This window comes from Amblyomma maculatum, chromosome 2 (assembly GCF_055883805.1).
Source record: "Amblyomma maculatum isolate TAMU_Amacu chromosome 2, ASM5588380v1, whole genome shotgun sequence".
Lineage (NCBI taxonomy): Eukaryota > Metazoa > Arthropoda > Arachnida > Ixodida > Ixodidae > Amblyomma > Amblyomma maculatum.
The window spans coordinates 32,133,270-32,277,448 of record NC_139345.1 but is presented as its reverse complement, the minus strand read 5'-3'; the positions used below and the strand labels follow the sequence as shown (position 1 = coordinate 32,277,448).

General features: G+C 43.5%; 6 protein-coding genes across 11 annotated transcripts; 1 reads left to right on the top strand and 5 right to left on the bottom strand.

Annotated features, from left to right (window-relative positions):
* Positions 1 to 37,797: 37,797 nt before the first annotated feature.
* LOC146198296 (serine/threonine-protein kinase ULK3-like) lies at positions 37,798 to 70,391 on the bottom strand. Its single transcript, XM_084593708.1, has 15 exons — positions 70,247 to 70,391; positions 70,034 to 70,174; positions 69,837 to 69,957; positions 69,656 to 69,760; positions 68,961 to 69,104; positions 65,404 to 65,486; positions 64,601 to 64,756; positions 56,669 to 56,774; positions 53,234 to 53,274; positions 48,883 to 48,985; positions 44,121 to 44,188; positions 43,534 to 43,609; positions 43,372 to 43,409; positions 40,890 to 40,980; positions 37,798 to 39,371 (listed from the first exon to the last, which is right to left on the bottom strand). The coding sequence occupies exons 1-15, from the start codon at positions 70,340 to 70,342 to the stop codon at positions 39,349 to 39,351; spliced, it is 1,392 nt and encodes a 463-aa protein (XP_084449834.1). The 5' UTR covers positions 70,343 to 70,391; the 3' UTR covers positions 37,798 to 39,348.
* A 7,025-nt stretch (positions 70,392 to 77,416) lies between these two features.
* Positions 77,417 to 86,992, bottom strand: LOC146198295 (uncharacterized). Of its 2 annotated transcripts, XM_084593715.1 has the most exons (10): positions 86,929 to 86,991; positions 86,631 to 86,846; positions 86,444 to 86,559; positions 85,671 to 85,701; positions 85,511 to 85,582; positions 85,260 to 85,307; positions 85,066 to 85,129; positions 84,258 to 84,309; positions 82,540 to 82,609; positions 77,417 to 77,705 (listed from the first exon to the last, which is right to left on the bottom strand). In XM_084593715.1, exons 2-10 carry the CDS (start codon positions 86,636 to 86,638, stop codon positions 77,564 to 77,566), a joined length of 603 nt encoding a protein of 200 aa, XP_084449841.1. In that variant the 5' UTR covers positions 86,639 to 86,846; positions 86,929 to 86,991; the 3' UTR covers positions 77,417 to 77,563. The 2 variants fall into 2 exon arrangements, with proteins under 2 accessions (XP_084449841.1, XP_084449842.1); XM_084593716.1 differs by lacking the exon at positions 84,258 to 84,309 and having other exon boundaries at positions 86,929 to 86,992.
* Positions 86,993 to 92,774: 5,782 nt separating this feature from the next.
* Positions 92,775 to 93,378, bottom strand: LOC146198294 (ubiquitin). Its single transcript, XM_084593718.1, has one exon. The coding sequence runs from the start codon at positions 93,235 to 93,237 to the stop codon at positions 93,004 to 93,006; it is 234 nt and encodes a 77-aa protein (XP_084449844.1). The 5' UTR covers positions 93,238 to 93,378; the 3' UTR covers positions 92,775 to 93,003.
* A 9-nt stretch (positions 93,379 to 93,387) lies between these two features.
* On the bottom strand, positions 93,388 to 94,262 carry LOC146198293 (polyubiquitin-like; the record flags this gene model as incomplete). Its single annotated transcript, XM_084591880.1, has 2 exons — positions 94,211 to 94,262; positions 93,388 to 93,703 (listed from the first exon to the last, which is right to left on the bottom strand). A coding segment is annotated over exon 2 (306 nt), but the record flags the coding sequence as incomplete, so codon positions are not given.
* Positions 94,263 to 96,568: 2,306 nt separating this feature from the next.
* On the top strand, positions 96,569 to 122,479 carry LOC146198292 (mortality factor 4-like protein 1). Of its 5 annotated transcripts, XM_084593710.1 has the most exons (14): positions 96,570 to 96,714; positions 96,989 to 97,035; positions 97,123 to 97,190; positions 97,279 to 97,365; positions 100,320 to 100,349; positions 103,732 to 103,826; positions 106,291 to 106,406; positions 106,530 to 106,631; positions 108,387 to 108,478; positions 111,655 to 111,757; positions 111,997 to 112,066; positions 113,270 to 113,305; positions 117,968 to 118,052; positions 119,722 to 122,479. In XM_084593710.1, the coding sequence occupies exons 1-14, from the start codon at positions 96,687 to 96,689 to the stop codon at positions 119,801 to 119,803; spliced, it is 1,041 nt and encodes a 346-aa protein (XP_084449836.1). In that variant the 5' UTR covers positions 96,570 to 96,686; the 3' UTR covers positions 119,804 to 122,479. The 5 variants fall into 5 exon arrangements, with proteins under 5 accessions (XP_084449840.1, XP_084449836.1, XP_084449838.1 ...); XM_084593712.1 differs by lacking the exon at positions 113,270 to 113,305 and having other exon boundaries at positions 96,571 to 96,714; XM_084593711.1 differs by lacking the exon at positions 100,320 to 100,349 and having other exon boundaries at positions 96,572 to 96,714.
* Phm (Peptidylglycine-alpha-hydroxylating monooxygenase) lies at positions 121,190 to 143,673 on the bottom strand. The gene is made up of 10 exons (XM_084593709.1): positions 143,451 to 143,673; positions 141,613 to 141,670; positions 139,819 to 140,040; positions 138,313 to 138,396; positions 132,843 to 132,903; positions 131,225 to 131,289; positions 131,063 to 131,143; positions 129,011 to 129,138; positions 127,827 to 127,876; positions 121,190 to 126,517 (listed from the first exon to the last, which is right to left on the bottom strand). Exons 1-10 carry the CDS (start codon positions 143,586 to 143,588, stop codon positions 126,337 to 126,339), a joined length of 1,068 nt encoding a protein of 355 aa, XP_084449835.1. The 5' UTR covers positions 143,589 to 143,673; the 3' UTR covers positions 121,190 to 126,336.
* Between the last annotated feature and the right edge of the window lie 506 nt (positions 143,674 to 144,179).

Genomic DNA, 144,179 nt, shown 5'->3' with positions numbered 1-144,179 from the left:
TCCCTGGCGCTGAAAGGGAAGATAGAAGTGGGACCGACGGATGTAAGTTTCAAGACAGTTTTGACCTATATTTCGTTTTGAACATCGTTTTTCTATTCGCGTAGTGTCATAACTAGAGTCGAGTGAAGATGCTTTTTGTTAGCGATTTCTTGCGGATCTCAAGTCAAGGCTCCTAGCTTAATTTTTTAGATAAGTATATATTTCACTGTTGTAATTGCAAGCGAGCCAGCCAAATTTTGTTTGCGTATATATATTTGCAACACGATAAATGCGATGTTCATTCATTGCCATGCTTCCTATTATGTTGCGGAATGGTTGCGGAGCAAAATGCCTAAGCATGATGTGACATATGTAAATATGCCGTCAACACGCATTATATTACTCAAATTTTTCCTGGGTTTTCTGGATCGAGATCTGTCGTAGACTGCGCATAGTTTATAAATATGCGAGGCTCGGTAATGTTCTTCAAAATTTTTGTGAAAACGTTCTCTTCATCACTTTGGATAGTATTCTTCAAAGTATTTATTTATATCACTTTAAATTAGCCTTAGTATTCACGTTTGGTGTTTTATCTTTCCTTAGTAGCACTTTGATGAGGACGAGTTTGGAGAGAAATCGATAGGATGGACGCCGTCTGTTAAATTTCAGAGCATTGACCGTGCTCTTTTACTTTAGATGTAACTGAAGTGTATTATTTCCTCAATTTCCAGCGATTCAAAACAACAGCACTTGTTTTTAATTATTTATTTAGCTCAAAAGAAGCCGAGTAAACTCTCTGCGAGACTGCCTGCCAAATGTACACCTCTCAGAGGAAGACAGCGGCTTCTCCTCAACTGTTGGTGCAGAGGCCGGCTAAGCGAATTTGAGGATTGTGACGACAATTATGGCAGCTATACTGTGCTGATGCCAACTTGGCGTAGAGTGCTTTGATTTAACTGTTATACAACATTGTACACATCAAATTTACAAGTCTTTCTTGCTCGCTAGTTCGTGGTTGATGTCTTTCGCCCTTTTTTTTTTTTTCATTTTCATTATTATTGCGAATGCTTCCACACTGCGCACATTAAAATTTTTGCTCTTAGTTTGTTACATAATTCGTGATTTACATCTCTTTTCAGCCCCGCCGGGGTGGTACAATGGTAAGACGCCCGACTACTGTCCTGAATTCCGGGCTCGAACCCAACCTCGGCGGCTGCGTTTCGATGGAGGCGAAACGAAGAGGCGTCCGTGTGCTGCGCACACGTTAAAGATCCCCAGGTGGTCGAAATTATTCCGTAGTCCTCCACTACAGCTCCTCTTTTTTTCTTTCCACTTTAACTCCCTCCTTCTTCCCTTCCCTTACGGCGCAGTTCAGGTGTCCACAGACACAAGTGTGACAGATACTGCGCCTTTCCCTATTATTATTATTATTATTATTATTATTATTATTATTATTATTATTATTATTATTATTATTATTATTATTATTATTATTATTATTATTATTATTATTATTATTATTATTATTATCTCTTTTCACGCGTTTGTTTCATATCTTTTCTATAAGAGTTGCAATCGACTATACGTTACATAATATATATGTAATTCTGGCTCGGTAATTTATATTACAGTTTGCATTTTTTCCATGTTCGACTGCACTCAACATTAGAAAAATGATTTGCATTCTTCGTGAAAAAAAAAAAATAAAGCAGCGGAAACGACGCGTTCATAAGAGTACAGGGGCGGTGCTAGAAACACAAAATAAATTTCATGAAAAAGAAAATTTCAGTGGTGTTTCCAGCGTCGACCGGTGTACTTTTTTTCATTATGAACACGTCGTTTTGGCAGTTTCTTTTTTCTTCACGTACCATTCATCAACTGGTGCAAATTCGCATCGTATTCGGTTTTGTTGTCTTTACTGTCTGCTACGGGTAAGGCTGATAAGCTTCGTTACATACTTGTCTGCAGCAGCAATAAACATCAACCTTTAGGCGTCTAGCATTTATTTTTGCAACAGCCTGACTGTTCAGTACCCAATCCTGTCGGCAGAAAATGTACTTCAGGCATAGCCAAAATAATGCAGCTTTTTCAATCAAACCCTGTATGGTCGCTTTATTTCTGCAATGAATGATTTTTTAAAGTCGATTACTCTTATTTCGGATTTAAAATTTTCAGAAAGCAACATCTATAGTTTATGATGACCTCAAATTAACCATTTGTGTAGGTTCACATGCATAGCTTAATAATCAGTAGAGATCGCCTTGAATAAAAGAGGAATCGCAGTCGAGCAACCGCTGCATATGTCCATGGTGCAAGCGAACTCGACATGCGAGCAAGTTCACGGACTTGCTTAATCATGTATGCTATCAACAACTAGAGAAGTCGGTTTTCGCGGAGTTCACGCATCATTAGTATATGCCAGCGTCTGCCTGTAAACAGATCTAATTGCTCCTTGTAAGCAATATACGGCCGAACAACTCGAATTTTCACTTCGAAAGATTAGGAAGAGACCAACATCAGTTTCTGCGAGCTCAAAAAAGAGAAACAGCCCGCGCAACGAAAGCGAATCCAACCGCAGGGCGCGAGCAGCTACGCTGACATCGCGCAGCACACGGACCAAGTGGCGTCCAAGTGCTTTGCGATGTCAGCGCACGTTGAAGATCCCCAGGTGGTCGAAATTACTCCCTAGCCCTCCACTACGGCTCCCCTTCCCACCTTCCTTCCTTCCCTTACGGCGCGGTTCAGGTGTCCACATAGCAAGTGTGACAGATACTGCGCCTTTCCCTTCCTGTGCACCAATTATTATTATTATTATTATTATTATTATTATTATTATTATTATTATTATTATTATTATTATTATTATTATTATTATTAGCGGCTGTCAACAAAACCACGGATAAAAAAAGGCCACGTGAAAAACAATGTCACACTTGCTCTGTGGACACCTGAACCGCGCCGTAAGGGAAGGAGGAAGGTGGGAAAGGTGAGCCGTAGTGGAGGTCTACGGGGTAATTTCGACCACCTGGGAATCTTTTCGCTCCTCTTTCTCTCTTTCTACTTTCCCTCCCATCTTCCTCCCTTCCCTTACGGCGCGGTTGCGGTGTCCACAGAAAACAAATGTGACAGTTACCGCGCCTTTCCTTTCCTATAAATAGTTTTTTTTTTTTTTTAATCAGCGGAGGTGGCTCAGCTACAGAGCCAGTAGCAGGCACGTGCATTTTCTTTTCCTTCTTCCTACAGCCACAACAACAACAACAACATCGCACAGCACACGGACGTCTCTTCGTTTCGCCTCCATCGTAGCCGCCAAGCTCGGGTTCGAACCCGGGAACTCCGGCAAAGTAGTCGTGCGTCTTACCACTGCACCACCCCCACGGGGTTTTCTTTTTGTGCTTTCTGTAAAAAAAGAAATGTCTACATATATACGCGACTATACTGCAGAAGGTAACGCGTGCGCTTCACCATGTTAGAGCACAGTTTGATCTGCGCTTTGTAGGTATAAAGTATTTAATGCTTTTCATGCTTAACGCGCTTTACGCATGTATATGTCTAACTGCGGCATGCGCTCAAATTTAAGGAACCACTGCACAGCGTAGCTCGAAAAGTGAAATACTCAGCGGCTATTGAGCCCCGCCCGACTACTGTCCGGAGTTCCCGGGCTCGAACCCGACCACGGCGGCTGCATTTCGATGGAGGCGAAACAAAGTGGCGTCCTTGTGCTGTGCGATGTCAGCCCACGTTAAAGATCCCCAGGTGGTCGAAATTACTCCGTAGCCCTCCACTACGGTTCCCCTTTCTCTCTTTCCACTTTCCTCCCGCCTTCATCCCTTCCCTTACGGCGCGGTTCAGATGTCCACAGAGCAAGTGTGACAGATACTGCGCCTTTCCCTTCCTGTGAACCAATTAATAATAAGCAGCGGCTATTCAAAGCACTTATCTCGCAAAGTCTGGTCAACGACGTTGAATTAAAATTAGCCCAGCCAATTCTGTGCAACCAAACCTTCCTCCGGCCCGCGTCGTTTTTCGATAACGGGATCTTGAAGGACCGCTTTCCACCGTCGTGACGGTTATTACACCCGAAGGCGCAGCAGTCCGTCATGGCGCACAGATAGACGGCTTGAAGTTAGGTGACTGACACTCCCCCTGATGGGGCTGAGCCAGGTAGGTCACCGCCGCTTGCGGCGGGGGCTAGCCTGCCACCGAATTTTTATCTGTTGTAGGCCGTCATTGCACCCGCCACCGCTTCGGTGGTGGACGACGACTGTTGTTGCGGCGCGCGTCTTTCTTTCCCCTCTTCTTTTTCTTTCTTCTCTATTTTGTCTTCTGTCTGCACGAGGCAGCGGAGGTGGCTCAGCTACAGAGCCAGTAGCAGGCCCGTGCATTTTCTTTTGCTTCTTCCTACAGCCACAACAACACACATCCCGAGCAAAACAAAAGCCGCTGTTCTTCGCATCAAGTAAAAGCGAAGTGCGCAACGTTGGGTGCTTAGCTAGGTGCGCGGTTGGAGCGGGCAATAAGGCGTCTACGGCCGCGAAAAGCGCGGGTTTAAAGAACGTTTGCGCGCGAAACCATCGACCAACGGGAAGAGGCGACGGGCGCAGGAGAGTGGGAGGCGGCGCTCTGCAAAGGTTGTCGTTACATCAAAATTTCCAGGGGTTTTAACCTCTAACCTCTAAGTAAGAGTAAGAAACTCTATGGTAGGAAGAGTTTATCTGAGTTTTCTTGTGCAAGCATCCCACATCAAATGCGCGTAAAATGACCGGGGTAAACATAATAAATAGTATAATAACAATCTTATTTAACGGCAATCAATGCTAAAGTGAACCTTTTGTGCAGTAGGCTCTGCATAGCTAACTGCATGGATCTCACATATGTCATGGCCATCCCCGTTTGAGAAGTCGACTCCTAAACCTTTAAATGATTGGATTATTTCTACCCTTTCTGCGTTGAAAAGCTATTTCAGGTACAGTGTCAGTTCTGTTATTCGGTCGAACAAATAGCAATTTCGTTTAACTTGTACTTACTGCGTTTGCATTCGTCCAGGCCAACAACAGGAATAAAATTTCTAGGCACGTTTGATTTATACGAAATTATCGGCTGTAAATACCCATATAGTATCATCAACGTAATAGATGAGTGCCGCCAAATAAAATAGTCGCATTCTTAAAGCGCGAAAATCATTTATATACAAAAAACTTAGCGCAGAGGCTTAATGCAATGCCAGCTGCGCATCCATGCACACTCGAATGTTCAGCAGCCACGAGAAAATTAGCTGTAGTGTTTTGTGTAGCTTTTGAGGCACAGCTGCCCGTCAGTACATCTCGCAGTGCCATCCCACAACAAAGCCTATACTCCTAAAAGCTCTTGCACAGCACGAGAATAAGCGACCTTCTGTCGAGTTACGTCATAAGCCACTTTCAGATACGCCGCAAATGCAGTTCCTGCGCCCGCCGACCGCTGTTCCCGCGATGCGCACGATGAAACGAGCTTTTTAATTGCGAACGCAATACTATACGCCAGTTCTAACCACTCGTCGCGTGGTCCGTGGCCCGTGGACCCCCCCGCCCCCCCCCCCCTTTCTTCCCCCCTGTCAGAAGAAGAAGAGGATGAAGAAGACGAAGAAGAGGAAGAAGAAGACGACGAAGAAGACGAAGATGACGAAGAACGCTTGGTCACCTGCATCTAATGCTTTCGCTCCATGTTCGGTTCAGCAGCGTTGAACCCTTCTCATGTTTTTTTCTTGAACGCTGCAAACCAAATTATAAAAGTACTTAACGTAAATTCAACTGGATTCCGAATACATGCGCGAGTGCTGACTTTTAAATAGAGCGCTCGTTTCGAAAACCCCAGACAGACATCAGGATAGAGAATAACTCGGGTATAAGCACAGCCAGGGTCTGCGTCCGCAGCAATAGAACCTCTCTCCTGTGTCCCCCACGCATGGAGACGCAAGGAAAAACAAGGCTGGCGAAATCGCGAATCAGCAATACTCCCGTTGACGTTTTGTTCGTAGAAAAGATCACCGCACTCAACTCAAACCATGCGATCGTATAACTGGCGCCTGTAAGTGGATTAAATAAATGTCCTCGGAGAGCGCATGGAGTGCGCAGCCGGATGAGATAAATGTCGCCGACGTATAAGATATCGATAAAGTAGAAAACAAAGAGGAGCAAAGAGTATACAAACGGCTTGAATAATGCATTGAGACATCGGCGGAGACGAACAGGCACATACGTAGCGTATCATTTTCCCGTACGAAAATTCCTGGAATCAGATGCTTGTTCGCCTATGATTTGGCGTTTCCCAATCCAATGCTTTATGCAAAGCGCGCGTCGCCGAAAAGAGCGGAGAAAAAAAAAGAAAAAAAAAAAAACACAGCTTGACTGGGCTCGATGCATCTCTGCGACCATGTCTGGGATCAAAAGGTCTCTTGTGGTGCTTTTTTGCCTCTGCGCCCAAGTTTTGCATACTTGCCGGGGGAAGAGAAAAAGCAAAGCGAAGTGCATGCAACGACCTGTAAGCAATTACTGTGGTTAAGGGCTGCCACGGAGCGCCTCACCGTGCCTGCGCTCGTTGCACGGGATCCGCAGCTGAGGCGGAATAAGAAGCCCAAGGATGCCGATGCGAGGTGCATTCGAATTCAACGGAAGCTCAATTTATTCAGCCTCGGTTAATTCGAATTTTCGGTTTACACGAACGTTTTCGCTCCGGAGTATAATCACGTGTCGAGAAAAGCCTGGCTCGGGATTCTTATAATTCGAGCAAATTCTAGGTTCCCATTGCAGGTTGAATAATCATTCGACCTGCATAACAGCGTTAACGAACCAAGTTGGGCGAGTTTGTAATGAGTTTCTAAGTTTATATTTTCTAGTGAATCTGCGGACGTGTGAGCGCCTCACTAGCCCTCTAGCGGGTTTCTTGTCTTGGAATAACTCTTGAGCAACGAAGCACCGACTCAGCGCATTAAGATTAAGTCACGATCTCTCAAGACATGGCAGACTGCAGAGGCTGAGTGAACACCGGAGCCTTGGCTCGAGAAATACGACTTCGCTATGCCGGCACGGCCAAGTTGCTCAACAGCCTGGAGAAAAACGGCAACTGCGTAGTTGCCTCTCGTGTCGCCACATTTACGAATCATGCAGCCAGAGTTAATGGACATTATACTTGTTTCTCGCTAAGCTCAAACCCAAGTACCTATATGGACGTTCGTGCCCTAAAAACGAGCCTTCACTGTAGAGGCGTTCAGCATCCATTTCCAATAAACTTACCAATCCGGTTTTGATCTCAAACACCTGTAGCTCTTAGAGGTCCAATTGCAGCACTACATGGTCTTCATGAAATATCGCAATGTTGTCCCTTTGCGCGTCACAATACTCAAGCTGAATGGATATTCATAAAAAATAGTGCCGTCTTTAATTTCACAAGCTTCAGCACCGACCAATGCCTGGTAACGATGTGTACCCTTCGGGCCGATACTTTCATAAGTATTTTGTAGTCTACGTTAGTGAGACACATTGATCGGTACGACCAAGTAAAGCAGAGCTTATCTGGTCCCTTGATTTCGACGATAAAGACCGTATGCAAGGTTAGAAAGCATGGCGGAGAAAAGTCACAGTAATACCCTGATTCGTACAACCCTGTGAGTACTGGAGTTGCAGAAGCTGTCGGTCGCGGGGCCAGGTTACTTGCTTTGGCTTAATTCTGCAATTTGCTTTTGCTGCTCCTGATGAAATAGACCTCTCGTACCACTATTTCGTTTTATCGTCTAATTGTGGTACTAGTGGGGAAAAAATTTTTTTAACTTGTTCATTTGGATTGAACATAGAGCATATAAGACGCTGCAAAATTAACAAAAAAAAAAAAAGCGCGCTTTCTACGTCGTCATTTTTACTCCCCAGGAACCCCTTCCATACAATGTCGATTACTTTATTGAAATGAACACGCCTTTTAACAACCCCAAGGAGGCTTTTGTTAGGCCGTTCGCCAGCCACCAAGTGTCCAGCCCATGCTGGCACCACTTCTCCTCGGAGCGTTCATGATCTAATATTTCCAGCTGGAGAACGAACCTCACTGATGAAAACACCTGGTTGGGTAAGTTCTTCAAGTTACAATGCGCCGAAATTTGCAAGCAGAATTTTTATCCGTGAGATCTTGCTATCGCTGTAATTACTATTATTTTTTTTATTGCGAAAGCAATACTACGCCACGTCTAACCGCTCGCCGCGTGGTCCGTGGACCCCCCTACTCCTCGAAGATGAGAAGACGACGAAGACGAAGACGGTCGACGAAAACGAAGATAACGAAAAAGACGACGACGACGAAGAGAAGAAGAAAAAAGAGAAGAAGAAGAACGCTCGGTCACCCGCATCTAATGCTTTCGCTCTTGTGTCTGCGAAGCTCAGACCCAAGAGCCCAAAGAGAAATTGTTCGACTGGCCGAAGATGCCGCCGGAGTCCAAGAACTACCGGCCTGCAACTAAGGCGACTGTCCCACTTTCCGGGTCTAACCCCCGAAGAGCGGGATAGTCACTCTAGTGGACGAGTAAAAGTTCTCTCTCTCTCTCTCTCTCTCTCTCTCTCTCTCTCTCTCTCTCTCTCTCTCTCTCTCTCTCTCTCTCTCTCTCTCTCTCTCTCTCTCTCTCTCTCTCTCTCTCTCTCTCTCTCTTTCTTTCTTTCTTTCTTCGCTCCATATCGTGTTTCTTCGGGCCAGCGGACCCTTCACCTGTACGGCCGCTGCTATCCGAGCAACCCAGCCTTCGACACCTCAACAAACAAGAAAGCCGTGAGAACTGCATTCGCCACAGACTGTTGTTCAAACCGAACATTATTTTTCCCTTTTTGTTAACCTTTACCTGACTTAATAACGCTTTACGCTGTGTTACCTATGTAACTTTTGCCCAAACTGATTATACCTGGAACACTTGTTTTGTTATCTTTACAGTCTTCTTTTTATCACAGTGTTTTGTTCATTGTCGCTTCTTTTTTTTTCTCGTCATTTAATCCTTCGTCTTTTATCAATATCTTGTCGTGGCGTTTTATTTTTTTTTATTGTACTCTATTATTATGCAGTGTAATTCGGACTAGTATTTATAAACATTCAATTGTTTGTAAAAGAAAGTGGCCTATTTGAACTTATTCCTCAATCACACACCGACACTTGACCGGCCTAACTTTTAAATGTGTTCTCAAATCTCATAGAGTGATGACGAGTAACCATAAAGGGGATTCCGCGCCTTTTTTTGACCGTAAACGCGGAGGTTTGTGACATGCGGTCAAGGAAACTTGTCATCACGTCCGGGCCATGGGAGGAGTTAGAGAGAGAGGCTTTTATTCAGAGCACGGTATTATTCATAGCATGTTTCAAATAAGGATATCGCCGGACAATCCGTCCTGCGTAGCGCGACAGCCTAAGGGCCTCGTGTCGCGAAAAAAGCCGGTGTCGGCGTTGTGGTTGTAACGCGAAAATCAGAAGACAGCAAAAAACAATAAGCGATATCCGGAAAACCGCGAGCCGAACACGATTTCTTCGCAGTGCGAGGCGAGGGCGCAACCACTTCTCCACAAAAACGCATTGCTTCTCTCCGAATAAAGGTGGATCTAATGTATGCATTGCCTTATGACTGTCAGCTAATGTTTAGGAGCGTCACTAGAAAGAAATTAATTACGGAAGTATTAAGCGAGTGGAAAAGAACAAGCACTGGGATTCAGGGACAGCGAACGGAGCCCGATAATGCTATCCATAGACTGTCCTTTCTACGGTCGCCATTTTCGCTCAACTGTGGCGCCGCCTAGTTCATTAAAAGTGCAAATACGGTGTCGTGACTGAAGCTCACGAACAATAAATTTTACTTAGTAAAATCATCTAGATTCTAACCCCCCCCCCCCTTTTTTTTTTATTTTTACGAGAAATGTCTAAGAAATACATGATTCAAATGCGACTATCCCCATTTATTTCCCCTGCAGAAGTGACCTGACGACCATAACACCAGGAACAGCTGGCTCGCACCGTAGAATTAGATCCCTGGTGCGCATTGAACATCAGCTAAAGAATCATTTTCTGGGGATATATCGGTTTAGCCAGCATCGTCAAAGAACTCACATTGCTGCCAGACGCAAACCTAACCTTAAGTTGCCCTTGTACAAGGACATAAGTGTACCATTCCTCTGCATAAGCCACAAACCATGACCCACCTGAAACATTTGAACTAATCCCCGAGACAACAGTTGCGTCGTCCCAGAAACGAACCGTACCACCCGAGATAAGAAAAGCTAGACCTTCAGGGTGCTAACCTGATGAAACAGGGACCGCATTGTACACAAAAGCGGGCGGTGTACATACCCGAGCACAATAGGCAGGTGTACAAACCCGCGGGAAACCGTGCCACCGAGAAACTTCGTTCGAAACGCAAGTTCTCTAAAGGCAACTGCTGCTCGAAACAGGGTGAGGGAACGCACGCACAGCCTCCATTTGCGAGAATGTCATCATCAGGAGTGTGGAGCGCAAGCCACGAGGGATATTTGAGCACTTGCCCTGGGGAACCCAACAAAGCCCGGAGCGCAAGTTCACGCGCATGCACACATGCAGACACCAAGCGTGTACAGCGAACGAACTCTCGCTACTGTTGCCGGCTCCCCAGGCGAGACGACGAGGCATCATTCCCAACCCACCCTAGCTTGAGCAAGAGCAGAAGGAAAGGCGCCGCGGCACTTCAGCGCGGTGCAATTAGGCGAAGATCAGAGCGAGCCGCCGTTTTTAGAGACGCCGCCGCCCCCAGGACTCGGAAGAAGCTCGCCGCCATCTCGGAGAAGGCGGACCAGCGGGACCGACAATAGGGGCTTATGGCCGCGGCACAATTAACCGAGCGCGCGAAGCCCTTTTCATTTTTGTCCCTTTTCGACGTTTACATTCCTCGTGGCCGCCTCGTGGCCGCCTCGTGGACCGGACACCGAGAGAGCGAGTGGGGCGTGAGCACGCGTCCACGCCGCGCGCTTCTTTCAAGCGGGCGGGATATGCCGAAAAGCCGCCGTGAGAAGCGACGCGGCTCACTGGAGAGGACAGGTTTCAGGCGTGGGCGGGGTCTTAGCAGCACCGAAGGTGTCAGGTGTTTGTGCACTCAGACTCTGAAGAGCGAGAACTACAATATGCGTTGGATATGAACCTAAAAAAAAGCGAAACACTTTTATTTACTCGAACGGCAAAAAAGTAAGCAACTAGCTGACGTCCTGGTACTTCCTCAGAGCGGAGTCCCAAAGCTCTGGAATGCACTATGAAATGTTCTTACTCGCCGGATTAGGGGAGATAGTGTGCTAGTTATTTTCGTGACACAGACTATGCCACCGCCGCCTTTTCTGCTCATGGACCTATATAATGTTTTCGAATTTATAAAGCGTGGACATCTACCACTCGGTTAATGATTTAGACGAATAGGTCGGCCTGTTACTTCATTTTGGGGCTAAGGTGGATGCTCTTTCAACTCATATTCAAGCTAACCGGGATTGACACAATATTTCATCCACGCACCTCCGACAAATGACACAGTAGTGACGCTGCTGCCTTGACTCGGGAAGCAAGTCGATGATATCGAATCAGGATCATTCCCCAAATCTAAGCAGATAACACATTCAACACATCCAACTAACTGACTCGCAAGTTCCACATACGGTGTCGCCGCCACACGGCTACCTCTGGAAACGCCCGAATGGTGGTAACGGCGGAGGACGCGCGCTGCTTACAGAGGTGCCTTCCGCCCAACATCTATGCTTCTTGTCGCATCGCGTACTGCTTTTAGGGTGCCGTTCTGTTTCCACTGCTGTTTTTTATATAACCTCGTGTTACTATAACGTTATTATGACGTCCACGCATGAGTGTAAAGCATACAATATAAGTTTTTTTTTTTTTTTTTTTTTTTTTTTGTACGCAAACTTGCCATAAGACATATATATAAACTCATGTAAATGGTTTTCCGTGAGGAACCGGAGCAGGCTCCCGCTCTTAGCGTTGTCGGTGAGCCATTTAGAAAAGTCATCTTCCCTTGTTGTGGTTAGACCCACTTCGCGCAGAATCTTTGTCCTTGATTCCCTTGTCCCTGCACAAGTCCATAGCAGGTGACGAACATCCACTTCTGCAGCTGGTGTGGAACACTTTGGGCATGTTGTTGGTCCGATTTCAGCTTGCGATTCCCATCGGCATTTTACCGACGGGGTAAGGGCCGCCCCAGCTCTTATCCTTCTAAGGGAAACCTCCTCCAATCTCGTTAAGTTACGAGGGAGTGGGAATGTACACGGGGGAATGAGGGCACGTGTACTTTTCCTTAAAGAGGATGCTAAAATGGAAACAGCGGAGCGGGCATCGAAAGGGAGCCTGGTGGGGGGCGCATTAGTGTGTGGAACTTCGTGTGTGAGGTGGTCAACTTTTCTCTGCTCAGCGTTCTCAGCATTGTCTTGTGTCCAATGTATCTGGATGCTTATCTTTGTTTTTTTATTGAGTGCGTGGATTTCCTGGGTAACAAATAGCGTCTTCGTCACTTTCTTTAGTTGTTTTATGGCGGCTAAGGAGTCTGTATAGATGTGGGCTTCTGTTATCGAATCTATTTTATTTATGGCCTCCATAGCATCGCGGATTGCATAGAGTTCCATCACAAGCGGGTCCGGGTATTCTAAAAGATATTCTTTATGTACCTTTAGTTCGCTGTGTGTTGGACTAGTAGCTGCTGTTCTACCGCCATTTTCTATAATTGATGCGTCCGTATATGCAATTAAGGTACCTGGAAGTGCATCAACCAGAGGTCGAGATGCCAGCTTTTCTTTGCGACGAAGCCGAGTGGTCTTGTTTGTCGTGATAGTAGTGAATTCCCAAGGAGGGGGGTCAGCCATTGGTGGTGTTCGAACTGCCACTTCGTTGTACAAGGATGCTATGGGCGTAACGTACTTTCGCTTCATATCCCTTGTTGCCTCTCGTTGCTCAATTAATTCTGTCAACGTATTTATCTGTGCAAACTCTTGGAGAATAGGGATAGGGGTAAGTTTTGGTAAGGCCGTGATAGTGCGCATTGCGTTTCTATTTATTGTTTCCAATTTTGCCCATTGCCGCCTCGTGAGTCTTTGGAATTGGGCCTGGTATAGTATCCTCGGCTGTAACACTGATTGTACAAGACGTCTTGCCATGTCCGCTCGAGCTCCTCCTCCCCTAGACGAAATGCGTTTTATCAAGTTTAAGGAAGTCGCAGCTACTTTTTTCACTTTATGAAGCCATTGTGTTCCTTTGCCGGATTTGTGAATTTCTAGGCCAAGAACTCTCAACTCGTCCACCTCTTCCAGTGCCTGATTTCCAATCTTTAGGGATACTCTTTGCGTTGCCAATTGTTTTCTTCCATTCTTGTTGGCAACATGAATGTAACTGGACTTTTGAGGTGATAATTCCAGGCCTGCACTTTGCACGTACTCATCTATGGTATTTAAAGCCTCTTGCAGATGCCGAATCTGTCTGTCAATTTGTTTATGAACAGACCAAATCGTGACATCATCTGCGTATATCATGAACCCCACTTCTGGTATTTTAGCTAATTTCCACGCCAATGGGATCAGTGCGATATTAAATAATAAAGGTGCTAACACTGACCCTTGTGGCACGCCTCTGTTCGAGGTGTAATTGCCAATTTGTTTTCCGTTTATCCGGATAGAAAACGTCCTGTCCTTAAGCAGATTATGTACTGCTTTTATGACCTGCAAGGGAATGCCCATACATTCCATGTTGCTAAGAATCTTTGCATGTAACACGTTGTCGTATGCCTTCGCCATGTCGGTAGCCACTACAGTGCGCACTAGGTGGCTATAAGGCGACACGTGTATGACCTCTTCAGCGAGCACAGCCAGTCCATTTTCTGTCCCAAGGTTTGTTCGGAACCCAATTTGTCGAGCATGGTATTTTTTATTACTTTCCAACCACCATGACAGGCGGGTGGCTATCATCTTTTCATAGATTTTGCAAATTGTGGGTGTTAGCGAGATAGGCCGCAAAGATTCTAGACTTGTGGGAGGTTTCCCAGCCTTTGGTATTGTTACCACCACCGAGTGTTTCCAGCCGAGTGGAATGTCTCCTCCTTGCCATACCTCATTTACCACATCCAACAAGCCGTCAACTGCGGCTCCTTCTAAATTCTTGAATACTTCATAAGGAATATCGTCATGTCCAGGCGCAGTTTTACCATTCGCTTCTTCTATAGCAGCCAATAACTCCAATTTTGTAAATGGTAATGTTATTCCTGTTTTATCAACCGCATCCACTGTCGGTGAAGGCGCCGGATAATGTGCGTGGTTCGGGAAGAAAAGGGCAGCAGCCTGATCTGCAAACTCTTCTGGTGTAAGCTGTAATGCGAGTCTAATACTTTCTGCATGATCTTTAACCTGCCGCCTCTTTTCCATGCCATGGAAAGTCCTCCAGAGGGCCTTGTTATTCGTTCCTGAGCCCAAACGACTGCACCACTCATCCCATCTCCTATGAGCCAGCTGTTTTTCATATCGGCGTGCCTGTGCCGTCACTCTGTTTACCTCAATTCTTCTTTGCACGTCTTCAGGATGGCGACCAGCCTGTATCTCGGCCCGCTTTCGGCGTGCGCAAAGTTTTAGTAGGTGCAGGTCGGGAGTTGGCTGATCTTCGTTCACTGTAGTTGTAATGGTGTGATCCTTGAGTACCTTTTGAAGGGTAGTAACGAGAGTATTCGGGCTAACTGAATGCGTTCGAGTATCCTGCCGTACACCATCCCAATGTGTAACAGACGCTTTCTTTCGAATTTTCTTCATATGTCCCAAATTAAGACCAATACCAATGGGGACATGATCACTACCCCACGCATCTAATTCCGCCTGCCATAGTGGTGCACCAGGGCCCTTCCACCACGTCAAGTCTGGTGAGTGTGTTTGTGTTGCAGGTAGTGTTGCGACTCCTGGATGATTTAGCAGTGTAAATTCCATTTCTGTGAAGGCAGTATGAACTTGATCACCCCTTTTAGAATCATAATCATATCCCCATACGGTGTGCGGAGCGTTAAAATCTCCACCGATTAGTATCGCAATTCCAGGGTATGAATGGCGAATATGCTTAACCCATCCAAGATTAAGCACTGTGTTTCTTGGCCTAGCGTACATGGACACTAATATAAGGGGCGTTTTGTTCGGACGCGTGAGTACAGCAACTACTTCCTGCTGAGTGTTGCACCACTTGCTCAAGTCAAGTGGCGTTTGGGGAATGTTGGCCCTAATGTAAACGGCAGCTTTTCCTGGTGTTTCGGCCTCTGCTCTTGCTCGTTTATCAGGGATAGAAGGACAATGGTACCCTATATATCCTGTTATTGAATATAACCTATTGTGCTCCTGTATCAAGAACGCCCATGATTGTAGCTTACCGTACAATAATTTTGTATTTATTTCCCCAACTTTATTACAGAGCCCTCTGCAGTTCCATTGTGTAATCTGTTGCCACTTGTTTCGGCTACTTCTATCCATGATGTAAGCTGCTCTGAATGAGGTGTGTCAGTTGCGTAAGCGTGTCCAGTACCGCCTTCCAAATAGGTATGTTATCGGCAGGTTTACAATTCGGAGCATCCACTAACCTTGCTGTCGTACTGCCTGCAAGCGTTTCTTTCTGTTTTTCTGAGCTCTCCTTTCGTCGTTGCGCTATATGTGCTTTCTTTTGTCGCAGCTGTGCAATTTGTGCTGAAAGCATCGCAATTTCTTTTTCTATTGCATCCTGCTGGCTTGTGCAGTCTTTAAGGTCCGGAAAATCATCAGTAGTGAATGCCACTGTGCTCCGTTTTGTGCGTCGTCCATGTTTTAGCGTAGAAGCAAAAGATGCACTGTTCTGTGCAACCACCTCAACAGGCTCTTCTTCTTCTAGCGGGTCATCAAACAGCTCTTCGGCCAGAGTTGCAAATCTGTTTTTAACCATTAACGGTGCATATTGTTTATGTCGTCCAGCCCTTGCTAACTCGAGCTTTCGCTTTTTTGTCGGACACTGAGATGAAGTGATATCGTGATCATCAGATTTGCATAGGCCGCATTTGAATTTCGCTTCTCCAGATTCAGTTATGTATTCGGGGTTAACTCCATATGGACAAAATTTCTGCATATGACCTTCTCTGTAGCACCTGTAACAGTGAACCGGTCTAGGTTTGTACGTTTTGGGTCGCACTATGCGGCCATTGTAGTAGAATCTGTCCGGAAGAGTATCTGGTCCCTGTAATGTGATGAGAAAAGTGCCTCTGTTCCCCATACGACGTGCGGCTAACACAGTATGTGTTCCTGATATTAGGTCTCTGGCCACCGTCTCCGGGGAATCTTGTAGGTCTAGGTCATAGAGGACACATCGCTGAGTATTTGGACCTGACGCAAAATACGTCTGGACAGGAAGATACTCCTCTGTCGTGATTGGAATCTGTGTTACTGTGGTCATTTTGCGTGCATCCTCAATGGTGGCTAAATGTACTGTGACAGTATTAGATGCCCTGTGGCTTACAAACCCCTGGTAACCTGTGGTACCAAGCGCTGCGTCTATTACTCTCTGCATTGTTCTGGTGGGTATCTTAGTGATATCAAACTGCACTGTAGGTCTGATATGCACTCTGAAGGATTTCTGCAAGGCTGGTGTTGGATAAGCGGATGCTAGCTTATCAGGGGCGGCCCTTACCTTCTTCGCCGGTGGTGTGTTGACTGGTGGCCCAGGTAGTTTGACCAGCCGGGGTGTCCGTTGAGAAGCGTTAGTGACGACTTCCTGTTGCACATCCATAGCCTGATGTGTATCGTTTAGCTCGGGTAGCGGCCCGAGCGTTGTCCTCGTATTCGAAGTAATGTCTACGTTGCTCTGTGGCCAAGTGCTAGCTCCAGGTAAAGGCTCGTTACCGCAGCCTGCCGTTGTGCTTGCAGAAGTCACAGCGACTACCGGAGGGTCCATTGGCGTCCCCATTCTTGCCATATTATCAGAGCTGCGGCTCCGCCGAGTCCCAGTAGGCCTAGCAGCATGGCCGCGTCGGCATTCTGCAACGTCTACCCGGAGGGCTGTGTCCTTGATGCTCTTCTTGCCACGCACGGGTTGTTTGGCCTTTATGCTCTTCTTCAAGAGTTTGATTGCCGCTGTGTGGGCGCGGACTGCAGACGTAGTTCGAAATCTTACTGGACACGATGTAGCCACGGTGCTCAGCGACACGTCTTCTTCTTTCTTCCATACAATATAAGTTACGCAGAAAATTCAGTTGCCGAGTTTCACATTTCTGTCTTTCGCACAGCACGCGAACTGTGCGGCCAAAGACGACATGAAAGTATATGCATACATGAACCTGTGTAATGATGAACGTTTAAAGCAGTGTGAGAAGAACGGGCGCAAATAATAAAAACACTAAGCACATGACTAGTGCTGCTTGTTGTTTTTTGTATTCCTTTAATCGTTACTGTTAGCCTGCGCTATTTTAGATTTCTTGTGTAATCAAGGTTAGCATCAAAAAACTTCGGATCAAAGCTGTGACAGCTTTTAGTACGCATTTCGCCTCCGAATTTTTTTTTTATATATATAGTGCGTCACCATGTAGCAGTGAACTTGACTAAGTAAACTGTGAACTAGCCTTGAGCGCAACATCTTTTTTTTTTTTTTTTTGTCAGCAACCGTAGCAGCAAAGACCATGCAAGTGCTTTGTAAGAAATCAAATGTATGTTTCCTGCGCGATTCCTTGTGTGCGATGCTTGCATTCAGAAAATACCACATGCGCACTAAATTTGGAATAATGTTCTGAATTTTAAGACGACGTGGGGCGACTTCCAATGCCAGTGCAGCCTTCGTGGTACCCAAGAAGTTGTAGCTATTCTCGCTTTAAAGCCAAAATTACGCTGATTATCTAGCGACCACTGCTGAAAAACACTTTCAAAATCGCAAAATCGATGCTTATCACTTCCAGTAGCGCTCTAAAGGGAATCAGTCCTGCAGACCATCATTGCCATTTTCCAGCGCCATGATTATATGCATTTTGCTTGTCTAGGCAAGCAAGGTGAAATCCGCTGAAAAGCGCGTCCACTGAATACGAGGTCCGCGTGCACCTCCAATGGTGTGAACGTGCACTTCATGTTCAAATGAGTACCATGAATAGGATAAGAGCCCTAGAACTTCTGGGTATCCCTCTTGCTCTGGGCGCACGCTTGTCTGTCACTTATCTTGTCGCGATTAGAGCCGCCCCAGTACAAGTCGCAGCTGCCGCTCGAAGCCCTCCGTAGTCAAATGCTTTGCATACCGAACCAGCCACCCCTACATCGCGTGGTCTCTACTGCACTTGAAAAGCACACGCACAAAATGCTTGGACGGTGACAGCACTACAGAGCCTACACATGAATATCCTTCTCGACAAAGCAGCGCACCCCTACAATAATTATAATAGAGCCTCTGTCAGCGCAGCGCTGCAGTAGGGTGGCTAGCCACCCTAGCTGCAGCCAACTAGCCAGACCACCCTTCGGGCAGCCATATTGGATTTCCAGTGGCTCCGGAACATAACGAAAATCTATTTGATAAACCGGATGCGTTGGCTTGAAACTCCTTTCTGAACTGACAGAATCTGGCAACTCTCTTAATTCATTGTTTGCCCTTGCGCCGTAGTAAAAACCCAGTGGTAGATTGGTTTTCGTTAATCCTTCTCAAGCAGAATTGGTGCGATTCCGCTTCCGTCTAGAAAAAGAACCAGAGCTGAAATTCTTCGACATGTTGGCTCCAGTGAAGAAGTGGTTGCTCTGGCTGATGGATGGAAGAAGTAAATAAAAAATAATCGTTTCGTGTACCGATATAACGGGAACATTTTTATGAGGAAAAGCTAAGGTATAAGCGCCATTCACATCCGTGACGAGAACGGCCTCGAAGAATTAACGTGACTAAGAGGAGTTTATAAGTGACATCATATTGCTGGCACAGTGCGCCAAACATATTACATCCTTGTCGTTATCAAGGCACTGACAGCTTCTGCGGCGTCACATATATAGAAAGAAAACACACTATTACTTTTTTTTTTTTCATTACCTTGACGCATGCAGTTTCCACCACACAGAAGATCATATTCACTTTTATCTCTTTTTTTTTTTTTTATCTCATGGTTTTGGTGTTGGGGCAGGGGAGGGGGGTAAAACTTTAGTGATGAACTGAACAGATTTTATGTGGGCTGGGTCGGCTCTGAATTGCGGTTGGTGGCCGCTCCAGCCCATTCGACCAGCCTTCTCTGGAAGGCCGTGTCGAAGCTGGAGACCGCGCGACCTCGTTGTGCACTTCACATACTGCATTGGCAACCATGGTTTAGCTACAGTAGCAAGTTATAAATATCTTGGATTGATAATTACAAGCGGTCTGAGATGGAATGAGCACATAGAATATGTCGAAAAAAAAAAGGCAATTAAAAAGCTCGGTTACCTGAGACGAACACTGGCAGAATCAACAAGCGACTTAAAACTTTTGGCATATAAAACTTGCATCAGGTCGATACTGGAATACGCTGCCGTTGCTTGGGACCCCTACACACACACTAACATCGCCAAACTAGAAAAAGTACAGCGTAAATCGGTAAGGTTCATTTATAATGCATATAACTGGCGCACATCCCCAACCCCGCTTCTGTCAGATGCAAGTTTGCAAAGACTGGATTTAAGACGTTATCAAGATAGGATGGAAACCTGCTATTTGCTTTACCATGACCAAATAGAAACTGACAAAACGCTTTTCATTGAAACCGTTAATCCACGCGCAACATGTTCCTATCACCCTAAAAAGTTTAAAGAATACTCCAGCAAAACTAACATTTGCAAAGAAGCATTCTTTCCTAAAACCGCTCGCCAGTAGAATGCCTCATCTGCTTAAGTTGTCCAGTTTACAAGTGTATCATCATTCTGTACCGCGCTGTTCTGAACACTGAATGCGCTTACTACATTGCTTTTTACTGGCATGTATTCGAATTTTGGCGTCAAGCTGTACTATCTTTGAGTTCTGTTGCAACCTGCTTCTTTGTACATTCTTTCTTTTTCTGCAAACAAATTTACCGCTGGCCTAACGCTGGTTTGGTTTTATGATTAACTATGATTCCATCTACATATTCATCTTTTTTGCTACGATCCTCTGTATGCATTGTATGTCTACTGCTGCCTAAAGCCTGAGACCCAGGCTGGCAGTATGTTTCTGAATAAAATAGATAAATGAAAAATATTGCTTGCTCTTTTGAAGTGGGACAACAAAAACCAACATTGAAAGCCTTTATGCAGTGAAGAAGAGGGTGTTATATTTATTGGAATAATGTAATAATCTGATTTATACTTCATTCTACTTCAAAAAGAACTGACAGGAACACTATGTAATACTTACCATATATAGACCCTTTTTACGAGTCGTCAGAACTGAACTTCACTGTACTTCGATTCGACCATTCTTTATGCACACACAAATAAGAATCCAATTATTTCTTGAAACACGTCTAAATTAAGAGAAGTAATATCAGGACAAACTATGACCATCCATTATTAAATTACCATCCTTTATTAACTGAAATAATGGAACGGTTTACTAGCTAGCCTGTTGGTTGTTGTTTTTTTCGTTATTTTTTTTTTTTTCATAAACTATCAGTTATATCTGTCCTCCCAACAAGGGCAAATTTGTTCACGTTCACATTCAGTGAAAAACATTTGTTTGTCTAGTGTACAAACTGTTCTCTTTTGCATTATCGGCGCTTAAGAGCATGTCTTTTTTTTTTTTTTTCATAAATGTATTAGTGCCATATTCACTAAATTTATCACTGCTTATTTTGTGGTAGATGCACGGTGCCAGAGGCCTAGTCAGGGAGTTTACTTCCTCTCTTTTATGAGCTTGAAAATATTACACTGCATTATCAAAAAAAAAGAAAATAAAAAAATAGAGGCTGGGATAAGGTGGCAATCTTGGCAACTGAAAGAAATACTTCGGCAAGACCACAATTGAAGTTCCTGATCATCTAGACAACGACCAACACGCTTAATAAGAATCAGGGTGCACCTACGCCAAAAGATTACAGGGGGTCCTGAAGCGTATATAAGCATTACCTTTTTTCGAGGCGGTGTTACTCTGAACAAGGATCTAGCTGTATTGGATCCAAAAAGTCATTTTCGCTTTTATGACATGGTCAGTGACACAATTAATCTTCGTATGCTAACAACGGCTATCCGGAAACGGATGTTTAAGACGAGCGTTTCAGCGTACGCTTTCACCCTTACGCATACTTACAAGCTTTTCAAACATATTCCTTCGCCCAATCCTCGAATACACCTCCGTTAGATGGTATCGCAAACATGAATAACCTTGAAGGTGCCAAGGAAAACCAGCTAGACTTGTGCATAATGCTTACAGCTGGCGTACGTATTCAAGTACTCTGCTTTAATATGCAGGCCTGGGGCCGTATAGCTTCCATTTTCCACTTCGCCACTTTCACTCCCACCTTCCTCCCTTCCCTTACGGCGCGGTTCAGGTGTCCACAGAAACAAGTGTGACAGATACGGCACCTTTCCCTTCCTGTGAACCAATCATTATTATTATCAATTTGGCTAATTAGCGACCGCACGTAAGAATTGACTGCATGACTCAGACCGCTGTCTTGTGATTACTCGCGGCTCGCCGTTATGCTGTGCTGGCTGGAACCGTACTCCGAGTTTGCGTCGTTATCCAAGTGTCGCTATCTCACATGACCTCGAGTCATCTGATTGGTCGAAACGCCGAAACATGATGTTGCCACCTTTTCTGGTTCCGTAGTGGCAACAACCGCTTTCGGCGTTTCGACCAATTAGATGACTCGAGGTCACGCGAGATAGCGACACTTGGATAACGACGCAAACTCGGAATACGGGCCCTATAAAAAAGCGTAAAGATGAACCGACGGAAACCAAGTATAATAACCGTATCACTCGTAATCTCCTTCCGAGGCCGCGAGATTCACTCTCGCAAAGTCGAACAAAAGAGCCGTTCGAAATCATTCCCAGTTTGCACAATTGACAGCCCTCTTCGAAACCGAGTTTTCATTTTTCTATCTGAATTCTCTCACATTCAGTCTCGTGGGTTTGGCTCACGCCTCTCATCACAGCCACTGATTGTTATCGTGCGTGCGCACGGACGCAATTCATTTATAAAACGAGTCGGATCGGCACAAAGGCACTTGCGAAGCATAGACCCACGACAGCATGCAAAGGGATGCGCGATATGATCGACTGCACGTTCGCAGTGTCGTCTTCCATCTCCCTGGGGGGTAACGGCCCAATCCGCAGCTTTTGTTTTGGAGCTTGTTTGGGAGACAAAATCAATTCCTCCCTTTCCCCCACTCTCTTATTAGGCGCCCATTCAATTATTTGCTCCATTCCCAGCTAGGAAAAATGGTTCCGCGTCGAGAACGCTCCTGTCCCTTTCCGCCGGAGAGACGAGGATAATGGAAGACAATTTGACGGGTACATTCAGACTTAACGGTGACGCAAAAAGAAATGAAAAATAAACTGTTGCGCACACCTCGAAGGAACCTCGAATCTCAAAAATAAACAATAAGAAGAGCGCTATCAAAAGCATCCAGCTTTCCCCATTGTTCACGAGTGCCTTAATAATCCTATATCTGAGAGTAAAATGCACACTGAGTGTACTTCGTTATTTTTTTCCGTAATAAAAAGTCTCAACAGGCGCAGAACAGGCGCGGCAAGTGTACAACTGTGGCGGACACCTTAACTACATTTTGAGAGTAGAGATGGTGCCGCAAAAAGAAAGGGGGACGCATCAGCCTACTTCGAAGGCCTGCCAAAGGGAGCGATTTAGGATTGAAAACTAGAAATAAACGGATAAGAGAGAGAGGGGAGGGGGGGGGGGGGGCAATAAGAATAACGGCCGGTTACAGAATCATGGACACCTCGCATCGGTCGCCAGCGCTCGGTTCTTCGCGCAGGCGAAGAACAGTCCGTTAGTTACGTTCACCTCACTCGAGTGCCAAGTCGAACAAAGAGAGCAGCGCAGCACGGCCGAAACTGGACCGCCTCCCATATGACGACACACAAGGTCGGGCGAACGACCGCGTCGAGGAATACAGGCCCCATCTTGCTTTCATCGCTAATGGCCCCCGCTGCCGCTTCTTCCTCGGCCAGCGGCCCTATCGTTACGGGACTCGCAGGCTGCTGCCTTGCACGCTCGGTGGTGGCGCTTATTTCTCGTTGCAGCGCGCGTGCGGAGGAGGGAGCTTCTTCCTGGATGCACCATGGCGCGCGACCACCGCGGCGGCGGCTAGATCCCACACACGAAGCCAGGACCGCGGCCCCCCTCCCGGCCGGACGCCCAGAAAATCGGTGCGGCCACGAAGCCGCCCCCTCACTTCCTGCAAGTCCCGCGTGGAACAACGCTCGACGCCGGAGACGTCGGACGATGATGTCGCCGAGCGCCTGCACGCAGCGGTGAATGGGAGAGCGGTTTTAGGGAGATCCATGGAGCGAATTCGCTCTCCTCTGCACGGTACTGCTCAGTGGCGCAGGTTACTTCACTGCGCATCCTCCAGAGTAAATCACTGTCGGAAACGAAACTATACTGCTAATGAGGTGATTACTGAAACCGACCTCCTCCTAAACGCAACTATACGCCTGCTACGGATAACTGTCAGCTTTCTTCAAGCTTTCGTTAAAAACAAAAAAAAAAAAAAGAAAAAAAGAAAAGAGAGCAGTATATTAGTACGAAGAATGCACCCAGGAGCGCAGCTAGATTGAAGCTTCCAAGTTTGGACCATGAGGTACAAAGTTGATTAGTTTCCGTTTTCTTTTTCCGACTTTTTTTTTTTTAAATTTCACCTTTAATTAAGCGGGATCAGTTTGTCTTGAACATATTATTATTATTTTCTTTTTTTTATTTCTCGTAGTGAGTTTCCTCCCTCTTCTCCCTGAGTGTTTATGCTCTCCTCCGTTTACACATGACGTCACGGCAGCGAGTTGGTCATGTTCTTCTGAGGAGGCCTGCGGCATGGGGAAATGCATCATATTGCCCAGTGGGCTGTTCTGAGCGCCGTCCACTTTCTGTGGCTCTGTCTCCTCCCAACTTTCTGCTTTCATATGGTCTCGTTAAGTCGCACAAACTTTCGAAGAATCAGTGCTCGGCCATGTCAGTCAGCTGCAAGCTACCACATGCCAAATCCATGCTCGTGATTTTTCGCTCACAACGCCAAAGCCGGAATTTCGACGTAACGTCGAGCCCCTTCAACGCTATCGCGTTAGAATTATCGGTACGCTAGTTAAGAGTTCAATTAGCAGAGCTCATCACTTTCTTATTGGAGCGAGAACACACACACACACACACACACACACACACACACACACACACACACACACACACACACACATATATATATATATATATATATATATATATATATATATATATACATATATATATATATATATATATATATATATATATATATATATATATATATATATATATATATATATATATGCTCCATTAGCATGAAATCTCGCGGTGTCATCGTCCATGGCACGAAGATCACGAGCATGCCTTATGGCGATTTCCACTGGTCGATCGGAGCAGGGCGCCCGAGCCGACCTAGAGCGCTACAGAGCGAATCAGCCTTGGTCGACCAGCGGAACGTGTAGAGCGCGCGGCGGAAGTAAAGCTGAGCCGGTTTCGAAAGTTGTAGCCGCATCCCAGCGCCAAAATGTTTGCGGTAGATAAATAGGCAGGAGTGCGGCCCTCAACAACTTGCTTTCTCATTTTTTTAACGCTGCAGACGTTTTTCGATAGACGCACTTCGACATATTCGCGCAAAAAACTGTGACATCCAGCGTCCACTGCCGATGTCGCTGAAACGGTCAAAAACAGCCAAAAGAATCCAGCAGCATCCGGAAGTGACCGCGTCAGCGACTAGGACTTCCGGCGAGATCCGACTTCGGTCGGCGGATCGAGCTGGAGCGTCCCGAGCTGCCCCAAACGACCAGCGGAATACGCGCAACCTATCTTGATCGACCAGTGGAAATCGAAATCGTCGTCCCGGAGCAAGAAAACGTGCTCCGTAGCGACCAGTGGAAATCGCCATTAGGCAGGTTCAACAAGCATAGTTCTAGCGCATATCACAGGGACGAAGGAAGGACACCACAAACGCTAGACATCAACTGAGTTTATTGGCCCCGCCGGGGTGGTGCAGTGGTAAGACGCCCGACCACTGTGCCGGAGTACCCGGGTTCGATCCCGACCTCGGCGGCTGCGTTTCGATGGAGGCGAAACGAAGAGGCGTCCGTGTGCTGTGCGATGTCAGCGCACGTTAAAGATCCCCAGGTGGTCCAAATTACTCCGTAGCCCTCCACTACGGCTCCTCTTTCTCTCTATCCACTTTCACTCCCACCTTCCTCCCTTCCCTTACGGCGCGGTTCAGGTGTCCACAGCTACAAGTGTGACAGATACTGCGCCTTTCCCTTCCTGTGAAGCATTATTATTATTAACTGAGTTTATTGACAGGTAATCACGTATTGATGTAGTCAAACACGTCCTTGCTTCAAAAGCGTCAACAGCTAAGCTGCATGCGCGGCGGCAACCTCCTTTTTAAAAACTTCACTTTTCGTCGAAACAACGTTTGGTTTGCTCACACACGACTGCATCTCCACGTGTATAAGGAAGGCTTGAAGTATCTCACGCTCTTTTTGATCCTCGTGTACAGAGATAACATGCGTCAGCTCACACAGGGGGCACAATTTTTTCCCTCGTGTTTGCGCCGTTTGCAATGCGCCGCCATGTGCTCCGATCCTGATACTACGTCTAAAAGCACCTTGTGCACCATGAGCCTGATGGTAATACAGCAGCCGGTTTGGCCGATGTAAGGTTTCCCGCATGATAACGGGATCCTGTACACCACGTTGGTCTCGCACGCCATTTACGGTTTCTGATATGTTTATTGGGGCAAGGCACCATTTTGTTGGTGGCATCATTCACAACCTTGCAGAGTTTGCCGAGCTTGTTTGCTGACGTCGCATTTCCCTGTCATCTTTTATAAGCGGTACGTGAGCTGATGAACGCAGGACAGTGCATCAAAAAGAGCGTGAAATACTTGAAGCCTTCCTTATACACTTGGAGAGGCAATGCGTGAGCAAGTCAAACGTTGTTTCGACGAAAAACGAAGTGAAGTTTTTTGAAGAGGAGGGTGCCGTCGCGCATGCGGTTTGAGGACAAATTTGACGCACGAGCGTGTTTGCCTACATAAATACGTGATTACTTGTCAGTAAACTCAGTTGATGCCTAGCGTGTGTGGTGTGTGTTCTCCCTTCGTCCCTGCAATATGCGCTAGAACTACGTCTGTTGAGTCTTAATACCAACTCCCCCAGCTTTCCGCGTTAAATGTCTCAGGCAGGTGATGTTTGGCCGGCAACATGGATTGCAAGTATGGAGGCGCTCATATCGCCTGAAAACCACCACCTGCCAAAGGCATGCTCGTGAGCCACCAGCCGAGACAGCTCAGAGAATTTGATGTTATAGTTCTGAGGCGAATGCACTGTATGTCTCAATATCACAAAATCTGGCGGCGGCGGCATCCATGGCACGAAAATCACGAGCATATATGCCTCTGGCAGATGGCTGTAGGCAGATGGCTGTAGGCAGGTGGCATGGCCGGACACTGATTTTTCGAAGGTTTGTGTGACGTCATGGAACCACATGCCATAGCCAATTTTGGAGCAGCCGCCAATTTGGGCCGTTCATTTGAGATAGGAATCTAACCCATCTGGACACTCAGATCCCAATTCAAACACGCTACTTATTCTTGGGCCATGCAGGCTTCATATCTACGTCGCTTCGGCTAATTTTGAGCAGCATACGGTCCTCCTCATAATCATATGCCTCTAGCATGCAGTAACATGGTCGGCCGTGACTCAGCACTTTCCAACAAACATCACGCATAGTCATGGCTCATAGATATTAATCGTGACTCACTCACAGTGCTTTCGCATTCTCACTCCGAAGCAGACATACCTGCCGAATCTTCGGATTCGCATTTTTAGCAATATGAAGTTGTGTATTCAAACTAGTACCACCGCTCTCGGCCCATGCAAACTTGGTCACGTCATCTCGGGGCATTACACAACCCGCAGACCAATCACCGCTTGGCCACGTCGCCTGACAACCAGGGATTTCTTTTTCTACATTTTGCAACCCTCCATGCGTGGCAGGCAGGCTGGTAGATCGTTCATATTTCATGGCCTATAAATTATAAGGTTGATTTGATTTGGTTTGCAAGATTTAACGTTCAAAAGCGGCTCAGGTTATGAGGGATGCCTTAGCGGAGGACTCCGGAAATTTCTACCATCTGGGATTCTTTAACGTCCAATGGCATCCTATATATATATACAGTAAACGGGCGCCTTGCTTTTCGCCTCCATCGCAAAGTGGCCGCCGCGGCCAAGATTCGATACCACGTCCAATTGCGGCCTAATCACTGAGCTACCGCTGCGGGAAGTGCTTTTAAATAAGAAGGAAGCACGTTTGCTTGTATCACATACACTTTCTGCTTTCAATCTACAGAATAAATTTGAATTTTACAAGATAGCGCATGCAGCTCGTTCTAGCAAGATGCCGCCGCAGCCACTGTACACATGACGGTCGGCAAAAATAGTGTGGACACTAAAAATAATGTAGACGCTAAACTCTGCCTTCAAGTGTGTTACATGACAGCGTTAATGGCTCTTTTTTAGCAGCTCCCCGTGCGAGCTCCTTGTTCGCGTGCACTTTCCTTTGCACCGTTCTTTTCACCTTGTGCACAAGGGGTGACCCGTCATGTTTTGCAGCGGAGGTTCCTTGCGCCTGAGGCGCCCCGTCGGAGACGGTATGAGCGAAGACTTGAAGACAGGAGTTCACGAGAATAATAACTGAATATTTATATACACACTAAATATTTACAACAACAACAACATTTACAACAGAGTTGCAAGGTGGAACTGGCTAACTGCGAAATATTCCCACCTCGGCATAGCCGACGATGCAGAGCCTCTAAACCTAGCCCAGAACGCCGGACTGGGCCCTCGGGCTCGGTTTTACCCCCTGATGTCCAGCCCTAATTTCCACAACGTCCAATCACCACAAACACCAACCTGATTGGTTGGTTACGACGTCCAGCTCCCCCTTCAACTTTAAGAGGACTAAACCCTCTCTCATTGAAAAAAAAAAAAGAAAAACAAAAACTCTTAGGGTCACGTTCTTCCTACATTACACTGTACCCCTGGCCGTTACAGCGTTGGAGTCAAGAGCAACGTTGTCTCCCAGCCGACAGCCGCTGTCTCTCACCCCTCGCCTGCAGTGATTTGCCACATTCACGACTCCGGCTTAGTGATGATTGGTTGATGATTGGTTCACAGGAAGGGAAAGGCGCAGTAACTGTCACACTTGCTCTGTGGACACCCGAACCGCGCCGTAAGGGAAGGGAGGAAGGTGGGAATGAAAGTGGAAAGAGAGAAAGAGGAGCCGTAGTGGAGGGCTACGGAGTAATTTCGACCACCTGGGGATCTTTAACGTGCGCTGACATCGCACAGCACACGACGCCTCTTCGTTTCGCCTCCATCGAAACGCAGCCGCCGCGGTCGGGTTCGAACCCGGGAACTCCGGCACAGTAGTCGGGCGTCTTACCACTGCACCACCCCGGCGGGGCAAAAAAAGAAAAAAGAAAAGAGCGGTCAGTGGCCCTGCCATCGCTCACCTGTCGCTAGGCCGTACCGCAGCCGTGTTTACATGAAGGCGACAGATAGCGCATCGTATCGCATCGCATTTAGTAGCGCCTCACGGTAATGTGATGCGACAACGTTTACATGTAGCGCATCATCTCTAGCGTGGTGGTGGCGGAACGCGGTGTCGCCTATTGAGATTGAGAGGGGTAAGTCGACTTACCCCTCTAAACCCAGCCCTAGCGCATTACTCCTGTTAACATGAATGCGATGCGCTAGGAACCGGTTGCGATGCGATGCGCTAGGTGTCGCATTCATGTAAACACGGCTTGTATCAGGTGCTGGCGTGAATGGACGTCTTACCTGCGACTGAGGATCGAGACGGCGCGCTCAAGTTGGTGTGCACAGTACCGTCTATAGCCGTGTTTACATGAAGGCGACAGTAGCGCATCGCATCGCATCGCATTTCGTAGCGCCTAAGGTTATGCGATGCGACAGCGTTTACATGTAGCGCACACCTCTAGCGCGGTGGTGGCGACATGCGGTGTCGCATATCGAAAGTAATGGTGGCACCAGGTTGTAAATTTTTCAAAGTCATTTATTATTTAATTTATACATACCAGAATGAAAGGAACGCTATAATAATACCAGAACAGCATATGAAGCGAAATTAAATACTTCTGCTTTGTTTATCCAAAACCCGAAGGTATTTGAATATCCCGCGCTTTCTGTCCATGGCGGCCAACAACGCTTACTAGGACTATCACCTGCCTGATTCCAGAAGCTATCTTAAAATTTGAGGCGTTTTGTCGCCAGAATTGCGTGGTGCAGGCATCTTCAGTCAAATAAAAAGCTTCGTTGACCACTCGTTTGCAGCGAACGCGAGACACAGTGGAGCGGCAATGACGAATTGGTGGTGAGGCGAGCGGCCGCCGCTTCGCCGGACGCCGCCATCTTGTCCGTAATGCGATGCGACCGGGTTTACATGCAAGGAGAAAGTCGACTTACCCCTCTCAATCCAGCCCCTCCCCTGTTTACATGAATGCGATACGCTAGAAAGTTGATGCGATGCGATGAGCTAGCTGTCGCATTCATGTAAACACGGCTTATGTCTCCCCCCTCGGAGACTCATTGCCATGTCATTCAGTAACGCGTTTGGCCGCACCTCGCGGCGCCCCTCTGTCTGCGCACCATGCACCTGCGTCCGCTCATGCTGCAGGACGCCGAAGAGGAGCCGGGCTCATGCCTTCCCCGACTTTCCGCGCTAATCCATTGTGCCCGTCGGTCCCTTACAAGAGGTTCAACGCTTAAAGGGACACTAAAGACATTCAAATATGCCATCACAATTTAATAAACGGCATTTGGTGACACTTTCGCTGCATATCCGGCAGCAAAAAAATCGAATTATTGCTGAGATCTTGTGATAAGAAGTTGAGGTTTTGTTTTATTCTCGCCGGTAGAATTCAAACTGTTTTCTCCTACTACGCAGTAGGGTAGGATGACGCACACTATGACGTAAGAGGAGACTCCGTGATTGCTGGCGCGCGGGGAGCGGAGAATACTTCGCAGGTGCGTGCCGAGTCATGATCTTCATTCGATACGCACTTAGGGTAGGTGCATCTGCTGCTCTGAGCTCGTATTTCAGGCTCCGCAGGTCCAAACCAAATTATCCGAGCACGCACGAAGTGCCTGAGCAGGAACATAACCGAAACTGAAGTGGACGCCTGTAGCGCCGTGTTACGTTAGCTTAAAGCCCCTGGAAATTTTTTCGATGGGCTTTATGTTAGCTCAGAGACAAGCGGCATCTACCGACAAGCGGACGATATGCACTTATTGCTACGCATCGAGCCAATCACGAAACTCGCCTGCGACCCACACTCGACGGACACCGCCTCCTTACTCGAATCTTTTACGAAACAAGCCTTCACTTGCCAGTATTGGACCACCTTACAGCACCATGGACAGAAACATTGGTAACGGATCCAAACCCCCTTCCAACCAACACCAAAGGGCCAGGAAGTGATAACCGACAACGCCACATAATTGATACACAAGACCAGCACATCGGTCTCCGCATTTATACCGACGCCGCCCTATATCATGACGATGACACCGGCATCACGTTTGGAACCACTGCCTGCTACCAGGAGGGATCACAACTGCACGCTACTAGCCACAGTGGTCGCAGGTACTGGTCCGCAACTGAACTCGAGTTAACGGCCATCTACGAGGTCCTTCAACACTGCACCAAAGGAACAGATCGTTTCATCCCCATCTACACCGACAGTCAAGAGGCTATAAAAACTCTGCAAGCCCGTTCTTACAAGACCTCAGTGCGACACCGCATCAAACAGCGCTGCCGCTACCTGCGAGAGACCTCACAAGTCTCGGTACGGATTCATTGAACACCTGAACATCACGCACAAGGCACCGGGAACAGGACGGCCCACGAGGCCGCTGGCGCGCAGCTAGAGGAAGACCGCCAGCATAGTCTTGATGTGGGCCCGTCCAACTAGGAACACCCTTACTGTTCTCCCGTCTCCTTCATCATACCGGACTCTGTCATCACGCGGCTTAAACATGAGCTGAGGGGTTTGTTGCGGGACCTCGTCCCTGATATTACTCCTCCGATCCCTTCCGGCCTCTCCCGTCCTGCCCAAGTTCTAACTCGCAAGGCGCGAGCTGGTGCAGCGTACACACCGGACACCCTGAGTCAATGGCGCCGAACTAAGATCAGCTGCCGCAACTGCCCTGCGGACTCCGTTGACCTGCAGCATCTGGACCTGTCCTGGCACGGCTAGCCTCCGCGCCCGCTACATATCTGCTCACCACATTCAGACTTACGAAGACTGGACAGCCCCCAATACCAACGCCAAGTACAAGCTCAGTGCCCTGCTAGACTTCATGTCGGAGTCTGGCAACCTGAACTTCACCTAACCCACCCCCTTCCCCTCTAGGCCTCAGGTCATCCTCGTGAATAAAGGTTTACTGAATGAATGCCTTGCAACATTTACGTTGTCTTTTCTTTTCGCCGTCGTTTACGTGTGATAAAAGCATGTTATCAAATTCGAGACAAAACCGACTACCGCATTCAAACGGTCAACGTAATTCGCATTTGTCAGCCTCCGGGATCCCTTGTGCGTCACGTGATTTGTAGTTGCGAGCTTTGGCGGTTTCGGCTGTGGCGGCGATACCTGTATTCCTGTTCTTCCTCTTTACTACTTTATAGCAGCTCAGTTTTCAGTAAGAATGGCTTTTTTGTAATCAGGAACTGTCATTCTTGTTGTGCCCTCAAATAATGGCATATATATACCTTCGAGGGGAACTGGCATTCTATCGATGCAAGCCCACTTTATTTTTCTCTTTTTAATGTCCCTTTAATCTGTATTACCGCGTCTGCAGGCGTAGTTTAAGCGACCTCCTAGTTTTTTTTTATAGAAAGGTTACATGTTTACACAATGAAGAAAATATAAGTTTAGACGTTTGACAGGAATTTAAAATTTAAATGAGGTGTGTTTTCGTGCAACATGTCTGCATTTTTAATTTCAAGTTTAAGCAAGTGAATAAAGGTATTCACGTTTTTATAAGCGTTTTCGAGAATTTAGCTGGGAGAGTTTCTTGATGAGATCTTCACCGTTGAGCCGCTTGAGTGTGTCGTGTCTCCCCTCATAGCAACAACAAATTACTGAGGCAACTGTCAGCTGTGAGGAGTCATACTCTCTAACAATTTATTGCTTTGGTCACAGCTTTCACTGCCCATATTAATAAAACACACAACTGACCTCAAGCGCAGCAATTACAGAGGTCGTTTGGTTTACCAGCTAAAACCCGTTAATTACAGTTGAGCACAAACAGGGACCCGCCGACTTCCAATTGGCAGATAAATGGAACCGGTTAATGACAGTGAGTACCAGCTGGGTGCCGCTGGAACCAGAGCTCCTCAATACTTCAATCCAATGATTTAAAAGCTCTGGCTGGAACCAGCTGAAACCAGTTAGAGCCAGCTAAAATAATTTTGTATTTATTTTTTTCGCCAATTTGGGCGAGTACAAAGTTTTGTTCTTTGACTTGAGGAACATGAGGCTGGCTTTAGGATTAAGCGTACGATGCGACGAACAGCTTTTTATACATTCGACATTGCAATACATTAGCTCTAATTTTAAACATGGGAAACAAGGAAGTTATTTGACTATATTTTTCATACCAGACCTTGACACCCACTATCTATTTCAAGCTCTCTGGGGGAACCCTTGGAGAGGAGGGCCCGGTTCATTTGAATTCTTTGAACCCTGGACAATCCGACCCTGCCGACAGTTCATATCTCACTTGTGTGAGAGCCTTGCGTGAAATGTACATCGAGATCAGCGCCGGAGCACAATCACGGAAACGGACAGATAGCTTCGACGCGTAGTTGTACTTGCGTGTCTCGTTTTCTCGCGCAAGGGACACACACACGCTTCAGCTTTTATCTTGCCGGCCACACACTGATGATTGTTCGCAAAAGGACAGGCGATTCGAGCGACACGCGCCTGACATGCTCGTGGAACCCCTGCTAGAGTCAGGTAGCCCTGTTAGGGTCAGGTAGCCCTGTTAGGGTCAGGTAGCCCTGCTAGGGTCAGGTAGCCCTGCTAGGGTCAGCAGCGTTACCATTAGCTCAGGCGTGTGCCGTTCACCTCAGTATGAACGCGGCCAAATCTGGAGCGCACTGAGCGAGGTTTTGTTCGACGCGTTGAAGCAAGCGACCAATCACTGAGGCTGTTATTAATGCGAAAGCATTACTTCGCTATGTTCACAGATTTCTGTCCGCAGAACGAGTCCGCAAGCCGCGTCCGCAGACCGCGTCAGCAAAATCGTGCCCGTAGCAGTTGTAATTGAGAAGTGGTAGAGGTTAATGAGTGGTATCAATCGATAGATGGTGACGTATGCTTTGTCCGAAAAATAATTAGGCCAATAAGGTAATTAATTAGAGGCAAAAATGATGAGCCAATGACTTTGCGCCACTTTTGAATGTATCAAATACTAACATAGTTAATTAAGTCGGTCCATTAGGGCGACGCCAAGATGTATCAAATACTAAATAATTAAATCAGTCAATTAATGTGACGTCACGCAACCTGACGTCGAGCCAAAAGGGCATAGGAAGGGATTGGCGAACAATTTGAAAGTACCAAATAATAAAGTCAGTAAATTAGGGTGACATCACGCGCAAACGGAAGTAGAGCCGAAAAAGGGCATAGGAAGGGATTGGCGCGCAATTTGAAAGTACCAAAGACTAAAATGGGTAAACAAGAAGTGAATTAAGCAACTAGAAGCAACCAACAGCAGCATCCGTGCTTTCGCATTACTCCAATGCAGATTCTGCAGAGCTCTAATTTTTTTGCACCCGTTGTTGCCTTGTCACGAATAGTAGTTACAGGACTTGCATGAAAACAGATCACATAGTTTTTTTTCTGGTTGGGGGATGCAAATTATATGAGAAATGAACGCCAACAGGGCTCTTGAGAAAAAATGGGAAAAAAGGACGCCGCTTCGAAACATACTCAAGGTATGAGCGCGAGTTGTAGCTTTGCTTTTAACACACATCGATCGTCGGGTCACTAACTTATACAGCGAGGGCTTAAGAAGAGGGAAGGGCTCCATACACTCCCTAGCAGTATTCTAAGCGGGTTTGACTTTGGTAACCAACACAATAGTTCCCTCAATGCCTCCTATACATCGCACAGCCCACAACCACGATTCGCTCACCGTTTGTCTGATATCAGCGCTTTGCTGCTTTATCCTTTCCATGAAATAAATGAGGAGTATGGTAGTGGACATTGGTGGTAGTGCCGGCTTGTGTATTGTTTGCTGTCCTTCCTTCTCAAAATGTGCGCGCCCAGGTTTTGCTTAAGGCCACCTCGTTTCTGCTAATAACTTGCATGCCATTTAGCCTATAGGCCACTGATTTTCAATGTGCCTTACTACGTACCAGAGCAATATTTCAAAGCCTGTAGACGCTGACAGTTGACCACTGCTCTCGACACCGTAAATTCTGCGTCATTTGTGGGCGCAACTGATACGGATAGTGAAATTGCCAATGGGGATTTGAGTGGAAAATATCGTGTCATAATCAATTTTACAACGCCGCAGACAGCTGCAATTAGCATTCAGCGCAGCGCCGGAGCCATAGCGTCCGTGGCATTTGGTACATCGTCAAGCGACATATCAGCAAATCACAGCTATAGGTGGCGGGGCGACCCGCGCTGTGCCCTGTGGCCTGGCTGCATATTTATGCTGGAAAAAAAAAAAAAAAAAAGGCCATTACGACTCATTTTTTCTGCCTAATTTTATTCAATTCGATATTTCAGTTCGCAGCATGAAAAAATGTAGGTTGCTGCTGAAAACCCAATTTTTGCTAAAATATGCCCCTTTCAGGGCTCCTGGCTGTGGCGATTCTTGCGGACCTTCGATCGCGTACATGCACTTTGGCACTCGCTCATTTATTAATCCCTTAATTTGCGCCTCCATTATCTCTTCAGCAAACAGTCCTGGGCTAAAAGACCACTAAGATGTATGAGCGTGCCTGCGTGGTAGCATATGCCTGACTCGGAATTCACGGGTCCTAGAGGGTTAAATTTCCCGCACCCTCCCATCTCAAATAAGTCAAAACTCCTGCCAAATCGGTCATGTCACGTGGTCGCGCATCGCCGCACAACCCTACGGCCAATCAGTGTCCGGCCATGCCAGCTGCCATCTCACTGAGCCATGCCCGAGTTTTCGCTCTTAAACGCCAATTTCGTGGAGAACGGGATCCAGCTGAGGATGCAGTCCAGGACCTCATCTTCGAAGGCTGGGGAATTGGAGGGCCCTTTATTATAACATGCGCAATACATTTAACCACGGGTAACGAAACTTTGAACGACACGAAGCTAGGTGCACTGAATTAACGAAAAAAATGCGATCAACGGTATTCACGTGGCAATAATGCAGTAGCATTAGTTCTACAACGCAAGCACAACCATCAACGACCAGACAAGAAGATAACAGGTAACTACCGAGATGCACTGGCACCTCCTGTCTATTTTCCCTCCGGAAGCGGTAGAAAGGAGGGCGACAGTAGTGAAGGTGGTATAGCGGGTATAGGGCTCTAGAATATTAACGGCGGGGAAAGGGGAAGACATTTCTTTCCTTCGCATATTGCACTCAGCAGGAAATCCGGAGTTTCGGATTTGTGAACGAAAAATCAAGGGCGTATATACGTGACTATGGCATGTTGCAGTTGGCAGGTGACATGCTCGCATACTAATTGGTCAGTGGGTTGCACACTGTCGCGAGTCCATATGACATGGCAAGAGCTACCAACCTTGACCACTCTTGAGATTAGTGGGTGCGATGTTAATCTGTCCTTCCAGAGCCCTTGGACGATAGCAAGACACGCTACTAGTCTTACGCCACACAGGCGCGTCCCTCTGTGCCAGGTGGTCTTTCGCATAATTACGGTGCTTACGACTGACTGTGGGCTAATGAACACGTGTGTTATAATAGCGACATCAATTAAGGAAGTAACGCGAATACGCAAGAGGAGCCAAAGACGGGAGCCATTAACGCTATCGCGTCATGTACTCTTTAGGCGGAGCTTGATTGACGGTAAACATCACGCTACTGCGTTAATATTAATTGAGCCCCGTGCTTTTGATCTGCGTCTTAAGGCATACGAGATCTCAGTACCAAAGTTTCGGTTTTTACAAAGCTATCGCTTTGAAGAGGTTTGAATGGCAGAGATGTCCTTTCGCTGTGGAAGAACCGTCAGAAAGTCCCCACATCCCTTCCCTACTGCTTGCTACCTTTACCTGTCTGACAAGGGTGGTTTCTTTCTTCAAGACATACTCACGCTTCCACAATTCCCATTTCCTATTTCCACTTCAGGTGCTTGTAAGCTCCCAATATAGCTAGCGACCTGCAACATTCGGTGCGCGCAGCTCATTGCAGTTTCACTTTATTGAAGATTTCAATGCACGAGGCTCAAAGGCGTTGCAGTTCGAGCTGTGTATAACTGGGCATCACTGGCAGCTGACTGGGAAAGGGAGCCGTCAAGTTCCCTTTTCTTTCCATAGCAGCGGCACACATCCATGAAAAAAATTTCTTGCACAGCCAGAATAACGCGAGGCATGTATCGCACTGCAGTGCCTTGAGCACTGCTGACATACGCAGGCGATGGTAGCTTCATCTGCGGCCTGCGAAAACCGTGCAAAATCCGGGTAGCCGCATGAAACGAGGTCGAAGCCCCGCCGTTGACTCGAGCTCGAATTCGTGTAGAATCAGGACCGCTCTTCTCCATGACGAACCGTTGCCGCACGAGCACTAAGCCGTGCGCGGCGAGTGCTCGAGCACGTCGGCTCACGTAAGGAGGGGAGCGCGAGTAAGCGGAGCAGGAAACGAAGACACCTGCTGCATAACACGCGTATCGCCCGTTCGTACCGAACACAATACCATACGCCGGAACCGCAGATTCAGATAACCGTGCGGCTCGCACAAACATATGTGTACTATAAGAAGGAGAGGAGGGAGGGGGGGGGGGGGTGCGGCTGCAGAATGGTCAGGCAGCGACGCAACGCGCGCGACGCCGCAGCCGTAATAAGCAGTGTGCGGCAGGTCCTCCGAAGGCTGCGTGTGCACCGTCGGATCGCGCTCCTCTCATCGTGAGGAAACATCTCCACGCTCGGCGCGTCCCGTCGGGGTCTTGCACGACCGATTTCCCCGCCCATGACGCTGCTGCCACTGCTCTCAGCGGCGGCGAGGAGACGACCGTCCACGGAGCAGCAGCGATGCCGAGACTCCTTCGCCGGCCACCAACGTCGACGCCGCTCAAGTGCTGGGGTCAACGGCGATGTGACCGGCGGCCGCGCGTACAAGCTGTTTACGGCCGAGTGCGCACTGTCGTGCTTGACGGGTCGCACGCGCGCCTTCAAGGAGCGCGCCGTTGTAACGTGTGCGCTTTTGCTTCGTCTCGCACAGCGAGAAAGGCAAGAAGAGGGAAAAACGTACGCCAACTGGACTGTTATGCGATTCTGCTCAGTTCACATCTCCTTACCTAAAAAGAAGGACTCTATAGGGAGACATGGCTGAATAAACAGATATATGCTTTCTATTCAATCCAACATTTATTTATTTTTTTCTGCGCCAAAGGCGCTGCAATAAAATATAGATTTTGACAACAGTGTACATAAGTTAGGGAACACTGAGAAGTAACATAGTTGATCTGTATATTGAGTGAGTAGTGTTCTAATGAAATGAGGGCTACTATCACAGAAACCGAGCTTTTAAAACTAGATGAGCTGCAAGCAGCAGTTTTCACGTGCAAACTGGAATGGAACTGGAACGTACCTTTTTTAATGCACCTTTGTTAACACGGTGACCTTTTTTTGCACCTTAATGTACCTTTTAATGTACCTTTTTTTAACATCCCATTCACTACCACGATGATCAAGGAGTTCTTTTCCTCATTGTAAAACTTTGAATTGAGTGGCAGAAAAAATGTACAATTCTTATTTTATACCCACCTTTCTCAGAAATAAATCTGCCCTTTGCTAACAAATGGTCAGACTAGGCATGTTGTCAAAACTTTTCTATAGGAGGGTCTAAGGTAGTTTTTGAACTGGCCAATAGGAATACATAGCTGAACCAGACTTTGAATTTTACTGAAAGCTCTCTGAAGTGGCATCATTGTATTTGTACACATAAGCAAACGCAGCAAATAGCTTGCTTAATGCGAGTGAAATATATAAAAAGCTAGCAGCCATTCTTTCTTAGTGGTGAAATGTATGAGAGTTTGTTCCAAACAGCAGACTATTAATGCAAGGAAGCTTCCCAGTGTCCAAGGTAGCCTTCCATCTGACTTTGGTAACAGCGCTTAACACAAGGGTAGGCCCTTACTGTATTTGATTAATGTCCACTAAACATGGACCATTCTTAACATGTTGGTTTGCACACCGCACAACTATGAAAGGATGTGCTGCATTTCAAAAGCTTTCAAGGCTGCAGAGCATGCTAAATCATTACCAGTCCTGGTAAATTGTTTCTTACTGGTATAATGTTTTGTTATAAACAATAAATTCTACTGAGCAAAAGTGTTCCTACGGTATGCTCATGAATGAAACCTGCACTTATATACTGCTGACAATAGTGACAGTTGCATTTTTGTTAAATAATCAAATTTAGGTGTAACCAATAGGCTACTTGATAATTTGCACTGAAGTATGTAATTAAAAGATTCAACAGCTGCTTGCTGCATTTGTACCAGCTGGACCACCAAACTTTCAAGGCCAGACAGCTCTAGCACTACTTCTGAGCAATAACATTCATGCTGTAGCATACACAAAATCATTGGCTACTGTGACAGCTTCCATACATTGCAGTGCAACTTAAGTTAAAACTCCTCAGGAAAGGCAAGACACGTGCCACCAAGCTAGCATCTAGTTAACAACTGTACACAACAATGTTAGACAAATCTCCATATGAGTGGACAACACGAAACACTGTGAATACCATACGCTGCTTGTTTGAACATGTTCAGTCAACCTAGACATGTACTGGGGACAGACACTGTCAACACTTTTTGTGCACAGTTATGGAACACCACAAGCAATCTACAGATGTACAAGCCCTGTGGGTGACCACTCTGTGATGTGGAGTTCTACTGGATGGTGCATGATTGCTCTGAAAAAGAAGAAAGGCATTTATGCAGGTCCCCGCACTTGGTATACCTGCTAATTAAATGCAGGAGAACTCAGATTAACATTAGGACCTTTAATATCCAAACGCAACACCTTACTCGAATATATTTTTGGCAAGTTACTGTACTGATGTGTATAGTTCCATGATGTAAGAAAGGCAACCAAATACATAGACGATATTCATGCTTCAATGTGGCAAAGGTGCCTTTAGTATGATCAGTAACAATTTACATGTACTTATCGATGATCATTCTTAGTTTGGCTATCCAATACTGTTCACTTCAAGTTTGAAACAATTAGCCAGCTTTGTCTAACAATAATACGTTAATAAGGATATTTTTGTGAATTTCCTGTAAATTAGAACGAATGGTAACAAAACTAACTAAAATAACAAGCTGAGTGAACACTTCATGTGCACATAGCAGCCTTCTCTCAAGAAAGAAAATGAAAGGCGAAGGTAGTCACAGTAAGCATTAGGTGACATGACAACATTTTTTTTTTTTTTTACTTTAAGAAATAAGGCGCCCAATGTGCTGGCAAAAAAAAAATTCATCAGCACGTCATCAATAAAAAGAACTAGGAAGTACCGCATATACATGACTGCATGTTTTACATTTCTTTCTTATTGTTATATGAAAATCTAAAGAAAGAAAAAGAGGATTGGAGGACGGGGAGGTGTTGACTTAAAATGTATGGCACTGCCACTAAAAGTGAGACAAGTTAGATATCAAGGGCACTCCGGCATGTTTAGTTTCATGTGCTTTCTATGGCTTTCCTTGTAGCGTAAAACTGTAGGCTTGCAATCATGCAAGTATCAACTGTTCCATCACTTGGAACAGATCGAAAAGAAAAATGCCCTCTGCCAAACCCTTCGCCTGTTTGGGCTCAGATTTTGCATGGTGATAACATTTAGTGGCAAGTTTTGCTTTGTGCTATGTTTAGGTTGGGTACTTACACGATTCAATCAGAATTAATCATTAAATCCTCGTCGGCTGCAGTGGTAGCAAACCATTATTGCGAACTTTTGAAGCAGTGGTACCAAGAGAGCTACTTGCGGATATTGGAGGAAAGAACACTCTACCGTGGAGAATGCTAAGGTGACCACTCATTCCTACGATGGGCGCAAGATGGCCCTGCCAACAGCACTGCTGCAAAAGTTGGAAATTTTGATCCACCAGCGTGGAAGATGATGAGGATTTAATGCTTAATTCAGATTGAACCACGAAAGTAACCCACCCAGACCGAGCATTTAAAAAAAAAGTGCCACTAAACACATCCCATAAGTGAAATTTGAGCCTGAACAAGCAATCAGTTTGGCTGAGGGGAGTTTTTTCAGCCAGCACTGAGTGACCAATACCAATACCAAATACCAACAATACCAAAGAAAATAAAACAAATGAAAGACCAGCATCAGATAACACATAACACAAAATGAGCATTACTAACTCGTGAACCTTAGAGCACAGCACATATAACCAATGCCACAAGCTCTGCAACATACCAGACTTTACAGGAACCGCCCTCTCAACATCCATACTTTGCATGGCCATGTAAGATTTGACTAGCTCTGCAGCCTCCAGCCACTTCTTGGCCTGTGACAAGAACAGCAATTTCCGTAGTTACAAAATGAATAATGGTATCAGTTTCAAATAGCGAAGGACAAGAGCTTATATATAATGCATCACTGTAGACTTGTGATTTACTAAATAAGGGAAAATCATAGCTGATGTTCATATGTGTAGGTAACATTGTCATAATAAAAAAAACTGCAATTACAATATCAGCAACATACGTATGATGTGCAATTAGACTGCAGTTCATCTTAGTCATATTTCTGGGTTATAAAATTTAAGTGCATGAAGAATTGTGTGCTTATATTTTACAACTCAGAAATATGACTACGAGGAAAAACAGTGTTGCGCCCTTTGCAGATGCAATTTCAGGACAACGAATTGCAATCCACAAATTTCTCCAGGGTCGACAAGCTTGAAGCTAAATGCTTCATAATTTATTAAACCTACAAACTTTCATATAGCAGCTCTAAAATTTTGCACTCTGAGAATGACAACGGTGTAGTAGACCATACCAGACACAGGTCTTGACATATTTTAGAACTTAGACTTAGCTGCAGTCAGCTGTGGTGCTTGGCCTCGCTGTGAAACCTGCCTATAAAATTGAATTTCAGCAAATTAAAGAAAGCCGTAAACTGTGGTGATATATATATTTGCTGAACATGGCTTTCATAAGCTTAAAAGTTCAGCTTTTAACGTGCCTGCGAAGACCAAAGTCTGTGCTGCAACAACAAGACAGCTGTGAGCTCGGGAGATATGCCCTTCCTTCATGCCCACAAAGAATGAATAGGATCTTTCAAGGGGACGAAAAAAAAAAAAAAAAAACTCTAAAAACCAATTTACCGACAGCTATCCAGGCCAGAACCAATGCGGTGCACACCCCACAGGCCCTTGTCAGTAAAAGCTGAGGTGGAGCCAAGTAAAGGTATTATCAATGTGACAGCAGTGGGCTCTAGCCCTCTCCATGCCATGATAATGTATGATGTGACGGTGCATTGGTTGACAATACAAAGAAGGTGCACTCCGCACATATAGTATGTAATTTAGTATGTGCTAGGTCACACAGCATGCAACGCACGTTCAATGCTAATATCCAGTGACGTGAGACCTCCATCAACACAGGTGCTATGGTGGCGTCCTCTTTCTACCCAAGCAAGAACACTTCTCCCATAACATCATGCTCCCACAAGACAGTTTCCCTGCATTTCTCTGCAGAAGTATATGAAAGCCATCTCATGGGGGTGCACTTTCTTATGAAGAAGCATGTTGCATATTTTTTTTTCTTTCCTTGACAGTACCGTACACTCCCCATGAGTGTAATAGTCAAGAGTTGGCATGGTTCGTGGTCACTGAGAAATTTCATCGTAACTGAAGGACGTGCGAAATAGTTCGTCTTCAGCAGGACTTTTTTACTTTGCGTGCAAAGGGGAGCCAACCAATGGTTTCACACTGTTCATTTTATTCGAGATCCGTCTTCACCGAGTTTGTTTTAAACGAAGTCTAGTGTAAAAGACAATATATATATAGCGACATCTGTACTGTAAACTGGCAATGGATATCGCTGAAGGTGGTGCTAAAAGGACCTCAAACCATTTTACTACACCACGTTTTTACTGGTTCTGCGTGTATCCTAGGCAAGAATCATTAGACAGGCCTGGTGTCATTATCAACATTACCTTATGTGCTGCCCAGATCATAATGCAGAGAGGTGTGTCCTACTTACTGCCCTCAAGAGGACAGGAGCAATGCACAGGTCAATAAGGTCAAGAAGTTAACTCATGAAGTAACTGGTTCCGTAGGAAGGAGGCTTCCTGCATTCGTTAAAATGCCTTCAAGGCTCCAATCTGGGCTCCATACAGTGAAAGAAGCAGTTGATCAATAGTATTGCGGGAAATTGTGTGTGTGGTGACACAGATTTGCCATGCCGCAGATCTGTGGCTAACCTAAATCTTCGGCTTAATCAACACTTAAGTGTTGCTACAGTGAAGTAAACCACAGAATAATCACAAGGCTAGTAGCACCAGTAGCCTACAACAACTTTGCAAAATTTAAATTTCAGCGCTTCCTTCCACACATCTTGGAATAGTCATATGCAGCACAACTGCAACTACAATATTCAGACAGTGCATTATTAAATCTCAAGCGATATGCCTAGGATGCTAAAAAATTAAGTTTTTTGACACAATCACATTTCATTAACTTTTTATGGTGGATGTAAAACAGAATTCGTAAATTTCAAGCTTGCACTTAATGAAGAGCAAGATGTGTAAATACCAAGTTACATTTACTCCCTAGTAAGAAATACGAACTACATTAGCATGACCTCATGCTAGGGTCATCACAGAATGACAATATTCAAATAAAGAGATGACATCACGCTGGTGTAATGCACTTTCAAATATGCACTCTTACCTCAGCTCGCAGCACTTCTTTTTCATCCGGCCTACATTCTGCAAAAAAAAGTACACAATGCAGCTCAAACACTGTTGACGGCTTTGACCAAGCATTGTGCAAGACAGAGAAAACAAAAGTAAAAAAATGTGGAGTACATGTTAGCCAATCAAAAGCACTCACGGGTCATAAATGGAATCACTATGTCTAAAGCATCTTGGTAAGTCTTCAGTGCATCCTTAAGTCTGTTTGAGACTGCCTGAAAGAGTTGCAATAAAAAATAAAGATGCAGTGGCCGAGAGCAGCATGATGACAAATATAACTCGGAAGTAGCATTAAAATTAATACAGTACAATACATAGAGCAAGTGCACCTCTGATACAGTGTACAAATGTGAAATATGTCTAGGCCATTTTGCTTAAAGCAACATAGCAGTCTTGTCAAAGGCTCTGAATGTGCTGTTACTGCGATGCAAATTGTGTTCACAAGGTACTGAACTTTTAAAACAGATGCATTAAAGGATTAAATCATCTAGCAGTAATATCTTGTTGAATTCATGCCATAAATTTAAAATTCAAGCCATACAAAAAAAGAATGAATCCATGAAATACAATATGTTCTTTTTTTTTTCTTCAAATTTAGCATTGCCATGTTGGAGAGAGTGGCTCACACGCACGCTTGATGCTTTGTTGAGCACGTAAGATATCACAAAATAATGTCATGAGGTCTGCAGTACCTGACAAATAAATAGATAACAAATTTTTGCATACCAGTTTCTTTGCCGAGTTCACTAAAAGAAGGGCACTCTGGAGAGGTGGATACCGATCGCAAATGTCCTCTGAAATGAAAGCATGAAAGGATTAAGCAGGCTGCAACTTATAAGATGCAGGATTAACAAAAGGGCCACTAAAAAAAGCTATGCAGTAAAACATTTGCTAATGTCATGGTCAGCACAGTTCTACACAGCCAGGAATGTGGCAGTGTTAAGCCACATGTAACTTTTGTGCTTTGCGTAGCTGTAACAAACGTCACGTAGCCATTAAGTAAACAAAAACACAGACCACGGCTTTTTAATACCAAGCGTTATCTTCAGCACTTTCTTCAAATGTCGTAGTATTCAGTAGACATCACAAAAAGTCCAAAAACAAAGTTACAGGATACCTTTGAATAACAAACATTTTGGCCTCAACTGAAAAATAGGCATCAGCACCAGAAGACAAGCAGCCCCTGAAACAACATCGAATGTGATATTTCAGCAAGCTTTCACTTTTTCACTTTTCTTTTTTTTTTTCTTTTTTCTTTTTCACTTTTATTGGGGAAGGCTTGACGACCCTGCTGAGGGCCACAGGTCTTGAATCAGCACTTCACAATGCAAGCTTTTAAAAAAATTTATTTACTGACTCGTATAGACTCATAATCTGAGTGTATATTCATAAAAGACAGCTGTTGAGATTTAGCACTGTGTAGTACTTGGTGTACTTTTCAGCAGCTGAAGAATAGAGTTCGCTCAACACAATGACCGCCTCCTCCCCCATCTCCCAACACCTGAATCATTGCTGCGGTGGCAGTGACCACAAGCAAGACGCAGTCCCTCAAGAAACTGGCACCTCACTTTCCTTCTTGGCACTGAGAAGTGCCACGTGTCAGTCGCAGCCTAAAAAGTTTGCGAGCGCACAGAAAAATATCTCGAGAGATTTGACCAGACTTCATAGAATAGTTTCTAATAGCACAGCCCACATTTGACCCCTCCCTGGTAATGTGAAATTCTCACAACAATCTTTTTGTGCATTTTATTTTTGTTACCATCAATGTCACTTATACTCCATTTCATACATCAGGTGCAACGCAGCGAAACCTACGCAAGTAGTCTGCAAGAAAAAAAAACAGGAGGCGTATCACTACGCGCTCGTTCTGTAGGCGAGTGGTTCCTGCCGAAACGTGCTCTATTCCGAGCATACACGTTTGCAATAACAGGCTTCGCATGCTTAGACATTTTCACAGAGCGGATCTTATAGAAATATGCGCATTAAAGAACCATTTTCTCAAAAAAGAGATGCGCAGCGCGGAGGGCACAGCCAGCGCCATCTGGTGGCACAGCTGGCAAGGTTGCGGGGCAGCAAAACGCGGCACGAACAAAAACGATATAAAAAAACATACAAATTAGCCGAATCCGACCTTTTCTCCCTAAAAAAGGTGCTTTTTATGAAGTTGATGGCGAATGTAAAATGTATTAAGCTTGCAGACAAAGCAACTATTATTTTCTCTCGTCGAGAGCAGGCACTATTTTTTATCACGGATGCGGAGAGCGCAAACAAGAGCTGTAGCTTTGGTAGTGATGCACTTGATGTATGAAACGGAGTATAGGCATCATATTACCAATGAGCTAGCAGAATTCTGCTTGTTACCAGATTCTCACTGTCAAAAGATTTGAAATTAAATAACAGAATTTGCATTATTCAGGTGTTCACAGTAATGTCTGCAAAAACAAAATAGAAAGGGCAAAAGGTGGCAGCTAACATATAACTGTGAAAAATGCTTTAATTGGCAATTTTTTGTGGAACTGCTAGAAACCGAGGGTCTTAAAATGATAGCCGAGGCACATTAACAACTTCTTGGAAATATTGCTTGCTGGATGGCATTTGCGTACAGTGAATCGAAGTGCTAACACAATACTATTGTTTTCATGCTATCAGAATTGACTCCTTGGACCAGATATGACAGCCTGAAAGGCATAAATTTAGCGACATGCAACAGAATAAGCGCACTACCACACCACCAGTTAAATTTCTACACTTAAGGTGAAGAAATTTTATGCACAGCTTCTTTATGCTAAATAAATATATATAGTGCAACTTCAAAATGGCCTTGTCGAAAATGCAGACAAAGTGTGAATTTTCATACAAAACATTGCAGCTTTTGCAAATCACTAGTTTTTTTCGGTCAAACAAAATGTGCTGATACGGCTACGAAACTTCTCATAATAACTTGCAGAGGGAAGGTTTTCATTGAGCTTGAGTGACAATGGCACGTGCTTCACGCCTCATGCCCATATAAAAGGAGTGAGACAGAATACATTTAGCAAGAGCATTCAGATTCTAATATTCAAAATTAAGGATACAAAGAAATGTCAGGTTTGTTTTTCTTTATACGTCTTTCATTTAACGTCCTGAAGCTGTATGTACATGGGGCCTATGAGGGACACCGTAACAGAAAGCTCTGTTCGACCAGCTGTTCGACTGACATCATACATCTCATGGGCCAGCTTTTCAGTTCACCTCTTTTCACCTTATTTGAAACATTCCGCTCCAACCAGGATCTGACCCCATAATCTTGGGCTCGAATTCGCGCCCATTGCAAATGCCAGACGCAGTTGCTGAACCCAGTGCCAGGGACGTCTCGAAAGTTTCGTCTCTCATCCCCTGCCATTTGGCTCCCGACTCCGGGAAAGCAGTGATTCCTGGAATGCGAACGCCTGCAAGGCCAGCCGGCGGCTCAGGACGAGACGTTTCGGTTGGAGAGTTTACATTTCACCAGAGCCACTGATTCATCCATGCGGGGCCCCAGGCTGTCTGGAGACGGCAGTGGGAAGAGGGACACTATGGGCATATGGTGCAATGTGTTGGAGAGGCAGGCAGTTGGGATGTAGAATTTGGGAGTGGCGGTAGGTGTGTTCGCTAAGCGTGTGTACAGTAGTGAGTCAGCCAGGGGGAATCGGCTCATTGCAAGTTGTCTGGCCCAGGGAGGAATTTCCCAGGTGAGCCGACATCGACAGCCCAACGGCCGCTTCAGATCGGACCCTACCACCTCAACAGCTAAACATTCGCCACACTCTAGTCTTCTGGACTCCTTCCTTAATTCCTCCATTCCTAAGGTGTTCTCGTTAACCGCACGTGCGTGTAGTGTATCAGCTATTAGGAATCGGCTCATTACAAGTTGTCTGGCCCAGGGAGGAATCGCTCAGGTGAGTCGGCATCGACAGCCCGACGGCCACTTTGGATCAGACCCTACCACCTCGAACAGATAAGCACTCACCACACTCTAGTCTTCTGGACCCCCTCCTTAATTCTTCCATTCCTAAAGTGTTCTCGGTAACTGCGCGTGTATGTAGTGTGTCAGCTATGGGGGATCGGCTAGTTGCTAGTTGTCCGGCACTAGAAGTAATCACTCAGGCGAGCCAACATCGACAGCCCGACGCCCGCCTCGGATCAGACTCTACCAACCCCAACAGTTAAGCACTCGCCGCACTGTTGCCTTGTGAGCTCTTTCCTTAATTCCTCTTTTACAAAGTATCTTTTATTGTATTTTTATTTTCCTTAATCTGTTGTATTGAATGCTGTGCACATTTGCCAAAATTTATTGTTTGTGCAACCTGCTTTGTTCTTAATTAGGATGTAACTGTTTTAAATGTATTGATTTTCTTTAGTAATTAAATCATTGCACTTTAATTACTGACTCTTGTGTCATGCCTCCGGTTTGTGGCTGATCAGGCGTGGCCCTATCGCCAGTTACCCACCCGGCTCTGCATTAGATTTAGCACTTGGGTAGAGGTGCTTGTCCCTCTTCCCACCAAAACTGGTAACAGAGAGAGTGCTGGGGGACATTGGCAGTGGCCTCACGACTGCACATCCCCCTCTACCACATCGCCACACGGAGCCACTGCAGGAAGTTCTATAAATAACCATGGTCAAAAAATGAGTGGCTTCATTAGACAAGGATCACGCCAAGCTGCTTCAGGCTACAGTGTCATTCAAGCTCATCTACAAGGCACATAGTCCACAGCAAAAGTGTGAATCAAATGATCAAAACAGGTAACCACCCCAATGGCTGACTTATTTCACGAGAAACAAACACTACCACTCTCAGGTCTCTTATTGCTTTGCATTCTAAATAAGGAATTTCTGCCTGCTTGGCCATCACTTGCAAAAAAAGTACGTAAAATAAAAAGCTGTTTTTAGGAGTACAAGAACATTGAAGAGAAGAAATCTTAATGCATGTGAGATGAACTAATCATGCAACTCATGCATGTTCCACATGACAGCCACACAAACCAGAACTAAATCTAGCATGTATTCCTGAAATCTACGAGCGACTTTAACAAAGCATTACAAGGCAGGTATTAAAAGAAATAACAATGTTCTTGGCACTATTGCAAATTTATCTCTTAAACAACCCACATGCAACACTCGCCAAATTCAACAATGGGAAATTTCGCACCTGCTCACTAATTATGGCCAACAAATGCTGAAGTATGCTCTCCATTTTTGTTGAATTAACTTTATTTTGTAATTTATCATATGTATGGAACTGTAAGATCATGCATTACTATCATGTACCTGTGCTTGTTGTATGTTGCCATGTGCACAAGGCCACGGACCCCGTCAAGCCCATCTTGAGGCTTTTTGTCCACGGCCCCTCAACAGTGTTGATGTTGAAAATAAACTGATTGACTGATCGATGATTGATTGATTAATTGATATTTGTTTTAAGAATCAGTCAGCCAAAAATAAAACATATAGTATTCACAAAACCCACCAAACTCCGTGCCACCAACATGGCTGTCACCATCTATGACAATGGCCTCTCTAGACTTCAGTGCTGACTTCAGTGTCTCGGCACGCTTGAGATACTCGCTAACCTGTAAGGCACGAATAAAAAAATTCAGCATGAAAGTAGTATATGAACAAGCATTTGCCGAAAGAAGGGAAAACACTTAAAACTACAGGCACCAATCTTGGAGAAGTCAGGTATTATGAGAGCTTGTAATTAAAATTCAAAAACCTAACAGGCATGACCGAAATCTTGATCAAAAACGAGCACTTCCTATGGCAAATGATGCATTGCATTTCTCTGCAGGCCATATCAATCTAAAGTAGTGATGCAGCCAGGCCTTCATCCTGTGCATGATATGCATGATATATAAAAGTACTCTGCACTCAGATGTGTCGCCCCAAATCCATAATGAAATGACCTCTTCTTTTCCTTCACCACCCCCTCCTTCTGCCCGCAGCACAGTTGAGGTGGCCCCTGAGAACAAAATAATCAATAAATTTTTCCCATCGTCACTAAAATTGTCAATTTTTTTCCACACAAGCAGCTGTGTACTACTGCCATACAACACTAGCTACAGCCTTCCTCATTTTTAATAATATTGCACGACTGTCGACCGCTCAGCATTGATGCGCCAAAGATAAAGAAGAGGAGAAAGCACTGAGGGAATAAGGGCACGTCCAGAATTCCTGTGGCTGAAGGTAGCGCCATCTGATAGGCATTAATGCAAAGCTACTCCTGCCAGACATCAGCTGTTATGCATTGGAGCCCGATGAAGCCGTGACTAATTCTTTTACCTGCTGCATACAGTGCAGATGGTACCAGAAAGGACACTAATATGCAATATACAGCCTATCATTCCCAAGAAATTAATGGTGAAAATTATGAAAAGTAACTGAGAGGATCCCGAGTATAGGCACACTAATCTGGTTATAAAGGATTGATACACATTAGCGTCCACCCAAGCCCTTCTATATGGCTACAAAGAAAAACTAAACAAAAACTTCGAAATGAAAAAAAATATTCGTTCTGATGCGGGATTTCAATCCAGGACCTCCATCTATCCAAGACAGTTGCTCTACCAACTGAGCTAACAAAGAAGGCTAACAGATCAGATGGTAACGTGAGAGCGAAATGACCAAGAACCTATATTGGCAGCACTGTAAATTCTAAAGTTTAGAGGAATCCTGCAAGGTGGAGTAGATTCGTAACAAGGCATTAATTACTTGGCAGTAATTAAAACAAACACTCTGGATATGCTACTCATGACTGCAAGCAAAGCTTACCATCATGCTTGCAATGTTATGTATTTGCACTAATCCAGAGCCATAAGCACGAAGCAGATGGAATACAAATGCAATTCTATAAGAACTTGACGACAATACTTGCTTCACAGGCATTACTTGGTAAGAAGCATAACAACCAAGCACTCAACACTCTCTCCAGCAGCATCACTGATGCGCACACTTGTTCCCTCTCCTGATTTCCGCTACTACTACTGCACCAAGGAATCGACACTCATGCAATATTATTGAAAATCTAGAAGGCGATATATTGAGTCCACATACAGGTACTAAATTTTCAGTCTGTCAGTGTCTACTATCATATTACTAGTATCAATCGTTGTGAACATTATCTCCCTGATCAATTCTTTTTCAGCATGGCTCATGTGTTTTGTCTTTCAAGGTTTCAAGCAGCATTATTAGAAGCACGCACAAATGGTTCAAAAGTGGAAATACTAGTTTTCAAGTGCACTGCAGTGTAGACTGCTATGTGACAGACAAGCAGGCAGATGAGCATGAAAGCAAATTATTCATCGGGAGAGCTTGCATCCACAAAGTAAGAACCAACTCGGTAGAGGGATAGTGACAACCAAAGCCGGCACTCTTCCTCAATAATTCTGGTGGCCTCGCTGGCCCAGTTTAAATGCACCAATGCTCATTCCATTTTTGTTGGCTGTTATCAAATAGTTAGAAGAAAGCAACCAGTGACACGAAAAAAAAAATAGTTTCTGAAGTGTATCTTGCATTGACACAAAGGTAGGACACAAATGGAGTTCAACAAAGGCAGTAAGACCTGTATAAGGAAAACATCTCCCTTACGTATATGTCTTCCATGCTGTTGTGCAGCAAGGTAAAAGGTGCATGCTAGTATTGCATTGTCATAAGTCTTGCAAAATGAATAAGTATACTTCAGTGCGAAAACATTGAAAGCCCGCTCTCCAGAAAATCCTGCGCTGGCGTTGCGAGTGAGAAATCGTGGGTGTGCAAAAGTTCAACCTTTGGTTTGGTGTAAAGGACTTAATGTCCCAAAACGACTCAGGGTATAAGGAAAGCCACAGTGGGGGCTTCACAAGTTTCAAATGCCTGGGCTCTTTAGTGTGCTCCGACATCAAGCAGTACGGGCACCTCGCTCTTTGTCTCTATCAAAAAGTAGCTGTCAAGGCCTGGGCAACACTCGTGTCCTTCGGTTCAGCAACGTTTATTATAAAGGGTTTGCAACAGAAGCAAGATCACATGCACTGCCTTACTGGTGTTGGTTACGCGTTCTTCCATTCAGGTGTTCTTGCTGAGGTGAGTGATTGGAATCGCAATTACAAGATGAGCTAAACAGATTTCTTCATCAATACTTAACACGAGGAAAGCTTTTGTGGTAAATGAAACGAATGTGACAAGCCAGCTACCGGATTCAATAGCCGCCATGGTTTCTTTTTTATTTGCCAGTGAAAGAATGTATTTAGGACGATCTTGGCAGCGCTACTTATAGTATTTATTGTTGATCACATCATTTAAAGTATTTCATCCAACTTTCTGTTGCATTCCTCAGCACCGTTAACTTTGCCAGCTTGCGTTTTTGTGGTTTATTTGAGTTACCTTTTTCTTCAAGCAAAATGCAGTCTTGCTACCAGGTAAAACATTACTTTGCAATGCATACTGCACACTTATGCGCAGTGTGATCTGCTGCACACACTCGTGTATAAGCTGCATTCATCCAACGATTCCCAAGATTGGTTTCTGAGAATTTAGGAAAAAATGATTGCCATGCATCCAAGTGCACACAATTTATCTTCCGCAGCATGTTCCACAGAAAGCTACCAACAATTACATGATAACTAAATGTTACGATAAAATTAAGGCAAAACTGAATTACATAAACCTATCAACAGTAAAGCTAGTGGAGAAGTGTACAAAGTGACAACCATCTTACACTGATGGCTGCGAGTATTGTTCACAAAGTGCATTTCCAAACTGTTAGCTAAAACGCTATTGCAGACTACTGCGAAATCAGGTCTCTGCGTGAATGTGTCTGGCTTGACTTTCAATCCTTACGTCTGCCAGTGCAAGGTTCTGCAGCCCATTTTATTAAGGGCGGTAAAGACAAATTGCCGTATTATTCAGGCTTTCAAATGTGTGACTGGCAATTACCCATGCAGATTAGTTACAGAACATGGCTTCTCATGCAAAAGGGGTATGCATAATCGGCGTTCCATTGTAATCAAAAATGTGAGTGCATAAAACGCAGCTTTTATGTAAAATCTTGAAAAAAATAAAATGTGCGGTTTATACGTGACACGGAATGTGCAATGCATATCACAGGGTGCTTTTTTTTCATGCAGATAACCGGCGAATAATGGTGATTTTGGCAACTCGATGATATCTTACCAATCAAGCCCATTACAACAAGTGATTAAAATGTACAGTCATATGATAAATATGCTCTGCAGTAACAAAAACCGTACAGAAAATGCAGCAAGGCAAAGATAGCAGCAATAGCAAGATAATGCTTTATCGTCTTAACTCTACAGTTATGCACACATGCACGTGTACTGCAGAACCACTTTTGGGGAAAAATTCAAACAAGGAAAGCTGTCAGCCTGTCACTACACCTGGAGAAAAACAAGAAGTTACACTTAAGGAACAAACGCACTAATGTAAAAAAGACGCTGACATCCCATAGCATATGCAGCACGACAAAACCTACAGTGCAGTCTAATGCAGCGACACCTTGTGTTGCCACCACAAAGCTACAATTTGTCGATACTCGCGGCATCACTGCTGCCCATGGGGCTGCCGCACCCAGTTTTAGTTCACTATACTCTTACTCATAGTATTACAAGTACACAAGAACCTATTTAAACAAACAAGCAAAAAGAAAAAGTACTTTTTGAACATTTAATTTTACTGGATGATCTCTAGGTAATGTGGTGGTCCACTTGCATGTCAGCTAAGCACACTAAGTGATAGGCCCTTGATTAAAGCTCTCTGACGAGGGTATACTACATTTAACTGTATCAAGAAGGAAAACTTAGCCTTCTCAAACAAAATAGAAAGCCCACCTTTGCCTGCAATGATTTCCACTTCTCCAGGTCAGTTTCATCTGAAATAAATGAATAAATAGCTATTTAACGAAAACTAATATAACTAACAAAAATTTAGACCAGCTACCAGCAATTAGAATCATACAGTATCATGGGACATGAGACAACCTCAATTATGCCCCCTTCTCCTCCGTTTAATATGGCATTCATTGTCTTGTAATGTCTTGTAGTGCATTAGTGTGAGTTCATTGGATTGCCCACATAATGCATTAAATGTCTTCACATGAGGCAAGATTAGGCCCACCTTATATCTAGAGCTTGGACTTTGCAGTTTGTATTTTTTGAAAATTAGGAACACTTTTTTCAATGTTTATTTCAAAACAATTCTTTTTTTTTTTTGCAAATTTTGCACTTTGTTGAAGATTTAAGGGAGGTGGGTATTTGTGCTCCAGATTTCGAGACATTTGTAGTTATTGAAAGCCACCCTGTGCAGGTCCCGAGGGCGATATCTGGAGCCACTAGAAATATACAGAACAGGTAGTGGCGGCTGTGTAAACACACTATCAATTGCTCTTTCACAAAAAGAGATGTAATATCTGCACCTTAAAGGCGCGACTTGACTTCGGTTTTGCGCTGTCAGCCATTTGGCACTATTTTTTTTCCCCCCTTTTATGTGTTGATACATTTCAACTTCTTTTGTATAAAATTTATTTGGAAGTTTGCACTTTTCTGTGTCTATTCTTTTCTTTTCAGTGTTTTCCTGTGCACTCTGTGTTACCACGCATGCATTCGCCTCACTAGAAAAGTGGCACCTGGCCTTTCTGTGTAGGAAGAACTTTTTTGTGCCTGCGATATACACAGGTGAATTTGTTATTTGCAACACATTGCTCACTCTTCCAGTCAAGGAATGAGCTGTGAAAGTACCAATTGCTTCACAAGAACAAAGTTTTACTACACTGCGAAGGAAGAAAAAAGTAACTGAAATCCATGCATCCAAAGGGCTTCTGATCATCATGATGGTAATAATAGAAGTTTAGCTGAACAGAAGTGAAAGCCAAAACCATGACATTTTTTTGTAGTGCTTACGCAAAGCATTGAGTTGATGGCCGCTTCTTATGGTTACAAACATTGTCAGTAAGTATAATGAATTCAGCTTTTGGAATTTGCTTTTAACTGAATAAGATCATTATCCTTGAAAAGTATACTGCGGATTGCTGGCTATAAGGTATAAATGGCACTCAATAAAATTTCAAAATTAATCATGTAGGAAAATGAGGGTCGTGATGTGATGATGGTAGTGTTGGATAAGCAGCACAACTGTGTGATTTGAAGTATTTCTGTACTAACTGACATGCCTCTGCAGATCAGGCTAGTTCCATGCAGCCTGCTAGCTAAGCATTGTTTGTCCATATCATTACTTGTTTGAAGGAATTGGTTAAGTATGTTTACCAAATGCATATACAACACTGACATGAAACTGTGCATAGGATTCACAAAAAAGCCCTATGTTTTTCCTAATGTAATGTTTGAGTGATGGTTTGATTGCTATCATCATCACGCAAACCATGGGATGCCCCACTGTCTGGCTCAACCGGGTGTAACAACACAACAATAACATGTCAACCTAGATTTTAGAAGCAAGTTTCCACTTGCATTTTTGTTTGCCAGCTACCTTATTTACTTGCATTACCACTTAAAGAGGACAGCAATTTCTTCTACAAGCATGGCTTCAAGTAGAACCATCTACTCAATATTTACTGATTAATCAACCGTTTATGCTGACAACCATGCTGAGATGGACTCACTGTCCCAACAAATCAGTAATTCATTTTTTCGAAAATAATATTATCAGAAAAACCCTCAAGACATGCGTTCTAAAATAGACACAAAAGTCTACTAATTTTCACAAAGTAAAAACTGACAAGTCAATCACCTACTTATATGCCATGAAATACTGCAGAAGCTATTGTTCAGAAGTATCTGTGGATGGTTCTACGAAATTGCACAGGGAATAAGGCTGACACCTGAAACATAATGTGTTTGAGATTTCCAAATCAACATGACACCAAGATCCATGTTGGTCCAAGGTTTATGACCTCGAGGTCCAGCACCATAAGATAAAAGTGATAAGAAACTAAAGGATGCAGTAGGCCCCCCACTCCATGAATATTTACAGGGCATGAGAAACTGTGCTGCTAATGCACAGCAAGCATTGAGTGGCAAGTATTTCCTAGTAGCAAATTGAAAAGCACAACAATAAGAGTAGTGGTAACTGAAGTAAATCAAGGCTTATAACTTGGTTGCTATTGTTGCAAAATTGGTAGGGCTCTTCTTGGTCTTGGCTATCGCAAAGAACAGCGTCGGTATGCTTACATCTGACCACCGCACATTCGACTAAGTGCTAACTGCCGACAAACTAGTTGATGAACTGAGTAATGTAATCTAAAATGTTGTAATTCAATCAAAGATTATCTTGTTTCTTTGAAGTTCCAATGCCATGTTTTTAACTTTATTGGTGAGCACGGGGCAGCTCTCAATGGCCCTTGTGATTCCAATGTTCATTTGTGAACTTAACTGAGCCGATGCCCATTGAGTTCAATGGTCGTTGAAAAATACCGTGTGGCAATGGCCGATCCCCATAGAGTTTGATCTCCATCGACTCAAAGGGCATTGAAACTGCCTGCTTGACAAGGGTATTATCCAATGGGTATATTTAAGAGATCCGATGCCAATGTCATCCATACTAACCATAGTTTGCAAAAGCGCTTTCCCGACAGTAGAATAATTGTTACTTTCTGAGCGTTTCAAGGACAAGCTTCAAAACACGACTGAAGAGCAAAGGAGAAATATATGCTAATATGGTTTTGTGAGAAATATGAAGACCTATTATTTTGTATAAAGTGGCGGAAGCATCAAACCTCCACAGACATGGCAAGCGGCATGAAAATAAGACATAAAGCTCAATTTGTGACAGGCACATTTTAACTCATATTAGTACCATAAAACCGCAAGCAATTCCCAGGAACCACACACTTCAGCAATTCTTGTCCAAGAAGCACTGTACATGCAAATTTAGGATAATGAGTTCACTACAGGAACTGTCTTTGGTGAATCAACACAGTAAAGTAATAGGCACATGTCTACAATTACTGCTAACCTACATCAAGCATGGCTACAAACTGTTACAAGCCGGAGGGCTATAACACAAATCAGTTTTTACCGCATGATTACTGTGAGTGTGGTTTGAGTACTCAGCTCACGGACTCCAAATTTAATTAAAGCACTCAGCTATTGAACTAACTTTTGGAGTGCAAGTTAAATGTAAATAGAGTGGAAGTCTTGGCTTAGTGTACGAGCATTCGAGCTGCCAGCAACAGGAGTGGCAGTGGTCCTTGTGACAGCTTTAGAAATTAGCTGACAGAATTACGCATGATGTGAATAAAAGCAGCTCACTTTGCAGCACAGGAAGGAGATACTGCAATCCTTGGCAATAGAGATTTAGTGCTTCTCGCTGGCACCCCTGGCTGTCCTTGGACACAGCCTGCTGAATCAATGCCACCTGTGTGGGAGACCATGCAAAAAGGAACATGAGCCAGGTCATCAAACAGAAGTGAGCTTGCATAACTGCTTTGAACATCTCACATTCACCCAAGTCTAAAAAATGCAAAAAGTCTAAGTGAATCACACTGTGCTGAAACAAGTGCAGCAATTCATTTACAACTTATCATTTTTAATTCTAAAGATAGTAGCAGTAGTAGTGGTAGTAGTAGTAGTAGTTGTAGTAGTAGTAGTAGTAGTAGTAGTAGTAGTAGTAGTAGTAGTAGTAGTAGTAGTAGTAGTAGTAGTAGTAGTAGCAGTAGTAGTAGTAATTTATTTCTCAAAGCAGCGCATACATGAATATTTCTGGGCATGTTGTTGGGCAAAGCCCAGCAGCAGGCGGCGATAATCTGTTTTCTGACAAAAGTGCTTCAGATTTGTGTTAAAAAAATAATAATAAAAAACACTTGAAAAAGAAAACAAGTCAGCTAGACGATAGGGCACTTTTTAACTAACTACACAGCTGTTAAAAAGGCCTCACACCAAACAGAAAATGAGGAATATCCAAAATAGCACTGCAGGAAAGAAAAGATGAGGCAAAGCAAAAGAAAGTGAAGTTGTCTACATCATTTCTGACAAATCAAAATCCAGGGAAAGAATAGCTTAAAAGGGCTTTCTTTAGCGCCTTCCTACTCTTCAATTTCCGTATCTCATCGGGCAGTCTGTTAAATATCGTGGGGACATAAAAACAGCGCTGGCTTACACCGTACTTAGTTCGCGGGGTAGGCAGTGCATAAAGGTCAGCGGCACGCAAGTGGTGTCAGGAAACTCGTTGAAATTTGAACTGGTGAGTCCACATATTCCTGACAACAGCATACTGCAGAAACACCGTGTCAAATTTAGGAAAATAGAATTTCTGGAACCAGTCGTCTCCTTTTACCAAGGAAGTATTGTACGCCACACTTTTTAAAGCACTTGCTAACAGATTATTTACCCGCGTTTTTCATAATTCAGCACAATTGAAGAAACAGCATATGGCACACCGCAACACAGAGTAGCCTAAAGAATGAAGTATCATCCTTCTTGCAGATACAGGCATATATAATTTCATAGTGTATAAAAGGCAAGATACCGTTTTCAGCTGTTTACATATATAAAAAAGATGAGATCGCCAACTGAGGTCACAGTCCAGAAAGATGCCCATATATTTCACAATTTCAACATAGGGAACCGGCGAACAATGACAAGAGGTGCAATTTGATGAAAGCAACTTTAAAGAAGCGTTAAAGTTTAGGCTCATAGGAGGGTTTCTAAAACATACAAGTTGTGTCTTTTTGTTGTTTATAGTGATTAAATTTGAATCATACCAGTCTATAATAATAATAATAATAATAATAATAATAATAATAATAATAATAATAATAATAATAATAATAATAATAATAATAATAATGATAATAATAATAATAATAATAATGATGATGATGATGATGATGATAATTCATTCATTGGCAATTAACATTATTGATCACACATTAATATATTTATTGTAATTGTAACTACCATTATTATAATTTATTAATTATAATTTCCTAACTTCCTTCCTAAAATTGAATTTAATTTCACTCGCTCAAGTTGAGCTCATTTTCAATTATTGCTCTCTAGCCAGGTTAGTTCTTTTTTTTTTGCTCTCTCTCTGTCGTTGAGAATAGTACTACTTTAAAATTGGCTTGTTCCTGACAGGATACAACATTCATGAATACAGAAAAAAATAAAATAGTCAGACTCCCGCCTTCATCTAGGTAAAGAAAATGACATTATTAGCTGTAACATCTTTCTCCCCCTTCCTTTCCAAACTCATGCATGTGCTTTTTCAATTCATGTGACCCGGACGAACAAAGAAGAATGGATGAAGGAATATGGGTTAATTGACAAACACAGTAAATGCCAAGCATGGAACCTTGCAGTCTCTTTGTAGTCTCAATGGGTGTATCTTTTCTGGATAATATACAGTAAAACCTCAATAATTCAATACCCCGGATAATTTTAAGAATTCCTGCAGTCTTAAAATTTATAATTTAAATATGCGTGGATAATATGATGAGCCAGCCTGCACAATCCTTGTTTAGTATGAAGATTTGAGGTGCTACATGGTAATGTGCAATTCCAATTTTGCCATAATCCAATTAAGTGATGGCCAATCTTGCAGAGCGGCAGCACAAAGCGATGCTGATGTTTGATATGCTGTACCACCCCAGCCACAGAACTCCCAGCACACAAAACATTTCCACAAATTCTAAGAGAATTGTCAGTGTGTGCATAAGAGTTTTTGCTATGGCTCATCTTTTTCTCATAATTTTCACAATTGTTTTCTGTAAGAGATGCAAGTCAGATTTGCTTCGAATTAAACTGTTTTATTGTTACCTTTATGCAATGAACTGTTAACTAATTAACTCTGAACTAATGAGCACAGTTGTACCTCATTATGACGACATCTGTTAATACGGGCAACACTGATTACAAGCAGTTATAAGGCATGGTGGACATCCCGAGATGGCCTGGCGACTATCAGAGGAGTTTCAGAAATCCTTGTGTGCTGCTGTAGTAACTGATGCTTCAAAATAACATCAGGTGAAGAAGTACTAACTATGAACAGTGGTCTTAATTTACTGCCTTCAATAACGACATTGCGAAGGCAGAAGATTGTTAGTTTGGGAGAGCTTCTTGTGTGTGTGCCCCAGCGCCAAGAATTGCCGCTACTGCACGCTGCATTTTTGCTTTAATCGCGGTAATGGCACCAGATGCCTCCACTTGTCCAAAATGTGGCCGTCTACTTAGGTAATTCAGTGCTCGTGCTTAAATGGTCATTTTTTTTTCATTTTGGATATCCCATTCATCAACTGCCACCTGTGTTGCTAAGAAGCTATGGCCTCACATAATGGCACTGTCATGGATGAAACCTTCCACAAGTGCTGCTGCTGATGACAGAGAAAGCTATTGCCCAGAACGCCACCATGACCTTTGATAGGGACTGGCAAGAACACTAACCATGGAAGACAACAGAGAGCTCGATCACATAAGAAAGCTTCAGGTGCAGAGGACAGAAGAGGAGCAAGGGCAGCAGCATGAAATGTGTGTTACTTGAGTTACCACATGCCACTACTCGCTGTCCTACGCGTGGCAGCACAGGAACACACACGTGATTAATACCATGTTTCCTCACAATCTGCCAACAGAATGCATGACAGCATACATGCATTTTGGCAGTGAAATAATTTAGGCGTAGCACAAATCATACTGCCAATTCTTTTTCTATGGACCAATCTTTTTCAATGCATTTACGCTTTGGTATTATGGAAACTTGCTGTCTAGACAATGGAAAAGAACAGAACAAGGAGAGCCTATTAGAGCCCATGAGTTGTTGTAATGTTACTAAAGACAGCAACGAGCAGAAAATTTCTGTTGCTTGAAGAACCAGATGCTTCATATTCTACATTTCGAGCGCAGAACATCAAAGGAATGCAGTTAAAAATTGCAAATGACTGAGTGATGGCCCTTTTCTTCCTTGATTCCATGCTTTACAGTGCAGTTGCCCAGTCAATACACGTTATCACATTATTAGGAGGATCTGGATCTGAGCCAGTTGGCTCATATTCACGGTGGAACTAGTCTAACAAAAGAACACGCACAAGGAAGACAATAGGTCACAATGCATACCTCATGTATGACAAGTATGACAACTTTTCGTGCCAACTATGCCACGCAGAAAGCCACAGTCGGCAGCTGTTAGCCGACTGACTGCTGATATGATGGTAACGGTTCATGGTATATGAGCGGTCCAAATAGAGTTAGGCCATTTAACCATGAGATGACATTAAGACATGGCAAAATGATTTCCATAGGTGCATTAAACTGCGCCACACTATTTCAAGCACAATGGCAACCACAACCAAAATAATGTGCTTGTAGCTTCCAAAATTATGTTTTAGTTCAACTTCACTGGTCAATACAGTGCACAGAAGCCAACCTTAATTATCATATTTTTTTCTTGTTCCTCTGAATATTTTCCTTTGCAATCAGTCATTATGGGCAACTAGCTTTATGGAAAGTTTTGCTCGGGAACCAAAGTTTCCGTACTGACGAGGCACCACTGTATTAAATAATGAAGAACTAATTTAATCATCAAATTATCAACCAATTACATATTATCTCCAAACATTTAACTAATTAAGTATTAGCTGGTTATTGATGAACTAATTTAGCATTTATAATACATTTATACATTTATACATTTATAGTACATTAACTAATAAGGCAATATAAATGGAAGTATTCTGAAAGCTGTTTGCAGCAAGCCTTCCAACTCATGCACTGCCACCTGTGCAGTATGTGACTAAGCATGAATAACTAGGAAACTGATATGAAAATGATTAATTAGGAAATGAGCTATGAAAAACACCGCAGTGAAACACTCCATTAATTTTGACCGCTAGAAGTCCTTTAATTTTCAACGATATCGTACAGCATAAATGTATTGAGGTGGTGTGTTTTGTGTTATGTTATGGACAGACGGATTTACTGTGGGAGTATTTTGAGATTAGTGACATTTTGAGCTTTGTGATAGGCAGATGCTAGTACTACATGTATCACTAAACAGCGGCATGATTACTGTTTTGGCAAAGCCTGTTTGCATTGGTGTATACTATGCCATAAGCAAAAACACCCTTGTTCACCTGCTGCTGAGAAGGAATGGTGCTCAGCTGCAACCTCACTCAAAAGACATCATATGTGTGCCCATCCATCAGTGCATAGCATTTGGGATCATGTGAACTATATGAATCTGGGACAAGGGGATCTGTGCAGTGTTTAGGGGGAACCTCCAAGGTGCCGAAGAATTTGTAACAAGGGAGCAATTGCTCATCAACATCCACCCAAGCGCAGCCATACGGCTACAAAAGAAAGCTAGACAGCTTTCACAGAAACTTTTTAGCTGAAGAAAAATTGTCCTTGTCCAGAGTAGGATACAGTAGAATGTAGTAACACTATCCCTGCTGTCATTAAAAAGGACCAAAGTCAACTTAAGTTTTATGCGTTACCGTATATAAGCATGAAATGCTCACATACAATTTTCTTGCATTTCAAGGAGCTCTTCTGATGATGATGTGTTTTTATGGTGCAAGAGCAGTATTGTCCAAAGAGTGCCATGGCACATAGTGGGGTCAAACACATATTTCCTAAGTATTTCAACTCAGATAAGAAGAGCACTAAGCCAGGAGAAAGCTTGAGCCTAATGTATCCCCGGTGGGTACCCAACGGTCCTGGGGATCAAACCGCGCACTTCATGCATACGAGGCAGATGCCTGAACCACTTGGCCACAACTGCTGTCCATGGAGCTGCTCTAAGGAACTTAAGCGCAGAAGTTCGCAGCAAAGCTCAGTACGTGTCTGTTGCCATGAGTGTGAAAACCAATTAAAATGAGTTTCATGAGCTAATGGCCAGTAGAGTATAGGAACCCAATGGATCAGACAGCTGATGCATGATGAAAAGCAGCTCAGGAAAATACGGTATGAGCCCTGCAACTATATCAGTTATAAAAAGCTAGTATTCCTCCTACAACTGCGGTACGCAGTGCTCATGACTAACGTGGTAGGAAAAAAAAACGCCAAGACGGCAGCCCGACACAGAACACTCATTCATCAAAGGGTTGGAAAAGAGCGAAAAACAAGGTGATGAAGCGCACCATATGCAGAGAGTAAAAACAATGCAAAAGCATGAGTACACAAAATTTCACACACTTGATTGAAAAATGAGTGTGTCCCCCTCAGTAACCAGGGCACCCTGCAGGAATCGGTCCTCTCACCCTTTCTCTTCAACATCGCAATGCTGAAACTTTCATGCCAATAACAGCAACAGCAGACCTCGCAACTTCACCACAGCTTCTATGCGAATGACATTTCTTGTGGGCCGTCGAGGGCAACGATGCCCAAATCGAAGAAAGACTCCAGCGTACAATTGATATTGCGGTGGATTACATAGATCCCGGGGGGCTGCGGTGCTCTCCGGCTAAGTCTGGATTTATCACATTTCTCAAAACCAGATTCTTCGCGCAACCACTACCGGCCACCACCTCCCTGTTCGTGAGTCCATTCCTCAAATGCTCAAAATTAAAATCCTGGGCCTAATCCTAAAAGAGCACAACTTGAATGGTGATGCAATCCAAAAGCTTCTGGGAACTTTGCAGAAAATTATGCGATTCACTCGTCGCATTAGTAACCGCCACTCGGACTTGAGGGAAGAGAATATGCTCCATTTAGTACAAGCCTTTGTGATCAGTCACATAGCCTACATATGCCCTTACCTACATCTGAAGTCAGCTTAGAAAGAGAAAGTGGAGGCCGTAACCAGAAAATGCATCAAACAAGCAGTTGGGCTACCTATCCACATATGACTGAGAGAGCGTTAGGCCTTGGTCATCATAACACCCTAAGTGAGATTATTGAAGCAGTCACCATTTTGCAATACAAACAGTTATCAGCTACATCAATGGGCGGACACATTCTGTCTACACGAGGTATAACTTAAGAATGCCAAGGCGGACAAACAACTGACCTTCCCAAACATATATGAGAGCTTTTGGTGATCCCACCGATACTTTGGAACATGCACCCAGATTTTTATGCTGAACTTCGTGCCGAGAAAGAAATTGTTGAAAACGTTTTTTAATGAGAGCTCTGTAGATATGTAGATGCAGAAGATTCCTCGGCTGACAAGATGGTACACAGAACATGGTACACTCATAACAGGGGGCACACTACGTACTGAGCACACACATGTTGGAGAAGAAACAGCCATTGCTCTAGGCATTGTGGGATCCTCAGCAGAAACCATAGTCAGTGACTCAAAATTAGAGATACGTAACTACACTCTGGGGAGAATCTTCCCAAAAGCAGCATGTATTCTGCGAAATTCCCAGCCCCCATGGCGCTTTCGCCTAATTTAGGTGCCTGCTCATGACTCCCTTGCTGGCAATGAGGCGGCTCATAACCTAGCTCAAGAACTGTCCCACAGAGCTACGACGTGCAGGCCACCCACCCTATACTCTGGCAAGAACAAGTTGTTTGCTTATAGAGAAATCCTGCAGCACTACCGTCTTGCCAGACTCGGATTCCTCCTGCAGACAAAATGCTCTCCAAATGCCAGGCCAAAGCCTGGTATAAACTTCAAGCTACCACCTATCCGAATCCCCAATTACGCAACTTATATTCGGAAGGACTCTATTCAGACAACTGCCAAAATTGTGATACCAAAGCCGATCTAAATCACATGAGCTAGAACTGCCCACAGTATCTACCCACAAGTCTCTTTGTACACGACTCTGATCACTGGGAGGCTATACTGCTTAGTCCCAACTCGGGAACACAGGTCAAGCTCCTCCAGTGCCGCCACTGCCCAAGGGATAGAGGCCAGGCGGTGGCCCTTCGGGTCACTCCTCTGTATCCGCTGATAATAGTTTCACCACCGCCACATTTAGGGAGTGAAGTATGTAGCACAATGGACATACTCATGTTGTCACTGGGGCTTACCAGGTGGCTGTAGTCCTCTAGCACTTCAATGTAGTGTTTACATGCCGTTGCTCCTGTGAGCATTCATTGCCTTTCTCACTTCAATGGTTCGAGCACCGCAATGCAGCCCTGCTAATCATTTATATCGCTTAGCTCTGGTTTGTACTGGTTAACGCCAAATCTGTGCCAGGTAGCCACAACACAGAATTCATGCTTACACTTACTCTCAGTGAAAAAGACAGGCTGAAAAGTTTCAGTGTTTGATATTTCAACACATTTGCTTACCCCTTTCTTGAGTGTCTCTGCACAGGGCACATGCTCCAGATCAACAAACGGATGGGCAAAAAATTCTTCAAAACCTATACGCTTTTCAGGATTTCGTTGCAGGAGTTTCAGCAGAAGGTCTGCACAACAGTCGGACACAGCTGCACCTTGTGGCAGCTGCAAATAATGAAAAATTAAAAATTTAAACAAAATCCCCGTCTAAAATAAGTGCCCAAATCGACCACACATATATGGCTGTTTCTAAAATTTCATAGTGTGGCAGGTCGGGGTTGGCAGAGCATTGCCAAGAGTTGAATATGATAACAGAAATGCTGCAAGCCGACGTGTGAGTAGAGTAGTTATTTGATAACCGAGACCAAAAGAAGGGAATAAAGATCAGAGTGAATAATTACACAGCAAGAGAAAGAGTCTCAGTGCACAAGCTACTTGCCCTGGTCCAGCTATGGTAAATTAATATCTAACATCAGCAACTGCAGGGGAAATATCTTTGGCGTGGCTTTCCATGCTGACTTGCTTAAGCAACGGCAAGCATAGCCAAAACAGCCACACCAGTGCTGATGAAACCTCTAGCACTTCCTTTTAAAAGCCTCATTGCTTGAGTATTGAGTCAAGTGGCCGCAGAAAGCCCTACCACACCACGTCTGCACAAGTGAAATGTCTCAGTACCATCATAGTGCCAAAGACTGCACCATGTAGCCAGTTTCAACCACTGCCTCTGAATGAGTTTAAGAGTTGTCAATGACTGCGCATAAGAGCATCTGCTCATATGTGCAGGATACAGATGTCAAATGGGTAGAACTTGCCTGGATAGGCTTGTCAGTGCGAATTTTGGCTGCTACTTCTTCAAATGTTGGCGATGCATACGGGGCACTTCCAAAGAGGCATTCTGCAAGTTAAAATACACTTACTGTAGATTTTATTACATTGCCGGATAAAGAATAGCACAATAGGGTTGAGCTTGGAATATAAATTTACACAATTAATTAACATCGCACTTTCTTATCCAATTTCCTGATGTCTTTCGGGTTCAGCTGCTGAGTCCATAGATGTGGGACCACGTCCAGGCCCCAGTGGTCACACTTTATTCCAGGCAAAATGCTAAATATGCTTGCGCACTGTGCAAGGTTACTGCATATTAAAAACCAAAGGTATTCAGAATTAATTCAAAGCCTTCCACCATGGAGTTTCCCATTGCCAATGTGCAACCATACCAGTGCCTACTTTTCCTGGCAGCCGCAAGGACAACTCCACTAGCAGCTGATGTCATAACCCTAACTGCACTTCTTAGCATCAATAAAAATTATTGTTTGGTATGATATAGAAGGCATAACTCTATCAGACCACCCCGTAGGTCATCATTTTGGATGAGCTACCGAATGCAAATTTCTGTGTGTTGGAGCAAATAGCCCCATCTATATAGAGAGTACAACTGTAGTTTTGGTTGTCATTCGATTCACTTTTTTTTTGGCAGGCAGTGAGAAGCAATATTTATTTGCTGCAAGATGCTCTCGAGTGCCAACAAAAATGGCATCCAGCTAGCATCAGAACATGCTGCAATGCATGTAATTCCGCTGCTACTACTACTGTGGATTTGTTATTATGACAGTGGTAGCAAAGAGTCTGAAGACAACATCACGAGCTCTGACTTCTGCTCAAATGATGAGCCAGGCAAAAAAAACACCTTAAAACTGCAACCTTCAAGGAAAACATACTTTCAATTTCAGCTCACTCTTGAGCAGTTAACATGCTCACTCTGTGTGTCCACTGTTTTATTTCCATTCACTCATGTTTCAGCAACCTACGCCAGGGTTTCAGCAACAAGGAAAGCTCTGGTACATGAGATGGTTCCTCTGAAACTTCAACAAGTGCTGAACTCTTTCAGAAATATCTAGTGGAGGTTAGAGCACCTCGCTTTCAGAAGACAACTGCTAGAGCATATTGTTAATTTTGTTGTTAATTTTGATTTACCTGTGGTGTTAAAAAACGGCACCCCTTCAATATGGGCCAATAACATATTACTTCCTTGGTAATTTGGCTTTGCTGCATTTTGTTAGTCCAGTTGGCAGAATGGGCACTTCAGACTCGCAACAACCGCTGCAAGGACTGAATGGTGACCACTGAACTGAACAGCACTAAAGAAAGAAACCTGTAGATAGGCATGCCAAATTTTTTGCACTTAAGAAAAGAGGCAGTGCAGCATATTTTCTGCGGTTTTAATTATTTTTATTAAAGTTTTATTTTGACTTTATGCTTTTTTTCAATTTTGAGAGTGTTTTTTTTTTGTTCAGCAAGTTTTCACAGCAATTTTTTGTGTTATCTATAAATATAAAAAAATTCTTATTTGACCCATCGTCTAAATAAGCTGCATTTCAGTACATGTTGCAGAGAATGGAGTAAATATTTCATTAATTTTTTTTTTTTTTTTCATGACCTTTCAGGGTTGACTGTTTTATTCTACGGTCTTGAAAGAGTATGTACCAAATAGAGAAATTTGAGTATGTGCAAGTTTTATTTTCAAAGTTATGAAAAAGGGGCTGTACTACATTTTTATATCCTAAAATTTTTTTATTACCGTTTCTTATTTTTATATGCATGTTCTTCAAATTGAATCAATTTTTCCTCCCCAAAGTTTGCAATAAAATATTTTTTGAAGCTCTGCATGAAGCTTAAGGTATTACTCACACATATGAAAGAACATTTAAATGCCTACAATTTGGTACATGGTACACCAGACTTCTTGAAGTACTGCATTTATAAAAAGTTTTTCCCATGGCCTCTTAGAATCCTACTTTTTTGACAGCTCCAAAAAAGTTAATACCCAAAAGTGAGCTGAGCTATGAGGGATGCCATGGTGGAAGGCTCAGGACAGAATTCAAACATCTGGGGTTCTTTAACACGCACTGACACTGCTCATTATATGAGTGCCTTGCCTTTCGTTTCCTCTGAAGCACGGCAACCAAAGCCTGGATCAAACATGCATCTGCGGGCTCAGTAGCTGACCAGCTTAACTACTAAGCCAACATAGTGAGGACAGTGAAAAATGTCAATGGTGCAGCAAGCTGAGCCGTCCATGAGTGGGATTAACTTCCCAGCTTTCATCAATCACAGCAGAACCAGTAATATTCAAAATCCACTTACATGAACATTTCCAACTAGGAATTAAAAAATAAGCCTTAAGCAGGCTCCAATGCAACAGTTGATGCAGTTAATGTCAGAACTTATATTTTAATGTCTGCTTGCACTAGCACTGTACAAAGAACAGAAGGCCCAAGCCATTAATCTAACTTTTCTTCGCACTGACCACTACAGCAGCACTTTGCAAGTACAGCACTGTTGTATTCAGTTTCGTTTTTGGTTTGTATTCTTTATCCCTAGGGGGCGCTTCTGTTGTTCGTTATATATATGTGTATGAGTGACTAAAAGGGTTGTGTTCGTTCAGGACGGCTGGAGTCTGCTTCCACCTTCGAAAACACCACATTGGCGATGAGGATGGGATACGAACCCAAAGAGTGAGAGGTAAAAAGATGAAAACTCCATGCACATAGTAGAAATTAAATGCATAGCACTTCTAGTGACAAACCTCTCATTTCTTGCGCATGTGCGTCCTTTCGAGTTTACATTCTCTTTACAGCAAGCAGGGTGCAATAGAGTTAAGTACTCAGTGAGAGAATGTGCATTTCTCACTCAGCAAAATGTGTGTTGTTGGCATAATGCTGCCTTAGCATAAATGTTTGGCATCAGAACATCTTACCAAAAAGCAACAATGACAGGAAGAAGAGATTGCAAGGAATACTACAATGCAAAGCGCAAACACAACTTGTGACTTCAGTGGTGTACGGAAATACTTTTCTGTGCAATTCTATGTGACATTTGCATAATTTCTGCGTAACTAGCAATTAAACGTAAAGGCAGAAATGAAACCAAAACTGCAACTGAGGCTAGATATGCCTGAACTATTTGGAGTAGTAACGCTGTGAGGAAAACCCCGCTTCTATAGCCTTTCGCCTTGGCTGCATAACTACAGAAAGCTGGCCCCAAGTATAATTGTTAGCCGCCAAAAACCAACACCGCTGAGTCACGTGGGTATTCTCAACGTTGTAGGCCCGACAAGTAATTAAACTAGGAAATACAACTTGCATGAATAATGATCATGGACTTGTGGTTTTTATGACATATGGGCTGGTTAAACCAAAAACAAGCTTATTATAGCTCTAGAAGACTCATCTTAAAAACAATATTTTTCTGTAGTGTATCACATGATATTCCCTGCCACCTACACAGCATCATTAGTGTCCTAGTGCGCCTGCATTTTATGTTTACATTCCAACAAATATTTTCTTGATGCATGCCACCAACATACCATACATGATGATGCCGACAGACCACAAGTCCACTTTGTTGTCATAATGGTCACTGAGAAGCATTTCAGGCGCCATATATAACGGAGATCCTCGAAGCGAGCTCGCCAGGTCACCTGATCGCAGGTACTGTGCAAATCCAAAATCTGAAAGAAGCACGATGAACGTTAACAGGAAGTGAAAATATAAATACAGGGTTGGTGAAAAGTTCCCGGCCACAAGGTCCTGTTCTCAGCGGATATCATGACAATTAAGGAACAAGTAAAGCTATCAAAGCCCTCAGTGTTGAGAATGACACTTCTCTTAACCTCTACACAGATTTTGAGCTTATATAGTGAGGGGCCAGCCTAGAAATTTCTGACCAACCACGTACAATGCAAGTTGCATAATCATAAAGTTATACAAATGCCATGAAAGCAGAGGTGCTTTTCTGGTTTGTCGCTTAAACTATGTGCTAAATGTGGTACACATGCAGACAAGGACAAAATAGTAATGATGAGCGTTTAATAAGGTAATGTCGGACACATGTCCTTACAAAAACTAGCAAAAGAAAAAAGTCACATCATGCATTCCGTGCCCGTACGTTACGTTCCATTATGTAAATCTTGTAGTTTAACTCTGAATAGTGCACTAGGCATGATTTAATTTCGTACTATTTGCGTGACATCTAATTTACATAGTTAACAGACCCACAGACCTGCAAGTTTTAATGAAGGATTTCGGACAGAAGAGAGAAGAATGTTCTGCGGCTTCAGGTCCATGTGAGCAATGTTGTGTTCTTGCAAAACCCGCAAAGCTTTCGCTGTAAATGCGAACAGAAAAAAATGTGAAAGCACTTCACAATAACAAAACAAGAAAGGTAACGCAGTACACCTCACCGAGTTGCTGGAGGAACTTGCGAACAATTGACTCTCGAAGCCGCTTGTTGGCCCGTATGTACCGGTGCAAATCTCCGCCGGAACAATATTCCATTATAAGGTAAATAAACTGCTGGTTCCACTGCATGCAAGACGATTAGCTTTTAACACATCGTATTCGACCTCACAACTACAGCACGTATACAGTATGCATTTACCTGAAAGTCGATGAGTTCTACAATGTGCTCGTTTTTTATTCGTTTCAATATTGCAATTTCTGTGAGCAAGTTCTCGGTTGCTTGCTTGGTGAGTGAACTCTTGGAAATGCATTTTATGGCCACAACTCGTCGCGCTCCCGTCTGAAACGTGCGAGTAGAATTACGTTAGCAATAATTAATAAACAAACTTAGTCGCTGACACATTCGCAATACCTTGTGGTACGCTTTGAAAACAGTCGCGTAAGTTCCTTGCCCAAGTTTCTCCGTGAAAACGTATTCGGGAAGCTTATGTTCGTACAGTTGAGCCATAGATGAGACCGAAACTCATTTATGCTGATTAAACTACTCTCCGCGCAGCCGCACTTTGTGTCCTAGCAAATTCTGCCCGATACGAAAATAAAGGCTGGCTAGTTCCTGCCGCCACAACAAACATGGCGCTTTCCATGTGCTTGCCGCAATGCTTTCGGTATTGTGTGTTTAGAGACGCTCACGTAGTGTCTCTGAGCTTACTTCGCCGCTCGACATTGTGCCATCAAGCCACAACTGCTAGAAAACACCCTCTCAAGAAACTAAAGCCGCCACCTATACAGCCAAGCAAGGACGAACGACCTTATATCAACGTCGGCACTATTGGCCATATTGATCATGGTAAAACAACGCTTACTTCGGCGATCACACGGGCCCTTTCGCTTGACGGATTCGCCGACTTCATTAAATACGACGAAATTGATCGTGCCCCCGAGGAGAAACTGCGCGGTATCACGATAAATGCGACGCATATACATTACAGTACTCGTGCACGACACTATGCTCACACGGATTGCCCAGGGCACGCCGACTTCATCAAAAATATGATATGCGGCACAAGTCAGATGGATGGCGCTGTTCTTGTAGTCGCTGCTGACGATGGCTGCATGCCGCAAACTCGTGAGCACGTTTCGGTCTGCAAGCAGCTGGGAGTGAAAAATATAATAGGATACATCAACAAGGCGGACATTGTGGACAAGGACATGCTCGAACTCGTGGAGCTCGAGCTTCGCGACTTGCTCATAGAGTACAAGTTCGAGAATCCTGAGGCGTCGCCAGTTGTGTGGGGATCCGCGCTGAAGGCCATGGAAGGTGACGAGTCTGAGTATGGTCTTCCGTCCGTGCGCAAGCTCCTTTCCGAAATGGATGCTTACTTCACACCACCCGATCGTGACATAACTGGCCCTCTGCTCATGCCCCTGGAGAGCGCGCTGAACGTCCGGGGAAGGGGCACAGTGGTCGTGGGCACACTGTTAAGGGGAACAATGCGCAAAGGCGAGCCGGTAGAAATAGTTGGCTTTGACAAGACTGTCCGCACTGTGGTCACAGAAATACAGCGTTTCAACAAGCCCATTGACACTTGTCAGGCTGGTGACCATGTAGGCTGCTTAATCCGCGGCGTGAAGACGTACGATGTTGAACGTGGAATGACCATCGTTGCTCCTGGATCGGCGCCTTTGGGGAACCGCTTTGTGGCGCAACTTTATTTGTTGAGCAAAGAAGAGGGTGGCAGGTCAAAACCTATATCACAGAAATACATCATGCCCATGTACTGTGGTACGTGGACAATGCCCTGTCGCGTAGATGTGGCAAGAGAAAGCATGCTTATGCCAGGGGAGTTTGGTGAGGTAGAGCTCACGTTACCCAAGAAGATGCTGATGTTTGTGGGTCAGAACTTTTCAATCCGTGAAGAGAAGCGGACTGTTGCAACTGGAATTATTAGCAAGGCGCTTCCAAATGTTGTGGCCACCACTGGCCAAGTTGGCAAAATTGACCTTGGCAATGTAGAATCATAGGTTCTGGAAAATGTTGAAATCGCAGTTGGAACTTCTGCTTAGAAATATGTACATAATTGTATCATGTATTATGTATAAATTGTGTGTATTGTCCCCCCCACCCTTATCTCCTGATTTTTCATACTGCTCAGTACTGAGCAAGAGCAAATAGCCTGTGGCCCGATAGCCATCTGGGCTCGATATCAAGGGAGGGATACTTGAAAGTTTTAAAGAAGTGGGTGATGGTAATGAATTTGTATACAGGTAATCGAAGGTGAATGCTTTGGAGTGGACTTAGCGGGGCATGACGACAGTTCTTATACCACAGAATCCTGTGCACTGGTAAAGTATATGAGTATTGAGTCTTAAGTTGTATATCACAGTTTCTGAGTGGTTAGCGTAATCAGATGTTGAATCAAAGGACGGAGGATTAAATCCTGGTCGCGGTGGCTGCTTTTCAATTGAAGGGAAAAGCCAGGTGCCTGTGTATTGTGTATGTCAGCGCATGTTAAAAAACCCCAGGTGGTCAAATTTTCTGAGCCCCTCACAGCCTGAGTCACTTTGGGACATTAAACACCCTAAATCAGCCAACCAACCACAGTTTAAACTGACAAACTGAGTGCTATGACCATGCTAAGTATAGGGAGAATGAGACACTCATTTTGCTAGCTGTAAGCTTCATTCTTTTGTGTGGCCAAACAAAGTTCAGCATAGACACATGTACGAACACGAGAGCAGTATAGTCCTGCGGGTGAAATGTTTTCAACGGGCATATTAAAGCTCTTTCTTCTGGTATTGTAGTCGCAGCATGTATTTGTGTATTCGACATAGACTTCCTTAAGTCACCTCGGTTTGACCTCAGTTTGAAGGCATGCAATTGGGGGCACATTTTAATGGTTCCAATGCCATTCATGAGCTAGCCTCCAAAGTTACTAGCGCATGTACGTTATTTGCAACGAGAAATAGTATGACACCACCCAGAACACTGCATCACAATTTGGACGTAAAAGTCGGGGAAGGCATACAATTGGAGGTACACGTGTCATCGATTCGAATCTTTCTTGTGGGCCAGCCAAATGACACAGACTTTTCTCGTAACGAGACATATAATGCCTTCACATTAATATCTAGCTGTTTTCATACTTGTATGGTCTTGCAAAGCTACCCTATAGCATTTTGGTTTGTTCATATTGTATGTTCCAGGCTCTACACTCTATGATGCTAGCATTGTTGAAAAACAGATGTCAACAAATGGCCGCAAAATGCTTCTCACCATGTCTTGAATATGTACCTGGTTCAAGTCTAGTTTGAGTAATTCAAGGGTAGGAAGTTTTGTAATTAGCTTGTGATCTAAACTGGTGCAGTACATTTTTTAACCTCTTCAACACATTCACTTAATTACGGTGTTCCTGTGCAGAGAAACACTAGTAGTTTTGCTAATTCTTGCAGTCCGGAAGGCAACAAAATCAAGGGAACTAAATCATGGCTGTGGCTCATAGCATTTATGGTGGTTTGGCAATGCATTGTGTTCCACTGTCGTACTTTTCCTTTCCCCCTTCTAAATTTTTGGTGGTCAGCATCAAGCAAAAGAAGTTCCCCAATCAGTTTAATAGTCCGCACTCTTTAAAAAAATGCCTATTTGTAGCATGCATGTGCAGTTACAAGTGCACAGGAAGCCGTATACTGGCTATACTGCAGCATTAGGCTAAAGGAAGAATTTGTTGGCTTATAGAAGAATGAAACAGGGCTAGGCAGCGTAAAAAATGCATATAGAGTACTATTGAAGATGGCAGTTTAGTACTTTGTGTACAACTGCCCATAAAGCACATATCACCTTTTGTTCTCAAAAACGCACTAAATTTTGATTGAGGGTTAGGTTTTAGAATAAGCTGTATAAGGCACTATTAGACCTTCTGGCCATGCCTTAGATATATGGCTTGGTTTATAAAATGTAACAATAGAGAAAACTCTCACAAAGTCTTCATGCTTGAGTGAGCATGTCGCATGCGACCTATACTGAACTTTGACTTCACAACCATTATTTGGCTGTTGAAACTGAAACAACATGAGAGAAGAAATCCAATTTTAAATTATTTAGCAGTCACACACAAATATTCAAGCTGTTTCTGTTTCAAGTGCCGAACGATGACTGCGATGTAAGGCATGAAAAGTCGTTGATATATAGCTGCTTCGTCGGTTTTATGCCCAGCAGCAATAAGCCAGCCTGCATTAAGCACTGTAATAAAATTAATGAAGAAGAAGAGCTTATGTTGCAACTTTTTCATGCCTCATGTATTATACTGAACATCGACTTCATGGACATTATTTGGCTGTTGAATTTAAAACAGCATGAAAAGTCCAGTTCTGTTAAACTACAGGCAAATATATTGTGGTGTTACCGTGTACCAATGTCACGTGCATCATCATCAAGAACCTCAAAATTGAGAACCCCAGGCTCAAAATCAAACTCAAAATATCTTCAATGGGTAATGGTAGACAAAACTTAACGTTCTGTTTTGTTATTTTGCATTTAGAACGTGTCAAGATTGTTGAAGAAATCCCTCAAATAGTCCACTCTAGAAGATGATTTCTTTTTCATTAATTATTCATGAAATTATATAATGTTAGCAAGAAAAGGAAAATGAAAGCTAAATGCCAGCATGCATATTTACCTAAAAATGTAACTTACAAAAATAGCTTAAAAACTGTTGCACAGGCACATAGAAAAACCAAGTGTTATTGCACTCCTCAACAATTCAGGCTTCATGAGCAGAAAAAACGTCACTGTATTATTATTTGTTACAAAATGTCGACATGATAGCAATAGCAGAAAAAGTGAAAGCAGAGATAATCAGCCTTAAAGTTTATTCACTCTTTTGTAGCTGCATGCGCTTCTGTTTTCATTCAGAGAAATGTGCATTACAACCAGTAGAAGCTGAGATGATACTAAGAAGCTAAAAAAATATATTAAGGTGATGGCGCTCCGCTTTCGGAAACCAATGGAATGCGCGATGTGCCGGAACTATCAGAAATGTAATTCACCAATTTGTGATGAACACATATCTGAAAAGTGGAGATTTTTGAGGTCAATACTGCATTTTTCACTAACATTTTTTCACGAAACACTGAAGACAGGAAGATTAAGAAAGAAATGGACAAATGAAAAATTCTGACCGAATTGGCCATTTTATTTGTCATGTCCCACTTTAACAGGGGTGTGACCCAGAGTATGCATTGTTTGCATTACAATTTTATTTATTTTAAAAGTAAAAAAAAAAAAACTCCTGGAAACATATTTTTATTCTCGCAACCTCTTGATGTCAAATTAAATAAAGTTTCCTACTGTTAAACAGCTTAACTACATTACATAGCTGTGTGCTTGCTGGCAGCCGCTTTCCGAGTATGCTGTGAATACAGTGATGTTCTGTTTCTGTGCTAATCTACGAAGGAAGTATATGTTTTGAGCAAACCAGCACGTCACACCAAGTGTATTCTGTAAATTGTTGGTTATGGGATTTTCACAAAGTGATGTATGGGCGTTTGAGGGATGCCATGGTAGAGGGTTCTGGAATAATTTTGATCCCCTGTGGTTCTTCTAAGTAAACTGGCATTGCACAGCACATGGACATTTTCATATTTTACCTCCATCGAAATGCATCTACTACCACGGCTGAAATCAAGCCTGTAATCTTGAAACCATCTGCTAAATATCAAACCCACTGAATCACTGTGATGGGTAGGTGTACCTTGTAATGCGGTACTGAACCACACGGTTACCAATGTGCCATGATAACAAGGGCACACATTTAGGTGCCTGCAGGAAGCAAGAAGAGGACAAAGAAGAAATGTACCAAACATTCACAATGCAATGAATGATGCTGAAGACTACCAGGCACATTTTAGGATTATGATTACATGACCAAACTTCGAACCGCAACTTCTGAAAACACAATATTCATCAAGAGAACATTTTTGTGGCAACATATCGATCAATTGCCATTATTTTTTTATATTTTCAAACATGCCTGGTAAATGTACTACTGAAATGAAACAACTGTATTTAGTGAAAAATAAATTTGTACACAAATCTAATACTGCAGAAAAATGCAACTCTACAACCAGAATTTAAAAATGTATATTATAAAGTCCACATTGTGAGAGAAAAATATCACTGCTGTAGATTAAATCATCACAACATGTTCCTTGTTGAATTAAAAAAAATCATAAATTTATTTGAGCAATATCAAAGCATGTTTCAATAGTCTTCTACTAACACTTCTAGGCAGCTTACACATAGATATCTGGACTATTTTAAGCAGTCTGCAATTCTGTTTTTTAAAAGAGGCCAAACTAATGGCAAAACAGATTGAGTGTTATGTTCTCGCTAGAAACGATTAAATCATCCCCTTCGCTAGCATCGAGATTTGGCATCAAACAATTTCAATTTCTGTGAGCAGAAATTTTCCATACAAATGTGACATCAAATATAAATGTGTCAAGCTCATCATGCAGACTTCGCTTTTATTGAAGACAGTACACTTATACATTGCACAGCTCTGAAAACCTGTGCTCCACTATGATAAATGCCATAATAATATAAACAGTACTCAGAGGTAAAGACTGAAGTGAGCAAAAATTTAAAAAAGCAAGTGAGAAACTTTATAGTGTTATTTTTTTTATCAGAAAATTTGATTTTTATAGATGCTCCTTTGAGAAAATTATAACTTATAGTACATGATTTGACGATATGCGAAAGACTATATTTCATTCACTGTGCACTAACCGAGTACGAGATACTAAAAATTCAGGAAAGTTCCAACTCTGGATGCTGCATCATGATGTTTGCCTATATTGTTATATAGTGAGCTGTAAAAGCGATGGTTTGTGTCATGTTCTAATATGCATTCATTGAATTTGCACTAGCCTATCTATGCAGGATCGTTTTTGTGAAACGTAAGAGAATGAACAAATGTACCTAATGCCAAATCCATCATATCTAGAGCTTTACATGTGCATGTGGCGTCATCACATGACCCACATTGACATATGTTACTTTAACAAACACCCATACTGTTCATGCATTTCAAGCATTGAAGACTGCATGTTTTGCCATTGGGTGGGCAAGCTGTATAGTTGTGGAAATTGTTTAACAATGTGGAAAGAGGCCTATTGCATCTGAAATAAATTTTCTGGGTGTACCATCACATCTGTGTCCAATACAACATTTCAGAACATTTTTATTAATCAGCTGTGAAAAAAAGTCATGTTCATGGTTTATGGAACAATTTCCAGCTAGTACCAGTTGATTCCCATTGAGTTTCTACCGAGTTCCCATTGGAACCAATGGAAACTCAGTTGGAACTCAATGGGAGACAACTGGTACTAGCTGGAAATTGTTCCATAAAGTAGTAAGATCAGTTATGATTTTCACCAGGGTTGTGAAAAGGATGTAGCAGGCAAAATTGCACGGGTATGTACAAAATGATGTCCTGTTGGCAGCCAGGATGCGCCACATTCTACAAAACAAGTAGATAAAGTAGATAAATACTAATATTGACTGAATAAATGCAATTCTTTGTTGTTTTCTTTTACTTTTTTTTTTTTTTTGTTGCCTTGCAATCCCTTATAAAAGAGGGTGAACACAAAAACTTAATATAGGACATCATCTAGTAACCAATCGTCTCCTCAGAATAAAGCAATGTAATGTATATTTTTATGAGGAGAGAATCTAAATGAATTGTGAAGCCTCTTCACTTAGAGTGGAGAGATGGTTGTCTTCAGCCCAGTTCACCCTAGATGAGATTATTAGCTCCAACAAGACATTATTCAGAACTTTCAGCTTATGCTGCTTTGCTTCCAGCTCTGTTTTCCTGAAAAAGAAAAGAAAAAGATGAATGATAAATCTGAAGCTAATAAGCCGCTTTTCCAACTAATCACAGCTGAGTAAACAATACTATGCTTTCTATATCATGAATCTATGATAAAGGTATAAGTGCCTATTTGTTACACTGATAACTCAGCCTGTGTAGCTGTGGTGAAGCAGGTTTTTCATAAATTCAATCTCTTGCACACCTCAATTCACTAACTGGTCACCTAGTAAAAAAATATCTAGGCAAATTTTTAAAGCAAATTTTGAAACTACAACTATTATTTTTCTCTCTTCATTACAGCTTGATGGTATGTTTATCAACAAAAAGCAAGAGGCCTATTATTTTTGTAAAATGGTGCTTGACTGCCAGTGTTGTTAATAAGATTCAACAAAAGGGTTGAGTACAAGCCGTATACATTAAAGTAAGAGTGTTAAAGTAAATGTAAGTAAAAGAACTACACAGGACACGATAATAAACCTAAATTCATCGTAAAGAGAAGAAATGCTTGTAAGTAACGACAAGTTGTCACTACATCAATATATGCTGCAGAGTACAATGACTGTAGCACCAAGCAGAAACAAACGAGACTTGGCCGAAGATGTTTCAGTAACTATTATATTCTGATATACATTCCCTTCAAAAGTCTTCAGGCAACACTGTTGTAGAATAAATGCCCTTTGCATGCTCTGTGTAGCAAAGCATCCAAAGAACACTTAAAGAAGCATTAAAGAAGCAAGATACCCCGCTGCGAAAAGAAACCTTCTTTAATTTCAAGGCCCTTTCATCTTTAATGGTGCATGACGGCTCTAATGGATGGGCTAGATAAAAAAACCTTTGGCCTCAAGACTTTTGGCCAAGACTATAAGACTGTACCTTCTACATGACAAGGTTCTATTTGAGAGCTGAACAGCACTGCATGAAGTTGTGATCTCAAGGACATTGTAGTAAGGTATCGTGCACTGGGAGCAACATATGTGATGAATGGTTTGAAAAGTGAGCACAGATGAGTTCAGTGCTCTTTCTATCCACAAGGAACCAATGAAAACAATGAACTGTTGCGGCAGAATCTTCAAGGCGATTTCTATGATTTAACACACAACTCAGTGTTCAATTAATAATGACTTCAACACAAACAGGGTGTTTCGTATTTATCTGTCCAGGATGTAAAAAATTATCCCGCGCGAACTACTGCACTACTTGGGCCCAAAGGCCGACCACAAGGCAGCTTTTCATGGTCTGCATTTTTTGACAAGCAATTTAACATTAAAACTTGCCTGAATTTTCTGGAATCATTGAAATAGTGCAGTCAGCTGCGGCAGCATGCTTTGTAAAAACAAGCAAAGCAGTATACTTGACAGGCTGCGCCATCTGCAGAAGTGCGAGGCAACCAGTATCCTAAACAGAGTGGGGGCGGACCACGTAGTTCTCCTGATGGCGCAGCCTGTCAAGTAGACTGCTTTGCTTGTTTTGACGAAGCGTTCTGCCGCACATGAGTGCACTACTTCAATTATTCTGGAAAATTCAGGCAAGTATTAAAGTTAAATTGCTTATCAAAAAACATAACCACCCCAAGCTACTCTGTCATAGGCGTTTGGAGCCAAAATAGTGCAGTAGTTTGCACAGAATTTTGTACTACCCAGACAGATAAATATGACAGATAAAGATGTATATGTAAATTGCAGGCAGTCATAGGCAGTATCGAAAATACATGTATTTATGATAATACTATCTTCCGATACAGTCTGTATATCGATATTAGGTATCGAGTGCTGAAAACTAAAGTATCGAGGTATCGGCATCAGAAATACATTTTTAGTGTATCGGGTATCTTAACGATACATAATACCCCAAAAAACTGTATGTACTGAAGCCACTGTGTGACTTTGGGTAGACGGAGCTCAATCTGGTAGTAGTGCAAGGAGGGTGGCAGCTCGGCTTGTAATATACCGTCTGAGTTCCCTCCTGCTCGGAGTTTTTTCCAAATGGCCAGTCTCCTCAGCCTCACCAATCTATCCAGACAGTTTTTCTTTCAAAATGAAGGAGAAAGTAATTGTTCACGAGGTAGTTTACTAGTGAGTACCGAGTGTGTTTGATGAATCTGTTATGAATTTAGAAGACATCGAAAGAAAAAAAAAAAAAGAAAACGACAAAGAAACATAAGAAAGGCAAACATGCAGTAGCAACCACGTGCACACCGACAAAGAAACATAAGAAAGGCAAACATGCAGTAGCAACCACGTGCACTGCTGTATCCCTAGCCGCCTTCCCACCCTTTTGCCGTTCACCTCCCTGCAGTCTTTGAGGCATCTGATTCTCGTCAAGCAGCGTGCTCAGTGTGCTGTCCAAAACTGTAACTTATGCACGACCCTCCTGAAAGCCCTGGGTCCCGCGTGTTGGCTCTGCTTGGTGACAAGAACATGCGCTTCTAAGGCCTTAGATGCCCACTATGCTGTCAACTAAAAGGAGTTCTTGTAGTTTACATCGTTTGATTCAAAATAAACTCATTCTTTCTAACTGCACCGGAAAAGGGCTTCCACTAGACGTTTGCCGGTAATAACTATCATGTCTAAAATGATATGAAATACATGACATGAAAGCTATGTATATGCATTTTTTCAGCACGTAACTTTGAATTACAAATTATGCTTTTTCAAACAACATTTGATCAAAATTTGTATAAAGCTCATAAAGATATATTTAATTGTATCTGAAAGCAAAATTGCTGTCTTTTTAAATTGAATTGTTTGGTGTCATATTAGCAACCCCCTGTTAAAAAAAAAACAAAAAAAAAACAGTTCTATCCTTTATCTGCAACCAGCCGTAGTTCTCAAGCGGCGCTAGTGAAATTTGAGTTTCTTAACTACCTCCATTATCCTTGAGTCCACAAGGCTATGCTTCACTCTTACCCGCTGATAAAACGCACCGTCAACATATACAACACTGCGGCAGGCTCATTTGCTTATGTAGAATGGCTTTTCTCATTTGCTTTGCTTTTAGCACACCCTCATTGTGGCCAGGGGCTTTTTCTGAACTAATAACAAACGTTCAGCCATTTTATTTTTGTTATTTTCCTTCTAGCTTTTGAGAATAAAAGTCTGTAATCGCACTAATGAGAAAATGACTGCTCAGATAACCGAGCAGATGAAAGTTGCACCTTTTAGCACAAAAAAAACGTAGGGTTCACCAGGTAAGTAAAGTTTGAAATGAAAACGAAAAAAAAAGGGATTCAGATTTATTTCAATGTAGCCAAGGGCTCCTAGGTCGGTTCGTAGGAAGAACAATAATTTAAAGAAATTTTTTGCTAGGCTGCTTGTAAAAGCGACCATTACATTGTAACCATGCATGGCTTCAATCCAATGTTAAGTTCTAATAAAGCCGGCTGCCGGACAGCGGCTTCAATAAATACATGCTATAGGATTCATTTAAGCCCCTTCAGAAAAACTGCACTATAGGAATGTACTAAAAATTAGAGAAGGCACAATAAAATTTTGCAACATTGCTGATTATATTCTACCTTTATTACATTGGGATTTCAGTGATATAAACTTTACAAATCATAACACTACTTTAATTAAAATTGGTATTTCAGTGATGTATCGACGATGCATTATCGAGTATCTGTATCGAAAATCGATTTAGGTTCTATACCTTGTATCGACATCAGAAATACAAATTTTCGGGGTATCGAGTATCGATATCAAAGATACTTTTTTGAAGTATATTGCCCAGCCCTGATTGCAGGGCCTTTTAAATAAGAATCTGATTCATGCAGGTTGCTGGCTACAACTGGAAACTAAAAGGAAAAAGATTGTTTTTGTTCACATGGGATGTCGGCATATTATTCTTGCCCAAAATTACTGCACCTGGAGTGAGGTGAGAATTCAAATGAAAAGAGGAAAAAAAAAATGGAAAGAGCAGTTGTGTTACTTTTGTAAGATAAATTATTGCAACAAAGATAACACCTAAGCTATTGGGCCATAACCAGAGTTACGGCAATTAGGACAGAAAAAGTTGTTTTTAGCAGAGGAAAAGTTTTTGAGACGTGTAGCAACAATTTACTGTTTACCAACACAGTGACGTATTACTGTGCCGTAAACTTCCATTAAATTTTAATTGCACGAAGTGACGGTTCTCAAAAAAACTGTAAAGAATCTACAAAAACCTTATATGTTTGCCTTGATAAGAAAACATGGGTGCCGATCATTAAATTTGGAGTGCCGATTCCTTAAAAAAAAAATTGGTGGCTTAGCTTGGTTAAGCCTGGATATCGGAAGCGAAAAGTTTCAGCGATGCCATGGCTTAGCTCGTGGTTAGCCGGTGAAAGTGCACGGCTAAAGGTCAACCGGCGGAATCGCGGTGGCAGCAGCAGCTCCGACCACCTGCGCCTCTTCTGTGACGTCAATTGGTTTGCGCATGCGCAGCTGTGGCTTTTATTGTGAAAGCAATATTATGCCAGGTCTAACCGCTCATCGCTGTGTGTCGTGTCCGTGTCCATGACCGTGGTCCCCTGGCAGGAGCTGCCAACTTGGGTCTCTCGTTTCACATGGAACAGTTATGTCAGGTTCAGCCTGCCAGGACCCTTGCATTCACGTTACTCCTATAGGCCACTAAGGCATGTTCATATGGCTTGGTTAAAGCGGGGCTTTATATATGTTTCTAACGATAGAGCACAAGCGAGACTCGGAGTTGACTAGCCTAGTGAAGCTTCTCGCTTCAAAAAGTAAGTGTTCAGAAAGGTATATCCTGCTCTAAAAGCTATGTTATCATTAGGATTAGCTTTCTGTTTGATTAATAAATTTTAGACTTGAGTACCTATTAGAAAGTCCCAACTTACTCCTCAGGTGGCAGCTTGTTTCCTTGACGCAGGCCTTCTTGAACCAAAGGGATCTTTTTTGCAACGAGACCTGTAAAATTTGCAATCATACCTATATATTTTTTTGTTTTTGGGTACCAAACGCTCTAATAGCATATTAAAGTTAAGGTTATGACACCAAGAATATCACAGAAATCAGTCTAGCAATTCTGATTCATTTCATTTTAACGTGATAGCACTGAAGACCCCATTCACTGAAAATCCAGCATCGGCAGCCACTCACCGGCATTGGAGTTGTGAGCGAAAAATCCCGAGCATGGCACTGGCGTCTGACATGGCCGAGCACTAATTGAACATAGAGTTGCTTGACATTACGTTTGACAGGAGCTGCCAACTCTCTCATTTCACATAGGAGGGTGATATCAGAATCTGCCAGTACCACTGCATTCATGTTACCCCTAGGCCACGCAGGCATGTTCATACAGCTTGGATAGAGTGGGGCTTTATATGTGAGCTGGTAGCCTACGCTTTCGCGTCGTACCCTTAAAGGTGGAGCTGAAGTGTTTTCCCATAGTTTTTATCACACCTTTTAATATTAGCTTGCATTAATAACAACTTTATGAATACCAGTGCACAGTATAGGAAGTATCCGAGTTTTGCAATAGGGTGACCATAAGGCCGCGGTTGATTTTGCGGCTGCACTGCTCTTTATTTTATTTGTTGAAAAGCGTGATTCTTGAGTCCCCAAAGGGTTAACCATGAAGAGATACGGAAGGGAACAACAGAAATGGCTGGGGAAGTTTGTAAGCCGGTGAAGCTATGGCGACATAACCTAGCTGCAGCTGATGACGGCAGCACACTGAGCAGCATTAGTGGAATCAAACTGACGGAGGAGTACTCATCAACTTGTTACTCACAAGAAAATTTAGCATCAATTCTTTGCTATTGTAGCAGGCTCATTAGACAGAAAAAGAAATTTTGAATACTTAAGACCACCTATGTGTATGAAGCTGAAAACTCACTCGTGCAGTGATGCCTGATTCGAAAATACGCTGTGCTAGGCCACATGGTGTAGTGAGGTGATTAAGGCATACACCATGGAGGCACATAAGTCAGTTCGAATCCCTATCGATTAACTAAACTAACAGATAGATGAATGCCATTTAGGCAGCATATATTAAGACACTATTAGGAACTCTGCAGAAAGACAATGGCAGGCATCACAGTTGATATAGCACTTGTGGTGCCAACAAGGGACTCGAACCTCCGATATGCTCTGGGACCCAAACCCACTACCTTCTCTGCGAGTCAAACTCGCGACTTTCCTGAGGCTTAAACCACAACCTTTTCTGGACTTGAACCCTAGACGTTACTTTGGATTCAAACTCCAGACCTTAATTTAAGACTAAAATATGTCACAATGTTTGGGACTCAAACCCTCTATCTTCTCTGTCTCTCTAAAGCTACTGACATTACTATTCCATACTGATGTCATACAACTTCCGGTATCATTTAATGTGGAGAACTTCCGTGACATGTTCTTAGGAAAAGAATTTGTCTCGAGCCATATAACGCTTTCGCCTTAATAGGCCCATGTTTTTAGCTGGCCAATAAATGATGCCTTACATGTGCATAGTAAAACCTAGAGTTTAAGGCTGAAATTGTCTCTTCTAGACAAAGCCATTGAGAATGGCTCACACCATTTATGCTACACCACAATTCATAAGAAGAAAACTTACAGCAATAAATGTTTTTCAATTTCCATATGGTCTCACTGGCCTCTTCAAGTTCCTGAAATTTCAAAGTAACCAAATATTTGTGACCAGATTTTCATATCGTAACTCCATTTCGAGACCGCAGGTACAGCCTTTGTCAAAGATAAAGAGCTTGAGAGGTTTGTCGCTAAGCAATGTAGTGGGGCGCTTATACCTTCCGCAGAAAGCTAAACTTTTGTAGAACTGAGGACAAGGGCTCCTCTCACCTCTAAAAGATTTGGAATGCTGTCGATGCATAATGAACCATGTAACACAGCCCAGAAGAAAACCATCTGGAGTCCACACTTTTGACATGGACTGTACCTGTCTACCCATGAGCATTAGTACTCACAGATATTTTTCTTAAGCATTAAGAAAAGAAAGTGAAATATTGCCATACTGCACTTTAACATAAATCCTTAGGGTGTAAAAAGTTATGGCCATGTTGGCAACGAGGAAGACTATACATGCAAATGTGTAGCAACTAAAAATAAAGCAATGTTGCTAACACAAATATAACATGCATTATGCGGAGGGGGGGAGGAGGGTTATGAATATATAAAAAAAAATGCATGAATAGTTTAACTGCATTAAAACAAAGTATCTTGCATTTGAAACCTGCAACTTAACTTTGCTGTCCATTTTCCAGTTATGCTACCCTTTGTGGCTCCCAAAGCACCAGTGAGATGCAGCCTGCCTTAGCCAGTTGTTATCAACATTTTTTCAGAATGTGCTGCTTGTCGACAGTAGGCTACAGTTTAACAATGGGTGTGATTTTTAAAATTGTACATACCTGCTGTTTCTTCATGACCTCATTACATAACTGGCTGTTCTCGGCACAAAGGGCCTTCAACTCCCTACAGAAAATTACACAGTACATGTAAGATAAAGTACCCTCACAAGCACTCAAGTGTGTTAAAAAAATACAAGGAAGAGAATCAGCAACATAGAATTTACTATTTTTAAATAGAACTGAACTTAACTCACCTGTCCTCCGATAGCAACAGCTTGTTGTGTTTGTCAGCCAGCTGCAAACTGAAGAGCAAAGCAAGACTGACTCAAAACTCCAAGAAAACTTCCGATCACTTTTCCTTTCTGCATTTAACATAGTACTGTGTGCAAAACTTCACCACAGCAGGTGTACCAGATTGAAAAAAGAAAACAAACATTCATTAAGGCACCTTCTAACAGTGCCTCCTTGTTTCTACATGGGCATATTACTGGGACAGCCTACTTACGCTTGCAGCATATGTGTGTCTTTCATGGAATCGTCGACCACAGCAGTGTATTCCGTGAATGAGATGTCTTTGCTAGTGAATGAAACACAAATAACAGATTGGCCTCAGTGAAACGTAGCGCTGACATGCTCCCGAACATAGAAGAAAAACATCTGCTCACCTTTTACCTAACTCTAGACTGTGTTTTCTTGCTGAAAGTTGAAAAAAAAAAAAGAAAAAAAAGCATTATAGGTCATGTTAAATTTGAATGTGCTAGCAAGCAACTGACCACACTCAGACAACATTGGATATTTTTCAAACCATTGTAAACGCCTTCGCAAACACCCTCTTTTATTTACTCTTAATAAATACTACATTGAACCACCACGGAATTGTTCACTCATAGGACAGTGTCTATCTAAGCGTGTTTTGCAGCCATGACAACACACAATTCCTCTACGATCTCCTTATCACTATTTCATATCTCCTCACCCCTTCTTATCATCACCTGAACACATCTTATCACATTCTATCATCTTCATACGACGTGATATCGCCTTTCTATTCCTCATCACACACAAACTAGGTTCACCTTCATCCTCCAAGCAACAAGACGTAGCGCTTGTATTGTTTGTTTCTTCTTGTGTCCCGTTCTGCTCTGCACTACAATCTCGCGATGTTCACGCACCAGCAAGCCCAAAAAGCCACGCTTTTTGGACGTATTCCGTTAGCTCCGATGTAGTATTTTTTGTTGTTGTTTTTTTTTTAACGCATGAGCACCACTGCCACATCGCTGAGAACAGCAGTTCCACGCAGTCCCCAGCAGAGAATCTACTCGAGAACGATCTGAAGATTTCAATGCGAGCGCGCACACGCACGTAGTAGTTGTGGCTGCATCAAAACTCAATACGGGCAATCCGATAGAATTTTTTAGGATAAAAAGGACGTGCTTGCCTTCATGATCGATCTCGAGGTGAGCCACCGCCGACTCCAAAGTTGTTATGTACTTGTCAAGAGACAAAAGGACAGCGTCAGTGTCGCCTTCGCATGATGATCCGGGCTTGACGGATCTGAGCCAGGACATAACGAGAATCTTATTATTAAATAAAAATATATGGCAGGAAGAAACAAGGGAACGTACGTGCTCATGACTTTCAGTGTAGGCTGCAGGGACGCTACGAAAGAAATGACACAAAGATGAACAGCACAGAATACCTTCAGCTGTAGTTTCAGTTTTACAGCATGGAGGAAGAAGCGTTTTCAAACTTCGCAGACACATCGAACACAGCGCCCCCGCTCCATCCCCGCCGAGCTTTTCAGGCATGTTTTCAACGATCACGAATCTAGAAAAGGAAAACTAATGTAACTAAAATTATTTATGTACATTGAACTATTTGTTTTTCTGCTTTTGTATCATAATTTTTTAAATTTTTAATTACTTTCTCTCGGCAGGCGTTTGCATGATCATTTGGCACCTTCATCATCATCATCATCATAGGAGGGCGAAGAACTTTCCCATATTTCTCCACTTTATTCGGTTCTTTGTTAGCTGCATCCTTGGCTGCATCCACTTGACCCCTGCGAACTTCTTTCTGCCGCCCCCTGCTACGCTTTCCTTCCCTTGGAATCCAGTTTGTTACCCTCAGCGACCATCGGTTATCCGCTCTTCGCACTACATGTCCTGCCCATGTCCATTTCTATTTCCACTAGAATGTCGGTAACTTGAGTTATTTCTCCAATAATAATAATAATAATAATAATAATAATAATAATAATAATAATAATAATAATAATAATAATAATAATAATAATAATAATTGGTTCACAGAAGAGGAAAGGCGCGGTGTCTTTTTTTTTTTTAATTGGTTCATAGGAAGGGAAAGGCGCAGTATCTGTAAGGCGCGGTGTCTGTCACTTTTTTAAACTGATTTATTTATAGGAAAGGAAAGGCGCGGCAACTGTCTGACTTGTTTTCTGTGGACACCGCAACTGATTTATTATTTATAGGAAGGGAAAGGCGCGGTAACTGTCTCACTTGTTTTCTGTGGACACCGCAACCGCGCCGTAAGGGAAGGGAGGAAGGTGGGAGTGAAAGTGGAAAGAGAGAAAGAGGAGTCGTAGTGGAGGGCTACGGAGTAATTTCGACCACCTGGGGATCTTTAACGTGTGCTGACATCGCACAGCACACGGACGCCTCTTCGTTTCGCCTCCATCGAAACGCAGCCGCCGAGGTCGGGTTCGAACCCGGGTACTCCGGCACAGTAGTCGGGCGTCTTACCACTGCACCACCCCGGCGGGGGGACACCGCAACCGCATGCAACCGCGCCGTAAGGGAAGGGATGGGAGTGAAAATGGAAAGAGAGGAAGCATTGGCCTTGATTCCAGCAACTTAATAATAATAATAATTGGTTCTCAGGAAGGGAAAGGCGCAGTATCTGTCACACTTGTTTCTGTGGACACCTGAATCGCGCCCTAAAGTTCGTCTAGGTGGTGTTGCCTAAGGGAAGGGAGGAAGGTGGGAGCTGTGAAAATGGAGAGAGAAAGAGGAGCCGTAGTGGAGGGAAAGGCGCAGTATCTGTCACACTTGTTTCTGTGGACACCTGAATCGCGCCCTAAAGTTCGTCTAGGTGGTGTTGCCTAAGGGAAGGGAGGAAGGTGGGAGCTGTGAAAATGGAAAGAGAGAAAGAGGAGCCGTAGTGGAGGGCTACGGAGTAATTTCGACCACGTGGGGATCTTTAACGTGCGCTGACATCGCACAGCACACGGACGCCTCTTCGTTTCGCCTCCATCGAAACTCAGCCACCGAGGTCGGGTTCGAACCCGCGGGTACTCCGGCACAGTAGTCGGGCGTCTTACCACTGCACCACCCCGGCGGGGCTCTGTGGGCACCTGAACCGCGCCATAAGGGAAGAGAGGAAGGTGGGAGTGAAAGTGGATAGAGAGAAAGAGGAGCCGTAGTGGAGGGCTACGGAATAATTTAGACCACCTGGGGATCTTTAACGTGCGCTGGCATCCAACCTCGAATACTTTTGTGAAATCCACAGTTGATATGAAAGGTGTTATTTTATATGACCTCATGCAGGTTCACAATGCGAGTTTCATTCTTTTGTGGCTTATTCCTTCACAGTGTGTGTGTAATCCAGGTCTTGGTATTGCCTATGCAGCTCCTTTTCTGGAATTAAGCGGATCACAAGATGTGAGTAGGGACAAACTAATGTAGAGCACCAATTCAGGCTAGTTTGTGCTTATGTTGTTGTCCTACCTGTCCTCATTCTTAGCACTGCTTTTTTGCTACGTGAACATAGATTTAAGCACATGCTCAAGGAAGGGTGATCAAACCTTATACACGAACAGCTGTCCTGTTCACCTTGCATGCCATTTGTTATGGCTAGCTCAGCGCAGACTCGTGCTGCTCTTGTATAAGTTCTATATGAATTTAATAAAATCTGATATTAGCAACCTTTTCGGATAAATTAACGCTGTGAGGACAATCGGAAGCGCAATAGTAAATGCAGTTGGGTGTTTCACTGTGGTTTTTATTCTTCCGCTTCTACGGACGTTCAGGCAATGATAGAGCCTGATGTGATATGTGTTTGAAGAGGCTGGATACTGCACATATCGCATAGGCTGAGCGGTGTTGACTTTCTGCGGCGTCCACGAGATCGAAACGCAGCTGTCGGCCATCGGGATCGAGCCCTTTATTATTCCCTTAAAGATCCAGGATATAAGGGGGGTGGGGGAGGGAGACAACGGTGAGAAAGAAAAACAAAGGAAAAGAATACAAAAATGTATAACATTGACAAATTGGGTAACTAAATTTGGCAGTTCACATAACTCTGTCAGGAGAGAAGTTCACCCTCTGTTGAGGAAAAGAATACAAAAATGTATAACATTGACAAATTGGGTAACTAAATTTGGCAGTTCACATAACTCTGTCAGGAGAGAAGTTCACCCTCTGTTCAGTGAACATGCCCTTGGACTACTCGGAGCCCGTCACATTTCAAAACTTGGTGTCAACTTAGGTTCTTGGCAGTTGACTAGTGGAACATTTATTACATCATTAGATATATTTGACATCAGGTCTGCACTTGAATTTAAAAAAAAAAAATGTCGGTTAACGTGGTTGATATGCTCATTTATGGCAGGACACAATCTGAGCACAGTGCCCAACTAAGTTTTCCATGGTAGGACATCACATTGAATGAAGTCAAGTGTGGGTTCAACAGATAAAGTTCTTGGTGGTCATTGAAGACTATCGAAGAACCGGTCCCAACGCTGCAAAAGTGAAAGCAATACTGAGCGTGGAGCCTCTGTCTGACACCCAAAAATCGCAAAGTTTTTGGAGATTGCAAACTGCCTAAATGTTTTTGCCTAAATGTGCTGTATATTGTCCATCCATTGAATAGTTTGGTGCTGCAGCAGGAAAGTTACAAAATGTTGCAGAAAAGACCAACTTAAACTACAGTCATGTCATGTTTAGCACAAAGAAGCAGTGGTCTGTGGAGATGCTTGCACCTTTTGAAGTGCATGCAGATCTGCAACAAAAACACTAACCGCCATATTCACAAACGGAACTTATTCTCTCATCACTTCGTACCAACACATAACATATGTCAGAGACAGAATGGTGATGTCACTGGCCTTCACTTTGCAGTTAGGATTGATCACAAACCTTTGCTAGTTACACTTGCGGCGTGGTTGTTCCTGTGAGACAGGCCAAAATTAAATGACTAATATTTATTGAAGGCAGCACTTTGTGCTGTGCGGTACTGAAATACATCTTTCAACAAACACCTTTAAATTGGGCTGCGTTATGCGACTCTAGAGACAGAGAAGTGTACTTAATGAAGGAAAGATGGAGAGGTTGGCTTGTTGTGTTGACTCTAAAGCTGCCCTACAATGCCTTCAATAAACTTGTAGTGGAGGTACGATATCTGCACCACCAGGCACTAGAAGAAGGTCATGAAATCATCTTCCAGTGGCTACCAGTCTATAGTGCTAAAGTGGCATTGTTGGCAACAACTTATCTGACAATCCCGCTCTATCGGCTCACAATACAACCAACATTGTCCAGATACCATGCACTGACAAGAGACGACACAGCAAGAGACCAAATACCTCCCCTGCTGTGATGCTATGCTGTTGTGCTGCCTGTAGCTGGAAGTTACACTTGAAACGCCTATTCCCATCTCGTCGCAATGGCACTCTCCGTGTGAGCAGTGCGGGTGTGATGAAACAATTGGGCGCATGTGTACTTTGCGACTGCACTTGGTTTAAGAGAGAGCGTGCCTTCCTGGCTACTACACTCAACTGCTTGCACTCTATTCCTCTTACAGAAGCAAAAGTTCTGGGGCCTTAGACAAAACCTTCATCATAAAGGAAGGTGGTGAAGGCACCAAGTTCTTGGAGGACTCAGGGCAGAGTCTAAACTTTGTGTGCGCCCTCTGCCCCCTTATCACAGTTGGTCTATAGACATGTGAAAAACTCATTTCGCGGCCGCTTTCCTTTTTCTCCCTTTGTTCCCCTTCCCTTTGTGTAGGGTAGCCTACTGGGCATCGCTTAGTTAACATCCCTGCCTTTCCGTCCTTCTGTTTCTCTCTCTTCAGGACCAAGAACTTAGGAGAGGTTAAGCCTTGATTACAGTGATTGAGGATGCCCATGATGCATTTTACATACCACACAGTGCATACCATATTCCTGACAAAGACCTTGTTACTGCTGACGCACTGTCCTGATAGCTACTCCTGAACAGGGTAATGGCGATCTTGAAGTTGTCTCACGCCAAAGGCATTGCCAATCTTCCTTCAACAGACACGAGAATAATGTAAATCCGAGCGCAACAAATGATCCAATACGCAACATTTTGAGCCAATACACCATGGATGAATGATGGAATCGAAATGAAATCCTATTAGAATGTACGGAGAGACTCCTGGCAACACAGATCAAATGCAGAAACTCCAGTTGAAAGCAGGCTACTACACAGATCAAATGCAGAAACTCCAGTTGAAAGCAGGCTACTAATGAAAAGATCCAAGATTATCGTTCCAGAAGCAATGCATGCAGATGTACCTAACAGTATTCACCGGGACCATCAAGGAATTGCTAAGTGTCAAGCAAGAGCTTGCAAGCTTGCCTGGTAACAGTGCATTTCAATATAAATACAACTCATTCACTGAGCTGAGCACACATACCAGCACCAGCCACTCTTCCCATCTATTTTCCAGAGTGGCCTTGAGAGAATGTAGCTGTGGATTTAACAGTGGAGAAAGGAAATGCCTCCAGACTACTACTCTTGCTGCCTGGAAACCACTGTTGTTAAAAAAAAAAAAAAAAATGACTACGGTAGTCATAACATAAATCCATAGCAATATTTATCCCAATCCAGGAATGTCATCTGCTTGGCTTTTCACCAGTTTGCAAGGGAATGGGACTTTGCATGGCACCCATAGTCCTAGAGATTTTCTCAAAGCTACAGTTATGTTAAAGCTGCTCTTTGCATTATCAGTGTCTAGAGAAAGCTAGAAAATATGTTGCTTTACAGGCTTCTAGGGCCACACTACTTCTGTATTGAGGAATTGTTAATGGAATGAAGGTTGCCCAGTCAGCAAATTGCATTGAGAGGTAGGCCCTGCAGATGTCAAAACAGCAAAGAACACAAGAATATTCATGACAGCAGGCATGCAGCTCACCCGTGAAGAATTTAGAGCCAATAAACAGAGGGTAGGTCATATATTGCAAAAACGCTGACTCGAGTAAGGAAAACAAGTATTTATCTGGCCTCGCTGGCCGAAATGAAACCTTGTCAGTCATCAAGGCACTAACATTGACATTTGATTTAAATGTTCTCAGGACAGGAAATGCCAAGCACTGGGAAAAGCCTCCCACAACAGCGCATCATCAAGAACTCTCATTGTGCTGTAGGCTGCGACAATGGCTACAGAAGATACAGAAGACAATGCCATAGGGGTAGACATCCCATACTGAGGGGCACCAGAAAAGTGGAAACTAGACAAAAAGAATAATCAGCTTTCAGTATTTAGACAAGAAACATTTAAGCTGTTCTCTGTGTATGCCAACACCACAGTTTGCCAGTGTGTGCATCTAGGCCTGGTGCTCAGCAATACTAACAGTTGTCACTTATACAAGCAAGGCGGTGGATGCATGCCTGCATTGATGCAGTTAACCCAGCAGGAATGAGCGATGTTAATGGTGGCTATATTTTTATGCTATACCTTCGGATGCACACTGTATCAGTTGGCAAACTTCAAAATAAACACAGATGAAACATGTATCAAATTTTATTACAGCTGAACATGCAAAGAAAAAGTACAGGCGTTCAGAACTGCTGATCGTTCCAAGACACTTGCCACTGTTAAAAAATTTCCAGAATGGGGAGAAAAAAAAAATGGGCAAAAAGGATGAAAGAAATGCCCTACACAGATCACAAAAAAGAAAAGCCTACAAGCCTCTGGAAATTTTGGAGGGTTGACACAAGGTCACTGAAAAGTAGCCTAATGACCACCACGGAGCCTCAGGACAAGGTGAAGGGTAGATTCCTTTTGAATATTGTAGTCTGACAGCGTGCGGCCGTCCTCGAGCTGCTTGCCAGCAAAAATGAGACGTTGCTGGTCAGGGGGGATACCTTCCTTGTCCTGAATCTTAGCCTTGACATTCTCAATCGTGTCACTTGGCTCTACCTCGAGCGTGATGGTCTTGCCTGTGAGGGTCTTGACGAAAATTTGCATGCCACCTCGCAAACGCAACACGAGGTGCAGGGTGGACTCCTTTTGAATGTTGTAATCCGACAGCGTGCGGCCGTCCTCGAGCTGCTTGCCAGCGAAGATGAGACGTTGCTGGTCAGGCGGGATGCCCTCCTTGTCCTGGATCTTGGCTTTGACATTTTCAATTGTGTCGCTGGGCTCGACCTCGAGTGTGATGGTTTTGCCTGTGAGGGTCTTGACGAAAATTTGCATGCCACCGCGCAGACGCAGCACGAGGTGGAGGGTCGACTCTTTCTGAATGTTGTAATCAGACAGCGTGCGGCCGTCCTCGAGCTGCTTGCCAGCGAAGATGAGACGCTGCTGGTCAGGCGGGATGCCCTCCTTGTCCTGGATCTTGGCCTTGACGTTTTCTATCGTATCGCTCGGCTCGACCTCAAGAGTGATGGTCTTGCCAGTGAGGGTCTTCACAAAAATTTGCATGTTGCTTGATCTGTTGAGAAAACGAAAACAGCACGATTAGTCACGTTCTAAAACAAACTATTTTAAATCGAACACCAAGCAAAAATAATTAGGCCTAACAGACCGCGCCCGAAACTTGGCAGGCGGCTGTGCGAAGCATATCAGCCGCATAAAATGTAATGAAGTGAATTTTTCGCGACAGTAAGTACAGAAGGCTCTATTCTGCACTGCCCATAAATAAAAGGCAGGAAAAGTATGACGAGGCGGCATTAGGCTTAGCGAATACCGCAAATTCAGTGAAATATGGTCCCAACAATGAAATGATATCGTTAATGGCGTAAGGTTAAATAGCTACAGAGGTAGGCTAGGCGGATTAACCAAATAATCTGAAGCCAACTACCCAAGCAGGCTACTCAGTCCGTGCAGAGAAGCACAGCTCCACTCGTAGCACGATCCGCAAGCGGCTTGTGAGCGTCCAGCCCTTTAAGTTCGTCACCGCAGAACAAGGCATACCAGGGAAGTGCAATGTAGTACTTACCTCTTTCGAACGAGCTTGCAACACAACCAGACACCAAGTGACCAAGCGACCGAACCATAGAGAAAGAGATTGGTAAAGAGCGGACACTCCCATAGGGCCCAGCGGCCCATTTGACTGTAGTGCACCAAGCGGCCGGCGGCAACTACTTCCGGTCTTGCTGAAAGGCGCGCGATTTGAATGCTAGCCATGCGCTGCGCCCTTCCCTGCCCTTTTGGCGCATAATTTTGGTTTTAAATAATCTGCTAGTGTTTCTATTTATTTTCAGCATGCATAACAACAGGAAAAATAGATTCCCAGTTCTCTAAACTGGCCATCAACGCAGCTGCGCCACAGCCTTTGCAAAACAGTATTGCAGAAAAGACGCCAAGTGCTTTGTGAAATGAATTTATTTTGCTGCATATAAAACACGAGATGCAACAGATGTAGACGGATACATTGAAAATACTTGACACACATTAGGCGATGTGCACAATCAGGAAAAATAAAAATACACAAGGTGAAAAACAGCACTTGGGTAGAGTAAAAAAATAGCATAACGTTGATTTCCGAATTATTGCAAATGATATTTAACAAAACGGGCATTATACATAAACTACACAGTCCCAGTAGTGGCTACCTTAGCAAGGGTAACTTGTATTGTCCAGGGCAGAGAGGAGTACTGACGCTTGAGGGAAGGCCACACCATTCACTCGTCGCATCTGCCGTGCTTCGGCTGCAGTCCGTGGGTCCATGCAGTGCAGTTGGAAAAGGAATGAACATGATGCAGAAGGTTGCAATGAAATGTAAGGCCACTGCACCGCGCACACATCTGTGCATGTGGGTGGGTACTGAAAACTTAGTGAGCAGCAGTTATGGTCCAGAACAGAAGCGCTGTCATTCGTAAAATTGATACAAAAGCTACTCTTGCAACGTAGATGTCAGGAAATGCAGGCTAACCTAACCTATCTGAAAATGCATTTCTACAGAGCGTGAAATAACAGCCACTAATCTAAAAAATTTCCACAAGAGCACTGAACAGCTGAAGCAATGAAGCTTGCCGCATAAAACATTTTTCACTTTAACGTTGTCCCGTTAAATGTAACGCGACACCACGCAAAAGTAGCCGTTCGCAAAACCGCGGCATGGCCTCACCGCGGCCGGCGAGCACGTCATGTTGGCTAGCCTTTCATACGAGACTTTGTGAAGCGCAGACCACCGCGCTGAGCTAAACTGCCCGAAATGCCTCGCAGTTTTACAAGAATGAAGCGTTTTTCACCTTGCGGCTGCCCTGTTAAACGCGACACCACGCAAAACTAGCCGTTCGCAAAACCTCACGCCAGGTCACATATCATCGCGGCCGGCGAGCCATATTGGCGAGCGCCTTGTCACGCTTGTTGGCTGCCCTTCACATGCGTCTTTGTGAAGCGCAGACCGCCGCACTGAGCTAAACTGCCTGAAATACTGCGTAGTTTAACAAGAAAGTCAAGAATGAAACGTTTCTCACTTTACCGTTGCTCTGCTAAACGCGACACTTAGCAAAACTATAGCCGTTCGGCAAACTGCGTCAGCATGGCCGCACCGGCCGGCGAACACGCCATTTTGGCGCAACGGCGTGCCTTGGTGCCTTCACATGCCACTTTGTCAAGCGTGACGAGCTAAACTGTTCGAAATGAAGCTGCTTCCCGGGAACACAACATATTACACCTCGCCGTGGTTGGGAACCGCCAGAGTTACGGCGTAATGAACTGCGCCTGAACAGCCGGCGCGCCTGTTCACGAGCTGCGAAACTTATTGGCACCGGCCGACATGGTCAGCGTAAACTGTTCGAAATGCAGCGTAGTTAAGCAAAAAACGTTGTTTACCTTGCCGTCGTTTCCAAACGCTGTCGTTCTGCGCAGCAGTCCACGAGAGGTCTGTGCCGCACAAGCGCGGCGAGGCACGAGCACACAACCACGCCCTTTGACAACTTCTTGTCTGCTCCGGCGGGCTACCGCTGCAGCGAGTGCCGTCGCGCGCGCGTCCGCGCATGCGCACGTTGGTGCCGCCATCCATCAATCGGCGGCAGCGCAAAAAGTCGCGCGTCATTTCCTGGGGCCAGTTTTCGCCGAGTGACCGCTCTTTACCAATCTCTTTCTCTATGACCGAACTGCCTTCCTCAGCTACCTGCGGAACAACGGAATGTAACGAATGAAATATGAACCTGCCCGCCCCGTGGCCTGTAGCGTTAGTAGATTGTCACATGCGCTCTGAAAGCTTCAAAGTATTTTAAACATCATACATATTTTAACGGTAAAAAATAAAATCATGAAGAAAATGACAAAGAAAAAACTACATTGCTGAAGTATTTTTTTTTGTCTCTTATGTGAAAGGGCATTTTGTCGCTAATTGTCGCTAGCTGTCTGCCTGCTAAGCTTCAGGGTAAGGCCAAGTTCAGGCGCTCCAGGCATTCACCGATATCCGACGATCCAGTAGGCCTCCTCACTTAAACCGGTAGAACATGGCACCGAAAGCTCGCTTTCAGGACGGTAAGATTACTTATTTTATGTATAATCCAGTATTGGCATGTAAATGCGCTTCAGTTTGGTAAAAAGATTGGTAGTTATCGTGGTTATCTGAGAATAATTTTGGCGGCCAGATGAGGCATCCCTAGTGTGGCCGCGTAAGCTGCAAGCAGTCTGGTTTTCTCAGACGCTAGCTGCTTTTGCAGAACTGCACAGGACGTTCTGTTCTTCTCAGAAGCCACAATCAGCATGATTTGTGAACGTTTTAGCTGAACATAATACCAGGTTGATTCTGCAGGTGAAAAGGTCCTGTGCTTCCATGGGCCTCTGCTCTACGAAGCCAAGGTAAGCAATTTTGTCATTGACGCGTTCGATCTACATTTTATGTAATATATATGTTCGGTGGTCTCGTCTGTTGCTTGCCTCTTCCAGTGCATCAAGGCCCAGGTCAAAGACAAGCAGACCAAATACTTTATACATTACAGTGGATGGAATAAGAAGTGAGGAACTTTAAGCTCCGTGGCCAACTCTGCGGTCATTGTTCTCATCTGTATTCATTTTTTTTTCTATTTTTTTTTAATCATGCAGTTGGGATGAGTGGGTTCCCGAAAGCAGGGTACTTAAATTCAACGACGTTAACCTTCAGAAGCAGAAGGAGCTTGAAAAAGCGCATCTGTGAGTGCATTTTCTTTTCTTTTGCTTGCATCTATGTGTGAGATAATATATCGGTCTCTGTTTGCGTCTTGTTTGCGGAGCTTCAGCTTAGATGCCTGAAAAAAAATAAAAAAATTACGAGGGACTTTAGCGACTAAAGTAGTGAAAGGCGAAAGCCTGAGAAGTCTCATCTTGTCTAGCGTTCCTGTCATCTGCAATCCCACACTTGAACGCGCGCCAAGGAACGCCACGCGACAGGAGCGATGGCGTACCATCCAAACGCACACTTGGAGAAACTGTGACAGATACTGCGCCATTCCTCCGGGAGTCTCATCTTGTCTAGCGTTCCTGCCATCTGCGATCGCACACTTGAACGCGCGCCGAGGAACGCCACGCGACAGCCGCCGCAAAAGCGGGACACACTTTGTTCACGACTGTATGAGTCATTAAAGGCGTTCGCCTTAAATATAATTTGTTTACAGGAAAAGAAAGGCGCAGTATCGCTCACTTTTTCCGGCAAGTGTGTTTGGACGGTATACCATTGTTCCTGTCGCGTGGCGTTCCTTGCCGCGCGTTCAAATGTGGCATTGCAGATGACGGGGACGCATCCTGCCTCGTCCAATCAGAACGCCCCAAAGGCATAAGCCGTTAAAGGCTTTCGCCTTAAAAAAAAAAAAAACGAAAAGAAAAAATGAGCTGAGGGGACACGGTTATTTGATGAACGCTTTTCATCTCTGCGTTGGCGGGCAGTGCATATGGAACGAAGTATGTACACATGCATGCGCCGCTCACCGTAATTTCCTGTTTACAGTCCGCACCCTAAGCTTGTTTGAATGCTAAACTTTTACGCTGTGTGGACTGCCTTCAGGGTCAGATTAGCCAGCACTTTTGCTTTGTCGATTAATTTAAAGTGCATATCAGCTGCATCTTACTGACTGTAAACAACCAGTGGCAAGAATTGTAGACACAACACAAGTATGGTCTATTTGCTCTTTGTTTACAATCCTTGCTGTGTTGCAGTTTACAGATTCTACATTTGATTACTGACACAAGCACTGTTCTCCATTTGAAAAATGTTGCATGTCTCCTACCTACATTAAATTTAAAGCATGCGGCTGGTAATCAATGTCTCCCTTCGCAAGGCATGTGCATAGCTTTGCTAGTATCGCACAGGGCCAAAGCAATGTGCTGCTCTCTGTTACGCCGAATGTGCAAAAGGTCACGAGGTCGGAGTTATCGGCAACTGCTCTTGGAAAAGAAAATCGCAGTGAAAGACACAAGGAAGATAGCTTTTGTCACTATACAAAGTGTAGATAGTGCTTAACATGACAGGCCTAAAACTGCATAATATTTTGTAGCATTGAAAAAGTGCAACGATCAAATAAAACAAAGAAAATAACATTTTGGTGCCGTTGGGGGTTCATGACCCAGTGCCTTTTGACTTGCTTCTGTGTGCAGTCTAGTAAAAACATTCTGTGGACCACACCAGCTGTGGTCTGTGCACTGTAAATTGCAATACACACTGCTTTTTGCTTGCTAGTAGAGCTTTTCTAGCATGTACCCGTTTTGGCACGCCCTTTCAAATTGTCATGTTCGTGCTGTCCAGTGCCTCTAAGTAAGTAGTCTGTAAGAGAGCTGAGGGGCCTTTTAAAAACAAAGCTCGATTTATATGGTAAACCAGGTCAAAAAACACAGCAGAGATTAGCTCATTCGGAAAGAAATGTAATTGTCCACATCAAAAAGCTATATGACCAAAAGTTGTCATGAGGTGTGTTTTCCTGAAAAGTGAATTAACATGAATGGCTGAGCTGTTTTTGTGATCAAACTTCAGACTGCTTATTCTAATGAAGTAAAGACACCTTGTGGGAGTCTTTTTGTTAGTGACGATGCTAGTGTAGAAAGAGCTAGTGCTGTCATTATTTGGTTGACACTGCTTTAACAGCCAGCTAAGTAGAACTTAAATTGCATGTAATGTGGGACTGGACAAACTGCATGCCACACCATCATACCCTTCTGGCCTCATTCACCGGTTCATTGGACTCCAGTAATAGTGATGTAAGAGGCAAAAACTGTATATACTATGCAGGCTTTAACTGAAAAAGCATTGTACCACCATGTTCAATGGTACGCGTGCTTTTGAGACAACCAAGGAGGAACTGTGTTCGTCTGCAAGAATGTCAACTTACTTCCGATCCATTTAGCTTTAAAATTGCAAAAAAGAAATAACATTGTGGTATGGTCTAACCAAAGCTGTTATGGTATGCACCACTCTGGCTCCCGACAGCACATGGCACTGTAATATTGCATTCTAGATAGCAAAACTTTTCATTCGCAAAATGATTGTTCTCCATACTAATACTTCCATATTGCGTTAGAGATAATACTTCCATATTGCGTTAAAGATAATTAAAAATGTGCTTTGCACTGATTCTTAAATGGTAGCTGCTTGGCCACAGCATTAACAAAATGTACCGGTTAAGTTGTGCTGAGTTGAAGGTGCCCACAGTGCAGCTTGGTGATGTCTGTGGCTGATGCTGGCATTCAAATAAAAACTTCAAATTGTGTTGTTAAGTGAGCAAATCATGGCTGCAACTTGCCATCATGGGGAGTGAAGGTGCAAAGTGCATGAACACAAGAAATTGTGCATGTGCAGTAGAAGGTGCGGGGCCCATTGAGAGTTGTGTTGGTGCTAGTTTTTGTGCTATTTATTGCATATTAATTAACCAAGACCTTGCACTTGTTTTGATGCAGCTTGAGTCTTGCAGGGGATGTGAACTGTCTTTAAAATGGACTTTCCTTCTGCAAACTTGGAAATTGGGGCTGGGCATTTGTTGTATGAGTAGCCAGTTCAGCTTCAATGTACTGTTCTCACTGAGCTGCACTGTGTTTTGTGGAGTGTTGTGTGGCCTGCTTTTTAGGGATGCTCTCACCCCCAGTGCTTGTGTGTGTGTGTTTTTGTTTTTCGGGTGGCTCAGGTCCTCAGCTTCTCACTCGCACTCTGCTTTGTAAGTACTGCCCTCCTCCTCCTCCTCCCCGTCACTCTGCTGTACCCCAGTGCCTGGCTGCCAACCTTCTGTTGCATTATTCTGCACATGAGATGCTATTGCAAGCTTCCAGTTTCATACTACAAAAAGTATTTGTATCAGTGGCCGCAACAGGAACCAAGGGAAGTGGGAGAAGGTGCAGCTAATGTGACTCTGCCATTGTAGGTGCTGCTTGTTGCTTGATGCTCTGTTTATTTTCTAAGGGCTACCGACCTTTATCTTGTTGCTAACTTGTGTAGTTCCTATAGTGATGGAATGTGTTTATCTTTTTTAGCGAAATAAAATGACTGCAGTAACTGCATTCATGAATAACACAAGGAAATGCAGCATGGTAGTGCATACTAAAGGTTGTGTCATTGGGCTTGTTGATATGTAATGCATCGAAATGTGGACGACAAAGCAGAGATAAGAAGGTATAGACACAGCACTTTATTTGGGCTCTGTCCCAGCCTTGTTGCGGTTTATATTTTAGGAAAGTATAGCTAACTCGGTGTCGATCCTGTTGCTTTTATTGCATAGGGTTTTTAATTGCATATGCTAACCATTGCAAAAGTGACTCGGAAAATTAACAGAGTACACTCAACAGGGACAAGGAAGAAAATGCCACAGGTGCTTACTTGCAACTAAGCGTTTATTTACGAAACACGGAAAATATATACTCGAAGGCGAAAAAAAACACAAAAATCCAAGCAATCACACAGGCGCGTCCAGATATGAAAGCTCCCGCTCATGCAGGACAACAGATGGGTCACTAACACATCTAGGCTAATTTTTAAATGTGAATAAACGCTGAGTTGCAAGTCAGTGCATGTGGTGCTTTTTTCCTTGTCCCTGTCGTGTGTGCGCTGTTAATTTTCCAAGATGTTTTACCAACTAGCTCAGATTTCAGTTTTACTGCAAAAGTGAGTTTAACACCCTAGGAACAAATGGGTAGCAGCTCTGATAAAACATGGTTTCGCATTTTATCAGAGCTCAGGCGAGAAATTTTCTATGGGAGAGGTACGCATGTTGTTGCCCTCCCTATAAATAAATCCTTCACACACAATCCTTCTGAATTTGACTCTGCTGGCCCTCATGTACCCTGGCCAGCACAACCATAACTACAATAACTGTGGTAAAAAGCCATGTTCGACCATGTTCTGTGAAACTTTGCAAAAAACTTTGCAAAAGTTCTGAGCCCAGCTCCATTCTCTCAAGTAGTGGGGAGCTGCAGTGGTCAGTTCGCACCCAATATTACAAGTACAGGCAATCGAGTGGGCATAGAGGTTGCCGCAAGACATGGGCTGGCAGCCATCTAGCACGTCTCTCCTGCAACCTACTCAAATATGTTTTGAAATCCAATCCAATTCAGACAGTGGGAAAACATGTGATGCCCCAATTTGTTCTCTCCAGGAGACAGCCATAAATCTGTCCCTGGCTCAAGGTTGACCTTCAATCATTTGTGCCGTTTTCTTGCTGGCACCTTTGGTAAGGCTACTGCTACAAAGCATAACAGAAACTTGGAGCTTGCATTGCTGTCTTACTGTCAGGCAGTCAAGTTATGCATGCTGGCAGACTGCATGCTTTCTTTATTACTTCCCAGCATTGGGGAAGCTCAATAGCACATGCCTCAGAATTGTTTAAAATATAAAATACTGCCTTTGGTCTTTTGCCTTGTTTATGCAGCCTGCTCAGATGCTTGAGCTCACTTGTCAAGCAGCATATCTTTTGTAACTGTAGCTGCAGCTAACCAGGGTCATTCTAATGGTGTTATTTTTCAGGGTTGTTTTGGGGCTTCTATTTTTGTTTCCTTATGTTATGTATCATGAACACTGAGCTGTGTATACCACAGGTTGATAGGTTTTAACGCGATTGCGTTAAGGGCCCCGTGTCACAGAAAAGTCAGTGTCGGCGGCGGGCGTTGGCCGTAAGCGAAAAATCCCAGAAGCATTAATAAATACAAGTAGGAAAATCGCCGACCTGAGGAATCGAACGTGGGCCTCCGGGGTGTGAGACGAGCACGCTAACCACTCCGCCACACCAGCTAGATGGTTTAAAATCGACAAAGGCGCGTCTATTGATTGCGGTGTTGTCTCAGAAATGTCCCTTAAAGAAGTGTATTGTGGTGCATAATAATAATTATGAGCATGTAAATTACAGAATTACAAAACACGCAGTTAAGCAAGTGGCAAATTACTTTTCCGCTGTACTTCCTCTTCGCTTGGTGTGCACGTAGCGCCATCATGCATGTGGCGCACGGAATAAGATAGACAGGGCATGGCCTCAGAGATCTTCATCGCGCTGGCTTGGGTCGGCAACGATGTTGCCGAAAAACTATGACTGCAACTTGAGGCCCGCGCGTTTCGGCAAGGTGGCTGGCAGTGCTTCTACGTCCCGGAAGGATTAATAAATAAAAATGAGTAACTTTGGACAAGTTAACGAGTGTTGTATCATGTGAACTACGTCTTTGTCTCACTCAAAAGCGCGACAAGCAAATGAGTAGACGTGCGAACGGGGCGCGATAACGCTATTGCGTTCCATTCTTAAAGGCGAAGTTAAGCGTCCTCCAAATTTTTTTTATTTACTATCCCTTGCTGCTTGCCTTGTTTGTTTCCATTTTTAGTGCACTATCTGCTGAATTTTGGATGGATTTAACATGCTACGCTAAGAATTAAACCAGACAAAATGAGGAACACAATTGACCAGTGAGTTTTTCTGATTTAGTTCCTAGTGGTAGTGCCTTAAAGCCATCAAAATGTACATCCAGCTACCTCCAATTGCTGCCTTGCCGTCTTCTAAAACCTGTTTATCAGCAGAAAATGATAATGTTTACTCTTTCTGCTGACAAATATAAGTATCAGCTGATAGACAGCTCCATATTACTCAATTTCCCTAGAGATACGATTTGGCCATTTTGTTTTGTTTAGCTAGACTTTTCTGGCAGGTCTTGTATAATGTAGGAGTTGCATCAAGAGTAGATGGGACATGCATTTTAGATCTGATCAGTTGTCCAGATTATTGGAGTGTGGGTGCATAGTCCATTGGAACACACGTGGGCACCGAAATGCTTTGACGTAAGCGTTACAATTCTGCAAGGTTTCTTTTCATTACACTTTAGTGTTCTTGACTAAAATTCATGCAGCTTTATTATTTCCTATATTTTAGTGAACTTCTGTAAATCGAACATGTAAGGTAAGCTTTTTGTGGTAACTTTTATTGCATACTTTGTTTGTTGTCATGACATATCACATCAATATCTAGCCATAGATAGGTGTGCCGCCCAGGATTTTTTGAGTGTGAAATTCTTGTTATACGCATGGGAACAAAATTCATGCTCACTGAATTGCTGTTTCGATAACTTCAGGAAAGGAAAAAAGAACAGGACCACTAAACCAAAGAAAGAGGCAGACAAAGAGCGTTCATCAACTCCATCTCAAGAAAAGCCCCAGAAACAAAAAGGTATGTATGTGTATGATGGGGGGGGGGGGTCGGTACAGTCTATATTGGAGATCGTTAAATGCTTTTAACTATTGTTCTTGACTAAATTACCATTCTTAAATGAGAAAGGAGCACAAAATTTTGTGACACTCGCATTTGGTCATTCGACGGAAATGAGGTTCTTATTGGGTCACGCAGAGACGTTTTGGATGTTCAGGTCTTCCTTTCTTTTATTGCGATAGCAATACTGCGCCAGGTTTTGAGCCGTTGCGTATCCTCGGCAGACGCCACGCTTGACCTTGAACAGCCGAGCCGAGCAACCGCTTCAGCTGAGCTCTGCCAGATGGCGGCACCGCCGGCGCGCCGTGCTAAAGCCCCGCGCACTGCAGCGGCGCCGCTGCCGCGCCGAACAAATGGTTCGCCGTTGCTCTGGCCTCGCCGTTAGTGCTTTGCTGTGCAGGCTGCTAAAGAGAGGTGTCGGCGACAAGCTGCGGCAAGGAAGCGACAACGTGCGCAAGAAACAGTGGAAGAACGTCAGAAATCTCGTGCTAAGCATCGTGCACAAGGTGAAGCTCGGCGACTGCGTTCTAGCTCTCCGACTGCTTCCACCTCGTTGGCTACTGATCAACACATGACTGCGCAGGAACGCCGCAATGCCACCAAGCGAAGACAGCGCACTGAAGAACAGTCGTAACCATTGTGTGCCGTGTGTTACTCTATAGCCAAATTATCGAACCACACAAGCTATGCCACAAGCGAACACAGAAGCATAGCCAGGCTGTCCGATTGGAAACCTGGAAACCCATTGGAAGCTCCAATTCATTCTAGAGATCGCATTTCATTTCATCATTCTTGTGTGGACCGTTTGGAACCAGCTGCAGCTTCCAATTGGAAGCACCTATTGATTCCGTTTGATACCTAGGAAACATTCTCAATTGGAAATCCGAGTGGGAGATGGTGATGGAGTTGAAAAGGTCTGAATATATGCAGTTCTCCATAAAAAGAGAACAGTGAATAAGGTTCTTCCAAAATGGTATTAGTACCTTAATCACTCAAATTGATTTCTTCATATCCACCATCAATGTGGCGACAATTAAATAATCAATTAATGGGCAAGTATCATTGGCCCCAGCAAGAGTGTCCCATGAATGGGCAATGCAAGTCTGTGCAAAGGTATTCGTTGGGTATATATCGAACACGTGTTCCTTGTTTTTGATTGATACATGCTTGTCTTGCTTGATTTCCGTAAAAGCTTGTAATTCTCGTAATTTCAATTCCTTAAGCAAGAATGTTGTCTCAAAGGCAGAAATTTCTTTGTGCTATTGATAAAACTGCAAATCTAATTCCCATTTCTTTTTTCGGCTAGGTAGTTGAAACATTTGGGGTCAATAGGTGTGCCATTAAAGTTAATTTGATGAGCCATTTGGTCTCGATGGGTGGCTAGCTATCCCTATTAGAAGCACCAGCTGAGCGCAAACGGTTGAGCACAATGCTGCGTCCAGGATAGTGTGTGTGTGTTCAATTGTGAATTTTCCATTTGAAACGAGTTGGTCAGAGTCGTTTGGTCAGTTTTCACCACCCATTGGGCTCAGCTGTTTGAGCTGAATTGGGGCTTACAGTTGCAAATAATTAGCCACCCATTGTGCTTGCATGCTTGCATTGTTAATTTCTTGTTTTTGGCTCCTTTCTCACTTGTTATTGTTCACCTTTAGATACAGGAATGACAGTTTAGGGAGGGCTGATATAGATGGAGCGTTTGCTGGCCTCCATTATGAACTTCATATTTTGATTTTTAACTTTCTGTATTTTGATTAAAGATAGCATGAACTATGCATGGCATTAGACTGCAGGATTAACAAGTTTGAACACTAGACCTGAGATGTGCCGGATTAATGCACTTTAGACATTTGTGTTGGTTTCACTAGTGCAGGAGCTTTAACTTGAGCTTTTAACTGATAACCATTGCTTCGAAGTCTACATTCAAAAGCTCATGGCTCACTGGTTTTGCTTTCAGGTTGCGTACTGTAGTCCATTAAGAAAAGAATTTTCAAGTGAACAAAAACATGAAATAACCAGTGCAACAGATTGAAGCCAGCTTGAAGTAAGACGTAGATAACTGTAATTGAGCTACAAGAATAATAATAGCTACCCCCCAAAAAAATTTAGAAGACAAGGTTTGTTATAACTTTACATGCAATGGCCATTATGTGCAATTGGCTGCCGAGCCAGAGTCCAGTCTCAGCCATGGCAGCCACCTTTTGATGGAGATGAAATGTTAAAGGCACCCATTGGCTGTATGATGTCAGTGTACGTTAAAGAACTTCATGTAGTCTGAATTAATTGCTTTGGGGTGTTAAAACTCTCAATTCACAAATTCATTGCTGTCAGTGTTGGCCATTTTCGTTACGGCAAGTCTCAAGGAAATATCTGTAATTGAGAAGCATTGCTTATTAATGTTTCTGTGGTCATGGTTGTGGAATTTCAGGTGCTGGAGCAGCATCCTCAGCTGCTTCTCATCAGCCATCGTCTAGCCAGGCCTCAGAATCAGGTGGAGAAAGTCATCGTAAAAAACGAAGTCGTCTAGACCCCCATGTTGAGTCGGTGGGTTTGTGTACGAGTTGTGTATGTTTGGAGCACTTTGGAGGCATTGTGTTATAAATTGGAGGTCAGGCAAAGTGTTTCAGTGCTGTCAGTCATCATAAAAGGCCTTCTTTTCATTTAAAGGAGGAGGCATTTTTGTCCCGTGTCGAGATCAAGGTGCGAATACCAGATGAACTCAAGCCTTGGCTTGTTGATGACTGGGACCTAATAACACGACAAAAAAAGGTAGGCTTGGCAGTCTTGGAGAAAAAAATTGTTTTTAAGGCTACCTTGTTCGCTCTAAAGCATTCTGCCTTGTTTTCAGCCTGTTTTTATGCTTGACATTTAACATGAGCACAATTTCTTGTTAATGTGGTCTGTCAGGGCTAGTGGTGCTGCGCTCACATGTGCACTGAAACTGCAGTGTCTAGGTACATTGAGATTCCCTGGGAATTTGTGACGGTGCTACAGGAAAGTGAAGAGGTTTCATGCCATGGTTTGCGAGGTCTTGTCCCATTTGTCTGGCAGCTGGGACTGCAGTTTTTCCATAGCTGTAGTGCTGTGCACTGCCATTACAGTACATGCCTCGAATAGAAATCGGGTTGCAGTGGCTGTATTTCTATAGGGGTGAAATACTGAAACAGCCGAGTGCTGTGCACTGTAACGGGCCGCAGATCGACTGATCCTGAGCCCTTTATTATGGGGCTTCTCATGATCCTGGACGTTAAGCTCTGCATAACCAGGCATCACTCACCTTGCTATGCCACATCTTAACCATGCTGTCCTGCGCCAGTACTGTAGTGTAGAATGATGGTTCTTGTGCAGTAGAAGGTAGAGGTGGTTTACTTGAAGGTTGCAGTTTTGTGTTTTTTTGAATGGGCATGTGTTGTTTAACTTGGTTCACGTGCGAGTAGCATGTACAGTAAAATATCGGTGTTTGGTTCACGTGTTAGTAGCATATACAGTAAAATATCGGTGATATGAATCCAGCTGATACGAATTTCGGGACGATACAAATTCGCGGAATTCTCAGGCCGGAGTGCATTGTGCACACTGTGTAAAATTTCGGTTGTTTTGAGCACCTTCCTACGCCACTACGGATGATATGAATGCGCGAGCTGCGACCGCAACCTTGAGCACTACGCACTGCCCGCACATCGTGAACTGCGCGATCGCCAGCTGTGCTGTGCGCATCACGAGCAATTTGCGGCAACACATCGCCCGCACGTCGTCGACATCGCAATCACTTGTCGCACTTGCACACCACGAAAAGTCTTTAGCGGCGCATGGCTTATAGCCAACGTCACGACCACGACAGTTGGCGGCGGCATACGGTAAGCGCACATGGAGTGCATATCGTTGGCTTCGCGATCGCTAGTCAGACTGCACGCACTGCGAACGAGCAGTTTGCAGTGCCACTCGGCCTGCACGTTGCTATCTCCTTTCGTGCTGTACACGCCGCGAGAAACAAGCGAGAGCAGACGGACTGCACTTAGCTGGCATTGTGATTGTCATGGTTTCCACGGCGCGAAAAGTTTGCAGACACGCCGCCCACAAATCGCTGACGTTGCAACTGCCAGTCGCTATAAAGTGCACTGTGAGTAGTAGTTCGGTTCACGTGGCAAATGGTGGCCAGCACGTCGCCATCTCCTGTCATGCAGTATGTGCCGCGAGTGATGAGCTGTGTCCGCGCGGCCGTAATAAACCTTCTCGGCCATGAACAGATCTGTGCGACTGCATTGCCCATGCTTTTGCATACTTATTTTTGTTCGTTTTTGTGATATGAATGTTCGGATGATACAAACTTTTTCGCAGCCTCGTGATATTCGTATCATCAAGGTTCTGCTCTCTTGGGTTTCATTTAAAAAAATCCATTTGGAGGTTGAAAATATTGCTATGGGTCGACTCCACATTACAATATCTTTCTTTTTTGTCTTGTGCTTAGACCTCATATTTTAGGAGGTGTTATAGACAAACTTTAATTAAAGTGTCTGTGTGCAGCTTGTTCAGCTTCCGTGCAATGTCACTGTGGACCACATCTTGGCTGACTATGTGAAACAGAAGACTTCAGTGAAAGGCATTTCACCACACAAGTGAGTAACATCATTTTGTGTTTACTGTAACTTGCCTAGAGCTAGGTTTACAAAGCACATTGCAGAGGTAACGCAGTGGTCCGTTATAGTTTCACATGCGTAGGGTTCACATATGCAAACATGAGAAGTTTATGTAGCCTACGTGCATGTCGTTTGAAACATACGCGGCACAGGCTGTGCGTTGTTCCTAGCGCCATGTACTGACAGATGCAGAAACTGCTGTAGCCACTCTGATTACCTGTGCTCGCGAGGTCATTGCTATGATGACGGCAAATGCTACTCCATCAGGCTTAACAGCCTAGAGATCGTCCTTCTATCTGGAAAACAAAGCCCACTTGTCATTTGAAACCTTATGCGAGGGCAAGATTGAGCAAGCAGAAGATGAATGTAACAGTTTAGACCACTATATCGCTTTGAGGGATTGGTGACGAAGCTCTTGCCACTGTGAAGCAGGCGGACAAGGCTGCTGCTATGTTATCAATGCTACATACACCCGTGAGCAAAAGTGGTACAGTTGAATCCCGGTATAACCAACACCGCTTCAACGAAGTATTTTGCATTCCCCCGTAAAACGCCTATAGGACTTAACATATTAAAATTTCCTCAAAAACTAAGCACTTTGCGAGCACATACTTCTAGGAATTTTTTTTGTGAATTTTCGCGGCTGAGTGGCCCCTCCGTCTTGTCTTTCTTCAGAAGGTGGATGCTGGAAAGTGGCTTTCTCGTTCCCGCAGTTTATTTATTTATTTTTGTTTTTTTGCTTTGCAAACCTTGAGCGCACCGCTCGTTTGCTCTTTTTTTTTTCCCTTCAGATGCCCAAGTGATTTTTGAAGTGACGACATGCTCCGCTCATTGGCTAACTCTGTTCTCTACGTAAAAAAACAAGTCTGCCCTTGCCTTTGCTGGGCCTCTTCGATTGATGCAGCTTGCGGTCATGTGCTCGCGATTTCCTGCCAAGCAGGAAGTGCATGTAAAATGCGCCAGCGCATGAATATGACGTCATCCTCTAGCATTTTCGGCGGCGGTGTCTGCTAGGAACCGAGCGCGTTTCAGGCAGGCTGAGGACTGGTGGGCGGAGCTTCCTGCCCTGTCGGAGAAAAAAAAAAGAAAAACGCAAGACTAGCTGTAAAGCGCTGCAGGAAGAAGCCCACTCCGCATTACCATTTTTCTTCTTTGTGTGTCCTTGTTTGTGAGTGCTTCATCCAGTGTGGTAGTCGCTGCTAACTTCCTAGGATGTCACTGCCACCGAAGAAGTGGAAGTTTCTTTTGCTAGAAGAAAAAGCGCATATTATCACCGAAGCAAAAAGCGGGAAGAAGGTGAATACTATTGCCTTTGCCATCACGCAAGCTTGTTGTCACTTGCGTCGGGCACTTCAGCTCAACACAAGAAGGTGATGCAGCGAACATACAAGTAGCTTGATAAGGCTGTCTATGCCTGGCTCATCGAATCATGAGACAATAACATCGCACTTAGCAGAAGCATTGTTCAGCAGAAGGCCCTCAATTATTATGCCTGTTTGCTAGGCCTGGATGACTTTAGGCCAGCACAGGTTGGCTCAATTGCTTCAAAGCGAGGCACAACATCGTGAAAAAAGTTTTGTGTGGTGAAGCAAGTTCCCCGGACACTGGCGGCGCATCGGAATGGGTGGTAGACAATGTGGCTGTTATTATGAGCGGCTACGTGCCGTCCGATATTTACAACGCAAACAAGACGGGCCTCTTTTATGAGATGCTGCCAGCAAGGACGCTAGATTTTAAAGGGCAACGTTGCCAGGGTGGCGAGCACAGCAAGAAAAGGGTGACTGTGCTGCTCTGCACAAACATGGATGAATTGGACAAGCGACCCTGTTAGTGAATGGCAAAAGTGCCAAACCGCACTGCTTCAAGAGAAACAGAAGCCTTCCCGTCAAGTATGTTGCTAATGGGTGGTCGTGGATGACCCGTGCCATATTTGCAGACCGGCTTACGGCATTTGACCGCGACATGAGTAGGCAGAACCGAAAGGTTTGTTTGCTCTTGGACAATTGTTCTGCCCACCGCACTGGCGACGTCAGTGCCAAGCGTCGGAAGTGCGATTTTTCCCACCGAACTGCACTTCGATCATTCACTCGCTGGATCAAGGCATCATTCGAAGCGTGAAGTGCGCTTATCAGGATAGGCTGATTCAATGGATTCTCTTGAACCTCTAAACTGGCATGAAGACAAAGGTGGACCTATTCATGGCTCTTCAGATGACGGCTGCTGTGTGGAACGCGACCCGGTCCACCTTGATCTACAACTGCTTCCAGCACGCCGGCTTGGTTGATCAGGAGGCGACCAGCACAGCTACAGCCGCGGAAGATGACACTCCATCGTCGACTCCGGGGATCAGTACTGCCTGGAAATCCCTCCAGGATGCAGGGAATGTCCCTGGCGATATCGAGCTGGACGATTTCCTCAACGTTGATGCGGATGTGCTTGTCTACGAAGAGCGAAGTGATGAGGACCTCATTAAAAGTGTTGGCGAGCTGGAAGAGCCGCCGTCCAATGCTGAAGATGACTCTGCCCAGGATTCATCCGCCTTGATAACCTCATCGCTGGTGATGGATGCCTTCGGTGTTATTAGGATGTTTCTGGGCTCTCACAATGACACCGTTGTGATGATTCTCTTAACAGAGTGTGAGAGTTGCGTGACACCGCTGCTGTAAGTGAAATGCAAGCAGACAAAGCGGAAATAATTTTTTTTCCTCAAGTTGTCTGCAAATTCTCGGCAATAAAATTCCGCAACAACAAAATTTTTCGTATCCCCCACCGATTTCGTTGTAGCGGGATTCAACTGTATACTCGAGGCGAACTGCAACGATTGCATTTTTTTCTGTATAAAAAGATGTACCAGACAAAATTGCTTGGACAAGATGGCAAGTATATCAAGGACGGTACCTTGGCATATTTCTGAAATAACTGCTTCTCTGTCAGAAAAATCTGGCGGGCAGTTTTTTCGCAGCGCGTGGAGTATACCACTTTTGTTCGTGACTGTATGCTAGCAACGTACAGACCTCGGCGTGAAAATCTGAATCTCATGTGCCTCTGTGAGACTTGCATAGACCCTTCATTTTCTGCACATGTGCACCCATAAGAGCTCTACGCAAGTGGAACTAAAACTGTTTAGTAAATGTGTCATGCTATTTTTTACGCAGGGAGAGTGCTGTAAATGAAGTGACAAATGGACTCAGGGAATACTTCAACGTAATGCTGGGAAGCCAACTGCTGTACAAATTTGAACGACCGCAGTATGCTGATGTAAGTCTCTCCTCTTTGCCAAAGTCTTGTGTCCAGTTGGGAATGACAGAACACAAGGAACCAAGCATGAAGGAGGGCATATTTGTGCATTGTGAGGCAGACATTTCGCAGAGTGAGTACAATGTCAGAAGCACTGTTGAACTAGTGCCACTATATACTTTTTAAGCTCGTCTGCAGCAACACTGGATCTTGTGGTTTTTTTTTTGTCTAGTCTAAATTGGTATCTTTCCTATGCACAGGTTTTGACTGAAAGACCGGACACTCCAATGTCGCAGATATATGGCGCCATTCACCTTCTGAGGCTGTTTGGTAAGGCTTCAGCTAGAATTCTAGTGTGTCACTATTCTCATTTACGTTATACTGCGGTGCTTCTGAAGTCATCACAATAATTGAGTTGAAGAAGTTCGGAATAAATTTAGTCTAGCTGTTCTAATAGAAAACCTGTTCTATGGCTTGTGTATTGGCGGGGTACTGAAATGAAGTGAAATGTTGCATGACTTGGAAGTGAAGCAGTGCATCTATGCTTGTAGTGTTGTACACACATTCACTGACTGCCGGTATTGTGTTATATTGGTTATTTCAGCGAATGCTGCCAGTAATTCTAAAAGGTAGGCTTTTTAAATATCAAGATGGCTTTAGTCGCATTATGCTATTAGTGGTGGCTAACTTTAAAAAACAGGTGAATCATGTTAACTTTATGTGGGGCAACTAAATTTTAATGGTTGACTCACTACTAAAGTTAGGCGCATGGTTATAATCAGAGGTTTGTGGCTGCGTGTCTGTATAGGTTTCTTGAATTTCAAAAATGCAGTTACCCATGACTCTATGCCCCAACATGCCATTTTTTAAAACCGCATGCATTTAGAGTGTGAACAGCAACACAGTCCAGAATATGCTTTCATGTGCAGTGCATTCCACAACTCTCTTTTACCTGTTCCTACCCACTGGAGCTGGAGGGGTGAGCAGCCAGCATTGCTGAACGCTGTAGCTTGGGCAGACAAAGGACATGTGGCACGTGCACCATGAAGGGACTTGTACTGGTAGACGTTGCCGTTTTGTGCTCAAAAGCTACATGGTTTTAAAGTAGCGCCTGAGATAGCCACCGTTTGTTGAGCCACGACGCAAAGGTAATCTCGTTTCGGAGATTAAAGAAAGGCCAATGTGAAAGTTATATTAATGATCAGCTATAAATTTTCAGTTTATCTTCCACAAATGAGAGATATCCAATTTTTTATATGGTGCGCAATAATCTGTTGCTTATGTGCCAGTAAGTGCAGTAATGCAGTAACGATCGGTCAAGTTTGATCATGCACCTGACTCTTACTGCGAAATAGTTGTGTCGGAAGCCTCCTAATTAGCACGATACACCTGTTTTAAACGTCCACCAACACTGGTATTGTTGGATTCCATTTGAAACTTAATGTGCAACGTTGCAGAACCTGCGCAAGTAGTGTGTCCACAAAGGTATGCGGTTAAACCTTGTTAATTCGACCCCCCATTGATTTCTGACAGCGGTTCTGGTCCCGTCACGTTCTGGTCCCCTCAAAGGTATGTAGAGTGTTGTGGCATGAGTATTCCATTAACTCGGACAAATTTGACTACCATTCGGATAATTTAGAATTCAGTGGAGTTTGCAAGCTCGTAGGGCACTGAAGGTAGGGCGACGATGAAGTCAAGTGAACAGCTGAAAAATCTGGCATCTGTGAGATCAGTGGTGCTGGTGTTCGAGCGAAATGTAGAGCTTCCATACTAATAGGCAGGTTCATCGGCCAGGTAGGTACATTGGGGTGTTGTTTTGTGTTGTGCTCTGCTATTTCCTTTGCCTTTGCGACGTGCGTGTTTTGTGTTGCGCTCTGCTATTTCCTTTGCCTTTGCGGCGTGTGTGTTCCAGACTGTTTTGTCAGCGTTCATCGTGTTATTGCGAAGCCATATTACACTGTGTATGTCCAGAGTTTTTTTTTTTTTTTTTTTCCTGTTGATGTCCCAAGTATCTTCAAGGACATGCATATTGCCTCATCCAACATAGTCCACACCGAGAAACAAGTAGTTATTCCCATGCAGATTTCTTGTGCAAAGCAGTCGGTGTTTGCAGATTTTTCTTTTTTCTTTTTTCAAGAAATGAGGGCTTCCTAATGAGTAACGCTTTGGGGAGAATTTTTCTATTCTGAAATCTGATGTAACAGGGGATGTTACTGTATTATTCCATCGCCCATCGCTTGTGCTTCTCAAAGCCTCAGTTAGAGTTAAACATAATGGTATAAACAGCATGCTTGGCGTACCAGATTATCATCGAGGCAGTGAACCATTCAGTTATTGAACCTTTTGATTGTAGTTTACACTGCTGGTGAACTGATTTCTGAGTGACCATGGAGTTGAAAGGAAATGAGCATTTAACTCGTGCATCACTCTTCCGCATGTCACTTCTTAGTTTTTGAGGTCTTTTAGAGGAGCAGGGCAAAACATGGCAAGAGGTAAATCTAAGTGCACAATCCTTAGTAGCAGTACAATGAAAGGTGCTTAGTTGTACTTAAAAAGTATGACAAACTACTTCTGGGACATGCATGTAGCTGTATAGCAGTGGCTTGTATAGCAGTGGCGTTGCCAGAAATATTTTCAAGGGGTGCTTTACACCATCGGTCGAAAAAACAAATGGCCGAAAAAGAAGCTTAGCTGAGTTGGGGATGCAGCACTGAGAAAATTTCGGGAGTGTGTTCTAGCACCGATTTTCCCCCCTTCCCCAGCTACGCCACTGCTGTATAGGAAATATTTGTACTTAAAGAAGTCTCTTTTTTATTTGTTGTAGGCTTTGCTAAACACCTGGCGTACACACATCAAACTTGTTCGTGATGTTTTTTTGTGAGCAAGAGTTCAAAAGATGCCTTTTTGATGCGTGCAGAGGGTGACTGCAGTTGTACCTCTCTGTTTGTTGCACACCAAACCATTTTCTGTTTTTTTGTATCTGCATCTCATCTATGCTCGGGGGCTATGGTTCGTTGTGATAGCTTAACAGCCTTTGAAAGACCAGTATGTAGCAGCTAGAACCATAACAGTGACACATTATGGTGGTGATGCAAGAAATCTCTTAATGAAGCTGCCACAATGAACAGTGTCCAATGTGCTCTACATTTATTCACAACACATTCCCCGCCGGGGTGGCTCAGAGGTTACGGCGCTCGACTGCTGTGCCCAAGGATGCGGGATCGAATCCCGGCCTTGGCGGCTATGTTTTAATGGAGGCGAAACGAAGTGACGTCCGTGTGCTGTGCGATGTCAGTGCACGTTAAAGAACCCCAGATGGTCAAAATTTCCAGAGTCCTTCACTACGGCATCTCTCATAGCCTAAGTCGCTTTGGGACGTTAAACCCCAAAAACCAGTCACAACACATTGCACCGCCAGCGAGCTGCAATTGTGAGGAACAGGTGGATTGCTTGAAACACCATTGCCAGTACCGTAAAACCTCAATAATTCGAACCCTATTAACGGGACGAATTTCTGTGGTCCCATAGCTTCTAATGTAAATCTGACTGAATGATTTGATGCAGCTGCCTGCGCCAGCCTGGCTAATTTGGAGATCTGAGGCGCTGTGTGGGAATGCCTGATCCCAGTTTTGCTGTCAACTAATAAAACAACAGCCCTTCAAAGTTTAAAATTGATGCCATTGCCTTGTGTGTTGTAATGAAGTTATACAGTATTTAGAATAGTACAATGAAACCAAGACGTCGGGACTTAGTGCGCTCAGCTTGTCAGGTGCATTTCATGACATTTACTGTATGCAGCCTGTGCTGGTTTATCAAGTTTCATCAGAAAATGCGAAACACATGGTCTTTTGCAAACTTCCCGTGTGTCCCCATAGCTCTCTTTTCTACCTTGTAGCAGTACCCGAATTGAAACTATCTTCTCGGAGTCATTGTCTTGCTAGCATAGAAAGCACTGTGGCTCTATCACTAAGCTGCTCCTCTCAAAAGCAAGTGGTTACAAGGTGGCACTCGTTTGAATTGGGCACTGTGGAGCAGCTTTATTTATTTCGAGGCATTTGCATAGCTTCAGCAGGCATAGACTGAAATCCTGGTTGATACAAGCTTATCGTTTCTAAATACGCAATTCCTTGCATGCTCAGAATCATTAGTTCAGAGGCACCAATTTCCCAAATTACACCATTGAAATGGCCCATGCAGGATGAGACAGCTGTGGCATTTGCTCCATTTTGATACAACTGCAATTTTCTGTGCCATGCTATACCAAAAGCATTAAATTGACCAAAATTGCACCAGCTTGTGCCAATGAGGTCAGGCAGGCGCGACACTATTTTTTTTTAAGCGAAAGCTTCACTACTACATGTAAAGCCTAGGTTACTGTGCTGCGCACAGGCCACAATTGCTCATGTGACTAGTCCTCTTCTTGCCTTCTGTTTTATTCTCCTTGGCGTCTTTCGAATATTTTTGCTCTATTTGACCAGCTTCTTCTGTAAATAAGAGCTTTACCACATGTATACCACATATAGCCATTAGTAATGATTTCGCTTACACACTAGGCTTAACCAAGCTGAACCATCAGCATTTTTTTGCCCTGTATGTCGCGGCTTTCAGGGGTGTAAGAACGTCCGAAATGGTTTGAGGTAGTGGTTGTATTCTATTCGCACCGCACTTATTGTATTTGTTCGATCGATGTCAGTACTCATAAATTACAGGATTTTTTGTCTGAGCTCGTTGCCACTCATTGCAGATTCCTAACTCAGTTCACTGGTTGCAGCATTCCACAACTGCCGCATCAGTTAAATGACTTATCTTCCATGGAGCTGACATGTGCGGTAATGCTAGTTACTCAAAGCAATGCTGTGAAGGTATCAAGAGCCAGTGCTGCGGCACCAGCGAGTGAGATGTGGTGCAGTGCGGCATGTCATAGCATCAGGCCTGAACACAATGAGTGACGTAGAAGACAAATGGGTGCCAGTGCTACGATCATTTTCGATCAGTATATACTATGAGAGACACGGTATGTGTGGAACACGTCTTGGGAACATCGTGGAACGGACTTAAACATGTATGCATGCGCTGCTGCAGTGTGTTTGCAGCAGCCGGTTTATTCCTGCGCAGTTAAATTTTGCGAAATCTTGCAAATTCTAACCCCTTTAATTCAGACTAGGAGCACAGTCCAGCCCCGTGCAAGTCTGCCATCGGATGCTCAGTTTTCTGGACATGGGCAGGTTCTCAACGATTAAATTGGATGGGGCACGATCGCATTTAGGTATGACCGCCGCAGCTGGCAATCATCGATACAGTTCTCCGAAACCTGAATTTAATGTAACTGTGGCGCACAGACACTGGTGCGTGCTATGGCATGCGTGACGCCGATTGGAAACCCTCGCTTTCAACGTGAAGCTCACTGAATAGTTTCAGTTTCCTTAATTTCGCACCATCCCGCAGCTGTGGTCAGGTGCACACATTGGCCTATTGCGCCATTTCGAATGCTGCCTGGCGCGTAACGTTTTTATTTTTATTCGGAGTTGGCAACACATAGGTGGATTCCCCTCGCTTGATTCCATGTGCTTATTCAGGTACGCTGAAACTGTGTGCTGGTCACAGTACTTGAAGTGAATTATCCTCAAAACATGAAGGGGCCATTTGCAAGCAGGCACCACTTCTACTGCATTGCATTGCGAAGGGAGTAGCGGAGGCCTTTGCGATTGCACGATTGACCGCATACTGTCAGGTTGCTCCAAAGTACTGATATTGTTGCTACAAAATGATTAGTTTTTTTTTGCTCCATAGTGCTTCAGAATGGACATTAGCTGCTCCAAAACCGGTCTTGGTTGTCCTGTTCCTGCGTGGCATGTGCTCTTTTTCCACATCTTTTTTTGAAGTTAATGAATGTGTAAGTTTTAAAAGAAAAAGTGCGTTTGAGGGTGCATACTTACACGTGCACGTAAGGAAAGAAGAGCAATGCGTATGCTCGCTTGTCATGGCCCTCAGCCTCTGCCATGAATGTGCCTTCGGTGTCTGGGAAGTAAATAACAGTAAAGTTTTCTTTTTTTGCAATTTATGGGTGGTGCTTGCTCAGGGAAAAAGCAACTCAGTGGGATAGCGACATGGGCAGTGTGAATGCTGGCAGCAGAGCTAGCTTCTGGAAGCGGGACTTGCCAGCAATGACGAATTCTGTGCAGTTTCCTTCCAGCATCAAAGTAGCCGCAAAAATATTTTTTTTTTTTGCAGTGAAGCTTGGCAGCATGCTGGCTTACACACCACTTGATGAAAAGAGCACTCAGCTTCTGCTGACCCACATTCATGACTTCTTAAAGTGAGTAGTCTGCTTTTGTCCTCGCAAAAATGGAAAATCTTTGTACCTTTCCAAAGTTGCAAGTTAGCGACTGAAGTCGTGATGCTAGTTGCCTGCGGTGTGCGCAATGGTGCAGTCACATGCAACGCATTTTAATAGCAAAGAGTCTATTCTCAAGAGAAAAAACATTTCTTCAAGTTAGAAAAATGAAAGTATACTTCACTGGCCTAGCTCAGTAATGATGCGCATTTATTTGGCTGTGGTATCAGACACTGAGCAATGCTATTATTCACTCCCATGTGGTAATTGCAGCTCTTTTCAGCATTGATGTCATGACTGTGAACCCAGGAAAAAGAAGTCATTCCATGGTTCAATGAAATTTCGGCAGTAAATAATTCTTCGGCTGCTACACATACATCCTCATAGCCACAAATAGCCAAAGAGATCTTTACGAAGAGCCGAAATTAGATTAATTTATCCTCAGTGTCCCTTGAGGTGCAGCCTTTCTGTGGAAGCTGCAGCTTGTGTGATGTATTACATTTGTCAACCAAATCAAATAAGTTGCATGCAGTATTGCCAACTGGATATGTACTTTTTTCTTGCTAGTTGCACAAACCGTGCTCAGATGCGCACCGAGTGTGCTGTTGTGCGCACAGTAGCAGTGCACTAATTTTATTTCTTTCTATGCACTGAAAGCTTGTTCTAAAAGTATTTAAAGTTTGCATTATTGAATGACATATACAGACTGCTTCGAGCTTTGCAAGCTTACGAATGGATACTACATCAGCCCTCTGTGTAACGAATCTCCGTGTAGCGAATTCCTCAATATTACGAATTTTCCAATTCCCCAACACCGCTCCCGAACACGCGGCGCCGAGTGTCCATTAGCTAATGCTAAATTAGTGGAAATTTGGCAGAACCCCCGCAAGTTTCAGAATGATAAAACATGAATTGAAGTGATAGGAATGTCTACTATAGCTACAGGCGACCGCAGTTGATACAACGCATCGTTTTTTAGCGCCAACGCCACATCAATGTGGCAAACGCAGCAGTCTTCGCTGCTTTCGCTTTTGGAACTTGGCAGTACAATAGTTAATGCTTAAAAGCGGCAAAAAATAACAGAGCAAAGAAAAATGATACGGGGCTAACAGCGTCCATCGTTGCCCCGTGGTTCCTCGCGGGCCCCCGCGCGTTTGTAACAGGAACAGCGGAGCACGCCAGCGACGCGAGGCAGAGTTGGTTCCCTGGGCAGACAGATGCTGGGCGAGTGGGAATATGTATGAAGACGCAGGCAGCTCTTTGTTCGGCGACGGCATGTATGCGATCGTGAAACTTCTCACCGCTTCTATAATTTCGAGTATAATTCTTATTTACTGTAAGCACTTTTAGGCTGTTTTTCCTACGTTCAATACTTCATTTGGTTTCCATGATGCATCATCCTTTTGGGTCTTTACGCTAAAACTGCATATAACAAAAAGCTGGATGTAATGAAAAGTCGCAGACATATTACAATTTAGTTATAGCCAGGTTTAACTGTACATAGCTGGCCTCCTGACTTGAATAGTCTGAGAGTGCATTCAGGGCGGTTGTTGTTTCCACTAATGTAAAGCAATTGATGTTCATTTGAGATGCTAAAAAATGAAAACGCGAAGTTGAGAAGAATGACACAATCTGGATTATTTTTCTCCAGGTACATGGCTAGGAACTCGCAGCTTTTCAGTCTCAATGACTACACGATAGCGCCTCCAGACTACCAGCGAAAAGCCATCTGAAGTTGAAAGCTGCACTGTCGCAAGTCTATCATCACTGCATGCATCAGTGTCCCCTCTACTGCATTCAGCAACTCCTCTACTGTATTCCATCGATGCAAGTTTGTGGGTGGGCCATAGGCCAGTTAAATAATAATGTTACTATGGAACACACTTCCAATTCCAAGAGTTTCTTGCACACTTTGTGGAACTGTGTACTGCCTGCTGTTGGCTGTCCACACTTGTCAGAGAACCCTGGTTCATCTGCTGATGGATGTGTTCAATGTATATGAATGTGTTTGTAAATGTATACAATGTTCAACACAACCTTGCTTTCTGTGCACCTGTTCCTTCTTCTATTTAGCTAGAGTGGTCCTTCACGCCATATGGGAAAGAAAAAGTTGGTCTGGCATAAAAGCCTGGGTGTATAGGTGTATATACTATATTGTTTTGCATGTGGTATAGTTTCGTTTTCACGCCTTGTATTGTGTACGGTTGGGCCACTGCAGCAAGCACAAACGTTAAAATTCACCTTGCTCGTAAGCATGTTGAATAGCATAGGAGCAATTTTCCAAGGGTTTCTGAAACAAGCTGTCTAACGTTCATATGGAAGTACGCTTCAAGCACCTTTGAATGCAACTGCCACTCTTGTGAACTAGGAAAAGCGATAGCTCTCGGAACACTGCATAGGGCTAGTGTGTCAAAACACGGCGGTCAAAGTTGGTCGAAATGAGAGTGGTTACAGATAGTGATAGTGCCTGCAGTCATTAAACTTAACTTGTTTCAAACTTTGAGATTGTTGATAAATGCACAACCACAACTACTGTTCCCAAGGGTGCAGGATCGAATCCCGGCCTCGGCGGCAGCTTTTCGATGGAGGTGAAAAGCAAGGCGCCCGTGTGCTGTGCGTAGTCAGTGCACGTTAAAGAACCCCAGGTGGTCGAAATTTCCGGAGTCCTTCACTATGGCGTCTTTCATAGCCTGAATGCCTGAATCGCTTTGGGACGTTAAACCCCTCAAACCAACCATCTCCCCTCCCCCCTTTGGTTAATGCTCTGTACTAAAATAAGGCTTCTTTGCACCTCTCATTCTGTATGAACCCTGGGGTCATATTATGAAATGATTACATCATAAACCTGTAACAAACCGGTCAGTTAGCCCCACTCCTCTTGGTCGATTTTGACTGGCAGACATGGACTAATATAATAAGAGCAGGGCTTTTACAGGTTTGTGACAATTTTTTTTAGGTGATACCTCAAGACCATGACTAAGGCTGATGAAGCGTTCCTGCAATCAAGTTTAAACCTACTGTTAAAACAGCGCAAGGTCAGAAACTGTCTGAATAAATTTGTTGGATATGCATAGAAAGAACTATGTCTGCAGATGGAAAAGAGTCTGGGCTCCAGTGGCAGCCGAATTAAAATCTCATTTATTACAGCTTTCAAGCTGCACATTCTCACAGCCATCGTAGTACAGGACAACATGGGGCACTATAGGTTTCCAGAACACGCACAAAAAGTGTTACAATGCTCAGCACCAGTGCCCTTGGTGCTTTCAGTGTACCAGTGAGAGCATCAACTTCTGCAGTGTATCATCAAACAAGACATATGCAGGTAAATTCAAGCTTGCAGTGCTGCGACAATACACAATGATCACAGGTTACAAGACTGTGAGAGAACAGCGACCTTGTTCTCTGTGCAGCATGTCACCACAGGTGCATCAAGTTTTGGCTCATCCAGCCCAAGCCATTGTAACGCTTAGCGGGTACGGGTCGAAAACCCCTGCACCTGGCTACCTTGCACAGCTGATAAACAGATGTGCACAGAAAATGCGTCCCACATCTTTAACACCTGTTGCATGCAATTATGAAACTCGACTTTCAGCTCAAGCTCCCCACAAAGCCAAAAGTGCAACCGCAGCCAACATTAGAATCTGTGCAGACATGGAAAGTTCAAACAATATTGCAACACGAGCACATTACGACCACTGTTACTAACAATTTGAAGAAGACCAGTCATACAAATATGCACAAGTTACATTAATCACAGCACTGATATAGGAGTGAATAACTGTTAGCTGCCATTCACTGGAATGACTGAAAAACCAATGATGGGGGGAAAGACTGGAACACTGGTGCCCCTGGGCTCCTTGGAATGTACACACAAGTAAGAGTCTATTATCATGTACAATTCTATTCTTACAAGGGCATAGAAACAGAACTTCTGGTTATGCATCGTTTTCTAAATATCTATCATAGCATGCTAACTCTGAGCACGTGCACACAAAAAGAACACTGACCCAAGCTGCTGCATTAAGTATCCAAAATTGCAGCATCAACTCATTACAGAACAGAATTGGCCCAAACAAGCAATCGAGATTGGTTTCTCAACAGGAAGCTGAGGTGCTCTTCCATTGAGAGAACAGAATCATGCACGTGGAACTTTGTAAGTGTACTGGATTTGAACTAGCTTCAAAAATGGTTTGGTCAGGTGACAGAAATAGCCACACAGCTTCTTGTGCCTTGGTAACAGCTTCAGCTTAACAAATTTGTTCAAGCAAACAAGAGCTTTGCAATAAGACTTTGCCAAAGGTTATCGTAAATCCCTGTAAGGCCGTTTAATGTTGAGTTGAATTTAGCAGTTGCTAATAAGTGTTCACTCTGCACCGACTAGAGTGTAATCACATGATGCCGACTTCAACTTTGTAAGTGTACTGGATTTGAACTAGCTTCAAAAATGGTTTGGTCAGGTGACAGAAATAGCCACACAGCTTCTTGTGCCTTGGTAACAGCTTCAGCTTAACAAATTTGTTCAAGCAAACAAGAGCTTTGCAATAAGACTTTGCCAAAGGTTATCGTAAATCCCTGTAAGGCCGTTTAATGTCGAGTTGAATTTAGCAGTTGCCAATAAGTGTTCACTCTGCACCGACTAGAGTGTAATCACATGATGCCGACTTCAACAAAAATGATGTTAAATAGAAAAATAAAAGTCAGGAATATGAGTATCTCGGCTATTGTAAACAGCTGAGTGCAGGAAGTGAGCACAGAGTTGTCTGTGCACTGAAATGAAAGCAATAATAAACACTATACAGATCTGCTCACGCTGATTCTCTGAATATATAGCGTACTTGCAAGACAATCATCTACAGCTTACTCTTGTATAAGCTCCACTGAACATGGCAGCTACACTTCAACAGCTGCACATACAGGACAGAAGTGCATTTAAAAAAAAAAGATTAAATCTTGTTTTTCAAGCTCGAAGAAGGTGCCCCAAATACCAACCTCTGAGAGAAAATGTGCAGCTGCCTATACACGGGGAAGAACTAAGATGAGCTCAAATGGGAAAGTCTATGATAGAACCGTTATGCTTACAGATTTTCTTTTAATACTCTGCTGCTATGACAGTCGTTACAGAATGCAACACAATGACGTGAACTGATTTCACTAAAAGTTTCATTATGCCATCATTGTAGGTTTATTGAAATTTTTGGCCTATTTTGAATTTGACCATATTGATGCCCAGTAGGGTAGCCTACTGGGAATCGCCTAGTTAACCTGCGTGCCTTTCTATTCTATTCTCTCTCTTGATCCATTGAACTGAAAATTCACAGTAGTAGGCTGTGACCCTGACAACTAGATAGTGGATATACACCCAAAATGTCTTTTTTTATATGTTTAATTACCGTTAATGTTCAGAATGAAGCTCAATTTCGGGTTCCCTGAGCATATGACAGCACTGGCTATATATATATTATATAAGACTAGAAAGAAAAATATCTTTTACAAACACACTATCTTTGAAGTGCCAATGACAAATCATGAAGTGAGAATGAGTGCGTCAAGCTTGTTCACTTTTTTTGTTCACCGAAATTTCAATTGAGGATAGCAGCAGTCTAGTAAAGTTGTGCTTCTCTGTGTCTGGTCACAAAAGAGGTGCAAGATTTCTAGCTGCTTAGGTTTGAATGTAATTTTGGCACCTCAATTTTCTTTTTCCTGGCACATGACGCACTGCTTTTGATAATGAGATCACCCAGAATAATGTTCACTAATTTTAAGCTCACTGTGCCTCAAAGATTGCACAGCCTCACGGATTAACCTCAGATGTGGTGTTTGGGGAACCAATTTGCATAACCTAATGAACTGGGATGTTCAAAAAGCCACTGTAGTCTAGGGTAGATACAAGAGCTTGTTGATGTTGGGAAATAAAAGAAAGTGAATTCTGAATGCAGACACCACTGAGAACCAAACAAGCTGTTTGTTAAAAACACTACTACAATCCACTCGCTTAGAACAAGGAGATTGAATATTCACATATTGCACAAGTACCAAAAATATGCTTATTAAAGGGCTCAGAACATTTGTTCTTTACAAAGGTAGAAAAAAATTAGGCCCTTTGCCTTAAGTACTAATAAAATACCTTGACGAAACAGTAGAACATAAAATTCACAAATGAAGTGATTTTTGCAATGCAAGGCTAATCGCTTCCATTGCTCCTATTTTACTGAGCGCATCAAAGCAGTGCCATTATCTTGAACCTAAATCTATCATTCAAAACCATAACTTTATGAATGCAACAAGTAGCATTTTATAGTCTCCATAATGTTTAGCGAAATTAAAACTTTCTTGGTTAACTATAGCTAGCTACTATGACATCTAACTCTGATAAGACATTTCTTGGAAGTCTTTGCGCAGCCAAATTCACTCGCCCATAAGCAATCTTGTTGCTGTATTCTTTACTGGTCAGATACTGTTTCCCATTGATGCTCAACAGTGCTGTATTTCGAATCAGATAATGGCAGCTATAACTTAATACTTGGCAGCATTTAATATGGTTTTACATTGCTGTTATTGTTCGTTTTGTTCCTTCAGTGTACTCCCTTTTGTATTTTCACACAAAGAATATTGAAAATAAATAATATGACTCCAGTAAGTTATTTTACAATACATGCTGGGCTGACACAGATCTAACTGCAAGAAAATGATTCTTCAGATCTAGCCTAGAACCCTAGACAACGCAAGATCATGATTCAAGATTGAAAGTTTTACCCTTTATCATATTCATACATTTTAACGCAAACTGGTCAACCCGAGGAGGACAGCTAGAGAAAGCCAGCTAAATCAATTCTTCAAACGAACCTGTATACTTCATAAATGAACAGATTACTATAGCACTAAGCCATAATAACAGCTATGCTCAAGTCTACAATGTTTTAAACCCAGGATACAGAGCTAAAACCACACACCCAATCATGCTTTTTCGACATTTATTATTTTTTACATTTTTTGGAATCGGAACACTAATGAATGCCACCACATACCATACTGCAACCTATATTTTTACCCATTCCAGGAAGTGCCAGCAGTCACCAGAACTTCCTACTACTTTAATTCTGAATGCACCAATATTGCAGTCACGTGCAGCAGTGTTGCTGCTAGCGTGCGGAGCAAATAGGTTGTTCCTTTTCACTGCAACAGTAGGCTTCTCAAAAACTACACCATGTGATGTTGGACGTTTTAGTATACAAAAATTTGGGGGACATTCAAGCTCTGCCTTTAAAGGCATGAAGCAACAGTGTTAATGGCTATTGTCCGTGCAGATCCTCATTCACATAAAGGCACGCTGCTATTTGCTTACAACCACAAATCCCTTGATTCGAGTCTCTCTTATCTCATACATTGCACACAGTTGTAAGCTACCACATCGTGTGAAAGGCCACCTGACATAAAGACTCCTTTAACCAAATCGTACGAACATGCCTGCTTGGCCTAGGGGCAGCGTGTCTGATTTGGGACCCAAAGGTTCTCATCTGGCCCTCTCAGGGCCAGATGAGAACCTGAGGCCAGATGAGAAAGGGGCTGTCTGAGGTGGCAGCTCCTGCCAATTCAGCCATGTCAAGTGGTCCCATGACGTCACACAACCCGCCAGTGCCCTCCCATCTCACCTTCTAACTACCACCTCTCAAAGGCATCCCATGATATTTTGCTCAAAATGCTGACACCGGATTTTCCGGAGAATGGGGCCTTTAACACTGTCGCACTAATATGCTGACTGTTTTTTCCAAACAGTTTGCAAGCAGCTACTCGGCTACCTTGCTCCAGCGTGTCCAATTGTATCAGTAGTGCTGATCAAAAGTGCTAAGAAAGTTATGCTTTACTTGCTTTACTCCATGTAAGCACGGATCTGAACAAAGTAAAAGATTAGGGGGCTTCACATTCATGAAGGTAGCCGGTGCTTGTCAAAAACATTCAGCAGTCTCAATGCCTTAACAAACACCAATGGGAGAGCACGAACCTTGCCACAGCACACAAGTGCTCCACTCTGCCATCTCGAGCATGAAAGGCTCAGCTAAGCACGCAGCTGCCAATGCCAGTGAGGGCATTATGTTTTAGGTTTGTTCTCTCTCACATTTGAGACCCTTTAAACCAGCCATTTCTTAACTACCAGCTTAAGTAGTGCTGGAGTAAGGGAGGAGGAAAGTAAAAAAAAGATGGTCAAGGAGGTCGAAAAGTCAGCCACACAGCACAAATGGTAGCTATCATGTCAGGCGAAATGGGGAGTTTAGTCCAGAGTGCTTGCTTTCTTGTCCATCTCGGGAGTAAGTGCATTAGACAGCAGCCGATCCCTGCCCCAGTAATAAATAGGTGGCCCGTATGAAAAGCAATCGTGCTGCTCCAGGATGCGGTCCCCTTCCACATAGTACATCATGTAGAAGTTGCACATTTCGTCATTTCCTGTGGCACTGCATGAAATGGACAGTCATTTAGATATTTTTACCTTCACTTAATTTTGAATGTTAGACTGAAACACGAATGACACACACAAATTCAAAATCTTTGCAGAAAATTTTATTTATGCAGTAACCATCACACTGCATGTTATACAGTATTGTGCATCTTTATCACAGAGACCTAAAAGTTTTTCCTCCTAAGCAGCTGGCTCATTAGTGAAACTGGGTGTAATGCTTGGAAACTGCGGCAACTTTCGTTTTGTAATAAGTTTGACAACACTACATGCCTGCTTCGGCTACCCATGACGTAAACCCATAATCGTATGCATCGAAAATAAAGAACTGAAGGTCGCAAGCACAGTTTGCTGCCAAAGGGCAATGGTGGCTCCATCTGCTGCCTGTAGAAGAAGATGCATTCTTGTACATCTCAATGCACAAGAATGCATTGAGATGCACAACGTCGCAATGTTCTGCCCTAACATTGTGGCCCTTTCCTCTGCAGATCACAGATGGCGTTACTGCCACCATTTAGTACCAAAGCAATGTTAACAGCTTTTAGTTTTCTACTGGCATAGACAATATCGGGTTTTCACCATGTGTGACCAAACCAGGTAAGTATGGGGTAAGTATGGTTATCAGCCTTACTGCGATACAAAACTTATCGCAATGTGCAAGCTCCGTGTGCAGTTTCATCTCAAACAAGCCAGCGGTTGTGGTGGGAAAATTTTCAAAATTAAGTAGCTATGGTAAAGATAGAAAACAGTGTGTAACCTGAAATTATGCTGAAATTAAAGCATGAAAGAGCCAAATGTAGAATTGGCTCTACTTATTTCTCAGCCTTTAATGGCACACTATTGACATAGGATATTAAGTATCCTACGTCACTACTGCTGAATGCAGCAATGTTATACATATGTAGGCTGTATAGCAACATACCTGTAAAACGAGCAAGTTTAGGCAATACACAGAAAACATGTCTGTATTAGAACCAAAGCAGCATATATGCAACAGCTAATTTTCACCTCGAGCAGTTTTTAAGCTCGGCATAAGTAATCACGTATGGCTATGATCATGAGAGATCCGACTTTGGCTCAAACTTTCTTGGTGGAAAGCTTTAGAAATGCCAATGAAATCACTGAAGCAATTTACCTGGAGCATTTCCAAATGACAAAAGGACAAGCCTCTTTTCTTGTAGCTAATAAAAAAATATTACCACTCTAATTATTCCACAAACAGAAATAAACTTGTGCTAACCCTGCAGTTTCTACAACCGAAGCCTAAAGTGGGTTCTCTATAACAAATGCCATACTCTGCCACTTACCCGACATATGTGTCCCTGTCTCTGAAGTTGTACATTGTACAACGGGCAGCCTGTGTGACAAATGAAAAGTACATGAGAATAAAAGCTCAGATGCAGCAGCCCCTCAGTGCTCTATGGCAAATGTCAATAAATGTGACGGTGGTGCTTTGCTGAAGCCGCATTCAGGTGTACAGATCTGATTGCACTGGTCAAGCGAGTTGCGCTGTGCTAAGGAAATAAAGTAAAATTTTAAAATAAAATAAGGGTACTGACTCCTGACAGCATTTGTATGTGAACATAGCCGCTTAGACATCAAAGCCGCACAAGCTCTGTACCCCTAGCAAAGAACCTGCGACAACTTCATTTGTCCACACTGTACTGCTCGAGCCCTCTCAACAAGTGTGACAGGGTCTGTACAGTGTTGGCGTCACTCTCAGAGAATGATAAATTGTACCATAACAAATGGCAAGCTGAAAACCTCGCCTATGGTAGGTTTCTCTTCAGTGTAGGCTTGCCTTAGCATAATGCACTTAAGTTGCAAATCGCTTGCGTTTCCATAAAATTCTGAACAAGGCTAACTATATGAATGTGCAGTATACAAAAATAGCAATTTTGCATGCATGCTTAGCCCTCAGAAACATCGATACCATAAAGAAAAAAAATCTACTAGAGGCAAGTTTCCTTACCTGCTGTCAATGCATAGGCATTAAATGCTACACGTTTTTTGCATGGTTTGATTTTGGATTCTACTCATCTGGACCTTTTCACCGATATAAGACGACGTTGTAGCCTAAGGTTAAATTTTGAATATCAATTAGCCAATTAACAATAATTAAGACACAATTAGTCCAGTGCAATTATACTCTACATAACCTGCCCAACATTATATGACTTGATAATGCAGTGTAAAGTTTGGCTTTTAATCGCAGCTATGAATGATAATTATTTACTACACAATTAGTTCAGTGTGATTATACTCAACATAAGCTGTCCACCGATATAACACTTGCGGCTATTAAACTTGACATAAGCTACACAGCCACTGTGGACATATTCTGTACACATTCTGCAGACGGCGCACATTAGCCAAGTAATTACCTTATAAGAAGACATCTTACACACCACAAAAACAGTGTGTGCAACTCAAAGCACCTTCATCATTGTTTGTAATGTCTCCTTGGAGAAACCAGTGAGTAAAAACTTACCAAAATGTCACCTTTGTGAACAGTGATGTTTTTCTTGGCTTTATAGAACATCTGAGGCTGCAACGGGTCATGCTTGCCAATGTTGATCCATTTGCCATTTCTCACAATATAGCCAGTCACAGCTTTGCCTGTGAACAATGGTCGTGAAGCATGTGACTGGTGCCGGAACACTGCCACAGTTATAGTAGCAGATGTGCACTGCACTACATCCAAAAGCTCTCCTCTCAAGTGAATATTCTGATAGAAGTGCACCGAAATGTACGATTCTGCCTATACAGTGCCAACATTTACCATACATCAAACTTTAACCACTTAGTGGACGTGGACGAGCCAGACTCATCACAAGCCGGCTGTCATTTCTGGTTGTTCACAAGCCCAGCTCATTATGCGTTTTGTGGTATTTGCAGCTGGGCCCATGCAATGCAATTTTTTGTTCAGCCAGCAGACTACTTTGACTCGAATTTTGCAAAGAGAAATGTTTGTTAGAAGGTTAAAAGAAAACACTGGCAGTCCATGGCTCTTTTTGAGCATTGCAGTGCTGCCAAGATAGTTTCAGACAAAAAACACTAGTAACACAGTGCAACACAACAGCATACAGAAGGTATACAGAGGCGTGGGACCAGTTTCAACTTCCTATAGCATCCAAGCACTAAATATAATCAAAGTGTTACTCTTGAATGCATAAAATCCGTGAAGCATGTAGTTTCAAAGTCTGGCAGCTGCACTGTACTTCAGAAGTGACACCAGTTTGCAACATGTAGGCAAGACTGTTCCCAGTTTTCTTGCCCTTGATCTTCATTTATGCTTATTTATTTGACGAAAGAGCTTCAATTTTTTATTTCCAATAAAAATACACTAAGCTTTGCGCATTGTAATTTAACTATAAAGGGCCACCCACATGGAGCGGAATTTCTCTGCGAACTTCGTGCAGCGCGGCGGAACGCCGACACACTGTCGCCGTGCCGTGCAAAATGCAGCGAAAAACTGGCAGCGTCGGCGCCAGAGTGAGAAAACGCACGAGCTTGTCCGCATCAACAACGCACTTTTCACACTAACATTTCAAGAGCAACACATAAAGTAGGCAGCGTCTAAAATGACACTCGATAGCGCTTGTATGTAGCCTCTGAGTACGTCCAACGCTGCAGCAACAGCGTACTGCAGGTGCGTCTCTCTGAAGCAAGGTTTAAGCGATGGTTGTTGAGCGGAATATCAAAAAGGTCCCGTTTCAGCTGAATCATCAGAGTAGGCAAAATTGCAATGCTTACAGCACCTTATGGCGCGACCTTACCAAAGCGGTGCCGCCCGCTAGTGCGGCAAACGACAGTGCTCTAGCCGTGCTCTGCTCCCTAGTCGTCGCTAGGCCTATTTTGTTTCGCATCGATGGTACATGAAACGGCGCTATGAAATTCCTTTGTGTTATAGTAAATGGTCTACTCATAGAACTGCCTAACTCGCAATGCCATTCTCTAAAAGTAAAAGCAAAATGTGATTAATTTCGGCTGTACTTTTTAGCAGACGTAAAAACGCAAGCGTACCGAAGCAGCTGCGCCGCAACAGCGGCAGCTGGCTGTGAGCAGAAACTTGCTTGCATCGCAGCTGTCGCTTCCAGCTACTCGGTACGGCTCATCGATCCTCAAGAAGGATTCAGTATTGACATTCGGCTTATTATTTACAGGAACAACAAAATTTAGCACACTTTTCTTAAGTTTTTCGTATCGTCGGCGCGCACGACTCGAAGCTGCAGCCGGTGCGGAGCGGCAGCAAGTGTTGCCATCGCACGGTGGTCGCGCCCAGCAGTGGCCATTCGCCCGGCCGCCAGAGAAAATATCTGGCCCGGCTTGATCGGCGGCGAACTGCTGCCGGGCGGCAATTTGCAAGGTTTGCCGTGGGAAAATCGCTGCATGTGGGTCGGCCTTTACACTTTTGCCAGTACAGCCTTAAAATATTAACACAACATACAGTACACATTGCCGGCTGATAAACAAGCAAATGAACACAGAATATAAAGATGTTTAGTATCAAAATCAACAGCAAGGAAAAGTGTTTACCCACCAAGCTGATGTGTGTGGGTCCTGAAGGCAAATGGATAGAGAGTTACATCCTCATCAACCCGACAGGCAGTTTCGAAGTGCTCTGCACAGAGACAAGGCAAAATGGAACATCCGTGCAGAGTATAAACTGACTCCTCAGTAAAGAATGCAACTCAACCCTTACCCGTTGTATGCGCACGAATCATGCCTCCCGTTCCAAGAAGGTAAATTGCAGCTCGTCGCGTTACACTACAAGCAATAAGAATGAAACCATCAAAAGTCAGTGCAAGAAAGTTTAGCACCAAACAAAAAGTTCACCAGACACAGGAAGAAATTGCACCTGCACCAGCGGCATTATGGATGCTATTAATTTTATCCCCGTATCCTACGTAACAGTACACAAAATTTGTGCTCTATATTGAACTGCAACTTTGTCAGTCGTTTGATATAACGAACAACATGGCGTACTTCTGCAACTACCACCTCTCCTAGCGGTGTTCTTCAATCATTTTGTGTATGCAGCGGCTGGTTGGCTGCACAGTCTTGATCACTTCTCTAGAGTGGTCTAGACTGGTACAGTGCCAGCAAGTTGACGGGTGGCACGCCCCTCCAATAAGCACCTTACAAGCATAAACACAATTAATTGCTTCTTCTATGTTAAGGTTATGCTTATGTACATTGCCGCTTGATATATCGAATTATTTTGCAACCCTTTTAAGTTCAATATATATCTGGGTTAAACTGTGTAGCTTCTATTATTCGGGGCAAATTTGTCTTAATTGCCCTGCTTGAACACATGAATGCAAAAGGTTTTTAATTTCAATTTTGGAAGACCTGCATTTCCTTCCTAGTAAAGAACTCATCACATACTCCATACTACTAATCCTCACAAGTCCTGTAAAAAGCTAAAAGTAGTCTTTCACTTCCATTTTCCTCTGTTCCCATACTGTGCGGTTCATGTGTCCACAGAACAAACGTGACAGATACTGTGCCTTTCCATTCCTGTGAGCCAATTATTATTATTACTATTTGTTGAGCTAACTTCAAGCATAAAAAAGTCATAAAAACAAAGTATTTCACTCTATTTAAGAAGATATAACTGTTTTTGAAGGGTCCATAGCCTGATGCAGCTTAGAGAGGTACAGACATGAAGCTTTGAAGAGTAACAAATAATATGTACTGGCATAATTCTTTGCCCCAGCGTACAGAGTGTAGTTGAGTTTAATTGAAGTAGCATACAATGGACACCACGCAATAGTTTTACAACCACAGGCATGGAGACAAATTGCATCCAATATAATTGTTTAATATTATTCTCAAAGCTAGCCAACCAGCAATATAGATATTTCTACCCACATGGAAGTTGACAAGGAGCAGTATGCAATTAGGCCGAACAAAAACTATGATGGCTCCATATCTGTCAGAAATTGTCAGTGCGGAAACTGCCAGGCTGCCTGCCGGCAAATGATAGAGGCGAGCGCTGACAAACCTTACACTGCACATCACAAATTTTCAATGCCACATGTGGTTACTAATGCTGAATTGGATTGAAGGTAACATCATACAAAGGGCGCGCAGTGGCGTTGACCAAAACCGAAGCTGATAATGAAATTCAAAATTCAAATCAATTTGTCTCATTGCACTCTTTTTTCGACCTTATTTTCATGATTACTGTACTTGTAGCGAACTCGTAACAGGAAAAAAACAAACACAAAAACTCAGTCTATACTGCCTTGACATTTTTAGTGCAGCTATCTCAGTAGTTCACCACATTTAGAGGTCAGTAATATGCAGCTACTCACAATGGTGTGTCCCCGGGCAACACAGAGAGAATGACGCCAGAACTGTCATTCTTATTTTCGGCTGGAAGAATACCAATGAAAATTGCAGCTTATGCGTAGCACAAGAAGTAAACACAAGTACAAAAATATGGTGTTGAGCTTCCCATTAACCATGCTGTGGTGTAAACTTTTAAGAACAGCACAAGAAATGAATTCTGCGCAAACTGGTGCAATACATTTTGGGAAAAACAGCATGGAAAGAGAGAGTAGAAAAAGAGAGAAGACAAGAAACGAACGCTGAACTCACAACTATGGTCTTAACAACAACAATCGGATACGGCTGTATTTTTGTGGGCATGTAATATCAGTGTTTTCTGCGAAATGCATCTTGTGAAAATGGCCCCACAAATAATTTGGAAAAAAATGTTGATTACTTTATCTCAAGCTCTTGACCTCTCATTAAGATCTCCAAAACCCGCACATGAAGACACTAGTTGCCGGAGCTTCTGATCGCATTTTGCAAGTAAGAATCCTCATTCACTGCGTAAATGATGCGAGTTTATGCATAAAATGTTTGGGTCCTAACAGAAGCTGCAGTTCATGGCTGCAGGGGTTCCTTGAGACAAAAATGTCTGTGAGCCCCTCACCAAACTGAAACCTATGTGCTACATATCCTATGCAAAAGGTACATGACAGCTGTTCATCAACCAAATGCTGCATCCACACAAAGCCAAGGACTGTGATCACCTAAGCTCCTATTTTGAGCAGTTACACCTGAATATCTACGGAGCACAGCCTTATCAGCTTGGTGTTAGGAAACAAGCATCACAGATGTACAATAAAAGCGTGTTATATCGAACTTTGACAGGCTCAGAAAATGTTCGATTTGTATAAATGTTTGAATGACTGAATGAGTCAGAAAAAACTTCCCAGAAATGCTTTTATAACAATAAATTTGGTGAAACACTGAGGAACGGTTGCCTGATTATGAGGTGAGAACACTTTGGCAATGGTTATTTCACATTTCCTCCAGAGCATTGCTGCAAGTATACTGTCAGGAGCATCGCAGCAGAAGTGCTACACTTCTATCACACCACACTCGTAAGTGGCAAAGCTGCATCTGAGGAGGCTTCACCGTGCAGACAGTGATTGGCATGTGACAAGCTTGCAGTTTTGACGCAATAGGAGAAGGAACCAATGGAACCATGCATATTGAAGCAGAGGAAATGACTCAGCAATGCCAAAGCAGCAAGAGACAAAATTACAAGAGTTCAATGTTAATGAACCAAATATTGAGCGAAAGTATTAGCTGCGGGTGGCCGAGCGTTCTCTTTTTCTTCTTCCTCAGCCCACATATAAAGCCCTGCTTTAACGAACCCATATGAACGTGCCTTAGTGGCCTATAGGGGTAACATGAATGCCAGGGTCCAAGCAGGCTGATTCTGACATAACCGTCCCATGTGAAACGAAAGACCCAAGTTGGCAGCTCCTGCCAACTGAGCCGCGACTCCGACCGCGCCACGCCGACCGCTTGAGTTGGGAGCCCATCTCTCGTCACAGTATCACGTGGGTAAGATGTGGCTACCGCCAGCTACGCCGACCGCTTGAGTTGGTAGCCCAGCTCTCACCCTAGTGTCATGTGGGGTGTGACGTCACAGCGTCACGTGGGTAAGACGTGGCTACCGCCGCGCTACGCTAAAGGCTCGAAACCTAGAGCAGTATTGCTTTCGCAATAAAAAGCGGGAAGAAAACACAAGGGACATGCCAATCAGCATAAGAACTGGCGCTCAGCTGAATTAGTTCGGCTGTACTGGTCATTGGACAGTTGTCGCTGCAGGCTGATGGCGAGCTCAGAAACGCGAAATAGAAACTATGCAGTCGGACTGTACTTGGAGACACGGTCGCTTGTTCACTGGCAGGCACACGTTAGAGGTATGAGAGTAACTCTGCAGCATTGAACTTAGGTTGTGAGAAAGGCTATTTCGATAACATTTACCACGTCAGTCATACCTGGATGCAGTCACGCAAGGCGACACGTTCGAATTGACTGGTAGAAGACTCATAGCATTCAAGCCAGCGAGCATCCGGCGCAATAGACAAGCATGGGCATTGGCCAGGACAAATTTGGTAGTTTGAATTATCCAGATTTTCAAATTAATGGGGTCGAATTAACAAGCTTTTACTGTGTGTGCCCTTTATGAAACATATACAGGTCACTGGGCATGCTACTGGGCCACCTGTTTGGGTTCTTGAAGCTCCTCGAGGCCCTTGGAACTCTTATGTGCTCCCGAGAAGTGAGGATGATAACCCTCTACTCCTACACAGGATTTGGAGTGCGGGCAATGAACAAGCCACACTGAATTGTAAAACAGAAACCCTCGTGGCTTGCATAGTCTTTAAACAACAACAAAAAAGTGTGCAGAAATTAAAACCTCTAAATTCAGTCTTAACCAAAAATGGTCAGTATCTTTCACATGCATGCCGCAGCTAGCTGGCTACTGAGCAGGAGTTGCACTCAGTCAGCAGAGAAAATTGGTAAAAAGAAAAAATGAAAACAGTCAAATGCATATGCCTTGGCGCATAGGTAATGTGCCTGACTCCTGACCAAAAGTTCAGAGGTTAAATTTCTCCACCTGACCACGCAATATTTTTTTTAAAGCGATACCATCACGTGTAACTTCCCCATCTTGATCAATCATGATTTTCCAGTCATTCCAATGCTGCATTTTTCTGCCGAATGGGGTCTTTAACACTGAAGCATTAAAAACCGGCACAGAAGCCATGCATGCCCTCGCTCACTGGTGGCGCAAAGCCATACAAGCTGATCGAAATTGCACTTAAATATATAACGAGTGTGGCAGAGGTGCAGCTGTAATACTTGTGTATTTCATAAATTTTGAATAAACAGTGCTCCAGAAAAAAAAAAAAGGTGAGAGGCATTACTTTTTGAACATCCCTCGTACAAACCATGTGTCCCAGCTAATAATTGCTTAATGTTACTGTAAGGCCAAGCGTACATGATCAGACAATTTTCGAATGTCATAAACTAGGTACTATGATTAGTCGCACATTCCACAGCACGCCCATGCATGTCTGCTCTTTTCGACGGCACGACTGGCTGACGCACAAGGTTATGAAGGAAGGATATATTTATAGCAACGTGGCTTAGGTATCACAATGTTATCAGCGCTTACCTATCCCAGAAAGAAATGACATTCTAACATATTGCTGCTAAGGGGTATTCAAGCCACAACACAGGCTTTCCAAGCTATAGATTGATGATGCTTGTTTAGTTTTTTGTTTGAAAGGGAAGCATATGCTCGCACCTCAGATGCTGTAAAAAATTATGGATGTCTATTTAGTTGTTGTCCCACATCTTTCTTCTTTGCGGCCCATTTTTTTTAATGCTGTTTTTCTCAAAAAGCCTTGAACGCTCATATTTTTCACTGATTATGTGACTAATGGCAGTTGTACCACCACTCCATGCACGCAAAAGGTACAGCTGGAGCAAACATCTTTGAAAGCAAGCTATGCACTTCCCCCATTTATTATAATGCACATTTTAATAATAGTATGTCCCCATTATAATACAGGTAATATTAATTGGTATGGAGATGGTCACAGTAGGGAACAGAAACAAAAGCATCTATGAGCATACATATTATGTGTAACACTCATGAGAAGTGCAACATTCATGAAAAGAAGCAGTCATGGTGAACACTACGCATGAATTTGTGTGGCCAAAACCTCAAGAGGAGGTTGGAGAGGGGAAGGCATTTTTATAGAAGACTCTCTACCTACCTAACAATGCCACCAGAATTTTTGTAAACAGTGCTACCAGGTAGCTGGGTTAAAATTAAAATGAAAATCAATAAATGAACTATGCCACCAGAATTTTTGTAAACAGTGCTACCAGGCAGCTGGGTTAAAATTAAAATGAAAATCAATAAATGACTGTGCCGGAGTTCCCGGGATCGAATCCCGGCCTCGGCGGCTGCGTTTCGATGGAGGCGAAACGAAGTGGCGTCCGTGTGCTGTGCGATGTCAGCGCACGTTAAAGATCCCCAGGTGGTCGAAATTACTCCGTAGCCCTCCACTACGGCCCCCCTTTCTCTCTATCCACTTTCACTCCCACCTTCATCCCTTACCTTACGGCGCGGTTCAGGTGTCCACAGAGCAAGTGTGACAGATACTGCGCCTTTCCCTTCCTATGAACCAACCAACCAACAAAAAAGAAAGAAAGAAACAGGAGATGGCCCACTTCAGTACCACAGTGATACTGCTCTCAGATGTGCTGCAGAAAAATGAACCCTGCATCTGCCGGGACCCAACAATGGTGTCAAAGGGATCAGGCATTAGTAATGCACTTGTCGGCAAAGTTTTGGCTACCCAGCAGTAATTTCTAGAGTGTGTGAATATTTGAAAAATTTTGAATAGCAAATCAGATATCCACATATGTATTCAATTATTTGAATGTACCAAACAGCTTTTTGGGGAACTATTCTAACAAAATCAAACATGTTACGGACTTTTTGAATACTTTGCGAATAATTGGCACGAGGTTTGAATAAGGCCCACCATAGTATTTTTCTTCTTCGATGGCTGCTTGAGAAACAGCGCACAATAATGCTGAACAACTATCCTGCAGCGATCAGTGTGCGCAGAATCAGGGGTGCTGTGTCAACACGCAGTGCATTCATGTGGCAGTGTTGGTAATATTGATACGTGGCCTCCAAGACTGGTTGACGTGACAAAGCTTAGGCAAATTTAGTAACCTAGACCTTGATGCCGAATCTTGGTGATAATGGCTCATACATGCTACCGCTGGTATTACGTCTTGAGATACAGCTCTAGTTTATTCTCTTTTGTCATCAATAAGAAAAGGTAATTATCCACATGTACAACCTGACTCTCATAGAGTCAAATTCATGCTGCGGCACCTTAGTGGAGATTAGTGTTGTGCCTTTTAGCAACTACAGCTCCAACCTCACAACTTTGTATCAAACTGCAGCACCGCTGCTCAGATTCAATGTTTCGCACTACTATTGCTCGCTTAGTATGATTGTTTGCAAAAGTAGCACATATTAGCCCGAATGTTTGATTCATATTAAATTTGACACAAAAACTACACTACCAACATTCGATTCAGTACAAGAGGTACACTATATTCGATTCAGCTCTGCGTAAGTACTGTTCGCACAGCCCTGCTAACTTTAAATGACAGTGCAGACCGTAATCACACGCGTCAGTTTGTGAACAGTAGCCCAAGCAAATTGAGCTATGACAAATTAGTGCCACAATTTCAACCTGCATTTCTAGGCAAGAGTTGCTGCTGCTGCAGCCATCTAAAGAATTAAAAAAAAAAGTTAAATGTAAATATGCGTGGAAAAATGTTAAACATAGGATCTCTGCGGCACTTCCTTTAAGACAGCTAGTCCACGCTTCCTCAGTTTGGTAACTCTCACAGGTTATTTTGAGATCTTTGGCTCACTCAGAAAAGCGGTGGTGTCTGCGTAGTGGACCTGAAGTACCAAGTATTTGATGCCGCTATTGCCGCCAATCTTGAAGCCAACACCTGTAACAAATAAGAGACAGAATTCGAGTGCAACGTTGTGGTAGGTTTGAATCAAACTGAAGTCAAACAAATTTATTCAAACACTTGCGAAAGTACCCATGCCCGCAGAATGAAGCACAGCATACTTCCTCATAAAGCCCTCATCCAATGTCAACCCTGACTGCATGGCAGAATACTACGAAAGGATACAAGCAGAGAATCAGAATATAACAAAATAAAGCAACAATGCACACTACTCGTTGTGCAGTAGATGTAAAATAACAAGGTAATGAACAAAAAATACTTTGAATTCTTAGTCTGTTACCACTTCAATGAGATATGTGCATCAAATTGTTCATTTCACTCATCTGCTTGTTTCTTTAGGTAACACAGTTTTCATGCACGCTTGATGGTGCGCTGCTTTCACAGAGTTTGTAAACATACCACTGTTCTTAATGCACTGCACATGCAACACTGGATTCTCCAGTTCTGCCATTATGATGATCAGACTGTAACATGGTGCACTGCATGATCCACTAAAACAAGAACGTAAAAACCCACATGACAGGTAAATGCCCAGAGACAGCATTTTTTTGTCCCTCAGCCAAAAGCATGATTTAGCGTCGTTTCTTTTATGAGGTTTAACATCCCAAATTGACTCGGACTATAAGGGACACCACAGTGAAGAGCTGCGACAACCTGGGGTTCTTCGACATCGCACAGTACAAAGATGATGCACGGTACAAAAGAAATTTTGCTTACACAGGCTAGACATGAAGGATAAGCCATTTTAAGATCTTATGGCTATAAGAAAAATATAAGTGACTGTAACATTTATAGTTATGCAACCAAAGAGCCTTTTGAAATCTTTATGGAAGCAATTTATTTGAACAATGCTTTGCACCCGGCAGAGTAGAACAAATCTACCAACCCATCTTTCAACCAGCAGTGAGTCCTCTAAATTGGCAGAACTGAAATAGTTCAAGTTTGACTGGATACACGCCTAGTGATCAAGAGATATACTTCCACTGAAAACCGAGTTTTGATAAACTAAAGAATAAATAGATTTTTACAGCCCAACTATAAAATAATGTCAAATGCAGTTTCTGCTGCAGAACTTGGAGGCTTAACCACACTGTGCGGCTGTTACCTGGAACACTCAATATAATTCCCAAAAGCATGAGTGTTAATAATAAAAAAATAAACCAGGACAAAGTGCGCTTGTGCCAATAAGTGCTGACACACTGTAGCTATAGAAAGCCTAACTATCGAACTTATGGACACAACAGTTTGGCTGAGCCATCTCCAGTGTCTGTTAAACAGCACTTTCAATGAAGGCCACCAATCTCTACATTTTTTTTGTTCATGACAAAACACAAGAGTCTGGCCCATAATACTGACTCACATTTTTTACTAATGCTAACAAATACTGCATTTGGTTACCTCTGGGTAGCGAAAGGGGTGGGGCATCACGAGCCCAAGCATATATGATCTGAGATCCTTCGGCACAAGTGCTTCCAGTTCGGTACTCTGAGTGGGAATGGCTCATCTCTCCACAGTCCCACACTGCACGTGGAGAATCCATTTCACGGTAGCCCGGCACCAGGCAGCCATAGATCAGTATGTGGTGGGCCACATGCATTGATGCATTAGGCTTGAACGCCACTGCAAAACATGGAGGGGGGGGGGGGGGAGATAACGACATCTCTTTTATAAGTAGCAGTCCTATGGCTTCAATAGTAGCTCACTCATTCTTTTACCCAAATTTTGCGGAATAACTTTTTATACTACTACTACTAGTTTGTATGCACACTAACAGCATGTCGCTGGTTTGGTTGCAACACCATTGCAAAGATAAAAGTTCCTCAATAATGGCTGATTAAAATTGAGAACACATCAAACACATCTGAAAATCCATGGCACAGTAACTAAAACAAAAGCCATAGTAATTATTATTATGAAGGCATTTATAAAACATTTCACTTCGGAATTGCCAGTACAAATTCAGCATTCGTGTGCAATGCGACTATGAAATAACACCTTATGACACTGATGCATACAAGATCTCGGCTGTTTTTATTTGGACGTCAAACTCAAACTGCACCTTCCAAGATTCAGTCTACCTGAAATGCTCAGTGCAATTCCTGGCACATTCGTAACAGTTATTGTTGCAGGCATGTAACACAAAAAAATTTTTAAATATTTCAATTCTGCCACATTTCAAAGCTCCTAAAAACATTTTGATGTAAATTTTTTTTTTTTTGGCACACGCCATATTTCGATTTTACTTCACTGATAGCAACAAACCTCATTCTAATTGGCTGCTCACTGTGTCGTTGTCAAAAAATGAACTTCTCTTTTTATTTGCTGATTAAAAGTGTAGAATCAGCTATACCATGCAAGATGCATGCAAAAAAAAGAAAAAAAAAATTACTGGATCAGATTTTAATGATGCAATAAAAATTCCACATGCCTGTAACTCCTGCATTATTGAGGGTTGCACTAAAAATAACAGATATAAGCTTTTCAACTGTCACTTTACTCTGCGTAAGTTCAATGTCAACAGCCTTCCAAAGCAACAACATACTGAGCGCAGAAGAATTGTATAACATTTTCAGTGGACCACAAAACTATAGATAACTGAGTCAGCCAGTATGGCCTACATCATACTATGTACCTTGTTCTCTATAATGTGGCACAGGTGGCCATCCTTCCCTGTAATTGCAGCACGAAAAAGCAATTATCAGAAATAACATGTGCCCTGTACAACGCCATTGTTCATCTCATCAGCTGCAAGCACTAACTGAGCGCTGAGCGATTTCCCAAGAAGAGGAGCAAGAAATGTCAGTGCACAGCAGGCATACGATTATTGGATGCAATGGCAGCTGCCAGGCTGCTGTCACAGCCTTACATTCGCAGCAGCTGGCACTGAATTGCACATGGTTTCTTTAACTCAAAATAAGTCCTTGTAATAGCTTCCCCAGTAATTTTTTTTTTTGTTTCTTTGTAAGGCCTTCTTATTTGCTTTCAAACTGCTTATGTGTGTGAGTCATTAAAATGGTACTGTCAATAAAAAATGACTAGCCAATTAAAATGGCCTGTCAAGAGAACCACATTGTAACAACAGACATGACTAGCTCTCACTGAAAATGAAGCTTTTATAAGCTAAAAAAACACAAAATTTAATGATAATAAGTGATAATAATAATAATACATGCCGATTTACTGGACACTTACCTATATACTCGTGTTGATTCGGCTTAACATGATATGCTGTGCACAAATATGTTTCGTTCTGCAACAAATGCATGAGAAGAGAAATCAGCATGAGGCATTTCTTGCGCAGGAATGCATAACATGCTGCTGTGAATTATACCATTTGTGCAGTGCCAGTAAAACCACTTCTCCTACTCTCTTCTTCCTCAAAAAAACCTTGTTGAGATTCTGCACTGATTAATACTAAATTAACCCTGCCAGTTCACAAACATGGGAATACATCCTGGCTAAACATTGTTTTAGCGATATAGCATTAAAGGCCCTGCTCTCCTGAAAATCTGGTGTTAGCGTTGTGTGCGAAAAGTCACTGTGTAATGTCATGAGACCACGTGACATGGCTCATTTGACAGAAGCTGCCATGTTGGGCTTCTCAGTTCAGATGGGAGAGAGTAAAGGGAATTGAACTTTCCAGCACCCTTGCATTCCGCTACCCCAGGCTACGCTTGGCTAAGCAGGGCTTCATATCCATGCTGGGTGGTTTTTCATATAGAATGGTAGCTAATGACTGTATGCTAATGAGTATGCGTGAGATAATAGAGGCATGCATAAATTAAAGGATAAGTGATAAACCAAGTAGCGAAGTGCATGTATGCAAAATAGGATCCGCAAGGATAACTGGGGGCAGGAAAAGCTAACTTTACTACACCATGCCATTAAAGGCCGAGCTTAGGTGACCCCCTCTTATAATTTTACATTACTTCAGCTCATGATAAGTAATTGAGGCAGGAGTCGTTCAACCGGATGCAACACATGTAACTTCAAAGCACTGCATCGGTGTCTAAGTGCATAACAATGAATGTGAAATAATACAGAGCTTGAATAGTATACAGATTCTTTTTTCTAGGTATATTAAAACTGAAAACTAATCCAGGATGAGTTTTTATGGGATACAGAATAGCCTCATGTGCATTTTTTTTTATCCTTCTGGCAGGATTCCCAAATCACTGACATTGAAAGAGGCTTAAAGAAGCCATTACATACAACAATGAATGCAAGTAACAATTTTTTTAGGAGATGCCTTCAATTTTACACAAAATCAAGAAATAACAAGTAAAACATGAGAAAAACGACGCTACTATAGGTAACGACAGGGTTTCAATTTTTCTATAGGATTAAAGCAACAGCTGGTGTTGGTTGCAGGCATAAAATGAAAAATGCAATATGCATTATTTATACCACTCACAGTTTGTATTATTGACTTTTTATAAGCAATGGAAGAACTAGGACACGATGCACAATTCGTTATCGCTTGTGAAAAGTATGCACGAAACATGGCCTTACAGCTTCGATTTTTCACGTATAACAAATTTCTTTGCCCAGCAACCTTAGATGTACTACATTACAGTGTGTAATCAACACGTCGCTTCTGCTCCGGCATGATGGATGACGAACTGAACATGCGAAATTATACCGGTATATGTCATGAATGTCGACAGCTAGAACCGAGATGTTAATTGTGAAAGTGATGCTAGAGCTTAACCATAGCTAACACAAAGTGGCGTGAAGTGTACTAATGACCCATATAACGATTAAGCAAAAGATAACCAAGAAATCAGAGCAGCAGTTTTTACGTAACGACAACAGAACAGTGCCGAATTTTGCGGCCATATGGGTTTTTCCAGCAGATAAAGCTACAAACTAAGGACAGCAGGACCGCCTTTCTGGCAAACACGTGACGAGTCCTTTTGATCATCAGCACACATCGCTATACACAAACCCCACTCTGCCATGTCGTGCGCGGGCAAGCGTGACAACTGGGGCAACTAAGAACACGGAACTTAAGCAGAAAGACCTGTTACCTGCGTGGGACGAACGTGAGGCATCCGCAACTCAACGTCCTCCAAAAATGGAAACATCGCCGCTGTTGACACACTTGTTAACGAGCACAGAACCGTCACAGATATCACGACAACCGGGAAGACAACGGCTTTTCTCATTTTCACAGCTTGTCAGACAGCTGTTCACGACACAGCTTTACAAGACGTTCAACAATGGAGAACGACAAACGAAAGTACGAGAGAGATGGACGAGTGCGATGATGATAGTTATTGACGTAAGCGTAAGGTGGTAAGGGGTAAGGTGCACTGCACCTGCACATGCATTCCACTAAGCTGCGGTGCAACTACAGTGAACTAGATAGGTGTAACGTTATAAGTTTGAACAGATTAACTACGTCACGCAAGTAGAACACATGAGAAATAATCTATTATATTTGTTCTCTTCATATCTTCATATACAAGGATGCAAGCTCTGCAAGCCGGCACAGTTTCGGTTTCGTAATTACTGCGTTGCGTGCTAAACAGAGTAAACGTTGACAGCTTTGGCACCCGCACATCTCATGAAAATACATGACGCGATGTTGTATTACAATATTATAAGTTTTAAAATGCGATAACCTGAGATATACTTACTGATCTAGGCACCTACCGCTGAACAGTTTCGGTTTCGTATTATGCTCAAAGCGGTCGCAAGGGCGGTCGTGCGTAGGACGCCATTCAGGTTTTTCATTCATTCATTCATTCATTCAT

What these genes read in the sequence shown, in the direction of transcription:
- LOC146198296 (XM_084593708.1), bottom strand. Translation starts at nt 70,342, where the DNA reads ATGGCTCAACTGTACGAACATAAGCTTCCCGAATACGTTTTCACGGAG. An exon ending in TTTTCAAAGCGTACCACAAG is followed by an intron (nt 70,175 to 70,246) that starts GTATTGCGAATG and finishes CGCACGTTTCAG; the next exon opens with ACGGGAGCGCGACGAGTTGT. An exon ending in TCCTTCATTAAAACTTGCAG is followed by an intron (nt 69,105 to 69,655) that starts GTCTGTGGGTCT and finishes TGCTTCTTTCAG; the next exon opens with ATTTTGGATTTGCACAGTAC.
- LOC146198295 (XM_084593715.1), bottom strand. An exon ending in AGTCTAGAGTTAGGTAAAAG is followed by an intron (nt 85,583 to 85,670) that starts GTGAGCAGATGT and finishes TTCATTCACTAG; the next exon opens with CAAAGACATCTCATTCACGG. An exon ending in AACAAGCTGCCACCTGAGGA is followed by an intron (nt 77,706 to 82,539) that starts GTAAGTTGGGAC and finishes TTTCTTTTTCAG; the next exon opens with GAAAACAGAGCTGGAAGCAA.
- LOC146198294 (XM_084593718.1), bottom strand. Translation starts at nt 93,237, where the DNA reads ATGCAAATTTTCGTCAAGACCCTCACAGGCAAGACCATCACGCTCGAG.
- LOC146198292 (XM_084593710.1), top strand. Translation starts at nt 96,687, where the DNA reads ATGGCACCGAAAGCTCGCTTTCAGGACG. An exon ending in TACAGTGGATGGAATAAGAA is followed by an intron (nt 97,191 to 97,278) that starts GTGAGGAACTTT and finishes TTAATCATGCAG; the next exon opens with TTGGGATGAGTGGGTTCCCG. An exon ending in TCACCTTCTGAGGCTGTTTG is followed by an intron (nt 112,067 to 113,269) that starts GTAAGGCTTCAG and finishes GATTTCTGACAG; the next exon opens with CGGTTCTGGTCCCGTCACGT.
- Phm (XM_084593709.1), bottom strand. Translation starts at nt 143,588, where the DNA reads ATGAGAAAAGCCGTTGTCTTCCCGGTTGTCGTGATATCTGTGACGGTT. An exon ending in AGACACCACCGCTTTTCTGA is followed by an intron (nt 132,904 to 138,312) that starts GTGAGCCAAAGA and finishes GTATTCTTCCAG; the next exon opens with CCGAAAATAAGAATGACAGT. An exon ending in TTGCCCGGGGACACACCATT is followed by an intron (nt 131,290 to 132,842) that starts GTGAGTAGCTGC and finishes TATTGCTTGTAG; the next exon opens with TGTAACGCGACGAGCTGCAA.